The sequence below is a fragment of the Dipodomys merriami genome, unplaced genomic scaffold (genome assembly GCF_024711535.1).
Source record: "Dipodomys merriami isolate MVZ:Mamm:240054 unplaced genomic scaffold, mDipMer1.0.p SCAF_4, whole genome shotgun sequence".
Taxonomy (NCBI): domain Eukaryota; kingdom Metazoa; phylum Chordata; class Mammalia; order Rodentia; family Heteromyidae; genus Dipodomys; species Dipodomys merriami.
The window spans coordinates 82924369-83068547 of NW_027205603.1; positions in this window are offsets into that span (position 1 = coordinate 82924369).

A 144179-nucleotide genomic window follows, 5' to 3' on the forward strand; every position below is an offset into this window, starting at 1 on the left:
CCACGACCAACCCCCCCCCCAAAAAAAAAAGAGGCAATCAGTTTTTATTATCAAAAATTTACCCCAAGCTTAAGTAAATACTACTCTTGAAGCCTTGGAATTCATAAGATACACTTATTTTCCATTTATGTAGATTAAGCAAAAAAAAGGTTAAAGAAGCAATGTACCATCTGTAATGTTTATACTCCTAAACACAGAAGTCCACAGACATGATTGATTCTCTGAAGAGGATTGGAGGTACTGGAAATTATGGATTTTGCTTGGGTCTGGTTGTTTCCAGTCGAAGTCATTTCACAGTTCTCAATTCAGACAGTGAAATCTGAGAATTTAAGACTTGTGGCTCTTGAATCTTAGGGCTTTTAAATAATAGTTTTGGGTGTTTGTTAAAAAATACAAATTCTCAGCCTTCACTCCAAAAGATTCTGATTCAACTCTGCATTTTCAACAAGCCTACCTCCCCCTGGTGACTATGATGTGATAATCTCCAAAATATTGTTTAAGGATTACAGATTTTGAAATATAATTGTCCAATAAAAATGAGAGAAGACATTTGCTGTGTGAATTATTCAATGCTTTCATGGAACACTAAAAGCCAATGATGATCACAGTTCTAGGAATGCATAGCATTTGGAACCAAAGCAACCTGTCATCTTCTCTTTAGTGTTCAATCTTGTTATTGGTTTAGAAGAAGTTACCCCTATGAGAAAAGGCAAGCACATAAAGGTTCAGTGTTTCAGGGGGGAGGTTTGGAGCCCAAAGTGTCTTTCCTTCTAAGTTTCCATTAGGATGAAAGAGGCAGGCTGGAGCTCAGACAGCTACTCCTTTGTCTTCATCTAGAAGTGACAATGGAGAGACACTCAACGTCGATGTCAGCAAAGAAGAGTTGGAAAATATTCTGGAGCATCAATAATTCATCAGTCTGCTTTCTTACATCCCTGTCAGACTAAAAGGAAGAAATTTTCTTCCTAAGATAGATACACACAACATTAGGTAAAAGAAAAGATAGAGAAGGAATGAACATACATGCATATATTTGTGACTCCTCTGTGACACTCAGGGAAAGGCTTTGATAGATTAAGTGGCTTCTCAGGGTCATATAGCTATTATTCCTAATTATCCTCCATTTTTAATAAACTGCTCTAAGATGCAAGGTCTTTAGACAACACTTTATTACTGTGTTTCAGAGTGTTCTGGGGTGGGGGCAGGCTTAGCCCAGTGGTTGGGGGTCTTTTTCACATGTCTGTAGTCAGGTAGCAATGGAGCTTGGAGAGATGCAAAGTCTCAGTGCAGTCAGATGCTCAGGATGCCCTTTTCATTCACATGCTTGCGATCTTGGGGTTTGGCCTTTTCTCTTCCCGTTTCACAGCTCATACTTTGAGGTCTTGCTGGAGACTTTGTACAGTATAGTAGACTTACATGAGAGTATCAGGTAATTGTATGGTACCTACATTTACATGATAGATGACTTCTCAAATAGCAGAGGAAGCAACTCCTAGGCTATGAGTGCTGTTCTTAGGACTGGTACATTATTCATACCATATTCTATTGATCAAAGCCGTTTATAAAGTTCTCCCAGATCTAAAGAGCTAGAAAATATATTCTTTATAAAATATACTCTATGGCAAGGTCATATTTCAGAAAAAATGGAATGGAAAATATCTTTGTATTCACTTTGGTATGAGTTTCTTTTACATGTGGGAAGGATGCACTAGTAAGAACAGCTAGTAATTTATTTAGACAAGAAATGTATTCATTATCTTACTTATGTAACTGTAGCCCCTCAGTATATCACCTTGTCAATAAAATTACATTTAAAAAGTTAAATATCAGACCTTGTGCTAAGTTTAGCATATACAGTTCATATGCATATTCATTCCTGGTTTATAAACATATATCAGTCCTTACAATGGCCATACTTGACTGAAAGTAAGACTATGATCCCATTTTATAGATGTAGACACACAGGTTTAGAGCCTAAAGTAACTTGATCTGGGAGTCTACAATCTACTATGTGGTAGAACTGGAGTTCACGACAGAAAGGCTGACACCAAGAGCTCACTCTTTTTTTTTTTTTTTTTTTTTTTTTTGTCGGTCGTGGGGCTTGAACTCTGGGCCTGGGAGCTGTCCCTCAGCTCTTCAGCTCAAGGCGAGCGCTCTACCACTTGAGCTACAGTGCCACTTCCAAGAGCTCACTCTTGTCTGAGGCCAAAGCCCACGTTCTCCATTTCACACTTCCGCATCCTTTTCTATTCAGGCTCAAATGACCCCATTAAGACTTTAGTTAATAGAACCAAATCATATCTCAGTGCAATCAAGGAGGAAAAAAGTAGGAAAATTGGTTGGAATACAGGATTGGAGTTGCATGAGAGCTGGGGTTTCAAGTATGATTCCTTCTGTGTTCTAAAATTTCCAGATTGCTTCCTGGGACTGATCTAAGAACAGGTGTCATGCAAAAGTAGGTGGAGGCCAGAAATAGCTAATTTGAGGTGGCGTGTGCAAATGCAATTTCAGTCGAGATGATTTTGGCAAGACCATGGGGTGGCCAGACAGGAGAAGATGAGAGAGCACAAGGTGCTTCTGCCCTTCAGTCACCCGAAGGCCCCAAAACTGCAGTAAGGAATTTTTGCAAGACCTCGATGACTATCTGAGCTGCCTGAACTGGTTCATGCTGTGAGGTAATGTTGAAGCTCCATGTTTTGTGTCAATTCTGTTTACTTAAGGAGAGGAGAGATATGGCCAGGCTTACCTACCAGTGAATAATGAGATTACCTGTCATTGCCAGCAGGCCATGCAGCCCTCCCAACTCCAACAGTGGAGTGTGGTTACATCACTTGTCTCTTTTGCTTTTGCTGCCTTTGCCAGCATAAGCAAGTACCTAAGGGAATGTCTAGATACTGATGCTCAATAAATATTTGCTAGGTGAATGAACTCCTGAATCCTTTACTCTTCAGTATTTAGTATATTCATGAGGTAATATGAGAATTTCCCTCTAGTTCCTGAGGCTGATAATTGCTCGGTGGTCCTCAAGTCCTTTGTTAACATCAAGAATTCTAAATGGGACAATTTTACCCACCCAGTTGATATTCAAGTATTTTGAATATCAACTCTGTCTCTCTGCATAAGACCTTGTTGCTCTTCATACATAGCTAATCTCAGTAGCATAACATTATGTAAAACTTCTTTAAAAGTTTAGCTTAGAGGGGCGATATAGTAATCCAATGGATATACTAGCTGTCCACAACTAAGCATGTTTAGTATGTAAGGATTTTGTCATTCACGTACCACCAAGCAGGGAGCCTTTCTGCTCTTTTTGGAGAACAATATTCTATTTTTAAAAACTGTTCCTAATAGGAACACTATTCAGACTATAGATTAGAACTAAAAGCAGTGAGTGTTTTGCTTAAGATAAGCAGAAATGTGAGAGACCCAGGAAGGACTCATCCCACATCTTCTCAAACCCTCTTCTGATTCCTGCTCACCTCTTCTAGTCTCTTTCTGTGTATGGAGTGGTTTCTGTCTCTCTGTCTAGTACTGGGGATTGAACTCAAGGTCTCACCCTTGCTTTAAGCCATTTTTTTAAACCTGTTATCTTTTGGTTCTTTTTTTTTTTTTTTTTTTTGATAGAGTCCTATACTTTTGCCAAGGCTGTCCTTCAACTTCCAGAGTAGCTGGGATTACATTGCCTTTCCCAATTGGTCTGTCTCTAGTGACCCAATTTCCTTGATCTAGTTTTCACAGTTACCTTCATTCACCTGGTGGTGGACATTGGAATTTCTTGAGATTTGGTCCTATGTTCTCCTTCTTCTTCCAAAATATTTTACTCTGGCATTCTTTTCAAATATCCCAACTTTGTTACTGCATACCAAGGATGTTACTCAGGTCGTATCTCCAGATTAGATTCTTCACTGAACTCCAGGCTCATGAGAGTTCTGCTTGGATACTATAACTTGAACATCCCAGTATTGAAGATGAGCTTATGGTTTTTCCTTTACTCGCCACTGTCACATTCTTCTTCTTCCTCTCTTAGCACCTATTAATGAAAAGGAGCTGCAAAATCTAGAAACTTAGAAATCATGCTTGACACCTCCGCTCTTTCATTCCTATACCTAATCTACTTGCAATTACCACTTAATTTAAACTCCTCAATATTGCTCCAACTATTCCATTTCTCTCCAGTTATACTTCCATATCATTCGAATACACTATTGTTTTTAAACTCTAATTCACCTTTTTAGTTGACTATTTACAACCATACAGTTCTTGTTTTTAGCAAAATACATTTTCACAAACAACACAACAACCAAGCAACCAAGCAACCACCCATCCATCCACTCCAGTCCCACTTATCACCTCTAACCCTGGCTCATGATGTCTCTATCACATGTATCACTGTCTGAAATAGTGAATGTTTCTTGTGTGTTTATCTATTAGTTTTTTCTTTATAAGGCAAGAAATACAATGGTGCATCATTTTATGTGTGAACTTGAGTAGTCTACTGGAGGCCTTGATAGTTGGTTGAATAGTATGTCTGATATGTTTATGAGGGCAATTCTAGAAGAGATTATCATTTGAATTTGTTCCTGGAGTAAAGTCAACAGCCCTGCCTCCTGCCCACCCTCCCTAACCTCCCCAACCCCACCCTTGCCTCAAGTGAATAGATTTTTCCAATCCATTGAGGGACTGGTTAGAATAGAAAGATGGAGTATGGTTGCATCAACCTTTGCTTAGACTGAGACATTTATCATCTTCTACCTTCTGTGTTCACATTTTTAGGCCTTCTGATGTAGACTTGACTCTACAGTATTACGTTACAGGCTTTCAGGCATTTGAATTGCATTATCAGTCTTTTTAGATCTCAGACTTAGTCAGTAAGCAATTACCTATAATTGCCTAAGTCAGTATCTTATGATACATTTCTTTATATATTTACATCTAATATATTTATATCTATATTCATATCACCTAAATGAATCTGTTTGCATTGAGAAACAGAAACAAAAAAACCTCATCCTTTTTCTATCTGTCTGTCTTAAAAAGGATATACTGACTTTGTTTCTAATACAAATTCCATGAGGAAAGAAAGCATGTTTTGTTCACTGTGAAATTCCTCATTCCCAGTAGAGTACAAGATTTATAATACATTCCTCATAAATAAATAACAAATGGCTGAATTATGGCAATGGACTGCCAAGTCATTTCCTTAAATCCACTGTAAAGCCATCCAATCCATCCTTTACTCTTGAGAGTTAAAATTTCCAAGTAGGGATTAGTTTATCTCAGGTCTCTTCTTATTTAAAACACTTCAAACCTTCTCTTTGGTTTTTCAACCAGATAAAAACAAATGTATTTAACAAGTATACAAAAGACTCTTGTCTTTCGTAAAGATGCATGGCAGGTAACAAGGGATTGGATTTTCATTTTGACATTTCTTCTCAGAATAATCTTGAGCAATTAGCTAATTTCTTTTCTTTTCTTTTTGTGCTAGTACTTGGACTTGAATTGAGTCTCATTTGACATTTTTGCACAAGTCTAATGCTCTGCGACTTGATCACACCTCCACTTTTGGCTATTTACTGCATAATTGGGATTGCTCATCTTTGGAATTTGTCTGCCAGGACTGGCTTCAAACTGGAATCTGCAGATCTCAGCTTCTTGAGTAACTAGAATTACAAGTGTGAGCTGCCAATGCTTAGCAAATCTCTTAAGGATTGCTTCCAAATTTGTGGAATGGTGGCACTTAATGTAACTGTGCTGCCTCATAAAGGTGCTGTGATAATTGTATAAGGGCTCAGAGTAGAAGTGACACATAGAGATGTGTCAGCTGGTCTGTGGTACCTCTCCAGTCACATCTTTCCATTTACTCTCTGACTCAAAATCTTGCTTTAGTTCTCCTTTTCTTTTGCTGATTTCATTGTCTCCTAGTCCCCTCTCCCTGTACCTGCTGAACTCTCATTCACACTTCAGATCCCAGATCAAGAAGTCTTTCCTTGGAGAAATCTTTCTGTATTTCTCCAGGTTAAGCCAGTTCCTAGAATTAGTAGGAAGAAGAAGCGGAAACTCACTATCATTGCTTTAGATACAGGTAACAGTGGTCAAATTGTATATATAAGGGATACATACACATTAGGTATCCAATTTCAATTACATACTCATGTATGAATATTGTTTTGTGAGCTTATAAAACTGTACTGACAAATTTTAAAAAATTCCATGTGCTAAAAGAGGCATAACTAACACTTGGGAGAGCTGGAAGAAATAATAAAGGAAATGAATCATTTGAATATAGAAAAGTATCTGGAAGCGACATGGCACCCTGTATGCTAGCACATCTAAGGGGCCTATAAAATCCCTAGACTTATTTCATAAATGAGGTGATGAGCGCAAATGAATGCAAATAAAGTCATGAAACGAGACCAAATGTGGAAATCTGTGAGGAGCATAAGAGAAATAGGATATCTTGTTTGACGCACCCAGCTAAAAAAACATGGCAACTGATCCACATGCTTGAAAGGGCTCCCACTTCCCAGTACCTGTGAGAAGGAAACTGTGACTACGAGAATCAACAGAAGTGGTTACCGTTTGTACAGTGGCAGGTCCCTGATCTCTGAGACGATTGGGATAGACATGTTCTCTTATGGTGGTCAAATCTGCAACCATACAACTCCCCTGCAGCATCGGAATGCCAGGGGAAATCATAATTTCAGAGAAATAAAAATCAATGAAGAGCATTCTTCTTTTTTCTCTTGCTGAGATTAAATTGTGTTGACACAAAGTGCAATCCATGGCTTTACGGTCACTCTGTGAATTTGCACTTCATAGATCAGTGGTTTATATACTTTATGTTTTTTAAACCAGGTAATAGCTAACAATAAATTTCCCAGTAAAAACACACAGAAAATTCACATGCAGAAAAGAAATACAAAAGATGCTGCTCTGGTTAAGTCAGGGGAGGAGGCCCTGCCCTGCCCTCCCAGCTCTTGCTCTAGAGTGGTTTGCTTGACAGTGACTCCAAGAATTCCAAGGGCTCTGTGAAACTCTGCTTGAAATTCACCACCCAAGAGCTACTGAGTTCCCACTCTCTACAGTACTTGATAAGGAGGTGCTCAGAATTGTCTTTGGATACTTTGCCATTAATTTGGACCTTAGTCTTGATAGTGTTGGCTTCTTAATTCAAGGGGGCAAGTTGGCTATGGACTTTGCAACCTATAGGTCACCCACATTTTCCCACTCTTTAGTTAGGTTGCTGAGTGAACAAACCATACATACATATATGTGTATGTGTACACACATACACACGTCTACCTGTAGCTTTCTCCATGGTGTTCTCTTTGCCTCCAGTGCTGATCTTTGTTCCAAAACTGTTCAAAAATCATCACAATAGTTTCTTTCTAGGCAGCCTTTCCTCTTCTCTACTGGAGAAATGCTTATTCTACTTTTCTTTCAACATTGAAGGCTTTGCATAGGCTAGTATGTATTGTGCTCTGAAAATCTGAAATGTAAAATGTCTAAAATAAGAATTTTTTAATACACATTCTTATACAGTTTTAGATTTTGAAATACTTCAGATTCACATTAAAGAAGAGTTTAAGCAAATATAAAAACCCAAACCAGAAATTCTTCTACTCCCAAGCATTCAGATGGATACTCACCCTGTATTTTACACTGCATGGAAATGATTGCTTATTTGTTCTGCCTGTTCATTAATCGAGCGCCTATAATATGTCAGACATCGCTGTAGAAGTTGGAGACCTGGCGATAAACAAAACATGTAAAACTTATGAGACCAAAGCTTCCTCAAGAGAGCTCTTCTCATTTTCACTTCAGCTACTCCATAGCCCATGTGTGGCTCAATGCGCTCAGATGAAATGTCACAAGATCTGTTATTCCAGTACCGATCACAGTTCATGTACCTAGACAATAGCATTGAGCCAGGAAGATAATTATCTATTTCCCATATAGTTTGGAAATCCTTATCATGAAGGCCCACGTTCTTCTGGCTTCATTTATGTCACACAGGTAGCCTTTGTTGAAGACCAGCTCCCACCATGGTCTACTTGGTGTTGCCATAATGAATTTCATGAAGCATCGTGAAGAACGCAAAGAGGTTTATTGGCTCGTAATTTTGGCACTATAAAGTCCAATCTGCACATTTGCAGTGTCCTAAGAGGGAGGGCATCTTTAACTATGCCACAACCTGACAAGTGCAAAGGAAACTGGCAGCATGCAGAAAGGGTTTGTGTGCAAACAAGGCAAAAGGAGACCTGAGAGGAGCTAGGCTAGCTCTTTTTGCAATAGCCTGTTCACTCAGGAGCTCATCGACATGTGCCTAACCCGGCCCACTCCAGAGAGGTAGCATGACTCCGTGTATGAAGGCTGAATCCCCCTGACATGTCCCATCACATCAAGTCTTCCACCCTGGTTCCAGGATCCCCAGCACATGGAGAAAATCCTCACCCACACATCTGCAGCACCCTACCTGCCAAAACTGTGTCTTTAGGAAGTCTGAGGAAGAAAGTGTTCTTGTTTCCATTACCTTGTGGGTTTCTATGGAAGAGAAAGGCATGCATAGTGCTTCAAGATAGAGGGTGGGCTATTCATCTCCATTGTTCTGTGTAGTAATGCTCCCTTCATCTTTATTGTGGTATAGTTGCTCATTGTGTGAACACACTGTAACCCATTCATTCATTCTGCTGTGCTAGGCATTTGAGCTGTTCTCTAGGTAGGATAGTTGTGAATAATGCTGATATGTAAATTTTTATTTGTTTTTTATACACTTCTATGTTTTTATACGTATACACATTTGTTGTATAATGTACCTGAGGGAGCAGAACTCATTCATCACATGCAAGTATTTTATTTGTGAATTACTCCCAGAAAGTTTTTTTTTTTTTTTTAAAGTGATTACCCTGATTGATACACCCTGTGAGCCTATGGGAAGTCTAAAGGTTCAATACCCTACCAACAGTGGTATTGTCTTTCTTCTTCATTTTAGTCACTCCAGTGGGTTTATGAAAGGTTATTATTGTACAGTTAGCTTGCATTCCATAGATGGTCAACAAGATAAAGTGTTTTTCTATGTGCTTGGGGCTATTCAGGAGGGTGAGCCATACATCATTGTCTGTCTAGGTCAGTCCTGGCTTGCTTCTGTTGCCTGGTATGATTATTAGATGGGCCCCTTTTACTCTCAGAAGTCATGTTTGCTTCAACAACACATTGCGGAGCGACACTACATAACATATGCTTTTAAAATGAGTACTTGTTCAAGAATTTTGATCATGTTTCTATTGTGTGGTCTGTTTTATTTCCTCACTTATATTAAGAACTATTTATGTAATCTTCTTAAAAGTTGTAACTTATTTGTTGGTTATATAGACTACATCCTGTGTCACGACAGGATGAATTCTGAATTCATTCATTCATTTTAGTGTTGTTTATCATATCCCTAATTCATTTGGTTTAAACAATAATTAGATTGACTTTTTATTCTTTGTCAGTCATGGGGCTTGAACTAAAGGCGTTGGCAATTTCCTGAGCATTTTGGCTCAAGGCTGGTGCTCTACCTTTTTGAGCCACAGCCCCCTCCCAGTTTTTTGAGTAGTTCAATTGGAGATAAGAGTCTCATGGGGACTTTTCTGCCTGGGCTGGTTTCAAACTGTGATCCTCAGATCTTAGCCTCCTGAGTAGCTAGGTTTACCGCTGTGAGTCACCAGCATCGGGCTGACTTTCTTCTTCTTCTTCTTTTTTTTTTTTGTTATGGGTCAGATGCTGAAATCTTGTTTTAGCCCTGGTGGCCTGTGGATGATGATGAGTCATGATTTGGTGGTGTGTATTGTGTCTATCTGTCCTCTAAGAAAATTCTAAGCAAACTTGAAGGATAGACAGGGATTTTCAGTCTGTCTCTTCCTCTCCTACAGGACTTTTTTTCTCCTTTATGGCTCTGCTGGAACTGATCTCTGAATTATGCCATTTATTTAATTTTTAAATTAAAAGGAGTAAGTTAATTTACAAAGGAAAAGAAGAAAGAAGAGTTAGAGTGAATTCTGAAGAGAAAGGGAAACCCAAGTTGGGTATCCCATTATGTCGTTTTATTTTATAATTAATCTCTTAACCTACAAGATTTTTTAGATAATGATTAAGTAGCATGTATTATATAAAGACGTATGACACCAAACCTGCAGAATAGATGCTTGACGTGCACATTTTCATTTTTCTTTCCTTTATCCTCTTCTTTTTTCTTGTCTTCTTTATTACTACTGCTATTAATATTGCTATTTACTATTATTAGTCCTCTTTCCTTTCTGTTTTGAGAGTCATGAATAGAATTCTTTGAGCTGAAAAACATATTTAGTACACATGAAACAATAATAAAGGAGTATACAATCAAGTACAAAAGTATGTGCATGTGTATGTACATGTGTATGTGTGTGTGTTTGAGGGAGAGAAAGAAAGAGAGAGAAAGAGAGAGTAGGAGTGTCACAAGTTAAGAATCTGATAAAAATTCAGAGATAGGAAAAATTGCCCATAAACCATGAAAAAAGCACAAAAGAATGATTTCTTCCAAGCTCATGTGAAAAGATAATATTCATCAACTCTTCGATATAACTGCATGATGAAAGATTGCTCGTTATCCTTGAAATCTTTGAAGTGAGTGTTTTCAAATTTCAGTTGTTCATCCACTAGAAGCAGACATCTGCAATTTGAGGAGTGAAAACAAGCGTCACATCATGTTCTTCAAGTCTTTTCTTCTTTTTGTTATGCACTCATAAAACCAGGCCAGTCAATGACACATCACCCTAATTGATTTTAATTAGTTCCCTTCCCCCAGTCCAGATAAAATAACACTGAGAGAACATGTACCCAGGTGGTATCTGTAAGCACTGCTGAATTGGAAGTACCTAGGTTATCTATAGCAAATAAAGATGGATTACAACAGCTTTGATGAAAATGATATCTTTCCCATTATCACAGTCACTTGCAGTAAAGTATAGCAAAGAATAAGAGCTTGAAGTAGGATCATATTTTTTACCTGACAAGTATAAGAAGAGAGTCTACATGTATGATTATTTTTTTGCTGTTATTTGTTACTTTGTGGTGCTGACGATTGAACCCAGGGATTGCCCAGGTTGGTCAAGAGCTCTACCAAGTGTGGAATTGCTCCTTCCCTCTTGATCAGTTATTGATAACCTCCAAATGGGACATTTGCTTCTGTTCCTCTCTCCTTGCATACACATTGATGCTCCTTAATGTGTAAATGGAATTCAGAGAAATCCCACTTGTCTATACACAGGAATTTAGGAATTTAGTTCTAAATGATGGATTCCAGGTCTATTCATCAGTCAGATTTAATTGGTATGAGATGGGATCTGGAAATTCTAATTCTTTTTAAAATTAAAAAAAAAATTCTTTTTTGGGTCCGGGCATGGGGCCTGAACTCTGGGCCTGGGCGCTGTCCCTCAGCTCTTCAGCTCAAGGCTAGTGCTCTACCACTTGAGCCATAGCGCCACTTCTGGCTTTTTTCTTTTTGCTTATGTGCTGCTGGGGAATAGAACCCAGGGCCTCATGCATGCAAGGCAAGCACTCTACCACTGAGCCACCTTCCCAGCCCCTGGAAATTCTAATTTTTATAACATTCCTCTCAATCAGGATTTGGAGCCACTGTTCTACTAAATAAGGACAACATTTCTTAGCATGGCACTGAGGCCCTCTGGAATATTCCCACCACCTTGATTTCTCCTTCCCAGCTTGTGCCTTGCTATTTCTCTTATGTTCAAACCAGGTACCAAGAGCCCTCCAAACATGACAGGTCTAGGGTAAGACTTTTTTGTACCAGCTGCCTGTTTTGTGAACTTGACAACTTTAGAGGGCTAGTTCAATCTACACCTCTGTTTGAGGGCTAGTTCAATCTACTCCTCTGTTTCTGGGTTCCCCAGTAACCGCCCATCTGCCTTCAGGATTAACTGACATCCCTCTTTGTGTTCCCATAATAACACCGAACATTTATTTCATCTCTGTTATAGTTACAGTGACAAATTTTCCACTCACAGAATTGGCACAAACAGCCAAATAGTGGGATAAAGTATTTTAAAATAGAACGGAGCATTTAAATTTATTTTTCTGCTTAATTTTTTAAAGTTTACAGCCAAGATTAAAAATAATACTTGTTATATCAAGAAATATCAAAGTGAGCTTAACAGTCCCCCCCTCCCCCCGCCCCCCGCATAACTTTCCCTAGAGCCATAAAAATACCTCCGGTCTTTCCTTCCTAATCTAGCCCCATTTTTCTGAGGTAGTAGTTTAGAAAAAAAAAATGAAAAGTTTTGACCAGATGACACAAAATTTGGTAGAATGAGAGGAAGTTCCTGTTTTTGTTGCCAGTTACCTATTATCCCCACCATAGGTAAAAGCTGTTGCCTGTTTTCTATATTCTAGCAGAGATATTGTGTGTGTGTGTGTATGTGTATGTGTTGTATTTTCAGATGTATATTCAAATTCGCACAAACATAGACTCCATAAATTATGGGTACATATCGTACCTTGCTTTTATTACTTAACAATTTATCTTGAAGATTTATTCCATATCAGTACACAAAGTGATTTCTCATTATTTTTGGTGGCATATTATTTCTTGCCATTGGCTATTCTATAATTTACTTAACAAATTCGGTATGCTGCTTAACTTTTGCTGCTATAAATAATTCGGACACACACATATATGGGACTTTTTAATTTTATGGTACCAGCACACTTGTGGATAAATTATCAGAACTGAAATTTTTGCTGTGTAAATTTTTATATTTGGTGGTAGTACTGGGGTTTGAATTCAGGGCCTAATGTTTGCTAGGTAGATACCCTGCCATTTGAGGCCAGAGTTGCAGCCCTTTCTGTTTTAGTTATTTTTCAGATAGAAACTTTGTTTTTAACTTCAGACCACAATTCTCTTACCCCCATTTCCTACATTGCTTAGAATTACACGTATAAAATACTACAACTGGCTTCTTATTTGATATAGACTTGTTATTGACTTTTGACCAGGCTGGCAAAGAACTGTAATCCTCTTATTTCTACCTCCCAAGTAGCTGGGCTTATAAGCATGAGACACCTGGCTTGTAGCTCAGATTTTTCAGGTTGTTCTTTATAGAAAATACAGGAAGCTTTGTTCCCTCCACAAATACAGTTGGTAAATGCTAGTGTTACTAAGATTTTTTTCCTTTTTGCCAATGTGGTATTTAAGGGATGGCATCTACTCATAGCTTAATTAGTATATGACATTTTAATGAAGGTGCACATCTGTTCATAAGATGAAGAGGTAGCTATGTTTTCTGTAGGAGATTTCACTGTGATTTTCCACACATGCATAGCATGAACCCCCTTAATTGTTCTCTTATCTCCTTCCAAACCTTCCCTGCCTTTCTCACATTTAAAGGCTGTGGAGGTAGGAGGGAAGAGGGGGCAGAGGAAAAACAAAGGAGGAGGTAACAGTGATTGATAGGAAATGTACTCATCACCTTGGTCATGTAACTGTAACCCTTCTGTACAGTATTTTTACAATAAAAACCTTATTAAAAAAAGGTTTTCATTTTTCCACTTTCATAGTTGCATATAACATACTTTGAACACATTTAACCCTGTCAAGCTTTTCTTTTTATTCTCTCCCTCCCACTGGTTTCGATTCCCAAATAACTCCCAACTTTATGTTCATGTCATAATTTTTCATAGGTCTACATTCTGCAACTCCTTTAATTTCTTTTTGTAGCTTCACTTGTTTTTTGTTTTAAACTTTTTGATATGACCCTTCTTTTATGATTGTTTTCTTCCAGAATCAACTCTTGACTTCTATAGGCCAATGATGTGTACTTCTCTTTGTTGTATGGCTATAATGGGGTTGAACAAAGTTCAATTGGATAACAATTGGATAACAATTGGATAACAATTGGATGCATTTTTATGCTGGTAAGTTTTCAAGACTATGTTTTCCTAGTAGATGCTCTTTTCTATTTGGATTTTCATTGCTGCTTCTTTAAGTAGTAAATGTTGTATATGTGGGAGCTATTTTTGATAATTATGAAAACGTTGAACGTGGTGAATTCTTTGGAAAAGTAGCCTTTGATGTCTGATTCATGTGGAAGTGAAGCTCGAGCATTTTCTTAGGAGAGCAAGGATTCCCCTGTTTCAATATTAAATTTTTCTTGACAGCTGGTTGTGTGCATGAGTTCTTTTAGCATAGACTATTCCCAGATCAACAGATAGCAGCCAGTGTTGCAACTTTGGACTCAGATTTCCTTCTAAGCAATCTCATAGTTGTCCTTTGTGATAAAAGGAAAGGCTCAGAGATGATTCCCTCACCAGATTTTAGATTCCTATTCGAATTGTTGCAAAAAGGAGCTAGCTGTTGTGACCCTCAGGATAAACTATTTGCTTTTCAAACTGCTCTACTGTCTCTGAGATTCAGAACCATAGACATTCTTTGTAGATATTTCTCTAGGCTCGAATTTAAATATACAAGGCAGCTCTTTCTCACACATATGAAGTCAAATTATTATTCCCATTTTACAATAACAAAAATAAGAGCTCAATGAAACTAAGCCAGACCATACAAGGTCACTTAATTAATTAGTGCTAGAATTGAATTTTAAAGCTGAGACCATAGCTGTAGGTGTAGAGGAGTGTGTGTGTGTGTGTGTGTGTGTATGTGTGTGTGTATGTGTGTGTGTGTGTGTGTGTATGTGTGTGTGTGTGTGTATGTGTGTGTGTGTGTATGTGTGTGTGTGTGTGTATGTGTGTGTGTGTGTGTGTGTGTGTGTGTGTGTTGAGTATAGGGATTTTAATTTCTAACTAACTTTTTAGTTTACAACTTTACTCATGTGTCATGGTTTGTTCTCTAGTTGATGTAGGTTGAATCTTCTATGCTCATGAGATGATAAATCCTTGAATTTAAAGAATATGTTTTCTATTTCTAGATTATTAGGAGCATCATATGCTTGGTAGATAATTGCTTTACTTCTGCTACTGGATGAAAAGAAAGAAGGGTAAAAACCAGATAAAACTAGAAATAGGAAAACATCGGAAAGAATGAATTTTACCAGCTTTATTCCTGTGAAAGCTATCCCCACTTCTATTTGAAAAAGGTCTAAGTGACATGTCATGAGTTCCACATTACAGTCTTCATCCATTCCCATCATTTTATAGTTGTGGAGTCTATCTTTACTTGGAGATCCTACATTGGCAGACTTAATTGCTTTCTCCATAAAATCCTACTTGTGCTATTTTAGAACCAGTCAGGCACCACATGTAAGGGGGGGGGGCTTACTTGGTGAGGTGGATTCTTGGGAGAGAATTGGTATTCTGGCAAGGATAGTTTTCTCCTTGGTATGTGGACAAAAAAGGCTGGTGGCAGGATATAGATTTTCTCCTGAAGGTGCTTTCTGTTTGATTTTGTTTCCTTATTTTCTTATTTCCTTGCTTCATGAAGATGTAGAGATAACAGGGAGAAAAGTGCTAGAAGAGTATATTCTTTATAGGCATATTAAAATGACATACGAGCTTTTGATTTATGTTTACATTTTTCCCATCCTTAGTCTTGAACACTAAGAAAAGACTTGATTCTAAACAGGAGTGATTTTTTTGTAAGCCACTTAGGGCTATGTCTAAATTTATTAGGAAATTTTATTGATGAAAGGGATATTTTGGTATACTTGGGTTAGAACCATCTTCATGGAAACAAAACCCTCAAAATCTGCAGTCAAAAATCAAAATTAATAGTTTGAAAAGTTACAGAAAGTATTAAGAATTTCCATTCACTTCTTGAATACATTAATTTTCTTTCTTTATATTCCTTTCTAGGTCCTGTTCTAATATAGACCAACTTTAAGAAGGTGGCTTCAAGCAAGGCATACATCTTATTGTCATCTTTACTTACTATGTAATGTATCACAAACATCTTCATAACTTTAAGCTTTAGTGACTTTGTATAAAAATAAATCTACTCAGTTTACAGCACTGTAATTTTATCACCTTTCAATGACCAGATTTTAAGGAATTTTTTGCTTGTAATTAATACCACAATAAAGAGCTTCACAGATCTATGTTTTCCTTTGTTAAAGTATTTATGAAAGATAGATTGCTTACAGTAGAATTTGTAGACTCAGGAGGGTTGACATTTTCCAATGCACATTGTCAAATGGTTTCTAGAAGCCTTCTCTCATATCCATACTTCCCCAGAATAGACTGGAGCCATTTGTTCCCTTCACCAAAGGCAGGAGTGTTCAAGCAGAGGCTAATGGTCAATTACAGTGCCACCAGTTTGGCCTAATCTCTTGCTAGTCTGATCAATACTAGTAGCTTCTTACATGACTTCTTACTTTTGTCACCCTTGACCTTCTGACACCTTTTCTTTACACATTTGTTAAAGCACAGGTCTCACAATATTTATTCAGGCTCTTTCTTGTTGCAGTTAGAATGCATGTACAATCTTTCCCAAAGCCTAGAAGCCACTCATGGTTTGGCTCAGCTTATATTCTCCGAACCCTGCAACTACTGCTGACTTCTTGCTTCCCAGTCTTACTGTCCTTCTCCTTGTAAAAGTGTTCCAGGATCATTCATGTCTCAAGGCCTTTGCTCTTGGCCTTTGCTCTACCTCTTCATCTTCCTCCAGACACTCACGCACACTTCTTTCTTCTTTTATAGATTTCAGCCTGAGTGATACTTCCTTGGCAATGCCCTTTGATCATGCCTGCGGGAGGAACAACCTGTCTCCCACGTGTTTGCCATACTTTATCCCCTTGCGCTTTAGTTCAGCACCACAGAATTCAGGCTAGACTTTCTCTTTCCTTATTTATAATTTCTCTCCCACAGTAAGAAATGTGGCTCTCATTATTGATGGTAGATTACTTGCTCAATCCCAGAATACATATAAGCAGTTTCAAAATGATCAACCATACCTTTGTAAAAAATACATTTTCTAATGAAAGTACAACATTTGTGTACAGTTCAGTTTATGTCCAGCCTGAGAGTTCATAGTTAACACTTTTGAAAGCTATCTTTAAGAAGTCGTACAATGGGTTTTAATTTAACATGCCCATTTATGAGTACGAGGCACTCATTTTCGATGATATGAAAGTCAACTCACATTTCCACAAAACTCATGCCAGGGTATAATATTTTTAGACAAGTTATTTTTTCCATTTAACCTTAGAATACATAGGTAATACTTATTTTCTTAAAATCACTGTAAATCTATGGTCAAGCTTCTGTCTGCCTTGGTCAGCATAAATGCAGCCACAGCTATTACTAAGGATTCCTTTCCTCAGTCCTTGGGTGGTGCAGAAAAGCTTTAGCCACCTTCAGATAAGAGACATGCTCTGGGGGCATCTGGCCAGTGTAGGGTATATACTACAGGAGGACTTGCTAGTTTCTGTGTTTGGGAATGCTGGTATTCATACTTACTTGCTCAGATGTGCCACTGTGTCGCCTTCTGCCTCTAGCCGGGGCCCTATCTGGATGACATCTGGAAATGTGTGCTACCTCCCCTCTGTGAATCTCTCTGCCACACTTGGTTGGTTTGCTTGGGAAATAAACTAATTAATTAAGACTGCTTATTCTTCTGACTACAGAGTGTTAGGCATGTGGTTGTTCCACAGTGAATATTTTCCTAATTGTCCTCTCCTCAGGCTTAATCCACACTTTCCCTTTGCTTGTAGCATTGAACCAGTCTAGAGCTGCAATCCTGAGGGGGGGATTCAGCCTCAGGATCCAGGGCAGCCTTCTCTGGGCACAGCTTTGCCGAGGGCTCCCTCATGACCTTTCATCCACTACCACTCCTTATGCCTTTGGGTATCAAGAACGCTTTAACAGAAACCAAAAAACAAAAAAACAAAAAGCAAAAAAACCATTTCTCACCCTTTCAGGACTCATTTTTATTTTCTTGCCCTTAGAGGATTCTATTCCTATTTTCTTCGCTAGTATTGTTTTGTTTGGTTCCCTGTTTCCTCGACTATTATTATTTTGCTATTATTATTATTAGTTTATTGAGGGCTGTCAAAGTTAGTGGGTTCAGTGCAGGATCCCGAGTCAGGATTGCAGAATATATATTCAGACAGCAATTCAGAATGCTTTACAGCCTTTCATTTTGAATTGTCTTTTGCGTTGTTTCTGAGCCAAATAAAGAACACTTTATGTTATGGTAGGACATTTTCAGACCAGAAGGTTGCTATACTGTCTAGTTACTAACCATATTTGGTAGCAAATCATTCAAGTTTCTTACAATAAAGCCTACCATCGAAGTAGATAATGATAAATTCATTTTTCTTCTAAAGGTAATTTCACTCAAAATTTCTGTGTTTGCTGTAAAAAGTACCTGGCTTTACAGGGTGCATATATCCATAGGTCATGATACTTGTATGACTGTATATTTTCTGGTATATTTGCTACAAATATTTATAATCGTCCTGTAATCTTCTTATAGATACTCCTCCCTACCAACGAAGTTATTTTTGTTTTCGGTACAAAATCTCAGACTTGTTGCCTTTGACTTATTCTTTTCAAGCAGTAAGACCTCCATGGGAAGAGAGAATTTACCTTACTGTCTTCCAGGAAGCTGGGAATTGGCACTGTTTTATTCTACATTCGTTCTAGATTAAAACTTGGAAGAGTATGGAAACATAATTATTTAGTGGTGTTATTTCTAGGTCTAGATCACACTCACTCATACACACACACACACACACACACACACACACACACACACACACACACACACACACACACACACACACACACACACACACACACACACACACACACACACACACCACTCCCGCTGACTTTTCAATCAGTCTTCCCTTTCTGGTTTTCCTTTCATCTTCACTTCTAAAAGAACTTTCTGAAGCATCCAAGGAAGAAAAGGGGTGACTCCTTAGTTTATCCTACCTCTGGTAAAGAACTCATCTTTTTCAGGACAGCCATGAATGTAATCCCTCATAGTGCTCTTTTCTAGCTTTAATTTTATTGCGGTTATCCTGTGTTTTTCTTTGTGTCTATGTTTTGTTTTGTCATTTTTCTAAGTAGATTTCTGAGAGACAGGCAGAAGAAAATGTATATTTCTAGGAAATCTTTAAAAGCATCTACAAGAAGTCTGTAAGAACATATAACTGAAAGGCGAACTGCAGGAAAAGTAGTGCTATCCACTGAGTCAATTGATCAATTCAAAGGGAAATGTAGATTATTAAAAAGACTTTGAAATTCTATACACAAAAACCAAGCAGTTTATTAAGAAATATCAGTCTTTATCTAGTTCTATTTGTGTTTCTCAGTAAGATACTACTTCCTGAATGGGGTGTTGGTGCTCATATCTATAATCTTAGCTCCTGAGAAGATTGAGATCTGAGGATAGGGTCTGAAACCAGACTGGGAAGACAAATCAGTGGGACTTTTATTTCTAATTAATGAACTCAAAGATATTTGTATTATACCACTTGCATACAAATAATAGAGTACTAATAGCATAATACAGATACTATTTCTATTTCATTTTTATACTTTTTTTTGTAAAATTACTGTACAGAAGGGTGACAGTTACATGAGCAAGGGTAATGAGTGCATTTCCTATCCTCCTCTTTTGTTTTTCCTCTACCCTCCCTTCCCTCCCACCTCCACAGCTACACTCCCTCCAACCCCCTCTATTTCATTTCTGTAATACAAATAATATGCTAAAGTGAATGATAATTTGTGTAGATTGTATAGATATTATGTGTTGTACAATTATACATAACATGTAACTATTAACCAATTACTTTAACAATAATACATAGCTAGAGATTAGAGGAAGACAAAAACATGCATGTGTTGTGTACATTTAGGAAGTTGTGTCAAGCCACATTGCATGATTGTCATGAGTGGACATATTTCAGGTCATACAAGTTTGGCAGCCTATTTGAGAACAAGAGCTAAATTGTCATAGCTGTCATAGGACAATGAATTAAGCTCTGAATCCCATTCCAACGACATGTTGCAAATCCATATTTTCTGACCAGTCCAACTCAATTGAAGTAAAGTGAAGAGTGAGAACAATTATTTGCCAAGTTTGGACAAGTATAAAACTAAGTCAAAGAGAAGCTGAGCCTTTACTTAAATAATCCTCAAAACTACTGTGGAAAAATTCCTTTCTTGGGCTGGGAAGGTGGCTCAGTGGTAAAATGCTTGCTTTGCATGCATGAGGCCCTGGGTTTGATTCCTCAGCACCACATATGCAGAAAAAGCCGGAAATGGCGCTGTGACTCAAGTGGTAGAGTTCTTGCCTGGAACTGAAGAGCTGAGGGACAGCGCCCAGGCCCAGAGTTCAGGCCCCATGACCAGCAAAAAAAAAAAAAAAAAAAAAAAAAAAAAAAAGAAAAAGAAAAGAAAAGAAAAAATTCCTTTCTTTAGTGGTAAATTCTTGGAATTGCTGAGATTAAGTTGTGACTAACTGACTAAGTTGTGAGATTTAATTTCTTATTGATGAATGAGTCATTATTGCTTCATATCACACAACCACCCACATGCTTACAAATTGGACAATTTGAAACTACGTGTGTGTGAGTGTGTGTGAGTGTGTGTGTGTGTGTGTGTGTGTGTGTGTGTGTGTGTGTGTGTAGAATCCCGGGGTTTGAACTCAGGACCTCAGGCTTGTTAGAACTTGTAGCTTCATCTCCACATCCAGACATTTTGATTAAGCCCCAGCCCACCTAGACTTTGATCTTTCTATTTACATTTCCCATATAATTACCTCTCTGTTTCTTCATTTCTCTTTTCTTTCCTCCCTTCCTCCCTCCCTCCTTCTCTCTCTCTGTCTCTCTCTCTCTCTGTCTCTTCATCTCTTCCTACCTTCCTCCCTCCATGCACAGAAAAGACATTGGATATGACAAATTATATAGGGCTGGAGACATGTGGACACTGAGACCAAAGGAGAATATGCATAGGCGTGCTTGGCAAAGGCTCGATAGCTATGTGCACATGATCATATAAAATAAAATAATATTTTACAGAATGGACTCTGAGAAACGGAAAGAACAGATATTTTTAGTTGGTGTTGTTATTATTTTTGCTTTCTTTTCCTTTTGTTTTGTTTGTTTGTATTTGGGATGGTAAGGGGGCACAGAAAAGGTGGAACAGAGTAAACAAATACAACAGTGATACTTCCTGGACACTTTGTGAAAATGAAGTGTATGTCTTGCGGGTAAGGGACAAGAGAGAAAAACTGGGAGAGAGTGGGGGAAGGGCAGACATGGTTCAAAAAGAATTGTACTCATTACCTGATACCCTCTGTGTATCACCTCTACAATAACAGTAAAAATAATAAAAAAGAAATCTTACTAAGTCGGAGTGGAATGACTATCTCTAAGCTATGGAAAGTACCTCACCAGAAAAGAACTCTAAACACATCTTGACTTCTTTTTTGGAGACTTCCAGCCTCCAGAACTGTGAAGAAATAGGTTTTTGGGGTTTAAACAACTTAGTCTGCAGCATGCTATTATGGCAACCAAGCAAACTGATACAGGTGGGAATAGTCACAACTGAAAATATTCCAAATGCCATTTGTTCAGAAGTCTAGGAGATATTGCTTTCATAAAATAAGGATATGCTTCTGGGAAATTGGAAACTTTCTAAGACCCAAAAAATTCTTAGTAAGTTAAACTCTAATTTTCAAAATAAAATATTCAATAGGAAGCCTGGGATATTGAGAAAATCTCTCAGGGCAAAGAGTAAAATGAAAGAGAGAGGAAAAAATATTAAGGAGAAGGCTAGAGATGTACAGGGTCAAGTAGATATCCAATCTAGGATTAACAGGCTTTCCACATAAATCAAGAAAAATGGAGAAGACAAAATTACTTTGAAAAATAGAAAATAAATCTTAAAGCTAAAAGAATATACAACGTCAAGTAGAAAGAATAAAAAGAGGCACACACCTAGAAAAGCACTTATAAAACTCCATTGATATTTGAAGAAAGATAACATACTATTACTAACTGCCTATTACTAAACTTATAGGGATATTAGAGTAGCAATATTGATGCTCTAAGACAACAAAAAATCTTCCAAAAATTTTCAGGCAAACAGTATGTATATTAACTCCAAGGCTCAACATTGATTGAATGTCAGATTCTAGAAATTGTTCTATGTGATTTATATAACTTTTATTTTCCTCAGAATAATGTTTTAAAATAGATATTTTTGTTATAAACATACTTTTCCAGATAAGGGAATTGAAGTAGAGAGTTTAATGGCGTTCTCTAAGCAGAATTATAGAGTGTTCTCGGACCGACTACATTATTCAGGTCTGAGTGAAGAAATAATTCTGATATTCATGATTTTAAACACATGAAATGTGAACTAAGTGCTTGTGGCTCGACACCTATAATCTTAGCTACTTTAGAAGCTGAAATCTGGAGTATGGTAGTTTAGACTGGGTAGAAAAAGTAACCAAGAGTTTGTCTCAAAACAATCAGCACAAAGCCAGATTCGAGGGAAGCCTTCACTGGTAGAAGAAGAGAGTTCAAGCTCCAATTAAAATAAAAAATCTTCGAAAATTACATTAAAAGCTCTTCTTAAAACAAATGAAACAACAAGCACACAGACATCAAAGCAAAAGAAAGCACAGAAGTAAGATGAGATGTTTTTAAAAGCTGATCCACTTAGCTAATGAGAAGAAATCCCAGAATTTCAGCTGTAAAGTTTTAAGAAATAGCTTAGTTTAGTAGTCCATGTTGCATGTCCTTAGTGATATCATAAAAAAGCATGCTTTTCTTTTGTCAGTAAGAAAAAGAAAGCCTGGCTGGGTGGTAGTGGCTCACGCTTGTCATCCTAGCTACTCAGGAGGCTGAGATCTGAGGATCATAGTTCAAATCCAGCCAGGGCAGGAAAGTCTGTGAAACTATTATCTCCAATTAACCACCAGAAAACTGGAAGTGGCGCTGTGGCTCAAGCAGTAGAGTGCTATTCTTGAACTGAAAAGCTGAGGGACAGAGCCCAGGCACAGAGTTCAAGCCCCACGACTGATTAAAAAATAAAATAAAATAAAATAAAGCCTGTTAGAAACCTCAAGCAAAACAAAGCTCTCTACAAGCAAGTCACTCCCTAAATGTATCAACCTGCTCTGTGGTATGACAATGGCAATGGCGATGCATGAGAAGTATAAGTAATGAGAGAGTCCATTAAACTCTAACTTTAGCTGTTTGGTTCTTTGAGTGACATAGATAGTGGTGTTATGGATTAAATAGTGTACTTAGAGATAAATCATATCACTATATTTAAAATATGTGCCCTCATACATAGTATTGCAGATGACATTTTTATTACTTTTCAGTGTTTACAACATGTGCATTATATTTACATATACGTATTTGCATGTTTACAACATGTACATAATATATATATATATATATATATATATATATAATGTAAAATGCAAATGTGTGTTTGGAAGCGAATGTGCATAAGGACTGTTAAGATGGAAATACTGATGCAGTAATAAAAATCGGAAGGAATTGAGAGAAATACAGGAGGAAGAAAGGTAGAAGGTAATATAAGAAGCCAATTTCATCACCTCACATCATGTACAAGCAGATACTGTGTTGTCTGCTGGCTTCTCAGGGAGGCAGACATGGAGATGGAGTTAGGAGGATAAGAGGTTTATTGGGAGCAGAGCCTATGGAAGACAAAAGGAGGGGGTGGAGACAGGAAAGTCCTCAGGTTGCCATGTGGGTAAGCCATCTGAGGAAGAAAAGTGGAATGGAAGTTCGGTCATGCATGGAAAACTTCATTGCCTGATTCATCGGGTGGATTAAATCAGCCATGTTTTCTGTTCATTGGAGGAGTCCTGAGAGAATGAGCAAACCCTAACATTACTGTTGTGCGCTGTCATTGGCTAGGAAAAACCAGGACATGGCCTCAAAACTAATTAAAGATATTGTAGCTGGAGACTGGACTGTTATATTCAAGGCCAAATTGAGGAGCACGGAACTTGTTCAATGATACCCAGCCTCACACTAAGAAGGGCTCTTTGCTTGCCATAACACTCTGCTCTTGTCAATTACCACCTGGTCTTGGGTGTGCCACCATGGATACAAAACAAACAGTATTATCCTGAAACTGGTTAGAAATAGAAACTGAAGATTATGTCTCACAGTCATAAAGTGAAGTGAGTGTTATTAGTGAAAGTGTTTTGTTCTGATTGGGATGTCAGAGATATTTCACACATTCAGTGTGGTGAGGATGAAAGAGTTTGGGCCCACCACTAGTGTAGCATAAACTGACCCTTTCATTCTTGTGGAAAGCATGGCACATGTCCCCTTCTGCCCCACACTCACACCAGCAGATACAGCAGATATCCTTCATGCAAGGCCATCTCGTCCACCTGGGAAGGCAACAAAAGCTGTCCTCTCCCTTTGTCCAGGCACTACCAGATCTCTAGTTTGATCTGGCTCACAAGCCAGAATTCCAATCAAATCCTTGCCTGTTTTCCCACATATTGTGCTGGTCTCATTTCTACCATCTTCATGCTAGAGACCTGGTCTTGGTGATCAGAGAGTTTCACTAACTGTGAATGTGATATGTTAATAAATATTAAGTAAGTTTCAAGAATGAAAATCGAGGCAGAAGTGGGTGGGTTAGAATTCTGGTATAAATGGCCAGGAACACTTAGGTAGTTACTTTTGGAAAATAGAATTGAGTGAAGAACAAGCTTCCATGGTACAAAACTTCTAATCCTTGATTTAATACATTTGGCACAATGTACTTCTCTTCTCCCCTTAATGCACATGTAGCTTACAATTCAGAAATAAAAATCTGTGTTCAAATGATACATTGACCATAGGTTTAACTTTCCCTCTCTAAACCCTCATTAAAATATGAAAAACAATCAAAAGAGTTATTAAGATTTCAAAACTGAAGAGAAAGAGAGTCATTAGCTCATTTCCAGAAAATAGTTGGTAACCCTAGCTCCTCAGGAGACTGAGACCTTGAGTATCCTGGTTCAAAGCCAGCCTAGACAGAAAAGTCTGCAAAACTCCATTTCCAATTAATCAGCAACATGTTGGACTAGAAGCATGGGTCAATTGGTGAGCAAGAAAGCCCAGAGTATGAGGCCCTGGGTTCAAGTCCTAGTATACACACACACACACACACACACACACACACACACACACACACACACACACACACACACACAAGCACAGAGGAAAAAGAAAGAAAGAAAGAAGAGAAAGAGAGGAAAAAATGAAAGAAAAAGTGATAATTTATGCTGAGGGAATGTAATCTTTGCAAGAAGATGAGCTTCAGGCAGGAGAGGAGCCAATCAGATGACCTCTGGAATTGGTAGCAGAAGGGAAAGGGTCACAGTCTAAGGCTGAGAATGAGAGATTCTGTGAATGACTGTGTGTAGAGTAGTGGCCCTGCCTACACTTCTCTTTCAGTATGTGCAGGGTTCATTGGTTGAATATTTGTCGCAAGCAAGCACCAAACAAGCAAGCAGGCAAACCATCAAATGTAGCCTCCTAAGACTTTATCAACAAGGCTAAATTTTAGCAAGATTTCCATATTCTGGTACTTAGGAATCCGTTACTATGATTACTAGCAACTTAGGATCTCTCATGAAGAGAGGGCTGCTGGTCTATAATGCTTATGAAGTTACCAGACAGCTGTTATACTGTACCGTTTAACTGTGAACCTAGAGCCAACAAGTACAATGTATAGTTGAAAAAAATCATGAGAAATAGTAGGAAAAATTACTCCCCCCAAACAGATATATTTAAGGAAAAGGAAGATAACCTTAAAAAATTAAGCAAGTACAAAATCTTCATTTTTATCTTGAAATATTAATAAGAAACTATATTCATAAAGTGAAATAAATGGAAGTAGGGAACAATATAAAGTACTTGGAAGTTCAATAGTAATTTTGGTACCCTGCATCTTGTATATACATTTGTTTAATCTGGGGAGGGTAAGGGAAATAATAAAATGCTAAAGTAAGGACACAGGATGACCCATTGGAACAAGGATATCCACAGGACAGAATATTGAAACGAACTTTACTAAACTTTGGGTGAGGGAGGGGGGATGGGGAGGAAGAGTGTGGGAGGTGGGGGAGGGAAGAGATAGTGGGATAACAACAAAGGAAGGGGTAACATGATTGACAAGTAATGTACTCATTGCTTTACTCATGTAACTGTAATCCCTCTACAGCACTTTTACAATAAAATAAAAATACAAAAAATATCCTCTAAAGATTTATAAACTCTAAAAAGAGAAGTACAGAAATGAGTGTGTGTGTGTGTGTGTGTGTGTGTGTGTGTGTGTGTGAAAGAGAGAGAGGAAAGAGAAAAGAGGAAAGAGAAGGGAAAATCAGAGAGAAAAGGTATTGGTAGAAAAGGCTCATTGAAGAGGCTTAACATCAGGCTAATATGAATTCTAGAAAATGAAATAAACTATGTACAATGTTTACATTAAAAATTATCTAATACTTTCATGGCTAGGGAGGTTGAGCGTTTCTTCATGTGTCTATTGGCCATCTTTCTTTCCTCTTCAGAGAAATTTCTCTTTAAGTCTTTAGCCCACTTATTTATTGGGCAGTTGTTTCTTTGAGGATTTGTTGTTGGGGGATTTAATTTTTTGAGTTGCAGGTATATTTTAGATATGAGACCCTTGTCTGTTGTGTGGCTAGTGAAGATCTTCTCCCAATCCATGGGCTTTCTATTGATCTTGCTAGCTATGTCCTTTGCCATGCAGAAGCTCTGCAATTTCATGCAATCCCATTTGTCCAAACTTTCTTTGATTTGTTGTGTTTCTGGGTCTCTATTAAGAAAATTTGGGCCTGTGCCAAGGAGACTTAGGGTTTCTCCTATTCCATCCTGTAATATTTTCAGGGTGTCTGCTTTGACTCCGAGGTTTTTGATCCATTTGGAGTTGATTCTGGTGTAGGGTGATATATAAGGATTTAACTTTAGTTTTCTACAGGTAATTAACCAGTTTTGCCAGCACCATTTACTGACGAGGCTGACTTTCTTCCATTCTATTTTTTTAGCTGCCTTATCAAAGATTAGATGGCTATATGTCTGTAGGTTCATTTCTGGGTTTTCAATTCTATTCCATTGGTCCTGAGGTGTGTTCTTGTGCCAGTTTTGATTACTGTGGCTGTTTTGATTACTGTGGCTTTGTACACTGAGATATCACCTCACCCCAGTAAGAATGGCTATAATCAAGAATTCTAATAACAACAGGGAGTGTAAATTTGTTCAACCACTTTGGAAACTAGTATGGAAGTTCCTCAAAAGACGCCACATAGAGCTCCCCCTGACCCAGCAATCCCACTTTTGGGCATTTACCCAAATGATCACAAACAAGACCACACTAAAGCTACCAGTATAACTATGTTTATTGCAGCATTATTTACCATAGCTAAGATATGGAACCAACCCAGATGCCCCTCAGTAGATGAATGGATCAAGAAAATGTGGTATATATACACAATGGAATTCTATGCCTCCATCAGAAAGAATGACATTGCCCCATTTGTTAGGAAATGGAAAGACTTGGAAAAAATTCTATGAAGTGAAGTAAGCCAGGCCCAAAGAAATATAGGTCCCATGGTTTCCCTTATTTGCAATAAGTAGTATATGTCTGAGACAAGCAGAAAAGGTCAGATAAGTTGATGTTAGGTAAAATGAACCTCAAGATAAGGACTCAAATGGTTTTTCTTTCTTGCTATTGTTTCTAACATATTTATAAGATGATTTCTTTGTTGCTTTATATGTCCCTCCCCTGCGGTATAACTCCTGTTTCCACTGTATTTGATGCTGGTATAATTTGTGGAGGGGAAGGGAAAAACCAATTGTTTAAATAGGGATACAGGTGGACCCATTGCAACAATGAGATGTACAAGACATTATCTGGAAGAATGAACTTTACATTTTGGTGGGGGTGGGTGGGAGATGGGAAGGCAGGGATGGTAAGGGGAAACAGAGGAGGCAAAAATGCTTGATAAGAAATGTACTCATTACCTTGCTCATGTAACCCCTCTATACTGTATTTTCACAATAGAAAAACCTTATTAATAAAAAAGTAAAGTAACTTACCTAATACTAAAACTTAAACTTAGGAGGAATATGCTAAAAAAGGGAAGTATTTCTGTGAAATGTTTTTACCAAAGATTATAATGTGGGCACCACAACTATATCTAACTTATGTAACACATAAAAACAACTTATTGATATTTCACAGCAACAATAAGAAAGAAGAAAGGAGTGAAACACTGCTTTAGGCAATGGATCTTATGAATAGCAAACACGCTGAGGACTAGTCTATTAGCCATGAAACCAACCAGGCTATTCCATGAAGGAGTGAACACTGGAGGTGTTTATGAATATTTAGATGGTTGGCTGCTACAGAAATTAATGAATGTCACGGTACAAAATACTTGAAGATTTGGGTTGAAAAAGCTTCCATTGATCACCAAACAGCTCAGAATCCAATGTATAAGTTTGCTAAGATCATATCTGTGGAAAACCTTAATCTTGAACAAATTTGCAAAGGCTGATGAAACATCACTTCTTCTGTCACGTTGCTTCAACTCTTCAGCAATGGTTGACCTCAGACGCCACACAGGTTTTAAGGACACAGAACTGTGAGATGCGTCAGTTCTCCAGGAGAATACGTTGATAGTGATGAGAAGAACTGATGTGTGTATGTGTAAATACATAAATAAATAAATTCAAATGATACATCTATTTGTCTGTCATTGCTGGAAACCCAAGAGTGAGTGAGCAGAAAAGCACCATTAACAGATTCAGTATCCATGATACATCCCATGGCCTGAGGTCATTGCAGGCAATCTGGACTAGAAGAAGCTGTGGGGTTCTATTGTTCTTGGTCCTGACTCCAAACGCTCTCCTCCTGAACTTTTTGAGGATAATGTTGAGTACTTAACTTTCTGCTCAGTGTTGAGTTGGTAGTACAGCCTTCCACGAAGAGCTTCTCCTATTTTGTTTTTCTTTAATTGCATGTTGTTGAAATTAATAATCCCAAATGTGTTTAAAGATTTGAGTCCCAAGGATGTTATTTCGGCAGTAACTAATCTTGGAACAATGCTGATAGAGAATGTAAATGGGGGTTTCACGATGTAAAGCCAAACTAAAGAACTTGGAAAATGGAGGAGAGGCAAGGAGAGGAAACGAAGGAAAGGGCAGGGTTTTAATGTATGTATCTATGAATATTTTTCTCCTTTTTATCATGTGTGTTAATTGTACAAAGGGCTTTGATTGTCATATTTCTTTTTTAATGTAAAATACCATATAGAGGTGTTACAATTGTATGGGCAAGATAATGAGTACATTCCTTATCAAGCATTGTTGCCTCCTCTTCATTGTCATATTTCTCTATAGGATTCATGTATGCTTAAGACATTCTGTTACTATTTGATAAACAATTGTTTAAATTTAAATCTGCTAAAAACATTGAAAATATGATATATCTTTTGGGGAAGAAAGAAGCTGGAGTGGTAGGAAGTGTATATTTGGAATCAGAAGTACATTATATTAACAAAATCAAGGTGCCAGATGGCAATAATAAAATACTATGGTCTCTCTCCTATTCCTGTTCATTCCTAGTTGCTCCCAGTAGAGGACCTAATGTGCCCCTTTAACAACTATATGAGTATATAGTGTTTTGATTGTGATCTTCAAAATCACACACAAATTTCTAAAGGAAGGCAAAAGTAGAATTTTGGGAAGGGCAGGTTTTTAAGAGAGAAAGAAGATCCTGATAACACAATTTTACGTAAGAATCATGTCATTTTAAGAGCATACTTCTGCAGTATCTATGTTATTTCATCCTCATAGAAATTTTGGAGTCTGGTAACCTTTATATTTTCAAATTATTTTAAGGATTGAAAAACCAAGCAGAGCAAATGAGTGATTTTCCCAAAGTTCCACACATAAGAAAGTATAGATCTTGTCTTCTACTCTCTTACTCCTTTTCTTACTTCTGAATGTTGGTGGGTCCTGAATACTGGTCTTTGGAATTCACAGAGACAGCAAGACATTTTTATTCATTCCAGAGAGTCCTCTTCTTCTTCTTCTTTTGTTGGTTGTGCGACTTGAACTCTGGTCCTGGGCACTGTCCCTCAGCTCTTCAGCTCAAGGCTATCACTCTACCACTTGAGCCACAGCACCACTTCTGGTTTTTGGAGTGATTTATTGGAGATAAGAGTCTCACAGACTTTCCTGCCTGGCTGGCTTTGAACCCTGGTCCTCAAATCTCAGCCTTCTGAGGAGCTAGGATTACAGGCATGAGCCACCAGCGCTGGGCTTTGGTCCAGAGATTCTTTTAGGTAAATTCTGGAGTACTACTTTTTGACTTATACCACTCTCAGCTTTGTAGCACTAAGGACAGATAGATAGACAATAACTCTAATCTCCTTCTTGAAGCTTTTGTGTCCTCCTCAACTTTTCACCTATCCAGCCTTGAAAATATCCAGGATGGAGAGTTGAAGTTTGACCTTCACCTTTTCAAGTATAGTTCTGTCATTTTAGGGGCCAGTTTTTCAGAGATGACTTTTGTGAAGTGTGAATGTCCCGGTGACATTCAGATTTACATTTCTAGTCTCTTAGATGTTCTGGGATTTGTGCTGTGATGATTGTTCTCAAAAGGACATGTCAGTTTCTGAAGATTTGTTGAGATGGCATTTCAGCTTTCTTTCACGGTTTTGGAATTGGACTCTGATTGACAATTTGTTCTTTGAAGTTAAGCACAGATTCAGAATGCACTGTTTCCTGTCCAGCTAAATCCCACATTAAATCCTTGCTATAATTCCTATTGTCCATTTCAATCAAATCACTTTGGTTTTGTCCAATGATGAAAGTCCTAACTTTGGGTTTTTGCTTAGAATGTCAGCTTATCTTCTTCCTCTAGAATTCTCCTCTGTCATTGGCAGTGTGCTATTTGTATATTAACATAATAAAAAATTCCCAAATGTGTGATGTATATGCTTTGCTTTTGGAGAAGCAATGCAGATATTGATAGTTGATACATTTTCATGCATTCATACCATTTTCAGAATACTAGTTTATATTTAATAGTATATGGTTGCTTATTATCTTTGCAATGTCAAGAAAATTAGTTACCTAATCTGGGTTTCAGTTTGCTTGGAGGTAAAATCACAATGATATTTTTACTATAGTTTGGGTTTGAAATGTCCCATTAAAACCCATGTGTTAAAGACTTGATACTCAGATTTGGTACTGCTGGAAAATGGTTTAACCTTTAAGGCACCAGGCCTAAAGGAAAAATCTCAAGTTGCTTGGGATGTGCCCTGGAAGGAGATTGTGGGTGGTGGGTCTCTTCCTGTCTCTCTTTGCTTCCTGGTTTCCATGAGATAAACAGGTAATTCCAGAATATGCTCCCTACCAGATGTACCACCTAGGGGTAGGAGTCATCCTACTCACTATTGAATAGGTCTTTTTCTTATTTATATTCTAATAATTATTTGATTTACAAGTATGTTTAGGTAATTTAGGTAATTTGCATATATGAATTGACAAACTGATGCCCATCTCCTGCCCAGAATGGCCCTGCCTCTAGTCACTGCCTTCTTGGAATTCCTCTGCAGTCAGCTCTATCCAGTTTTGTTTCAGGCTGCCAACATTCCAGCAAGCCTTGCTGTGAAGACCTTTGGCGTATGAATGCATAGTTTTGAATTTTGTAGACGGCTATAAACTGAATGCCATTTAAAATTCCAAAAGAACTAAAGCTTTCATGGATCTATATGGGGATTTAAACGATGTCAGCAGAATGTGGCCATAATTGTTGTGGATAACCAATTCTTTTTGTAATTGCTATTTCTCAATACTATGCTCTGAACATGTCCAAGACCCAGTCTCAAGGCATCAAGAGTGTGGGCTTCTGGGCCTAGCACTATGAGCTGATGATTGTTGCTTTATACTTAGTCTCTGTCTTACTGAGAGTTTTCTTTCTAATTTCTCAGTAAAATACATGTGGCAGTGGCAGAGATGGGTTTCCTCTCCAATGTGACTGGGTAACAAACAGAACAGTTTTTGCTTTTAATCCTGTGATTACTGGTTTAATTAATTACTCTCTGTGAGATGGCTTTATTTGCACAGTACATAGAGAACTAACTGGGTGGATATTTGGTGGAGATCTCTGAGTTCAGAGGGCTTAACCCAAATTTGTTTAAACTTATCTAAAAATGAAGCAGTTATCGATCTGCTCAGTATCCCAACACCTTATTCATTGGCAGAATCAGCACACCATTGTACATCTGCTGGCTTATTCGACTCTCATTTGGATATTAATGTGAGTCTGAATCAGCCTCCCTTTCCTTTGTCCCTTGAGTATAGCATCCTGGCCTACTCTCAAAACTCTTGAATAGTCAAGATTTCTGAGGGTTTGTGGACACACTGGTACCTATCTTTTCAGACCCATTTTGCAACACACACTGCCTGAGTCACTTCTGATATCTGTTCAATGCATGATGGGAGCTAAAGGAGCTGTTGTCAGATTCCATGTGGTGTGTCCAAATCTGGAGAGTTCACACACTTGGAGAAAGTAGTCTGAGTTCTGGATGTCCAGTTCTCTGTCTCAAATGGGGATATAAACAGAGATGCCAACAGTGCAGTTGGGAGGTCTTGAAGAAGAGAAAGATATCAAATTGCCAGGTAGTGCTTCACTCTTCATATAACTGGATAACTTATCCCCTGTAGAGCCTGGGAATTTCTCAGAATCACGGGAGGGAGAGGATCCCCATCTGGGAACCCAAAACATTTTAGCTGGGTGTCAGTGACTTAAGTCTATGATATTAGCTACTCAGGAGGGTGAGGTTTGAGAACATGGTCGAAGGCAGCCTGGGCAGACAAGACCTCATGATTCTTATCAGCAACTCCCTGTCCTCCCCTATAACCTAGAAGTGAAGGTATGGCAAAGAAAAGCTGAACGAGAGCAAGAGGGCCTCAGTTCCAGTCCCACTAGCAGCACAGTCCCACTAGCAGAACACACAGACACAGTACTGGCATTTTCAAGTCAAACATCACTGGCTGTTCTGGAGGTGGTCTTATTTTTTTCCCCCTAAGATTATAGCTATGAGCTTTTGCTGACTGTCCCACCTTGTCAGATTTTACCCTTCATTTCTACATCTATGTGTTCCTGGAATCTGACTCTCCTGTTTACCTATTCTCCAGTTATATCTTTTCTGGATGTTTTCATGACACAGTCAATTGAGCTTCTCAATTCCTTTAGCCTGGCTTATTGCAGAAGCCTCTGAATTAGCTTCTGGCATGGTTGTTCTCTCCTCTCATCCACCTTAAATATCATAGATATGGCCCAGCCAGTTTCCCAAAGACATTGCTTCTTAAAGCTGCTGAGGAACCTGATGAGGAATGGGTTTGACTACTTTGATGCCTAGATCTTTCCCCTCTTACTTGGTGCTCTGGGCCAAGTCATTTGATAGTTTATAGACTCAGTTTTCTCATTTGTAAAATAAGGATAACATTATCTACCTCAATAGGTTTTTCTGAGGATTAAACAGGAATGTCAATGAAGCCCTCAGCTACAGGAAGCACTCAAGTGTCAAATCTTCTTTTTATTCTCATTCATGTCTGAACTCTTAAAATCAGACCCTGAGACAAAGATCAACATGCAAGTAGTTCATTTGGGAAATCATTCTAGAAAAAGATGGTAAAGATGCAGGGTGAGACAAGGAAGGGAATATAAACAGTAAGGCAAAACCTACTTTTATCCAGGTTGTCTTTACAGGCAACTGGGGTAAATCTCCCCTCCCCAGAATTCTCCATGGACAATAAATCTTCCCATGTCCACTAACTTGAACCTCTCCACTAACTTGAACCTCTCCCTTTAGTTCCTGAAACTCAATGGCCCCTATTTTACTGGGCCTATTTCTTCTCCTTCTGAGGAGCAACCTCAGAAGAAAGTGTCTGCAACCTTCCATCAAGACAGATATAAGAATTATTTCAGGACACTGACAGAATGTGCTTTCTGGTGATGGGCACCAGTCACTGTTGACTCTACTGAGTAATAGTTCAGCTCTTATTGAGCAGGGCTGATGGTGCAGAGACAGGGCATCAATACTAGGTTAGTTTGAGGCTCTTCAGTAAAGAACAACTCTCATCCCTCATGTCCTTAACTTCTGGAGCCACTGTTGACATGGCTTGGTCACTGGGAATCATGTAAGGTATGTGGGACAAGGTCTTCTCCCAGATTGTGCATAGACTTGGCCTCCCTAAGGTGTGTACTGATTGGAGACAATTCCCTCCCTCTTTGCTAATCAGTTCTCTTCTCATTCACAGCCTGAACATATCTGATAGCACCAAAGCCAGCGCAGACTCCAAGTCAATTCATGTTTATTAGGCAATGCTGCCCTGTCTCTGTATCACTTCTAGTCTTTACAAACAGAGGCCTTCCTGGTCCCATGTTTAGTGAGCAATTGTGCCTCATAGGACCCTTCTTACGGTTAGGATACTTTGTTTTTCTGGTGTCATCCTTCAATTTCCAATGTAAGCTTTGTGTAATCTCAGCTAGAGATTTTCTATTTGTTCTCACTGTGTCTGTTCTAGGAAGATGATTCCTCCTTATATGTGATTAATCCCCCTTGATCCCTTATTTTTCAACTTCTTTGTCTTCTGTGCCAAGGTGAAAGTCTTTGTTTATTTGTCCTAAACATGTCTAGATGATTAGCAGCAAGAGCTTCATTTCCAATTCCCCCTCCCCCCGCCCCACTGCCAACTGTAATATGCAGCCATATGAGTCACTTTATTGCATCAAGTAGGCATTGACAGTGTTCTATGTTTACCAACCATAGCTATGGGGACCTCGGGGAAGCATGAAACCTGAGGCTGATAGAACCCTCAGCCACTAAACAGTTAAGTAACTGGACACCAATTCAAATTACCCTGTGTGATACAAGCCATGTTGTGATTTTATGGTGGCTTGGATGCAGAGAACAACTTGCACTGGAGTGAGAATCAGGGCCTTTTTTTGTGAGGAGAAGCTGTTCATCTTTATTGATACTGCCAAAAGCATGCCTCAGATCTGACTATTTTCCAAAGGATGAAAGGAACTCATAAAAACACACACTGTAGTTTCAGTGCCTTTTAGTGGGTAAAGATTGAAGTCATCAGGGGAAAGGGTGCTAAGATGGAGTATAGGTGAAACCAGGTGCAGCATTGCAGTTATCTTCTCTCTGTGGTTCATGGACAGCTCTTGATTCTCCTAGGAAAGAAGAGTGAAAATAGACATATAGCAATGTCAAATGAGGAAGTGTGGTCAAGCTGTGTACTGAAAATGGAGAAGTGGATTTAGTCATATATTCACCAGCTCAAGGACCTCTGTTGCTCAAACTCTAGTCCCTTTAGAGATCAAATGGATACAGTAAGGCTCAATGCTCTAGACATCTAAAATAAGGCATCCAACGCAAGTCAGATTGTTGGCATAAATCAGAGTTATCTAAGGCCTTAGGTATTCTAAGATGCTATTATCAGGTGGAGTACTCAAAGGTCTTAAGGTTTATTTCTTGTAAGTATAGGTTCAGGGCCATTCTTAAAGAATTTGCTGATTTTGAGCAGTCTTGGTCAGATGAGTTATCCCTTAATTGGATATCACTACTCTTACCATATATCCTATTATAAATCAGTGCAATAATAGAAGGAAAGATCTCACTCCCCTGGCAAATTTAGTCTAAATCTTAAATTTGCAAAAGGGAGGATCACAAAGGAAAAGTCATCTCTGTTAGAAATATTCTCTCTGACATCAAATAAAGTGAAAGCGGGGGTTACACTGTGGGGGAGGGACATACAAAGCAACAAAGAAATAATCTTATAAATGCGTTAGAAACACATGCATGAAAGAAACGAAAATATAAAATACATATTTAAGGGTTCGTTTTCCTAACATCACATTATCTGATCTTTTCCGCTTGACTCATACCTATACTAGATATTGCAAATAAGGGAAACCATGGGACCTATGTTTCTTTGGGCCTGGCTTACGAGATGGGGACAAACAAGTCGTTTAAGGATTCAGGTGGACCTGTTGTAACAAGGAGAATTACAAAATGTCATGTCAAAGCAAGCTTTACAATGTCGGTGTGTGTGGGGGGAGGGGGGTATGATTGGGTGGGGGGGAGGGGGGAGGCTGGGAAGGGAGGTGAAGGGTAAACAAAGGAGGAGGCTGCAATGCTTGGTAAGAAATGTATGCATTATCCTGCCAATGTAATTGTAACCCCTCTGTACAGTATGTTCTCAAATAAAATAAAATAAAATTAAAAAAAAAAAAGAAATATTCTCTCTGTTGTTCTCCAGCTAGAAATGTGGTTTTTCTTCAAGGAACCCAATAGAACTGGAAATACCACTGTTGAGAGCTTTCTATGATAGGACATTTGCATGTATAATTCTGCTGCTCCCTGATGTGAGAAGTCTTTTTATCTTCTGAAACCTTCTTTAATTTTTTCTTTAATGTCTTTCACAGCCTGTTAATTATTTGTATGTAGAAGAGATACTGATTAATTATAATAATATAACATTATTGTTAATTTTACATTATGCCACTTTGCCTAAATTATTTATCAGATTTAAGAATGTTGTTGGCAGAATCTTTACTGCCCTTTAAGTATAGTATCATATAATCTTCAAATAGGATATTTGCCTATTTGTAGCCCTTTTTTCTCTTGTCTTATTGCTTTGTCTAACAATTCTATCACTATCTTAAATAAGAGTGGAGAGAATGACAATTCTTTGTCTCATTCGTGACTTTAGAGGAAATGGTTTTGGTACTTTTTGCCCATTTAGTGTGATATAGGTTTATTGTACACACCTTATGTTGCATATTCCTTCTTTTATCATAAAGGGATGATGAACTGTGTGAAAGGGTATTTCTGTATCTATTGAAACAATCTTGTGTGATTTTAGTCCTTTATTCTGCTTATGAAATGTATTATGTTAATAGATTTGCACGTGTCAAGCCATCCTTATATTCTTGGAATAAAATCAACTTGATTATGATGTCTGATGTCTAAAATATACTGTTGAGGTCACTTTATGTGTGTTTTATTTTCTATGTTTATCAGAAAGCATTTCTTGTAATTTTCTTTTATCATTGTGGGGTTATTTGGTTTTTGTATCAGGTCATCATAGTGGGGCAACTTCAGGCTTGTGGATTAGACTTGGAGATGTTTGTTTAGAAGGGTCTTTGAGCTCAGTTGGTGGGACAAGGATAACATTCCTAAGTGCTCCCACTTCTTGACAACCACGAAACAGCCTTGGCTTGTCTTCAGTGAGCTTTTCATTTCCTATCTAGGCCTCTAGTTCAATGTTTCATTTTTAGGGCAAAAACCAATGTCAGTTGTGTATATACATTAAGTACTTGCTTAGCCAGTGGATTTGGAGCTGTCATCAACTGGCTTTCTCATTCTTACATTCATCCTTTGACTTGAGCTGGAGCTGCAGTCACTCAATGGCTTCCTTCCACTATCCAGTGCATGGCTTTCTGGCCTATGCTTGGCTCTCCATGCAATCATTTTGTTTGCACAATGGTACTCATTGGTAGCTCTTACCCCACACAACAAAACAGAGCAAATAAACAAACAAAAATGGGACTGGGATTGTCAAGGGATTAAAAAATTCAGTTCGGTACTCTATCTGGAAATCAGTTTCAGGGTCTGCTCTAGCAAATTTTCTCTTTGTTTCTTTGTCAGTTGTGGGGCTTGAGTTCAGGGTCTGGGAGTGGTCTCTGAGCTTTTTCCTGTCAGGGTTAGTGCTAAACCACTTTGAGCTACTTCTGGTTTGCTAGTGGTTAATTGCAGATGAGTCTCATGAACTTTCCTGCTCAGGATGGCTTTGAGCAGCTATGCTCAGATCCCAGCCTCCTGAGGAGCTAAGATCAAGGGAGTGAGCCAGGGTACCTGGCTCTCTTTGTTTTCCTTGCAGAATAAGTGTTCAGTGTTTAACATTTTTTTCTGTCACTATCTTATATTCCCTCTCCCTCCTTAGTTTACAAAATTGATTGCCTTTCCTTGTAGCCAAGGTCTTATTTCTGGTTTATGGATAAATGGGAATTGGGTGCCTGCTTGCAATTCACTATTTTTGTTCTCTTCTTTTACTCTTTTGTAGTTGTTCGGTCCACCAGTTGATCTTGTTCATCAGTCAATAAACACATGCATTTTGAAACTCAAGCATATGTGAAAATATTTACTTGTTTTTCAATATAATTAGTTTCCTATAATCCTATGAACTTGATATAATGTATTTAAAAATAGTACTTAAATAATCCTCATTTTACTAAACTTTTTTCCAAAAGTATCAATAGCCCCAAATTGGTTAGAAAGCACCCATTTCTTAGTCGTAGTTCTTTGTGATTCTCCCAACACCTGTGCATTTTTCTAACAAGGAAATTTCTTTTTATTTAAATTATTTTTTATTGTGAAAATACTGTACAGAGGGGTTACAATTACATGGGCAAGATAATGAGTACATTTCTTATCAAGCATTGTAGCCTCCTCCTTTGTTTCCCCTTCCCATCCCTTCCCAGCCTCCCCCAGCGCCCCCACCCAATCCTCTCCCCCCCCACACCAAAGTTGTAAAGTTCGTTTTCGACATGACAACGTGTACTTCTTATTGTTGCAACGGGTCCACCTGTATCCTTATTTAAATGACTTGTTTTTCCCCTTCCCCTCCACAAATTATACAGTGAAAGCAGGGGTTATACTGTGGGAGAGGGACATACAAAGCAACAAAGAAATAATCTTATAAATGCGTTAGAAACAAATGCATGAAAGAAAAAAAATTAAATACATATCTTAGGGTTCATTTTCCTAACATCACCTTATCTGACCTTTTCTGCTTGACTCGTACATATACTAGATATTGCAAATAAGGGAAACCATGGGACCTATGTTTCTTTGGGCCTGGCTTACTTCACTTAATGTAATTTTTTTCCACGTCTTTCCATTTCCTAACAAATGGGGCAATGTCATTCTTTCTGATGAAGGCATGGAATTCCATTGTGTATATATACCACATTTTCTTGATCCGTTCATCTACTGAGGGGCATCTGGGTTGGTTCCATATCTTAGCTATAGTAAATAATGCTGCAATAAACATAGTTGTGCTGGTAGCTTTCTAACAAGGAAATTTCTAGGGTGATGGAATAATTCTTCGAATGTCTGTCTCAATAACCAAGTCAATGTACATTCCAAAAAGATCTGAGTTCTGTTTGTTTGACTACTTCGAGGATCAGCAGGTGACCAGTCATATCTGTGGAATGAATTGCTAAGTGTTGAATAAATGATGCAGAGGACTTTTCAATAAGTATGCTGGCATCAAGGTTGTGGTTGTATTTTTTCACTCGTTCAAAGTACTTGCTTTTGGGGAAGCCATGTATTCACTCCTCTTGGTCTTCCTTGCAAGTGTTTCCAGATTGCAAGTGTTTCCAGAGTCCTCGGTTAGTTACCTTCTTGGCCTGGTTCTGAGAGCACTACTAAGTAATTCAGTCCATAAAAATCAATTAGATTAGAGTTGTGACCCTCTTTGATTGTCTAGCTTTTTGTTTATGATCAGCTCTGGGTGACTTTCAGCAAAGAGACATCAAAAGACAAAACTACTTTTAGAGCATTAAAAGTTATGCCAAAGAATCTACTTAGAAGTATGTGTTTCACACTTAAAAAAGGATTCTAGATAAAGGACGGTAATAGCAACTTTGTTGGAATAAGTATAGTTTTCTAAATGCATCACATTAAATTGACAAGAACCTATGTAAAGGTGATTTTTCTGTTTATAAAATAACATCAGTTTTTGATTTGCTACTGTTTTTCTTTGTGAATTATGCTGCCCTTCAACTCTCAGTCCTCTTGTCTCTGCCTTCTGTAGTGCTGGGCTTGAATTACAGGTATGCACTATCTCTTCCAGGTGACCCTCTACTTCTATTTGCAGCAGTCTTACAGAAGTTTCAGTAGCCCCTCCATCTGAATCAACAAATTCTATGGTATATTTCAGTCTGGCAGCCACAGTCAACAGTCCCCCAAACACAATGCAGTTACTTTTCTTGCAATTTCTCCTTCTTGAGATATAAGTGTTAAAGGTCTAATGCTTGAGTCAGTCTATCAGGTATTTTACTGTTGTACAGCACATATTCAACCCCATTGACATTTGATCAGAGATTTACATATTCATGAACTCCCTGAAGGGTGAGCATTACACTGTCCCATATTAAAGATTCCCTTCACTAATCAGTGTTCTTTTATCACATACTAGATAGGATTAGATGCATCTATGGAGAATTACAAGAATTTGGATAGATGCTTTTCCATTAATATCCCTTTTTATTCATTCTTTTGGTGTTCAAGGAATGAAAGCCACAAACAAATCTTTCTTGTAATGCTGCTTTTAATTTCAGAGGAAACAAATAAACAACACAAACACTAAGAATTAACAAAGGCCCAATGAAGGTTAACCATAGAACAGTTTCCCTCACTATTCTCTGACCTTTGGCAGATCAATTGTAAAGATCTATCCATTGAAGATTATTAAAGATGTATTTTGTTAAAACTGCTTCTTGAGAGCTCTCTAGGCTTAAAGAAAACAATATTGATTTATTTGGTTTCCAATCCAATAAGCTATGTGTTAATCATCATCCACTGCAGATAGTTCAAAGGAGAAAAAAAAACACTGGAAAGAGGAAAGTCTCTATGACAACTTGAGATGTCTCAAAAATCTCCTTTTATATTTAAATTCCCAGGCTGTGGATGTATCAATTTGGAGATTCATATTTGTATAATTTGTTGACATGCTCCTGGGGGCTAGCAGATTTGAATCTGTTAATTATGTAATATAATTATGGCAAGAAACATCTGTGCCTTTTCTCCTACCCTACATTAGTAGAGAGATGCATTTACATAGTAGTGGGGAGCATGATTTTTACTTTTACAAGTGTATAAAAGTGTATTTAGCTGGGAGTCAGTGGCTCACACTTATAGTCCTAGCTACTCTGGAAGCTGAGATCTGAGGATCATAGTTTGTAGCCAGCCCAGGCAGGAAAATTTGTCCGATAAAAGAGCAAAAAGTCCAAAGTGGAGCTGTAGTTCAAGTAGTAGAGTGCTAGCCTTGAGCAAAAACAGTTCATTGACAATGCCCAAGCTCTGAGTTCAAGTCCCAGGACTATGACATACACATAAAAAAGTATATGCTCTTTTGCTATCTTACTTAACTTTAGCAAAAATATAATTTTTGTTATATGACCTCTCCACTACTTCAAAAGACACACTAAGAGAAAGTACATTTGCAACTTGATAGCCATAATTACTTGTAATACAATCACGGAAGTGATATTCCATCATTTTTTGTCATGTTTTTGTAAACACTAGGTATGGCTCATAAATTGGATAAGAATTCAGAAGATATGAATTTCAGAAGTTGGGAATCACATATACATGAATCCTACCACGATATCGTTCACTCATAGAAAGTCAATCCTCCTTAATTTCTGCCAGATATTTGCAACTAGTGGGTCTTGTCATGACTTGCCCAGCTACTTTGCCTTTTTGCATTTTTGATGTTGATTCCCACCTCTGAAATGCTCCTCTCTTCATTTCCTGGAAATTGCTTCAGCTTCTTTTTATCCCCATAGTTTGGCATTTGATGCATGGAGTTCTACGTAACTCCAACAGGGGTTCTTAGTCTTTGTCTCCTCTGTGATACCTGTACCTTTGCACATACAATTTTTCAGGCAATTTGTTGTATTTCATTGAACTTCAGTATCTCCATGTGAGGATTTTTTTCTTCTATGTTGCTTCTTCTTTGGTTATACAGATTAAGTTTTAATTATTCTTTTATTCATGGGCTTTGCTCAGTAATTATCTCAAAGTAAACACTGTACATGGTGCTTTTTTGTGGCCAGATAATAGATGGCAGTTGATAATTGCACTATATTTTCATTTCTCTAATCAGTCTTTGGAACTTATGACCTGAGTACCTGCTATGTGTTATTCAAATGAAGAGATTCACGAACTCTAGAAAATAAAATACCAAACAAACCTCACAAGGTAGATATCGTCTCTACTGTCTTTAAAGGTTTGGAAATTGAGGTTTAAAAGAGGTTAATTAACTTTCCTGAGCCTCTTCTCCTCAGCTCTCTTGTAGCTAATGGAGTCATTAAACACACTTTTGGTCAATGACAGGCAATTAGATGTCTGCTGGTGTGGATTCTAGAAAAACTTTTGTTTTCCTGATTAAAAATGGGACACCTCAGCTGGAACATCTTACTTTTGTCTTTTTCTTTCTTTCTGTTTTTCTTTAGGACCTGTAGTAATCTTTGGAAGTCCAGTGGACATCTTATAACCACGAGGCTTCAGGCATGAGGACATTCAGGAGAGAAGAGAAATTAAAAAGAGAGAGCCTGGAATCTTGACATCTGTGATCAGCTGCACTGGCCTTCCTAGACTTGTAGTTAAGTGACAAAATGTATTCCTTTATTGTCTTCCTTCCTTCCTTCCTTCCTTCCTTCCTTCCTTCCTTCCTTCCTTCCTTCCTTCCTTCCTTCCTTCCTTCCTTCCTTCCTTCCTTCCTTCCCTCCTATCAAATCTTAACTAATATTGTTAGTGAGTGTAGAGCTTGTACTCAAATGAAAGTCTTTACCCAACATTGAATATTAACTTCACTTTGTCATAATCTATTTTCATATCACATAATTAATCTAACTAATATAAACAGAAAGAGACAGATCAAATGACACAAACGTTCAAGGATCCATTGACCAGTTGTACTCTCTGTTCACATTTTTTCATAGGTAGGTGAGATGATCAGATACTACATTCCTAGTCTAAAGGGCAGAATTTGGATGATCTGAGAGGAAGAGACCAGGGGCAGTGTCATCTTGAGCAGGAAGAATGATTTTAATATCATCAGTGAAGGAGAAATATGAACGTTTGCATTCTTGCCTGCTTCCTTTTACTTTCACATCTTCAGTGGGAAAAGCCGTTGTATGCTTTTCCCGAATCTTTAGCAAAGAGTTTGACGAGTCATAACATCATTATAAGTAATGATCAGGAAGTAAAGATCGATGCAAGAGGAATGTCGAGGGTTCTCTGGCAAGAAAAAGCACTACCAAGCTAAGCCAGGCAATGGAGCTGAGTTGAGTTGGGCAGTCAGGATGAGCTGCTGTCTGTGTGCTCACTGGTGGCTCAAATGCACTTAGTGAAGGCTTTGTTCCAATCCTTACACTAAGATACAGTGCTGCTGTCAGGAAATCCCAGGGATGTCCTCATAATCAGACAGAGTTCTGACAAGCATTTTAAGAACCAGCCTCCTGAGCTATTCAGGACCTTTATAAAATACTTTCCTTAGATTTCGTGTCCAACAAAGTCTTTACTGGCTAGTCTACATTCCTTCAAATAGACAATTTCTTCTGAGGGGGCAATTAGGCCTGGCAATAGTTTTCAGCTTTTTCATTGCTTAACTATTCTTTTGTTTTTTGTTTTTGCTTACACAGATTACAAACAGTATCACTATCCTTTGACAGCTTTGCCCAGAAGACCTAACAAAAGCAAGCGCATTTAGGATATTTCCTTAACATCTTTCAAACTTTGCCTGTGCAGTCACTTATGTACTAGTTATTCACATATTGTAGACTCAGGTAGCAATGCCCGTCCTGAATAGCTATTGGAACTCATTTTCCTGTAGTAAATTTTGTCACAAAGAATTGTTATTTAGGTTCTTCCTAAATTTCTTTTATCAAGATGGTTTTTATTCACAAACTGCTTTGTTGAATGTCATCTCCTTTGTACAACCACTTAAAGATAATAAAAATATACTTAAAAACCTCTGCAAAAAATTAATTTTATTTTTAACATTTACCAGCATATATTAGTTATACAGGGTTCATTATGATATTTCATGCATCTATACAATATTTTCTGTTAAAATTCATCCCCTCTAATCATTATCCCTTGTATTCATCCCTTTCAATATGAACAAGTTTCATTGTTCTATTTCACACATGTATATAAAGTGTCTCTACCATGTTGCCTTCCATTATCTTTTCTGTTTGTCCTTTTCTTCCCATTGCTCCCACTTCCCCAACAAAACCTGTTTACATTCCTGCCATTCATTTTTATTGTATATCAATTGTACAAATTGGTTCACTATGATATTTCACACACATTTTTAACATTATGATCAGGCAAATCCTTCCATTGCTCTCTCTTCCTCTCATCTTCCCACCTCCCTTATTCACTCACTTTTAGTGAATTTTGTTATGTCATCTTCATATATAGATGCAATGCTATTCTACATTATTTATCACTCATCATTCCTTTACCCTCTCCCCCTCTTTCTCATATTCCTTCCCAGTCTCACATTTACAATCATGTTCTCTATGTGTCTGTCTCTTGTCTCTCTATGTTTGTATGAATGTATGTATGCATGTATGCATGTATGTATGTGTCTGTCTGTCTGTCTCTATGTATGTATGTATCTGTCTGTTTACTATTTATCTCTTTCAGGCTAAATTTCTTTGATTGGATAATTCTATGTGCTCCTTTGTGGTGGTTTAGTTACAAAATATCCCCCAAAGGCTGCTGTGTTGAAAGTTTGTTTTCCAGCAGGTAGAGAATGAGATTTTTAACCCTAGATCTATAAGGTTTTGCCTCTATCAAGGAGCTGATTTCCTGATGGATTCATAATATGATGACGTTATTGGAAGGTGATGGAGCTCAGTCTCAAACACAGGTGTTCTATCAAGATTACTTCTTGTTATAGGATCCTCTCTCTACTCTCCACACACACACACACACACACACACACACACACACACACACACACACACACACACACACACACACACACACACACACAGGGAGCCACAGGATGTCTTTTATCACTTTCAATAACCTCAGTGCTAGGGCAGCCACACAAATGCCTGCGCTGAGTCTAGGTCTTGTGGGGATGTGTGCATATGTGGCTGACAGATTGGCAGTTTGCCAGCAGGGCCGTTGTGGTGCCTGGGTAGTATGGTAGCTTCCCCTTCTTCTCTTTGGGGCCTAGGGATGGGACTTGGGCCCCTCTGCTTCTTTATGTGGGTGATGCTCCTTTCACTGTGATTTTCTGTGTTTGAACATCTGTTCTGTGGTTCCCAATGCTCTTCCCTTCTTTTATCTCTTCAAATACAGTCTTTCCTGAGTTATCTGACTCCTTTCACTCACGGAATCACAACAGGGAACACTTCTAATCTGCCGCCTTGGCTCCTTCCTCCAGCTTTCTTCTTGCCCAGAATTCTTTGGCTATTTAATATCTTTTATCTTGGTATATAAATTTTAGGACTGTTGTCTCTTTGTAACTATTATCCTCGGAATTTGGATCAGGAATGCAAGGAATCTGTAGATCACTTTAAGTCACATGAATTGTTAACAATATTGATTACGGCAGTCATGAACATAGACTATCTCTTTATTTGTGTAATGTAATTTCTTTCAGTGTTTTATAGTATCAGTGTATAAGCCTTTCATCTCAATTTATTAATTCGTTCTAAGACTTTATTATTATTATTATTTTAGGCATGGGCTTTGAACTCAGCGTCTCTTGCTTGCGTGGTTTGATTGCTCATGGCTATTGCTCTACTAGTTGAGCATACTGCCAACCTGATTTTTTTAAAAAATTATTTTAAAGATAGGGTCTCAAAGACTTTCATGCCTTGATTGACTTCAAACCATTCAGGTGTTACCCTTCTACGTAGCTAAGATTGCAACCATGAGCCACCGGTATTAAACTAAGTTCTAAGACTTCGTGTGTGTAAAATGGCTTTAGAGTTTTTCACATGTAGAATCATGCCATTTAGAGACATAGGTAATTTTGTGTATTCCTTTTCTAACTTGGATATTTGATTCTCTTTTTTTGACAAATTGGTCTGGTTAAAATTGAAGTCAATCTTAGAGGAAAAGATTTTAACTTTTTACCCTTGAGTATGATTTTTCACTATATAGTCTTGTGTGTCCTGAATATTTTAAATCATGAAATTATATTACATTTTGGCAATTTTTATGTATCTGTACCTAAAGTCTTTATCCGTAATGTTTTTTGAAATGATGATGTACCTTTTGTTCTTTGTTCTGTATGCAGTACATCATGAGTGTGTTTTGTGTATTGAATTATCCTTTCAGTCAAGGATAAGTTCAGTTTATTCATATTATACAATTCTTCTTATGTGCTGTTGAATTCACGTTAGTGACATTTTGTGAAAGGGGTTTGAATATATGTTCATCAGGGATCTTGGCCAGTATTTTTATTTTCTTTTTTTCTTTTGCTCACTTTGGTATTATTGTTGTGCTGACTTCCTAAAAGGAGTTAGGAAATCCTACCATTTTTTGGAAAGAGTTTAAAAGGATTGATATTACTTCTTCTTTAAGTATTTGTTAAAGTTTGCCTGTGAAATCACCTAATCCTGATCTTTTCTTTCTTGGGAAGTTTCTGATCACTAATTCAATCTCCTTATTTACTACTGGTCTGTTTAAGCTTCTGTTAATTCCTTTTTAAAAAAATAATTATTCTCCTATTCATTTACTTATTTGTCAGTCCTGGGGCTTGAACTCAGGGTCTGGGCACTGTCCCTGAGCTTCATTTGGTCAAGGCTAGCACTTTACCACTTGAGTCACAGTGCCACTTTTGGCTCCCCCCCCCCGCCCCGCCCTCCCGTGTATGTAGTATTGAGGAATTGAACCCAGGGCTTCATGCCTGCTACACAAGCACACTATCACGAGGCTGCATTCCCAGCCCTCTGTTAATTTTTAATTCAGTTTTCATATGTGGCAATTATTTTCAATTTCTTCATTTCTTTTCTCAGTTTCTTCTGTGTTGTTAAGTTTACTGGATTGAATTCTCAGTGAGAATGTAGTTACTCTTACATAGAGATGAAAAGGAAGAGTTCTTATGCTACCATCTTCTGAATTGTTCACAGTAAACTCTCCTGACTGTGGTCAGTACCTGTCTTGTGTTACATTCCTTAAGAATGAAAAAATGAGCATGACTGCATTTTGAAAAAGCAAAGAGGTGTGCTTACTCAAAGCACATGCACTAAAATTGGAGCAATGCAGAGGTTATCATGGTCCCAGCACAAGGAAAAGCAAAGGGGGCTAAGAACGAAGGCAGAAGATGCTGAAGACAAATTTAAGCCAGTGTGAAATTTCTTGGGGGATCATATTCAGTAAGAAATTTTAGATGAGGTTAGGTATGACCATCAAGATAGCATTCCACCCTGAAGACAGTTTGTAATACTTTTTTATTTATTATTCATGTATTCGTTATAATAATTCATTCATCAAGCATTTACTGGGGCCCTAGGCTCTATGCCAGAAAAATGAGGATGACTAGAAAACAATTTCTGCCATTGAGTTGCTAGGAAATTTGAAAGGGAAGGAAATCTGAAGCCGAAATCTTATAGTATATAAATTGGTTATTATGAATTATTATAAATACATTAACAGAGAACTTTGGGAGCTCAGGGGCAAATAGATAACACTTAAAAATGGTATAAATGGGATCTGGAGCTCCAGATTATCTCATTAGTAACTAATTAATTAAGCAAGTCCTCACCCTGGTACCAGACTCTCTGCTGGTGACATGCTGGTGTGAAAATGAGATAGATACATTTTTCTTTTAGTTTTTGAGCATTTTGGGAAGAAGGCATAAGAAATAGAGGTATGTGCAGTGTTTTGGGAAAGTAGAAAATAATTAACTTAGGCTGCCTGGAAAATAGAATGTGGAAGGCTAAACAGGATTTTTCTTTTGGTTTAGTTAAGTCACATTGAATTCAATTGTTGATAAAAGGTCCCTAACACCAAAGGTTCACTAGCTATACATCATTTTTATTTCACTGTACACTTGAAATTCTGTACTGAAATGATCATATAGAGACTACAGACAACAAACTCTCTGATGGTATAAATACAAAAGATATGTTCTCTACATTAGCAATGCCACACATGAGCGAGAAAGATCATAACAATATTGGCAATAAAGAGATCCTTACTAGAAAAAAATGGGAGTGTTTATAATCTACAAAGTGAATAAGCTTAGTGCTAGGGAATAAGTTGTTATTGTTTTTTTTTTGCTATTGCATATATACTATTTTCTCTTATTCCTTTGTTTCCTACAACTTTCTGGTAAGCTACACATTGATTTTTTAAAATCTAAATGACTTTTATGATTAGTATATGCTAATAAAACAGACCAGTGAGCCTGAACTCTTTAGAGATGCTATAGGGTGAGAAAAATTGTATAATCATTTAATCACTATTTATTCTCATTTATATATTTAAGTATCCTATATAATGCAGTAGTTACAATTTCTTTCATTCATTTATTCATGGGTTTATTCGTTTAGTCACTCGGTGCCTTATAAGAATCTATTCAGATTTGTTTTTGCCCTTCCCCTCCACAAATTATAACATCAAATACAGTGAAAGCATGGGTTATACTGTGGGGGAGGGAGATGCAAAGCAACATAGAAATCATCTTATAAATATGTTAGAAACAATTGCATGAAAGGAAAAAAAAATTTGGATACTTATCTTGGACTAGGGATACAGGTTGACCCATTGCAACAGTGAGATGTACAAGTCTTTATGTCAAAAAATGAACTTTACAACTTTGGTGGGGGGTGCGGGGGGAGAATGGGGTGGGGGGAGGGGGGAGTATGGGAAGGGATGGGAAGGGGAAACAAAGAGGAGGCAACAATGCTTGATAAGAAATGTACTCGTAAAAAAAAATGTACTCGTTATCTTGCCCATGTAATTATAACTCCTCTGTATGGTATTCTCACAATAAAAAATAAAGTTTAAAAAAAAAAGAAAAGAAAAAAAGAATCTATTCAGAATATTGTGTATGGAGGAGCCAATGGTAGAGAGGTAAAGATTAGCTACAAAAAATGTATCCAAGTATCTTTTTTTTATTATTGTATTTTATTTTATTGGAGAACATACTGTACAGAGGGGCTACAATTACATGGGCAGGATAATGCATACATTTCTTACCAAGCATTGCAGCCTCCTCCTTTGTTTACCCTTCACTTCCCTTCCCCGCCTCCCCCCTCCCCCCACCCAATTTTACCCCCCTCCCCCCACCCAATTATACCCCCCTCCCCCCCCCCACACCGACATTGTAAAGCTGGTTTTGACATGACATTTTGTACTTCTCATTGTTGCAACAGGTCCACCTGAATCCTTAAACGACTTGTTTGTCCCCATCTCCTCCACATGTTATACTGACATCAAATATAGTGAAAGCGGGGGTTACACTGTGGGGGAGGGACATACAAAGCAACAAAGAAATAATCTTATAAATGCGTTAGAAACACATGCATGAAAGAAACGAAAACATTAAAATACATATTTAGGGGTTCATTTTCCTAACATCACATTATCTGACCTTTTCCGCTTGACTCATACCTATACTAGATATTGCAAATAAGGGAAACCATGGGACCTATGCTTCTTTGGGCCTGGCTTACTTCACTTAATATAATTTTTTCCAAACTTTTCCATTTCCTAACAAATGGGGAAATGTCATTCTTTCTGATGGAGGCATAGAATTCCATTGTGTATATATACCACATTTTCTTGATCCATTCATCTACTGAGGGGCATCTGGGTTGGTTCCATGTCTTAGCTATGGTAAATAATGCTGCAATAAACATAGTTGTGCTGGTAGCTTTAGTGTGGTCTTGTTTGTAAACATTTGGGTAAATGCCCAAAAGTGGGATTGCTGGATCATAGGGGAGATCTATGTGAAGTCTTTTGAGGAACCTCCATACTGTTTTCCAAAGTGGTTGAACAAGTTTACATTCCCACCAACAATGAAGTAAGGTTCCTTTCTGTCCACATCCCCTCCAGCATCTGTTGTTGTTAGAGTTCTTGATTTTTGCTGTTCTAACTGGAGTGAGGTGATATCTCAATGTTGTTTTGATTTGCATTTCTTTTATGACTAGGGATGTTGAACATTTCTTCATGTGTCTATTGGCCATCCTTCTTTCTTCTTCAGAGAAGCTTCTCTTTAAGTCTTTCGCCCACTTATTTATTGGGCAGTTGTTTCTTTGAGGATTTGTTGTTGGGTGGTTTAATTTTTTGAGTTCCAAGTATATTTTAGATATGAGACCCTTGTCCGTTGTATGGCTAGTAAAGATCTTCTCCCAATCGGTGGGCTTTCTATTGATCTTGCCAGCTATGTCATTTGCCCTGCAGAAGCTCTGCAATCTTATGCAATCCCATTTGTCCAACCTTTCTTTGATTTGTTGTGCTTCTGGGTCTCTATTCAGAAAATTTCAGCCTGAGCCAAGGAGACCTAGGGTTTCTCCTATTCCATCCTGTAATGTTTTCAGAGTGTCTGCTTTGAGTTCAAGGTCTTTGATCCATTTGGAGTTGATTCTGGTGCAGGGTGATATATAAGGATCTAGCTTTAGTTTTCTACATGTAGTTAACCAATTTTGCCAGCACCATTTACTGAAGAGGCTGTCTTTCTTCCATTCTATTGTTTTAGCTTCCTTATCGAAGATTAGATGGCTATAGGTCTGTAGGTTCATTTCTGGGTTTTCAATTCTATTCCATTGGTCCTGAGGTCTGTTCTTATGCCAATACCAAGCTGTTTTGATTACTATGGCTTTATAGTAGAGTTTGAAATTTGGTATTGATATTCCTCCAGCAGTGTTCTTTCCATTGAGGAGCGTTTTTGCTATTCGGGGTCTTTTATTGTTCCATATGAATTTTTGGATTGCCTCCTCTATTTCCTTGAAGAATGAGGGTGGAATTTTGATAGGTATCGCGTTGAATTTGTAGATAGCCTTGGGAAGTATTGCCATTTTCACGATGTTAATCTTGCCAATCCAGGAGCATGGGAGGTTTTGCCATTTTTTAAGTTCTGTGTTGATTTCCTTTTTCAAGATTTTAAAGTTTTCATCATAGAGGTCCTTCACTTCTTTGGTTAAGTTAATTCCTAGGTATTTTATTTTTTGTGGGGCTGTTACAAATGGAGTTGCTTTCCTAATTTCAGGCACACTTTTCTCATTGTTGGCATATAGAAAAGCCATTGCTTTTTGGGGGTTAATTTTATAACCTGCTACTTTGCCAAAGTTTTGAATCAGCTTGAGTAATTTGGGAGTGGAGTCTATGGGATTCTTTAAATACAAGATCATGTCATCTGCAAAGAGGGAGAGTTTTATTTCTTCTTTCCCTATTTGGATCCCCTTTATGTCTGCATCTTGTCTTATTGCTGTAGCTAGGCATTCTAATACTAGATTGAAGAGAAGTGGAGAGAGTGGGCATCCTTGTCTTGTTCCTGAGTTAAGAGGAAATGGCTTTAGTTTTTCACCATTGAGTATAATGCTGGCTGTAGGTTTGTCATATACAGCCTTTATTGTATTGAGGAATGTTCCATGGATTCCTAATTTTTCCAGAACCTTCATCATAAAGGGGTGTTGGATCTTGTCAAATGCTTTTTCTGCATCTATTGAGATAACCATGTGGTTCTTATTCTTGCTCCTGTTGATGTGATGAATAATATTAATTGATTTGCGTATATTGAACCAGCTTTGCATCCCTGAAATGAATCTTGTTTGATCATGGTGTATGATTTTTTTTAATTGTATTTTATTTTATTTGAGAACATACTGTACAGAGGGGCTACAATTACATGGGCAGGATAATGCATACATTTCTTACCAAGCATTGCAGCCTCCTCCTTTGTTTACCCTTCACTTCCCTTCCCTGCCTCCCCCCTCCCCCCACCCAATTTTACCCCCCACCCCCCACCCAATTATACCCCCCTCCCCCCCCACACCGACATTGTAAAGCTGGTTTTGACATGACATTTTGTACTTCTCATTGTTGCAACAGGTCCACCTGAATCCTTAAACGACTTGTTTGTCCCCATCTCCTCCACATGTTATACTGACTCAAATATAGTGAAAGCGGGGGTTACACTGTGGGGGAGGGACATACAAAGCAACAAAGAAATAATCTTATAAATGCGTTAGAAACACATGCATGAAAGAAACGAAAACATTAAAATACATATTTAAGGGTTCATTTTCCTAACATCACATTATCTGACCTTTTCCGCTTGACTCATACCTATACCAGATATTGCAAATAAGGGAAACCATGGGATCTATGCTTCTTTGGGCCTGGCTTACTTCACTTAATATAATTTTTTCCAAACCTTTCCATTTCCTAACAAATGGGGAAATGTCATTCTTTCTGATGGAGGCATAGAATTCCATTGTGTATATATACCACATTTTCTTGATCCATTCATCTACTGAGGGGCATCTGGGTTGGTTCCATATCTTAGCTATGGTAAATAATGCTGCAATAAACATAGTTATACTGGTAGCTTTAGTGTGGTCTTGTTTGTAAACATTTGGGTAAATGCCCAAAAGTGGGATTGCTGGATCACAGGGGAGATCTATGTGAAGTCTTTTGAGGAACCTCCATACTGCTTTCTAAAGTGGTTGAACAAGTTTACATTCCCACCAACAATGAAGTAAGGTTCCTTTCTGTCCACATCCCCTCCAGCATCTGTTGTTGTTAGAGTTCTTGATTTTTGCTGTTCTAACTGGAGTGAGGTGATATCTCAATGTTGTTTTGATTTGCATTTCTTTTATGACTAGGGATGTTGAACATTTCTTCATGTGTCTATTGGCCATCCTTCTTTCTTCTTCAGAGAAGCTTCTCTTTAAGTCTTTCGCCCACTTATTTATTGGGCAGTTGTTTCTTTGAGGATTTGTTGTTGGGTGGTTTAATTTTTTGAGTTCCAAGTATATTTTAGATATGAGACCCTTGTCCGTTGTATGGCTAGTAAAGATCTTCTCCCAATCGGTGGGCTTTCTATTGATCTTGCCAGCTATGTCATTTGCCCTGCAGAAGCTCTGCAATCTTATGCAATCCCATTTGTCCAACCTTTCTTTGATTTGTTGTGCTTCTGGGTCTCTATTCAGAAAATTTCGGCCTGAGCCAAGGAGACCTAGGGTTTCTCCTATTCCATCCTGTAATGTTTTCAGAGTGTCTGCTTTGAGTTCAAGGTCTTTGATCCATTTGGAGTTGATTCTGGTGCAGGGTGATATATAAGGATCTAGCTTTAGTTTTCTACATGTAGTTAACCAATTTTGCCAGCACCATTTACTGAAGAGGCTGTCTTTCTTCCATTCTATTGTTTTAGCTTCCTTATCGAAGATTAGATGGCTATATGGTGTATGATTTTTTGGATGAATTGTTGAAGTCGATTGGCCAAAATTTTGTTGAGAAGTTTTGCATCAATGTTCATCAAAGAAATGGGTCTATAGTTCTCTTTCTTTGATGAGTCCCTGCCTGGTTTTGGGATGAGGGTTATGATGGCTTCATAGAATGTGTTCGGTAGTGAGCTTTCTCTTTCAATTTCATTGAAGAGTTGAAGGAGTATTGGTGTGAGCTCTGCTTTGAAGGCCTTGTAAAATTCCGCTGTAAAACCATCTGGTCCTGGACTTTTCTTAGCTGGGAGGTCTCTTATTGCTGTTTCTATTTCAATGCTTGATATGGGCCTGTTAAGCTGGTTTAACTCATCTTGGTTTAATTTTGGCATGTCAATATTTGCTAGGAAAAGGTCCATTTCTGTCAAGTTCTCAAACTTATTAGCATAAAGTTTTGAGAAGTATTCCCTTATAATGTTCTGAATCTTGGTTGTTTCCGTGGTGATGTTTCCATTCTCATCTCTGAGTTTATTAATTTGGGTGTGTTCTCTCCTTTTTCTGATAAGGTTTGCTAAGGGTCTGTCAATTTTGTCCAAGTATCTTTTGTATGAGGTTTTAAAATCTAGAGAAGAAAAACAAAATTATATTATTTATGTAAAATGTAATGAAAAACTATGCTATAGTGATTCCAGTTGCATTTCAAAGACATTGGTAGAATTAAAGGAAGCCATCTGGTTAGAGCCTTCACAGTGACATCAGTGGCTCATTAAGAGACAGATGTGGTCTAGCATAATTGCTCTATATGGACACTTTGACCTAACCACAACCATTTTGTGTCACAACTGCCATTTTTACTTCTCACTCACCCTGGTTAGTTTTCCACAACAGAGTTTTCCAGTAGACTTTTCATACACAAAACTAACAGAGTTACATGAAACTTTAGACCTTGCTTCTGTCAGTACCAGGAACATGCTGAATGCCCTTAATAAGCTTGTGATAAAGTAGCTATATTCTAACTTTGAATTGATTGCTTCTAGACCCCTTATAAACTTCCTACTTCTGACCTAATTACAGAGATCCACCTAGCTTTGCAGCTACTGGATTCACATGTCTACCAGTATTTCCTCCAATATATTGTATTCTGTACAATTCTGGACCTCTGACTCATGCAATGCAGCAAGAAGAACCCAGCACGTGCCCCATGGATGACTGCCCTACACTCCTAGACGTTTCAGTCTCCAAAACTGTCAGCTAAATACACTCTATTCCGTACATGTTTCTGAGTTTCAAGCATTTAAAATATTTTTATTATAATTAAGTAGTTGTACCAAGGAGTTGCCATGTACCAAACAGTTGATGAATACAGCAATCTTGATCAATATTATTTATCCTTTTCACCATTTGCATCCACCCCTCCTAACCCACCCCTTCTCTCACTTACCTTAATTTTAAGTCATGTATTTATTTTTTGCAATCTAACAAAACAGTTCATGTGTGTGCAATGCATCTTGTTCTGTGACACCAGTGCAACTTCTTCATCTCTTTTCCACCCATCCCTTCCCTTATATTTTTCAATTCTGTGGTATATACAAAGAATTCTTGCCTGCATTCTTTCCATTTCCCCTCTTGCAAGTGCCTATTTTCTGGTACTCATTTTGTAGGGCTTTGACTTAAGGATAAAAAAATTAACCTTCCCCCCATATAAACTCATAAATAAATAACAACCCAATTAATCAATAGGCTAATGACTGAAAGAGACCCTTCTCAGAAGAAGAAGTAGAAATGCCCAAAAGACACATGAAGAAATGTTCAATATCTCTGGCCATATATGAATGCAAACATCACTGAGATTCCCCCTCACTTCAGTTCAGATGGCCACTATCAAGAAAACTAACAATAACCTGGGTACCGGTGGCTCATGACTATAATCCTAGCTACTCAAGAGGCTGAAATCTGAGGATCTCAGTTAGAAGCTAGTCTGGGCAGCAAAGTCCATGAGATGCTTATCTCCAATTAAGTACCAAAAAACTGAAAGTGACTGTGTGACTCTAAGTGGTAGTGCACAATCCTCGAGCTTTTTTTTGCCTTTTAAAAAATTTTTAGCAAACAAAGCTCAAGGATAACGCCCAGGCCTTGGGTTCAAGACTTGTAACTGACCAGAAAAAAAATAAAAGAAGAGAAAACCAACAACCACAAATGCTAGCATGGAGGCATGGATGTGGCCAAAAGGGAATTCTATCACACTGCGGCTGGGAATGTAAGCATGGAAATTCCTCAAGAAACTAAACATAGAGTTACCCTATGACCCAGCAACTCCACTCCTGGACATTTATCCAGTCGAGGCATAAACAAGGCCACATTAAAGTATGATCATATTCACTGCAGCATTATTTACCAGAGCTAAGATATAGGAATCAGCCCAGATGCTCCTCATGGGACAAATGAATCAAGAGAATGTGGTAGATATACACAATGGAATTCTTCCCATCCATCAGAAAGAATGATATTGTACCATTTGTAAAGAAATGGAAAGACGGAAAAAATTATATTAAGGGACATAATCCAGACCCAGAGAAATGTAGGTTGCATGGTTTCTCTCATTTGTGGTAGTTAGAATGTGCCTATAAATCTAAAAGTAAACACACTGCTTGGTAAGCAAGGGGTTACAAAGGAATTAACTGAAGCGTAATAGATGCTATGGAGAACACAAATAGTAATAATTCTTTAAAAAATACTGAATTTCAAGCATTTTTGTCATAGCAATAGGAAGTGGAGTCATACAGACTGGGCAGAAGGCAAGGGTGTGAAACCAACTAATTTTGTCCATAAGTCTTTCAGAAAACTGTACATTTCACCATTGAAAGATAGGCAGGTTGCTGATAACAAAAGATCATGCATCTTGTGGAGTGTGACCTTTCTGAAGAGTTTAAACCAGAGGAAGAACATGGATTTTTTTGAAAGTTATTTCCGGCAAGTAAGAAGAGGTAAAATGAGGTCTTTTTGATAGTTGAAGGTAGAATCTACTGGGTCTATTTTCTACATCTTCCCTCTCATCTTCCTTCTTGTGCTGCCCCCGCTCAAATGCCTACACATTATGAATATACTCTAGTAAGAAATCACTGCCATCCTATCTTTTGGCCAAGAAACCAGAAAATCATTCCAGTCTTAAATCTTCATTGCTGTTTTGATGGCTGTTATACGGAAAGCTGACATCTCTACTGACTTCTCTGCTTTTCTCACTCACTACTGCTTTTTTAAAAAGGCATTTTAATTGTCTCAAAGATTCCATTAGAATACATGAACAGAATCGTAAGTTCTTCCAAACCAGAATTTTACAGTGGTTTACATTATTTTTGATCTTATAGGCCTATATCTCTGATGAACATTGTCTCTTCATTTCTTGGTTAATGTCTTGGTTTACTATTTATCCTTGTGGCCATTCATCTTCCTGATCAATCTGAGTGATTGGTAATCTGCAAATAAATCCCCTTGGCTCCCTGTGCCATTTTACTGATCATTAACCAATAGATTGAATTCCTTTTCAAGGTTAGTTGAGAGTACATTCATTTCCACCTTTTAACCTTGTTTGAATCCAACACAGGAGATGTTCCAATCTAGTTTTGAGGATGACCAGCAAAATATTATTTTTTTGTTATGACATTTTAAGGTATGATTTTCCAATTGCATTTTACTATGCTCTAAAGACTTGCTTATTAGAACAGGACAGTCACGTCCCTGCTCTTCCATACCACCATTGAGAAGCTAGGAGGGAGAATGCACATCCAACTGTACTGTAAAGATTAACTCTTGTGGCCTAGTCACATATTTGATTCTTCACATATTTTCTTTGATCATCACACAAAAATTCTAGGTATTGTTTTGATTTTTGCAGGTAAATAGATACATAGAGACAATTTGTTCACAATAGCTCTTCATGGGTAGGAGAAAAGATTTCAACTCAAGTGTAGCTGACACTAAGGGTGTTATATCCCACTTGTTGACATTTATCTTATTTCTTTAAATATTTGTTTTCTCTTTTCTAGCTCTATCTCCCCATTTCCCTCCTTTTCTCTCTCTCCTCCATGCTTCTCTGCTCTTCCTTCTTTGCCTTTCTGTCACTGTCTCTCCTTTTCTCCCATTCTTTTTTGGTCTCCTCTTGTCCTCTTTTTTGCTGAGGAAATGGAGGAAAGATTGAGAACTTCCACAGAAGCTTTTTGCCCTTTGTGTCACTTTCCTTCATTTTTGTTTTCAGGCACTCTTCAGATGAACATGTATTTCAATGGCAATTTGTATAAATGTCAGCTGGTGCCATCTCTGCCATAACTTTCCCAAGGAAAATTAGATTAGAGAAGTTTCCTCTGCCACTATTTCAGATTGAGTCGAATTGATGACCTTTCAAGTGATTTTTTGCTCAGTGTTTAAAATGGCTTTGTCTCAGGCACAGGACTGGGAGCTCAACTTCAGACACACAGTAAAGAATCAGTAACTGCTAGAACTTTAGGGAACTAGAAACCATTTTTTAGAAAAGGAGTCAGTTCAAGTCAGTTCCTAGTTCACATCTAAAATGAGATTATTAACAGTGACTTAACAACTGGTTATGAGTATTAAACAAATTAGTATTTGTAAATTACTTAACAGCTGTTCCAAGCACATGAAAATATCATAGAAAAAAACTTAAAAAAGAATCCAATGTATATTCTACAAGATTAAAAAGAGTAAAGGAGGAGTAGGGAAGAGAGTGCTACGAGAGAATGTTGAAAGGGGCGGCATTGATCAAGATGTATTGTATTCCTAAACTGCTTTGTTAAATGGCAGCTCCTTTGTGCAAATACTTAAATATAATTAAAAAATACAGGAATAAAAAAATCATGCAATGTTTGAAATGTAATCATGTGTCCAAGGTCACAGATTTGGAAAGGCACGGTGTTTTTCTGAATAGACATACAGAAGTTTCTAGTCCCAGTTCAATTGTATAATTTGGAGAAACTCATTTAACTTTTAGAAGTACTGTATATTTTGCTGACTACTCAAAATGAGAGAGGATTCTAACGCTGTAGAATTATTGTGAGGTTAAATGAGGTAAGGCTGGCCCAGCCTGTGGGGCCCCGTGTCTGAGCAGCGAGCTGAGCCCCTGGCAAATTCAGTGTGCTTTATAAATCTTGGGAACATTTTATATGATTGCAAAGGATGGATATTTCATATCTATACTGTGTTTCTTGTAGAGGTTGGGGGTGGAATGTTTAATATATCTCATGTCAGCTGAAGGCAACATGTATAAATGGAAGGAGGAACATGTTCCAGAGACATGTTCCGTTCTTCCTGTTGGCACCAACAGCAGTTAGCACATTGTCATACGCTGAGTTTTGTTAGCGTTCTCCAAAACTGGCAAGATTGGTTAAGCCCAGTTCTGCACTTGAGTCTGGAGGAAGATATTCTAAGCAGAGTATTTCATTATCTTGGGTTATTATTCTCTTCTTTATCTTACTAGGCTAAGCATCACTTAGATCTCAATACTAACTCAGCTGTCACTAGCTGGATAACCTTGGGAAAATCAAATCATCTCCAATGTTCTTTTTTTCCCCCGTTGGTTGTGGGGTTTGAACCCAGTCCCTGAGTTCTTTTACTCGAGGCTAGCACTCTACCACTTTGAGCCACAGCAGAGCTTTTGGTTTTCTGGTAGTTCATTGGAAATGAGTCTCATGGACTTTCCTGTCCAGGCTAGCTTTGAACCATGATTCTCAGACCTCAGCCTCTTGAATAGCTAGGATTACAAGTGTGAGACACCAGTGTCTGGAACCTCCAATGTTCTTTAACAGTGAACAGCCTCTACTCCCCTAGCTAACCTTTTCTTAAAACTCTTCCTATTATTTATTTAGTACTTTTCTATTGTATAGCAAGTAGAGATTTAAAGAAAAATAATGGAAGTATCTTGCGTCTTCTTTACTAGTTTCCCCAATTACCAGTACTCTTACATCAACATGGTGCATTTATTTCAGTTCTGATACATTTGCATCAAGTTCATTTTTCTTTGGATTTCACTAGTTTTTACCCCCTTTTCTCTTCTATAATCCCATTCTAGATTCTACATTATCTGTAGTTTCATATCTTAGGCTCTTCTTGGCTGTCAGAAGTGTTTAGACTTTTCTTGTTTTCCATGACGTTGATATTTTATGAGGTACTGGTTGGTGCTTTGCTTCTTGCCCTTCCAAGTGGGGTTTGCCGGATGCTTTTCTCATGATTCAGTGGTGGCTTAGTGTCTGTCTATAGGAGACCTCAGAGGCAATGTGTGCTGTTCTCACCAAATCATATTAAGAATGTTTTTTTAACTATAGACAGAATTTACCACCTTTAATGCTGACTTGATTGCTCCTGTCACATTTCCTTTTTGTAAAGACACTCTTCTTTCTCAGGTACATTTTGGAGGTCAGTATGCTCCACCTCCTTAAACATAAAATGATTACATACATCATTTGGAATTGTTTGGTATCGTAGGTTTGCACTTTTTATTTGTTTATTCATTTGTTCAACAACAATACAAAGTACTCATGAGTTTCTACTTTAGATCTGAGTTACAATTCAATACTAATGTGGCTTGCTACTAAAATTATTCTAATTTTGGTCATTAGAAAATCATTGCTTTGTTTTTTGTGTTGCTTTGACCTTATTGCTATGAATGTATTTGGCTCTGGGGTGTTGCTTCTTCCTCATCAGCTTACAGAGGTGTAGAAATATTTGTGTTGATTACACACTTAACTTTAATGCTTTCATATAAAATATGTGTATCAAAATGAATTTTGAGGTCAGAGAGGTGTCTCCAACTCAACCTATTACCATCTGAATTTTTCTAAACATTTCCCTTTGCTTATCTTTAATCTTTCATTCCAGTCATGAAAAAACACGTTCCTACAAACTGCCATCTGTTTCCTCAGTTTCTCAACTCTAGAGCACACATCAGTGGGCTCAGACTGCTACCATGTATATGCATGGGAAAACATTATCAACTAGAATATGGTGCTTGTGGACACTGGCTTCTGTCTCAGTCTTAGATTCATATTTAAATATTCCTCTGTGTGTGGCATTGTCAATTAGACTTCAAAAATTGTGTTTTAAATTGTGTAATTGTATAATTTACTTATTGCTGATTGATAACTGACTTTTGTTTCTTAAAAGATAATACTGTGACCCGGATACATAAGTTTAGTAATTTGAGGTGAGGGGTTTTTTATGTGGTGCAGAAGTTTGAACTCAGGGTTATACAGCTTGCTACACTGGCACTCTACCACTTGAACCATGTTTTCAACTTCTGATTATTTTTGAGATAGAGTCTGGTTTTCCTTTGCCTGGGCAGGCTAGAATCAATATCTCCTTTATGCTGCCCTCTCTAGCTGGAGTGAAAGGCACATACAACCATGCTCAGCTTTTTCTGTTGAGAAGGAGGCTTATGAACATTCCACTAGGACTGGCCTCAAACTCTGCCTCTCAAGTAGTTAGAATTGCAGGTGTGAGACACTGGCATTGGGTGAGGAGGGATTTTTTTTTCCAAATTATACATAGTCATGCCATCTATGAGTGGTTTTTATTTTCTTATGTGCATATAATTTATTTTCTTTTATCTTTCTGTTTTAAAAATCTAGGATAACATTTACTTCAAGTGATGAGAAAAGACTACCTTTGCTTATTGTGAGATTCTAGTTTATCTCCATTTATTGTGAGGTTAGTTCTAATTTGATTTGGTTTGATAGATATTCTTTATCAACTTGAAGTTATTGTCTTCCATTCCTAATTTGATAATTTTTTTGAAAATCATAAATTGCCATTGAATTTTGTCAATAGCTTATTAATCATCAATTAATCCAATCACTTGGTTTTTATTCTTTAATATGTTAATGTAATAGATTACACTGATGTTTGAATGTTCAATCAACATTGTCTATCTGGAGCAAATCACAATTTGCTGTGTTTATTCTTCTTACACATTTAGGGGCTTCTTTTAGATATCTGGGGTTTGTAATTTTGTCGTGCGCGCGCGTGCGTGCTTGCATGCACACACCTATTGGTACTGGAGCTTGAACTGAGAGCTTGATCTCTCTTCCTTAATATTTTTTCCTCAACATTGGCACTCTGCCACTTGAGCCATAACTCCACTTCTGGTTTTTTGGCTGGGTATTGGAGAACAGAGTCTCACAGATTCTGCCTTGGCTGGCTTAGAACTATAATTCTCATATTTGTACCACTTGAGTAGCTAGGATTATTGGGATGAGTCACTGGCACACAGGTGAAATTTTGTCTTTTACTGCAGACCAGAATGGACTACGATCCTACAATGAACCCTGTCTTCCATCATATATCCCAGTTTCTTCAAATTCTACTTTCCTTTAAGATTGGCTTCCATTTGTCTTAACTCTTCTATTCAATCCTTCCAAATTCACTTCTGCTCTTATTTTTCTTTGTTGGATTCCTCTAATGGTTTGTGTCACTATGTTGTACTTGAATTTTCTCTGCTTTATCGATTTTTTCAAAGAATGCCATTCTGTTTGACATCTCTATTTATTACAGATAAAATTTAAAACATTTTAATACATTGAATTCGATGAGATAAAACAAATTAAAGATAAGTCTAAGTGGATAAAGATAGTGTGACAGAAGCAATTAGCATAGGAAAGATATCATGAAGTCAGAGGAGGGGTTACTGCATGACGCAAGTCTTGTTTTTCAAGTTGCATTTGAGTTTCTAGCACAACATTATACATTTTCCAAACTACCTTGTAACACTCTTATTTTTTATTTTAAAAATTAACTATATTTACTTTTGCATGTATATATGTATGTATGTATATACACATATACATATATTTTTGTCAAGTTAAAAAGCCTAGGTTCCAGAGATGTATGAGGTAATGAATAACAGAACAACAAACAAAAAGAATCCCAATATGCAAAAAATTCCCAATCCTTTTACATATATCTCAATTCACTACAGGATTATGGTATTTGTGGGGAAGGCTCTGTGCTTTGCATTCCCAAATTTTCCTCAATTGGAACATTAGCACATTGATTAGAATGCTCTCACTGTTGCATTAAAGTTTGAAAACAACATGACAGGGTTTGCTAATAAGTTCAACAAGAAATATACTCATTACCTTACTCATGTAACTGTATCCCCCTGTACAGCATCTTTAAAATAAAATAAAGTAAAAAAGAAAACAGCTAAAAAAAAGAAGTTCATGTATGATTTTTTCCAAGTCTTTCCATTTCCTTATGTATGGTACAATATCATTGTTTCTGATGGATGAGTAGAATCAATTGTGGATGTATAGCATATTTTCTTGATCCATTTGTTCACTGAGTGACATCTAGATTTGATTCCATATCTTGGCTATGGTGAACAATACTGCAATGAACATAGTTGTGCTGGTAGCTTAGTGTGGTCTGGTTTGTGGTCCATTGGATAAATGCCCAGGAATGGGATTTCTGTGTCATAGGGAAGCTCTATGTTTAGTCTTTTAAGATACCTCCATAGTCTTCCATAGTGGTTGAATGAGTTTACATTCCTACCCACACTGTAATAGAGTTCCCTTTTGGCCACATCTCCACCTATATTGGTTATTGTAGTTTTCCTGATAATGCCATTCTAACTGGAATGAGGTGGAAAATAACTGGATATGTTGTGGGTGGTGATGGGAAGGAAAAACAAGGAGAGAGTGACAGGAGGGGAGACATGGTTCAAACAATGAGATGTACAAGACACTATGTTGAGGGCTGGGAAGGTGGCTCAGTGGTAGAGCACTTGCCTTGCGTGCATGAGGCCCTGGGTTCGATTCCTCAGCACCACATAAGCAAAAAGAAAAAAGCCAGAAGTGGCACTGTGGCTCAAGTGGTAGAGCGTTAGCTTTGAGCTGAAGAGCTGAGGGACAACGCCCAGGCCCAGAGTTCAGGCCTCATGACTGCCCCCCCTCACCAAAAAAAAGACACTATGTTGGAAACAAACTTTGCAACTTTGGGGGTGGGGGGGAAGGGAGGAGTTGGGGAGGTGGGGAGGGCAGGGATGGTAGGGAAAAAACAAAGGAGGAAGTAACTACGCTTGATAGGAAATATACTCATTACCTTACTCATGTAACTATAAGCCCTCTGTACAGTAGTTTACGATAAAAATTATATAAAAAAAGAAATGTACTTACTACTTATTACCTGATTCATGTAACTGTAACCCCTCTGTAAAAAATGTTAAAAAGTATTACCTCATTAAGAAAAAAAGCACTGGTGGCAAAATTGGTTAATCACTTGTAGAAAACTAAAGCTAGATCCTTATATGTCACTCTGCAACAGAATCAACTCCAAATGGATCAAAGACCTTGGAGTCAAAGCAGACACTCTAAAAACATTACAGGATGGAATAGGAGAAAATCTAGGTCTTCTTGTCACAGGCCCAAATTTTCTTAATAGAGACCCAGAAACACAACAAATCAAAGAAAGGTTGGACAAATGGGATTATATGAAATTGCAGAGCTTCTGCATGGCAAAGGACATAGCTAGCAAGACCAATAGAAAGACCATGGATTGGGAGAAGATCTTCACTAGCCATACAATGGACAAGGGTCTCATATCTAAAATATACCTGCAACTCAAAAAATTAAATCCCCCAACAACAAATCCTCAAAGAAACAACTGCCCAATAAATAAGTGAGATAAAGACTTAAAGAGAAACTTCTCTGAAGAGGAAAGAAGGATGGCCAATAGACACATGAAGAAATGTTCAACCTCCCTAGCCATAAAAGAAATGCAAGTCAAAACAACATTGAAATATTACCTCACCCCAGTTAGAATGGCTATAATCAAGAACTCTAATAACAACAGATGCTGGAGGGGATGTGAACAGAAGGGAACCTTACTGCATTGTTGGTGAGAGTGTAAACTTGTTCAGCCACTTTGGAAAGCAGTATGGAGGTTCCTCAAAAGACTCCACAGAGAGCTCCCCTTTGACCTAGCAATCCTACTTTTGGGCATTTACCCAAATGTTTACAAACAAGACCACACTAAACCTACCAGCACGACTATGTTTATTGCAGCATTATTTACTATAGCTAAGATATGGAAACAACCCAGATGCCCCTCAGTAGATGAATGAATCAAGAAAATGTGATATATATATATATATACACAATGGAATTCTATGCCTCCATCAGAAAGAATGACATTGCCCCATTTGTTAGGAAATGGAAAGACTTGGAAAAAATTCTATGAAGTGAAGTAAGTCAGGCTCAAAGAAACATAGGTCCCATGGTTTCCCTTATTTGCAATAACTAGTATATGTCTGAGACAAGCAGAAATGGTCAGATAAGTTGATGTTAGGTGAAATGAACCACAAGGTAAGTATTCAAATGTTTTTTCTTTCTTGTGATTATTTCTAACACATTTATAAGATAATTTCTTTGTTGCTTTGTATGTCCCTCCCCCACTGTATAATCCTTGCTTTCATTGTATTTGATATTGGTATAATTTGTGGAGGGGAAAGGAAAAAACAAATCGTTTAAATAGGGATACAGGTGGACCCATTGCAACCATGAGATGTACAAGTCATTATGTCGAAAACCGAACTTCACAACTTTGGTGGGGGTGGGGGAGGGGTGGGGAGGTGGGAAGGGATGGGAAGGGGAAACAAAAGAGGAGGCAACAGTGCTTGATAAGAAACGTACTCATTACCTTCCCCATGTAATCGTAACCACTCTGTACGGTATTTTCACACACACACACATGAAAAGCACTGGGCGCTGGTGGCTCATGCCTGTAATCTTAGCTATTCAGGAGGCTGAGGATTGCCATTCATAGTCAGCCTGGCCATGAAAGACGGTGAGACTCTTATCTCCAATTAACCACTGGAAAACCAGAAGTGGCTCTGTGGCTCAAGTGGTACAGTGTTTGTCTTGAGCTGAAGAGTTGAGGGACAGTGCCCAGGCCCAGAGTTCAAGCCCCACAGCCAACAAAAAACAAAACAAAAATGAAAGAAAAGGAAAGAAAAGGAAAAGAAAAGAGAAAAAGAACTTGATATAACAAAATATGAGGACTCATTCTTCTCTCCTATCTCTCCCAACTCAACCCATCTGTTTACTTCGTACACACACACACACACACACACACACACACACACACACACACAAACACACACACACACATGTACTTATATATGCATTGAATACCATTCCTTATTTTTATAAAAGGCAGAAGTGCTATTTGATACTTATTGGACCTAAAATATTGTATGTAGCTTGAATAACTAGTGTAATTTCTAAAGTTCCTTGTAAAAGGAAATGTGGAAGTAATACAAGCAAACAACTGTCTTAGGTTGAAAAGAAGAGCCACTTTGTTTGGTGGCTTCGATGGAGATAAAGGGAGATTCTCTGATATTGGGATGACTGGTGGACTTTCAATTTCCTTGAGTTTCTGAGAACTATCCACCAATAGTTTGCAGGGAGAGTCAGAATTTTAAAAGGACAGGAATTCAAGATTTTTTTCTTGACTCAGAGCCATAGATATCTTTAGCAAGGGCCAGTGACTGTAGCTTGTACAAATAGGGAAAATTAATGTGTGTGGCAGATTGCATAATGCTAATAACTGTAAACTAGCCTTAAGAAAAGATCATTGCTAATTTGACTAATCTTTTTTTTTTGGGGGGGGATCCGGTTGTGGTGCCTGAACTCTGGGCCTGGGTGCTGTCCCTCAGCTCTTCAGCTCAAGGCTAGCCCTCTACCACTTGAGCCACAACGCCACTTCTGGCTTTTTTCTTTTTGCTCATGTGGTGCTGAGGATTCGAACCCAGGGCCTCAGGCATGCAAGGCAAGCGCTCTACCACTGAGCCACCTTCCCAGCCCTAATTTGACTAATCTTAAGTTTATAGCATATTTCAAGATTGTATAAAGTGACCAGTTAGCCAGATTAATACAAGTTTGAATGGAATGCAATTCATTTTCAAATTTTAAGAAACAGGATTACTCTCTTACCTTGGGTATCAAAAAGCAATCTATATCCATTACAACAACCAAGTGTCAAGAATTACTGTTATAAGAAACAACTCACAGTGCCAAAAAATAGACATCAAGGAGTGGGATTAAGGTGAGGGGAGTAGAGGAGAGAGGAAGTAAGGAGAATGCATTCATAGAATTCAATGCATATCCTAAAAAAGGAAGAAAATTGAGGGAAAGAGTGAGGCTGAGAATGATGGGGGAGAACGATGAAAATGGTGACATTAATCAAGATGCATCATACTAAAAAACTGCTTTGTAAATGGCAACAACTTTGAATAACCTCTTAAAGACAATCATAATAGTAATAATAGTAAAAGAAACAATTTGTCTACTGAGTAGTCAAGAAGTCGCAATCTTTATACCTGTCTGTCCCATGTCATAAACCAGAGCATGTTATAAAACTGAATATGAACTCTACTGCAACTGTGCTAATTAAAATACAGATGTTAGAACAGAGCATGAACATCTGCCTTTTTCTTCTTACCTGTCAGCCCTGTACTAAGTCTGACAGTTGAGAACTGTCAGCTGGTAAAACATGAGCTTTAGGTTCAGGCAAGCCAGAATTTAAATGGAAACAGTCACTAATGATTGACAAGTTGCCTCAGTTGTATGAACTATAGATTCTTTATTTGTATACTGAAAATAAAAATACTAACTTTGGCTGGGTGCTAGTGGCTCCTGCCTGTTATCCTAGTTACTCAGGAAGTTGAAATATAGGGGGTTATGGTTTGAAGCCAGCTGGGGCAGAAAAGTCCATGAATCTCCATCTCCAACTAACCAGCAAAAATCTGGACTGGAGGTATGGCTGAAGTGGTAGAGTGCCAGCTGTGGTCAACCAAAGTGAGTTCAAGTCCTGGTATAGGCAATGAAACCAAATCAGATTAAACGAAACTGAAAAAAAAACAACCCTAATTCTAATATGATTCCAAACCTCACTCTAATGATTCCATGAGGTGTGACATCTGGAATTCTCACTTCAGCATTCTTAATTTTTCTACTTGGTTCCAGGGCATCAGTTAGGCTGACAAATGTTTGTGGAGTTTCTAAGTCAGTCCATTTCTTTTGTGTCTAGTCTAAAAGTTCTCCTGCTTCACAAGCCTGCCTATGGTTCCATGTGAAATCATTTTGGACTGTGACTGGCAGAGCAGAACACTGAGAATGACACTTTTGAAATGACAATGTGTCCTTAATCTTCATTCCACTTGAAGCCATCTTGAAGACGGTGGCACAAATGAAAATGATTAAAAGATTGCTTTTTCCAAGGCTGAACTTTCTTTGACAACCTAAAATGAAAAAGTCTTTGTTATGTTTACCAGGGATCATACAGTATCTAGATTAAGCCATTAATCAAGTTAAGTTGGTAAAGTAATGTGTAGTCTGCTTGTGCTAACATTTAGTTCCATGGTTGCAGAGACATACTTTCTTTTATGTGCAAGGATATATAGAAAAAAAATTGGCCGTTGATTTAGAAGATCTTGCCTCCCTGTCTGCCTCCTTCTCTCCTTCTTTCCTTCCCTTTTTTCTTGCATCTCTCTGATTCTACCTTTATCACTTCTTTTATTATATAGAGTTAAATAAGAAAAATTACTTCTCTTGTTCTTAATTTTTTAAATAAAATGTAAATAATGACTCCTTGTCTGATCTATTTTTCAAAGACATTCATGAAGATCAAATGAAATAGGTAATGTCTCCTTTGATAAACTATAAACTCCTATTTTTTATGTGTATGACTTGGATGAATCTAGAATGAGGATGTATATGAATAAAATCCATTGATTTGTTTATGGTTGATTGCTTGTTAGTGCAATCACTTATATTAGCAAATACATATTGAGAAGTTACAATTAAAATACAGATTCTTCTAAATCCTATCACTTGTATTGTTTCATTCAGTCTTTGCCTTGATCCTAAAAGCTAGTTATTATTTTCTTTATTGAAAAATTTGAGCATGAGGTTGGGATCAGACCTCAAGAAGCAGAGTCTTGCAAGTGCAATGCCTTAAATTCAAATACCAGTATTGCCAAAAGATCAAAAGTAAATGGGAAGGAAAGAAAGGAAGGAAAATAATCTAGAAAAATGTCACAAATGTAGGCTCAAGGTTGAGGTCGCTCCTTAGCTCAGTCTGACTGTGAGTAAGATGAGGCAGTAAATGAATATATGAAAAGAAGTTGATTTTTGAAAAGATGTGAAAGCTTTCTGATGTGTTTGATACCTCAGCAAGATCTCTTTTCTGAGTAATAAGGATTTTGTGTCTCTCATTACCTCTGTAATTTTCCATCTAATAACATAGTGGGACTCCTAACCCTTTTCTTAGATTGGCAAAATCATGCAGACCAAATATGACATGATGACAATTCAGCTTTCTGCCAGCCACAGCTCATCCACCAGTTATGGTTAGAATGAAATTCAGGCAGCTCTGGGGGATGGGATAGCAAAACACTTAAAACAGAGACAACTTCTAATGACTCAGTTAGTTTCCATGTATTTTACTTTTTGTAGTTATTTTTCTTTGGGTTTCCCCCTTTTATCACTGTTTTATTGTTTTTTATTTCTGCACCCTTTGTCTTGTATGTAAGTTTATCTGATTTAGGGATGGGAAGGGGAAAGCACAGAAATGGTGAGACAAAGGGTGAACTAATTCAGCAGACACGAATTCACTAGACACTATGTTGGAAATGAACTATATAACTTGAGGGGAGTGGATGTTGGGAGGGAAAAAACTGGGAGAAAATGAGGGAGGGGGTGACACTGTTCAAAAAGAAATGTACTTAATACCTGACTTAAGTAACTGTAAGCTCTCTGTACATCACCTTTACAATAAAAATTTAAAAAATAAAGTAATTTTTTTTAAAAAAAGGACAGAGGCTGAAACAACTTCTTCTTCTTCTTGTTCTTCTTGTTCTTGTTCTTGTTCTTGTTCTTGTTCTTGTTCTTGTTCTTGTTCTTCTTCTTCTTCTTCTTCTTCTTCTTCTTCTTCTTCTTCTTCTTCTTCTTCTTCTTCTTCTTCTTCTTCTTCTTCTTCTTCTTCTTCTTCTTCTCCTTCTCCTTCTCCTTCTCCTTCTCCTCCTCCTCCTCCTCCTCCTCCTCCTCCTCCTCCTCCTCCTCCTCCTCCTCCTTCTCCTCCTCCTCCTCCTCCTTCTCCTCCTCCTCCTCCTTCTTCTCCTCCTCCTCCTCCTCCCCTCCCCCTCCTCCTCCTCCTCCTCCTCCTCCTCCTCCTTATTCTTTTTGTTTCTTCTTTCTTTTTTTAGGTCAGTCATGGGGCTTGAACTTTGGTCCTGGGTGCTGTCCCTCAGCTCTTCAGCTCAAAGTGAGCCTCTACCACTTGAGCCACAACACTTCGAGTTTTCTGGTGATTAATTGGAGATAAGAGTCTCATGGACTTTCTTGCCTGGGCTGGCTTTGAAGCATGATCCTTAGATCTTAGCCTCCTGGGTAGCTAGGATTACAGGCATGAGCAGCAACTTTATTTTTACAGGTAAACTCTTCAGAATAACTGCAACACTATAAGTGTCACCTAAGATCCTCAGAGTGGTGAGGTCACTCTGCAATTTCAAAATTATAACTTAGGCTGCATGCCGGTAGCACACACCTGGAACCCTAGCTACTCAGGAGGCTGAGATCTAAGGATTACAGTTCAAAGCCAGCTTGGGCAGAAAAGTCCCCATGAGACTCTTGTCTCCAATTAACCACTCAAAAGTGAAGCTGTGGCTCAAAGTGGTAGAGCACTAGACTTGAGCAAAAGAGCTCAGGGACTATACTGTGGCTCTGAGTTCAAGCCCATGAACATCCAAGAAAAAAAATAAATTGTAACTTAGGTTCTTGAATAACTTCAGAGTCCAGGATCCCATTTCCTATTGTTTTCCTCTGATCCTTCTCATTGTCTCACTGTCTCACGGTGGAGAGGCTGCAGAAACATTCTCTCTGGAACTCATGTCAATTTGGTCTCAACTCACATGCTGAGTGCCGTCAGCCCTGAGTCTCCATTCTCTCTATGCCTTGTGGATTATCATTCCCATCATTGCTGCCTCCTTGCTTCCAAGTTCTTGACTTGATTTCCCTGTATTCTTCTGGCAGAACCACTAGTACAGCTTCTCCCTGGTGGGGCCACATGGTTACTGCCACCAAGGCTCTTTTCTTAAGATCACTTGAAGGATTTGTACGGGAAGCCACGCCTCTGTCCTCGTGGGGCTTGGTGGCTAAGAGCCAAGCTGGGGTTCTTGGAATTACTGTGCGATAGTAGAAAGGCAATAGATCTCATCACTTCATTTTATCCAATAGACTGGACCAAGGAACAAATGTCTAATGGTATTTTTTGCTGATTGAACTCCAAAATTTCATTATTCTTTGATTTATATGTAACCCTTTTACCAGTCCATGGGGGATTTCGTGACTAGTTCAAGAAACATTTTCCTCATAGCTCTGTAAGGATTATTTCCTATTCCAACTCTTGGGGTCTAAATGGAATTTTGCTGTTTTTTTCCTTTTGACATTTCATATGGTGACTATACATAAGCATGCTCGATGTTGAAAATAGACTAATTCATGCTTTTTTCCCCCCTTTGGTGCTAGTCCTGGGCTGAAACTCAGGGCTTGGGTTCTGTCCCTAAGCTTTTTTGTGCTCAAGGCTAACATTCTACCACTTGAGCCACAGGTCTACTTCTGGCCTTCTGGTGGTTAATTAGAGATAAGAGTCCCATAGCCTTTCTTGTCCAGGCTGGGCATTGAATGGAGATCCTCAGTCCCAGCCTCCTGAGTAGCTAAGATTACAGTCATGGATCACTGGTGCCTGGGCCAAATCGTCCCAGTTTTCATAAGAGATTACCCATGAAGGACCTGGGGCAGGACAGAGTGCGTGTTTTTTGGAACTGCCAACTATTGAAGTATGAAATAAGGTAGATTTGGAGACTAGAATGTAAGCTTTGTGAAGACTGGGGTTATTTTCTGCTCATTTTCTATTCCCAGTGTTTAGAAGAGGGCTAATCTAATAAAAAGTTCTCAATAATGATCTGTCAAGGGAATAATAAATAAATAATGCATGATCAATTATTGACTTAGGGATCAGAGAAGGAAATATGAGAAGCTGGAGATTGGGCTGTTCAGAAAGGAAGCAGCAGCAGTCTGTGGTAGTTCAGAAGGGGAGGAAGCAGAAGAAATATCCCTGACCTGGTGGAGAGCGGCAGGTATGAGCATGTCTCATTCTAGCTGTGTGTAGTGACAAAGCAAGCAATAATAGATCTCGCAGTGCAGTGACATCCCAGGTTTTTACAGAATACTCTTTATTTTACCTGAAACACCCATCTTAGAGAACTAGGTCCAGGCACAATATGTGTCTGATTCTAGAAGCTCTTCTAATCTTGCCAACCTATCCTACTGATGAGACTTACACACATCTTCGAGTGTCCTTGTGAGTCTAGATGTGGATGGGGAGTTAGGCTATGACATAGGACTCAGAGTCTTCCATCTCTTGTGACCATGGTAGGCATGTTGAGAATAAATTGCTGTCTCCCTAGAACAGTATACCTTCTACCCAAACCAATGACAGTAGTTGTGTCTCAACCACTGCGGCAGAGAGGTTCTGTTGAACTGTGTGGGACACTATAGACTCATGACTATAATGGTGGCTAAGGTGAAGAAGGAATCCTGGCACAGTGGGCACATTTTAAGTATTCTCTCATCAACATGATGATAACTTCTTGGAACAGAAGAAAGAAAGCCAGGCTGGTGCTTATATAGTGACCGTGAGAAAGAGGGAAAGAAAGATATGCTTTGGTCATAGATGTGTTCTATGGTCTCAGGGTTACTCATTGTTCATATTAAGAAGAATGTGCTCCTGAGCAGAAGGAGCAGGACCTGGTGAGGATTCAGAAAAAATTATCCCACGAGTTCCTGCAGTCTTCAGTTGACTTTCCTGTAGAGCAGCCGTTTGTTATTCTTTGTCAGAGTCCCATTATTGCACCTTTTTTCTGTTTGCCCTGGAGACCTGTCAGCACCTGTTTAAATCAATGGAGACTCTGTCAGGGATTGGCAGTTGAGATCAGAGTCTTATGACTATAGTTCACTTCATGGCCAGTATTCCTATGACATTATTCGGTTCTGTATGCACTTCTGTGTTCTATCTATATGATGATTGAATGTGTAGATTAAGTAAGAATGGACATACACATATTATTTTGGTGGAGGAGACCAAGACTTAGAAGGTCTGGATGTGGGCAAAGCTTCCTAAGGCAGGAACTGCTTAGAAACTGGATTGGCAGAATGGGCAGTGGTTGGTCTTCTAACACATCCAGTGCTGCCTCTGTGACCAAGGGTGGTTTCTACACCAGAATCAACACAGAATTTGGAATCAAGTTGAAGCTAAGCAGGGCAGATTTTGTGGGCTTAACACCTGGGTATTTGTGTGTCATGCCACCTTCAAAGGTCTATGTGCTTTGTCTACTGCCCTTGTGTTTCTGTCTTAGAATTCTTTTGTTGTTGTTGTTGTTGTTATTGGTCATGGGGCCTGAACTCTGGGCCTGGGCGCTGTCCCTCAGCTCTTCAGCTCAAGGCTAGCGCTCTTACCACTTGAGCCACAGTGCCACTTCAGGCTTTTTCTGCTTATGTGGTGCTGAGGAATTGAACCCAAGGCCTCATGCATGCAAGGTAAGCGCTCTACCACTGAGCCACCTTCCCAGCCCCTGTGTTAGAAATTCTTAATACTTTATTGAAAGAGAGGCCCTGATTTTTGTTTTGCCCTCAGTCCTGAAAATTAGGTAGCAGGTGTGTAGTTCAAGCTTATGACTGGTTGGATACTTTCCTTAACTTCCTGTAAATCTCAAGTTTTCTCATCTAACAGTCAAAAACAATAAAACAACATGCATGTCAACACACATGTCAACACAATAGTAAGCAGGCCAACAAGCTTTTGGTGCATGTGTTATCCTGGAGAAATTTTAACTTCATTGCTATTAATATCAGAAAAATACTCTCTTCATTAACATCTCATTAAGTCAGCATTAGAATATGGGTCACAAGTGCACAAGCTTAGTTTTGTGCTGAAGAAGATAGTTATTTGGATTTTGCTTTTGTGAGAAAGGATAAAAGATAACAGCTACTATGGAACAAGAGCAAACTGGGAAGCAGGTTGATAAGAGAGATGCCTGAATCAGAAGCATAGGTTATGACGTGAGTCTTTCCCATGGTTAGCCAGCAATGCCAGGAGGACCGGTGCTTCTGAGAGCAGCACAGAGCTGGGTCAGCTGTAGATGCTGGGTAAGATGGATGATGCTGGGTGATAAGAAAAAATAAGTAAAGAGTGCAGGAATGAGTGCTCCTGACATTTAAGAAATTTGATGGGTAGCAATGATAGAGCTGCTTGAATTATATCACCTTAGTTAAGCTTTTAACAACTGTACATGGTATGCAAGGTTAGCAACATTTTGTGAATGTGGAGACTAAGTTCACCGGATGCTTACTGTACTGGAGGATCCTTTAGAATAGATAGTATTTATAACACATCCTGATCAAGAAGGAAAGAGCTAGGTGACATCATTGGAATTGTCTAGAAAGCCATGACAAATAGGTTTTGTTTCATGCTGTAGCCATTATGTTTCTGGTAGGGTTGTGTTTCGAAGGATTTTGTGACTGTCTAGATTGGGTGGCAATGCCTTCCCTGGGTTCTGGAAGAATGGTAGTGGCATGCAAATTAGATTTTACTATCTCAATATAGTCTTCACCTATTTCAAATTGCGTATGTATTAATAGAGTTACAATTCATAGAGTCAGCTATTGCCAGGGCCTGTTTTAATGTTAGTTACTGATCTTTAGGATAAGGCATGTTTCATTACTAAAAAAAACAAACACAAAAAACTTAACCAAATAACAAAAACAGAATAAAACAGGAAGACATTGATTTCAATATAACAGGAAAAGAATTAGGCCTAGAGGAGTCTTCTCAAGATCCATACAATCATATCTTAGGGTGTTTTCAACTTGAGCATGCATCAAGGCTTTTGAAACACAGGTTGCCAAGCCCCAGACATAGCATTTTTATTTGATAGGTGAGGGAGAGGAGCTGGGACTTGAGAAAAGGCTGAGGCTCTCTCTGGTCTACAACCACCCTTTGGAAGCTGCTATCCTTTGAGATCTGCCCAGTAGTAACTTTCCTTGATTACTGATCTGATTGCTCTTAAAGCAAAATTAATTATTTAAATTACAATTTTTAAAAAAGGTTATCTGAGAGACTGTTTGCCATTCCCATTGGATTTATTAGTAAGAAATTGTGAACATTGTATCAAGATTTATTTAATTAATGTTTGTTTTGGCAGCACATTTACAAAAATAAGAAGTACATGCTCCCTTGGGCATGGGTGTTCCCTGAGTTCTTGAAATATTCCATACTTTCTAGAACCCTTGTGTGCTGTGAGTGGGAATGGAAACTGGTTTTCTACTGTGGAAAACAGTATGGATTTCCCCCCAAAATTGAAAAAGTAAACATAACAAATGATCAGTAATCTTTTTTTTTTGAGAATATGTGCAAAGGAACTTAATGAAGAATCTTGAAAAGATATTTGCATACTCATGTTGATTGCAAAATATCACAATATCCAGGAGGTAGAAGTAACTTAAATGTCCACTGACACATGAATGTGTAAAGATACATTTTACACACACACACACACACACACACACACACACACACACACACACACACATTCAATAGATTTTTGTTCAGTTCTTAAAAGAAACAAAATCATATGGTGGGCAGCAACATCAGTGATTCTTGAAGGCATCTTGCCATATTTATGCTAAGCAAAATATGCCAGTCACAAAAAGACAAATACTGTATCATACTATTTATGTGAGGTACCAAAAGTAACTCACAGAAACAGGAAGCAGAATGCTGGCTTCCAGGAGCTGATAGGAAAAGAACATGATAATTGAACTCAATGGATAGAGAGTTTCGGTTTTGTACAATGGAAGAGTTCCAGAGATCTGTTGCAAAAACAAAATGAATATATGACTTACTTAACTCCAAACTGCATAACTTAAGATGATGAAGATGGCAAAATTTGTCATGTGTGTTTTACCACCATTTAAAGAAACTTGTTTATGTAAGCATAACTTTCTCTGGGATCCCAGCAATACTTAGAGCTACAGATGGCTATATAGAGATGGAGGCCACCCTCTTTGAGCTCACTCTGGCTAGGTACTTGTTCTGGCTTCCAGCTTAGCCAATCCTATCTTTTCTGTAGGCCCAACTTCTTTTAAGTGATTCTTTCAAGTACTAGTGCTGGAGCTATTACAAGAGAAGCTGGCTTCTCCTGTGGTGTGAGTTGGTGAGCAAGGGTATTTGAAGGTTCCCCAGATGGTAGCCCAAACTACAAAATCATTGGTGAATCAGTGATTTGCAACTTGAGGACCATTACACAGGGACTCTTTGAACATGTTGTCAAACTATATAGGCTTAAGATGCTTCCATTTCTGCCATTACTGCCCTTGATAATGTTCATTATCAAATTAATGCTGCCCCATCTTCTCCTACAAATTTGAGAAATACAGCACTAGTTGATCTTTACTGCTTTCTTTGGATAAAATAGGTTATGAACCTCAATGCCAGGAAGTTAAGTTCCTCATCAGCTGCTATGTATGTGACCAAATTCTATACTGAGACTGATAAGACCTGCTTAGCTTTGATGGCCAGTGTTGATGTGGTTCACCTAGTCTTTTCAACCTTCAGTTAAAGCAGACCATCGAAGCTGACATGAAAATACTAAATTATAACATGTAAGTTCCATCATTTTGTTTGTATATTGAATCTGACAGACTATTAATAACTTGTATGATTGAACGATAAAGGGATAACAGAAGTTAAGATGTGTGTGGTGGGATTAGACCTTGCCAAGAATGATTTCTTTCCATTTTTCTAAAAATCCATGGTATCAGAGGGTAAGTGGACTCTCCCGAAGCATTAGAGCTACTGTTAAGATGTGTTCTATATCAAAGAACACCAAGGGGAACAACTCCCCCACAGTCATTTATTGGAAACCAATTTAGATACTTATGAGATCAGAAATTTGGCAGTGCACAATACAGGGGAGTTGCCAACATAATGCTGTTTAATATTAATTAAACTTAATATAGTTCAGTATCTGCTCTTCAGATAATCCCGGAAGGATATCAGAGAGGAGAAAAAAATAAATCTATGATTGCATTACGTATATTTAGATTACATAATCATAAACTTATTCACAATTATACATTCAGATGATGTAATGCATGATCATCATATCAACCAACTTTCTGAATGATTCTAGAATAATCGAGGAGAATGAGCAGATTTGCCAAATGAATTATTCTTGTGAAATAAGCTCCCTGGAGAAACTCACATAAGCACCTACTGATGTAGGTCTTATGTGTAATTGTCCACATTTTCAGTATCATGAGCAGGCTAAAATGGTGATACATGCTCGGCACAGTGGGCGTTCAAGACAGGGTGTAATGGAAGTTGCCTCAAAATTTGTAAGGAGACATTATGGAGGAAGTGAATACTCAGGTTTTAATTCATGTCTAAGAATTAACCAATACCATTAAAATACATGGTCACGGGAAGGGATGGTGGGAGAACAACAAAGGAGGGGTAACAATGTTCAACAAGAAATGTACTCATTGCCTCACGCATGTAACTGTAACCCCTCTGTACAGTATCTTTACATAAAATTTAAAAAAACACACATGTTCACAGAGGTGGGGTTACCTTGGACAGGCATCCAATTACATTTAAAAGATAAAAATGGAAAGCCAAATTTTGGTGGCTCATGCTTGCAATCTTAGTTACTCAGGAGGTTGAGATTTGAGGATTATGGGTCAAAGCCAGCCCAGGCTGCAAAGTCCCAAGAATCTTGTCTCTAATTAACTACCCAAAACTCAAAAATAAAGCTGTGGCTCAAAGTGGGGTTGTGAGCCTTGAATACACAAGCACATCGTCCAGGGCCTGAGTTCCAGCCTCAGGACTGGCACCAAAGGAAAAAAAAGGACAAAAATAGATAATATTTTCAGCATTAAAGCTTCAGTAGCTTTCCCTTTTGGGAAGATGATCACATTTTGCACCTGAGTAGAAGCTGATTGTCCCTTTCTCATGTGCTACAAGCATGTGGTATTTACAGCAGGGCAAGAATCAGTCCATTTTTATGAAACAATCCAGTTTTATTTCAATAGTCTTTCAAATATTTATGCTATAATTAAGATTCTGACATGAGATATACATGTGGATGACAGAAGAAGTCAAGGCTAGAGGGTTAGACAACCTGGGTCCAGAGTCCTAGTCATGCTGTAAAATATTCCACAGACCTCAGGTTCCATTAGATGTAAAATGGGAGGCTGCTTTGTACTTTGCAAGCCAAGATCACCAATGAATAAATTGGGGAGGTTTGAAAGTATACAGATTCCTAAGATTGGCCCATAATTTATATAGAAAGCAAAAACCATGTACAAAACCATACTTTATATAGAATGCAAGAACCATGTACAAAAACCATACTTTATATAGAATGCAAGAACCATGTACAAAAACCATACTTCCAACCAAGGTGGAACAATCAGAGTTGCATTAATGCGCCCAAAGAAACAATGAGAAAACAAGACAAAATACACAACAGAATATCTTTTGAAGGCATTGTATGTCAGAAAGCAAAAGACAACGTATCTCTGAGAGATAAGAAAGAAATATGTGATTTTTTTTTTGTTTCTTTTGTACGTTTTTTTCCCCTATGGTATAACCCCTGTTTTCACTGTATTTGATTCTGGTGCCCTGCATCTTGTATATATATTTTTCTTATTTCAGGAAGGGAAGGGAAATAACAAAATGCTGAAATAAGGATACAGGTTGACCCATTGTAACAATGAGATGTACAAGAGACAATGTTGAAAATGAGCTTTACCACTTGGCGGAGGGGGAGGGGGAGGGAGAGAAGCTGGGGATATGGGGAGGGAAGGAATGGTAAGGGAAAAACAAATGACGAGGTAACAATGCTTGATAGGAAATGTACTCATTACCTTACTCATGCAACTGTAACCCCTCTGCACAGTATTTCTATAATAAAAAGAAAGAAAGAAGGAAGTGTGATGAACCCTGTGGCCATCCCAGGTCATTTCTTGAGGGAGTGTCTGTGTCATGTTGCTGGCAGGTGGTGCTCACACTGAGCCTGAGGTTCTTCCTGTAGTGAGGAAATGCCCATAGAAATCTGAGGAAGCTAGAGAGGCTCAAGTTTAGGAGGTTAAGTATTGGAGAAGACAGAGCAATGGCAAGAGAGAAAACCCTACAAACTGCAGAAGATCTCCCCTCTTGTCAGCCACAAAGTACTTTAGAACTTTAGACTCAACTTGACAATTAGATGCATTGTGAGAAATACACAGAAGTGGGGTGGGGGAATGGGGGGAGGAAGTGCAGCATCACTTTTTGTTAAAAATTCTCAGCAAACTAGGGAAAGGGAAACTCAGTTTGATAAAAGGCATGTTTGAAAACTATCAGGCCTAAAGGCGAATGATGGGATGATTTCCTTGAGGGATCTGGACCAAGGCAGAGATACTTGCTCTCCCCATTTCTCTTCAGCATTGTACTGGATGTCCTAACTAAGGTGATTCATCAAGAAAAGGAACAAAACTTGCAGACTGCTAAGAATGAAGTAAGTTCATATTTACATGGCTTAATTTTCCAATTAGAAAATCCAGTGGAATTTACAGAACTGTTAGAATAGTTCAATGGAGCAAAGTTGTAGGATATGGAATTAATATACAGAACTTAATTGTACTTAAATATGTCAGCAATAAATACTTGGAATTTAAACAAATGCCATTTGTAAGAACATAAATATGAAATATTTAGGGATAGATTTAGTAAATGAACATGGAATCTCTGTGCATTGAAAATGGCAAAATAATGCTGAGAAAAATCACACAAGACTTAAATGGAGAGAGCTTGTCTGTATATTGGAAGATTATTAAAATGTCTATCTCCAAATTGATCTAAAGCATATTATCATAATCCCAATCAAAATACTAGCAAGTTTTTTTGTGGATAGAAGATGTCAAGTTGATTTTAAAGTTCTGAAGACACGAGACAGGGTATAAAACAGGCAAATCAACTTTGGAAATAAAGAATAAACTTAAAACTAACATAGTGGATGAGTAAACAGACTAGACTAGATCTGCTTAAAGTTATATATAAGGCAGTACCTTAGGGAAACTAGACATGATATTGTCATTGTTCCCTATGTGACAAATGATTAATATGATGAATTAAACAATACCCTAGACATATGTTAGTTATAGTTCAGTTGGAATATTATATACTAGAAGAAAAGAAACACAGGTATGGGTATTGGGGGTTGAAACCCCTCAAATTGCATTGTAACAGAATCTACAAATATTGCATAGAAATGGACAAGAGATATTTACCTACCTGCCCTTATTCTTGTAAGAATTAACAAATACAAATAAGCTTTTCAAGCACAAAATATTATACAGCTCTTAAATTGTTAGGATGAAATTTTTAGTCCTTCCAAAATGGGAAAATTATCCAGATATTATCAATTCTGAAAGGAAAATGTGCCCAAAGAAAGATTTGTTAATTACTACTTGTAAGGTGTGAAAACGTTGTCTTCAGCCCCAGAATTTAAGCTTTGGATATTAATCTAGGGGACAACAGTGGAAAAGAAGGAAATCTAATTTAGATAAATAGCAATGGACAGATATTGGGTGCTAATGATAAGTCTTGAAGACTAAAAGAGAGAAAAATATGAAGACTAGGAAGTAGAAAATATGGTACTTAGTATAGAATTTTATAATGTTAGTGAAAACTCATGTGGTTTTCAGGCAACACCCATTTCCCATACAACAACAACAGTAGCATTTTCTGTTAGAAAATAGGGTAGTAAAAGCATTCAATTCTGTAGGAAATAATTTAGGCCGTGCAATTTTTCTATTTCTGCTATTGCCATGGTTACTTGGAAGCTCAGAACCAATTACGAAACACAGTCCTTACAAGTGTAAAATCTCTATCAGTTTTTAGCTTTGATTTATCTTCCCTTGGATGTTCTTTTATTTCCAATTATATTTCTCATAAACAAACTATTTTTTTTGAAAAGAGGAAGAAAAATCCAATGAATGAATAAATATTTTGTATGTATGCGTCAAGGTGCATAAGTACTTCTATATGATTGATGCATATGGCAAAACTCTTGCTATATATTTATTTACATTCATGCATGAACTACTGAGTCAGATTTTATGTAAGGCTCACCTGAAAACTCAAGTCCTTGTTCTGTAATTACCCAGCATTGTGAGTGCACTTGAATCAATCTGTGTCTGTGTCTCTCCTCATTCCATCGAATCATACTCTTTAGAAAGTCTGAGTTGAAAGAAAATCTATTCTTTTTTGGCCAAGGAGGATGAAGCATTAGCTAATTAAATCCTTATAGGCATCTATTCCTGATGCAGTAATACTAAATCCAAGGATAAGTTGTCCTGGCAACGGCTTTGGTGGCTGCTCCTAGCCTGCTTTTCCAGCTTGTGAATAAAGATATTTGAGAATGTAAATCACTAGCTGAGGTGAACTTTTTCCCCCTCTTCCTCTTCCAAAGAAGCTGGACACTAATTAATAACACACTGTCCTGCACTTTCGTTTATGTGAGTGTAATAAAGCAGCATTCGTGGCTCAGCCGTTGGACGATTACATATATTATTCATGCTTTCAAAATGTAATAAAGATACATACTTAATATCAGTTTTCCAATTAAAGTTTATGACCAAGCTCAGTGATGGTTATAGTTTTTGGCAGAGGTTTTTAATTTTCCTCAAATGCTTTCTTGAGATTCACAAAACAGCTTCCAGAATAAACATGGTTAGCTGGGGTGTCGGGGGAGGGGGGAGTGGGGGAGGAGACAGAAACAAGCATATGCATGCAAAGATGCCACCAGCACACAAAGATAATTCAATTTGGCAAAAGAATCGACACAGTGCTTTCTAAAAAAAAAGTAATTTCCTTTTAATAAAATTTCAACCCCTTTAGTGTTCAAGGCACTGGAAAAATTGGCAAGTGAGTCCATCTGTTAACTATCTATTTTGTGGCTACTTAATGTGCACTGGCGTTCTTAGCACTGAAAGAATATGTGCTGATAAAAACCATCTGACTCGGTGATTCAGCAGCCCTCTCTTAGGCATCACACAGAATTCCACGTAGAAACCTACCAGAGTAAAACAGGTATGCAGGTAGAAGGGGGCCTAGAAATTCTTCACTTCATAGTGAGAAGTGCCCTGGTTTACAGAGAAATCGTGGAGGTCCTACGTCTGTTGGAAAGTGAGCTGAGGACATGTGTCCTCCTATGGGACCACAGTGACATGGGGTCTTGCCGAGGTGGCCTTGCCTGAGCATTCATTATGGCTGAAACAGCTCTCTGAGGAGACATTGCTAATAAGCAACAGAATAGCTGCTTCATGGTTACTTTTATGTCAGCAACAAGAAAAGACAACAACATTTCCCTTCTCTTCTCTTTTCCCCTCCCCCATCCTCTCTCTTTTCAATCCTGATTATTTTATTTAAAGTAGTTTTCCCCATACAAGACAAAAGGAAATCCAGTACCTTCTGTACAGACCAGTAGGGAATCCCAACGATTCATAAAATCATTTCTCAATAGTCTACTAATCATGGAACAATGAAGCTAGGCAGGCATGTAGCCTATCATAATATTAGAAAGATATTTCCATTTATGTACAAAATGGAAAGGAGGTGTACCATTAGACTCCGTTCTGTAAACCAGGGGTGACTTCAGCTTTAAGGTTTTGCTCATCTGTTTCTAGACGTCCCATGCTGTGTGAATCAAGATCATAACCCATGGTATCACAGTTTCTCTAAGTGTGTGATCTTCCTTGTGTAAGCCCTCCTTCATTCTCCTGGTGCTGTAGGAAAACAAACAAGATGCGCACAGGCGTTTGTACTCAAAGATGGAAGGTGAGATAAACTTTTTCTGAGATAGTCCTTAGGAAGGTTTCTTATTTTCCATCAAACTTCTCTTAGGTGTGTGGTGGTTGAAGACTTTGTTGTGGGGAGTCTGCATCTCAGTTTCTGAAGTCACATGTTCCTACAGTGATTTTGGAAGGCAAGACCTATAGCAACTGAAGCCTGGCTCGCTTGCTTTATGATTTGACTTTGTAGACACCACTGGGCTCTTTACCCATTTGGTGGGAATGAGAGGGCGGAGCCTTCCTGGTAGCTGACTACAAGGCTGCTTTTAAAAGCTAGTATTTCAGTACGATACTTCCCAAAATTGTCCTCTAATTCCCAACTAAATTCATTAACATAAAATTGTAATGGTCATTTGATAAGTTTTCCAATTCCTTTCAACTGCTTGAAATCTTTTTGTATTTTTGTTGTTGTTTTTCTAGTGGTATGACCACTTTGTTTCTCAGACCCTCATAAAATCATTGACTTCTAGAGCGGTGCAGTATCAATATAATTTGTGTTCCATTTGATTTAAGAAACAGCTGGTGCTGGTGGCTCACATCTATAATCCTAACTACTCAAAAGGCTGAGATCTACAGACTGAGTTTCAAAATCAGCCTGCGCTGTAAAGTCTGTGTGACTCCAGCTCCAAAATAACCAGCAAGAAGCAGGGATGGTTCAAGAGGTAGAGTGCCAGTTTAGCAAGCATGGGGTCCTAAGTCCAAACCCTGGTACTGGTGAAAGAAAAAGAAAAATGAAGAAAGATAAAGGAAAAAAGAACCGAGAAAAAAGTGTAAATAAGGAAAATATTTGTATTTATTCAATTAATATTTTAGTGCTTTTTGTTTAAGACCTTTTGTCTGTTCTTTCATTTCATAGCAATAACAATCCTAAGAAAGCCTAGCATCAGTGACTCATACCTGTAATCTTAGCTACTTGGGAGACTGAGATCTAAGGATTGTGGTTCAAAGCCAGCCTGGGGAAGGAAAGTTCTTGAGACCCTCATCTCCAATTAACCACCCAAAATGCCAGAACTGAAGCTGTGGCTCAAGTGAGTTCATACACTAACTGGAGGCTGTCTGGCCCCAGTAAATTCTATCAAATTTTCACACATTTACCACCCTTGAAAAAGCAGGCTGGTGTGTTGTATGAAACTCATATTTCATATCTAGATTCCAGGTTCCTTTGCTTGAGAGTTTTATCTACTCATTATAGTAAATGTGACAAAACTTAAAAATTAGATATTTATTTGAATCAGTTTGTGTCTTGGAGGAAACTGTGTGTCTTTGGAGTAAATGTTTTTTCATCCAATTAATTATTTCTTATTACATACTTTAAAAACACATGTGCTGAGCAGTATTATTCAGTCATGAAAAAAGAATGAAATTATGTCATTTGTATAGAGATGGATGGAACTGGAGATCATAACATGAAGCAAAATAAATCAGATTCAGAAAGACAAATATTTCATGTTTTCTCTCATATGCAGAATCTAGAAGTTTAAAAAAGATATAAAAGCAGGAGGAAACTTTTTGGATAGATGAAGAGACTGGCAAAGGTGTGGGGGAGAATGGTAAATATTCAACAGGGGTTAATATAATCAAAGCAAATTATATACAATATGAAATGTCATAATGAAGCGTATTTTTGTACAATTATCACACACTAATAAAATAAGAAAGAAAAAAGTATCTTCATACCCACATGTATATATTTTGTTCCCTCAATTAAGTCCAGTCATAAAATTTGTCATTTGTTGTTGAATTTTCCTTTTAGGATGGAGAGGAATCTCATTTTCTGAAGATACTGTCTGAGAAAGCTGATTGTCAATCTGACTTTATCTAGAGTCATTCCATACAGCTTTGACCAAAAGAAGTAACTCATTTCCCTCCTCTTGGTCAATGAGAATGAGGGCTGTTTCACAGCTCTTACTCTTTTTTGAACATTCGAAGATAGTTTTATAATTATGATTCCATTATCTAGAAGTAGTTGTACAAAGGGGTTTTACCTCAACAAATCAGTTTATGGGTACAATACATCTTGATCAAGGATAGGTTTAGTAGATGACAAACAGAATTTCCTAGCAATTGAAGTGGCCTGAGAATGGGAGGAGCTTCTTCATAACAAGGCCAATAACTGCAAAGAAGAACTGAAGAGACAGTCCTTCATAGTTCAAGACAGTGAAGATTTAGAAATGGATTTGACTTGACCAAGGTTTTTGTTGCTGAGTACCTTGTCCTTTCTTGACCTCTGTCACTTGCTATTCAACAGGGAATACGTGTGCACCTGTAGTCTGCATATCATGCCTAGTGTCTGTATCATTATCTTACTGGGAAGCATCCAGAGACGTCCTTTCCTTACAGAATATTCCCTTTCCAGAAAGTAGGCTTGCTCACTCAGTCTGTTTTAAGGAAGCTGCTGTAATAGTCACTGTAGGGTGACCACAAGGTGGCAGCCACTTAATGGTAAGCCTTGTAGAGTCCTGAGAGCCCTCTTGGTGTAGAGTTCTTGCTTGGGAGCTTAGTTATATTAGTTTAATAGGGTCAAGGGTCAGTCCAGATGATCATGGTGAGGTCCATCAGCTTCCACTCTGAGAAACACCTTTTTGACTTTTCCTCATGCTCATTGTACATTCATATTTTTATAGCAAAAGAATATGAAGTAAAATTAGCAAAGGCATAAGTGACAAAAGGCAAAGTCTATAGGAAACCAGGGACAAGTGGTCCTCTAGATTCACAGGGGGACATTTAATTCTTCCAGCATTGACTTCCAGGCATTGACAGTCTTGTCTGAAAAACACCAATACCATACCATCACTCTTCATTTTAGAGCACTCCAGCTTTCAGAAAGATTTGTTCCCTCTCAAGAATGTAAACTCTAACTTGTTTATGAGAAAAATAAATAGGAGAGAGAGACTCTTCCTTCTGTTTTCCTATTATTCAGAGTCATTGGTTCTCACCTTGGATATACATTAGAATATCCAGAGGAACTTTTAAATAACTCTCTGGGGCAACATCCTGGAGATTAATTTTTAAAGGACTGCAGGTGATTCTCAGATGTATTCTGGTTGAGAGCCATCTCTTCAGGTCCTCTCAATTTATTCATTCATTCCCTCACCATTTACTGCACACTTCCTCATGTCAGCTTTGAGTAAGGCGATGGTGATGATGTAAAATGAGATTCTACAATTGCCCTCGATGACCTTGCAAGTCAGTAATTCAATTCGATGGAAGTCAATTCAGCAAACATTTATCAAGCTCCCAGTACAGGACAGGTATGATGGCAGATACTTAGGCAGAAACGAAGGCAATTCCTGTTGTCCATCATTTATATTTTAGTGAGTTGTGTGTGCAATGAATTATCATACAGGAAGAATGTGGTATTATTCATATCTTACCTTTCTAAAGCATTTCACAGGAACACATTTTCACCAACATATATAGTGTGAGGTTCCCTGAGTATTTCTTGACACTGGTGAGTAGCCTGTTCTCAGTATCTGAAGTTTAGAACAGAGACTAGCACGGCTTCCCAATCAGAAGTAGTTAGCTCTCACACCCACATCTGTGGATTCTCTGAAGTGCTTCGTACCTCCTTTCAAGCTATTTGTGGAACACTGGAAATTTGACTGCAGATATAAAAGTGTCTATTTGGGCACTTTCCCATGGGAATTCTATTTCCTGGAGAAGAGAAGAGGGCTGTTTCTGTCCACACATCTCCAAAGATACTTTCTCTGTCCAATACAAAGCCATCTTCTGCGCTTGTCTTTTTGTAATGTTCCTTTAAAAATTATAATCGCTTCCTTTCACTGAATGCTGATCTCTGAAATGGCCCTGACTGTCTATTATCTTGAAGAGAAAACTGAAAATATTTGCTTCCATCATGAGATCTGCTTATCATCAGCTTCTGCCAGTTACAGAGAGGTTTAATTAGGGAGCTAAGTATTAGTCCAAATGTACATTAGAGGAGCCAGATACATTTCATTTTCAGAGATCTCCATTATGACAGCTAATAGAGTGTGGCGCTAAATGCCATATGGATGAGACTGGCACAGAAGATGGTTGAGGATGAACATGTATTCAGGATTAACCTTATGGTCGATTTGGAGAGTTGATTCTTAAGGGAGCAGAGGATGAGTAAATATGTTCCTTAGATGAAGAACTAAAGTCTGAACAGCCCTTAGGAGTAATAAGAACAGGACAATATTCCTGGACAAATGACTCTGTGTTTCCATAATAGTACATGGATTTCCAGATGACCCATAGACTTCCTATCACATAGAGTTGTTGCTCAGACCTGTCTTGGGGCTGTGTAACTATCAATCCATTCTCTAAAGGCTAAGCACTATCAGAATTGTACATGTTGTGTCACCATAGCCTTAAAAAATGGATACATGGACGTATGTCCAGCAAAATGCCATCCTATAGCAAAGAATTTGAAAGGTCAGTTGAAGAAATGTAAACTTTTAGGCTAAGGAAGCAAGGACACAAATGCAAGTGAAAGCACGAGGAAATCCTCAGTTATGCAAATATCTATTTATGGAAAGAGGATTGATGTCACTCCTTTCAACATTCCCACCCATTCCTACCCACCGCACCCCTTCCCTCACTCTTCTTGATTTTGTAGGCTTTGCATTGGATACTGACTGCATTCTCACCTTCTTCTCCTCTTCCTTCGTCTACCCTCTTCCCTTAACCCACCCCAACCCTTTGGAGTACCACCTTCATGGTGTTTGATTTAGCTGAATTTTGATTTGGCTTTCTAAGAAACTACACTATTTGTGATCTCCCTTGAATCTGCCATATTTCAGTTCACATATGTATACGCTTACAAGTTTATAAGCTAAATCTAGAGTTCACATACACAATAGAGGTCTGCTTATCCATTTGAAAGAAAATAATTGTAGCATTTGTGAAGAAATAGAATCACCTTGGTATTTTTAAATTTTATTTTATTGTAAAGATGCTGTACAGAGGGGTTACAGTTACGCGAGTAAGGGAATGGGTACATTTCTTGTCGAACATTGTGGGGGAGGGAAGGGATAGTAGGAAAAAAACAAAGGAGCGGGTAACAATGTTCCACTTTTGTATCTTAAGGTGCCCAGTGGACCACCAGAGTTCTTCTTCCTTCCTTCACACAGGTATTTCTTCCATCTGCCACTAGGGGCATCAGCTCATCTCTGGTCCATCTCTACTTTCAGCCATAGCCTCTGCTCTCCATCCATCCACCAATACCTTCCAGGTCTTTCTTTCTGGTCCATGCAATGAGTTTGCTTTTTAAGAACTTTTCTTCAGGAAGCTTTTGACACTGACCTTCCAACCTAGCCAGGGACTCAGGATGTAGCAGAGGCAGGCTCTGAGTGGTAAGGCACAGGTGGCAGGCAGGAACAGTTCTGCATCCCCTGTAAGTTTGGAAAGATGCTAAATGCTAATCAGAGTTCTTATTTTAAAAAGATTATTTTAAATGACTGTACTCGCCTCATATGGTTTTTGGGAGGATTACATGCTGTACCCTTAGAGACAAGAGCTTATTAACTTTTTCTAAGTAATTTCGTAAGAGTTCCAAAAGCGATTCTGAATCTAAAGATGAAAGTGGGGCTGATTTGATTTTCATTAGAGGAAGTGCCGAACAACTTCACGGGGAATGGGTTTTGAATAGACTGGCATAGCAGTAGCTAAGTAGATCATTCCCCAGGGGGAAGAAATGACATTTACCAACGTCAGAGGTTGGGAACTGGGATAAAGTTGCAATGGCATGAGGTGCTGGAGAGGGGAAAGCAGTAGCAAATATGGTGGAGGAGATAAGCAGAGGTCAATCTGGAATAAAGCTTGAAGCATGAACTCGAGGATTTGGACTGAATTGTGGTTTTGCTCTCTGCGGAGGATAGGAGAGGCACTGGGAAGTGTAGAAGGTGTTCTAAGAAAATTGCATTTGAATCAGACTTGGAACTGGATTGTATCAAATATTTTATTAGGATAGTAACATCTTAAATTCTGTTATTATGCTTATCTGCTGATGAGTTAGCGAGTGGTTTAAAATATAGGCTAGAGGTGAAGAAAAAACTAGTCTTCAATTGTGTGTGTGGGGGGGCAGGGAAGTGGAAAACTAGTAGTCTGAGGTCAGATCCATTTTACCAGGACTCTGGAGATCACCTAGACTTCCTAGTCACTTCATTATCTATAAAATAGTGTTGGTAAATACCTTCCTTTTGTGTTGTTGTACAGATGGAAGAGGGTAACAGATATAAAAACTTGACTTTCTAACTGAAACATGCTGCTCTGGGCTCTTTTTTCACACTCCTGCTCCTCATGTCTTTTTTCTTTCTTTCTTGTCTTCTTCTTCCTACTCCTTTCTACTCTCCCCTTCTCTTACTCTCTCTGTTCTCATTACTATCCACAACTTTCTTCTTGTCAAGAATTGGCTTTATTGTAGAATAATAAAGTTGAAAACCAAACACCTAGTGCAGACCTCACTCTGACATAGATTATCTCTGTCTTATGTAATCCAGTCTGTCCCAGTAGGATATCAAACTATTAAGGGCCACAAAGTGTGACCCTTGACTTAGATGGATAAAATCAAACCAGCAAGATAGGTGGACTCAGGTACTTTTGGCTATGGAATTGGTGTAATATCTGGATCCTCTTTTGATAAAAGAATACAAATTTAGGTACAAATGGGATTTTGTCACAGATTTTTACATTGGATTAAATCAGGTTGTATAACATGTAATTTGTTAGTTTTTTTCTCATTTTCATTTAATCAGAATCAGTCCCACTCTTGAATTCATTCTTCATCTTGTAGTTGAGTCGAAGCCAGAATTTGTAGGCTGTCTTCTAATGTAATAAGCATGGAATTATGGAAATAGATATGGCTGTTTCTACCTTAGCTTTGTTTTTGTATGTTTGTGATTAAAAACCTTCTTGATCAGAAGAAGGGAAAGTGCTGATAAGTAGAGAGTGTTCATGCCTGTAACAATAATTAAATGTTGGCTATTTTCTGGGACAGTTAGGATGTAAGATGTGGCCAACGTGGGCAGAAACCAGCAATTCATGATACTAATCTTACACATCACTACCTGAGCATTAAGAAAACAAGCTGTCCTCCTAACTGGAATAATCTTCCTGAGTAGGCTGACAATGTCAATTTCTTAGATATGCTAAACAGAAAGAAGATTTTCAATTGCATCTTTTGGCTTCCCTTTCTCCTGTGTCAGTGGGAACTTGTGCTGACTCCTGCCAGAGTATTGTGGGAAAGATTAATTAGCTAATATTGGTAAAGGGCCTTTGATAATGACTGCTAAGTGTTTGCACCATGTAATTGCCACTTTTTCCAAGAAAATGTCCATAGAGTTACTAATTAGACATTGTTGAAGCCACCTCATGCCCCATTATTTTACAGTTGTCTTGCAATTAACTAGCATCACTACCATTTCAAATGACATTTATTGCCCATTTCCCTGGTTTAATTTTTGGAAATTTTATGGGAAGCCTGGGCTTTGTTTCTTATTCAATGCAACTTGAATAATTAACAACGTAAATATGGCTTTGGGTGGTGATATTGTCAACAACAACAGTTCTTTAGAGATTTTAATTAAGAACAGTGCTGCTGTACTTCGTGGGAAAGTTTATGATAATGCCTAAGTACTGTAAGTGCTACTCCCTGTGGACTGTGACTCATGCCTGTGTGTGCATGTGTTTGTGCATGTGTGTGTGTGTGTTTGTACACATGTATCACTGGAGTGTACATGTGGAAACCTATGTTTTCATGTCCATCAGTATAAGATGTGAAGACAAATGTAAACTCATTTGTCTTAGCTTTCTAGCAGGCAACTAACTTGATTCACCTTTTTCCTGCTACAACTTAGAGATTTGACTTGGCTCAAGTTAAACATCATTTATGTGTTCCAGCTACTGAACAAGATGTGTTTCTTGCTTTCTTCAATCTTTATGTCACATCAATGAACTCTTTCATAAATGACAAAACAAAGGCTCTGTGAGGTCAAGATGCCCAGGGTCATATAGCTAGTTGTAGATGAAGACAGGACTTCAATTCAAGTCTTTGGGGTTCCAGTCTTTTCTCTTTCTACTCCACTGTTCAAATATGATTACTGAGCTTTCTACCTAGAAATTTAAATTATACGCTTACCCCAAGGGGCAATTGGCACTTTTCCCTAACAGTCTTGCAGGGCTATTTATCTAAATTCATCTTCTTTTCTATACTTTATTATTACTATCTATCACTTTTGACAGTTTAATTCTAATTTTTCTATGTACTGGGGAAGAAAACCGTGAATTTTGGAGTCAATTGTATTGTATTTCTCACTCTTCTCCTTTTCATCTGTGTTAGTTATTTTTTCATGGCTGTGACAGAATGCTCAACACAAACTAAGGAAATAATTATTCATTTGACTCACAGTTTCATTGGATCTATTCATAACACCTTGACCCTACAGGCTTAGGAACTTGTGTTGGGAGAGAGCTATTCACTGAGTGGAGGACAGGAAGTGGGGAGAGGGAGACAGGAAAGAGGCCAGGGACAAGATACCAAGGATCTGGTCCCAGTAACCAACTTCCTCCAGTTAGTTAGGCTTTACTTCCTAATGTTTTTAGAATCTCCCCAGTTCATCTCAACAGCATAGGAGCCAGTGGAGGACATTTTATATTCACAGTGCCACCTAAATCATTGTGAACAGAGTTTGGAACAGAGTTTGTCATAAGGCAAAAGGATGTGTAGAACTCCTTAGAATGCTTTATGGTACATAAAAAATGAACACAATACATATAGGTTGGTTTGAGAGGCCGAGGTTGCTATGGCAAAGGTTCAAGGCCAGCTCAGACAGATAAGCCAGAAAGACTCTATCTCCTGCAGGGAAATCTGGACTTGGTCAGGAGTGTGTTCCTGTCATGTGAAGCTTAAAGCAGGCAGATTGTAGCTTAGCTCAGGTGTATACCTGGGTGGGAAGTGAGACCTATCACAAAATAAACAGCAAAACACAAGGCTGGAGGCTTGCTGTAATGGTAGTGTCATGCTAGCATGCATAGGCTCTCAGTTCAAATTCCAGAATTTCCACAAAATGGAATTAACTACATAAATGAATGTCTCTGACATTTTCTGTCACTCAAAGTCCAGTGTATGTTCATGTCTTCAATATTGCTTATCATTTCAGTTTATAGTCAGTATTGTTTCAACAAATAATTTAGAAATGAAACTGAGTTTTAAGGAAATTTGAGAAAGCCAAGTATATAAGACTGAGGTCCAGGCAAATCTCTGTGGCGGGAAAACTAGATTATCTTTATTATCATACATATAAATGCTTGAAAACAGTTGCCACTAAGACAAGACTACATGAATTGACTATTTAATGCAATTAATTAATTAACAAATTAATAACTGCTTAATTAATGTTCTGAAATACAAAGACCCATATCTGCTAGGAAAGGTGGAGTTTCACTCTAATCACTTACTTTTTCTTCAGTTTTTGCTCTTTTCAGCCGTGGGTCCTCAGGTTCTATATAACTTCAACAAGCACAAGAAGTTCTCCCAGTTCTCTCTGTCCCAATGAAATGTGAGAATTGAGTCTCATGGACACAGGATTTATAAGCAAGGCTAAATGGGCTTGAGCTCTGATTCCATCACTTGGCAACTAGCTGACTACTCATCTTCTCAGGGATTTGGCTTTATTTTCATCTGAAAAATGAAATGAGAATGGGGGATGTTGTAACCATGCCACAATTGTGTGCAAATGTCTGTTTCTTAAAAGAGGGGGGACATGAACTGAGGCTTTTGAGCTGGAGGGCTCTGCAGACACTTCCACTTGAAAGAGAATGATTTGCTTTTATTTGTATAATCAGAGCTGATGAGATTCCTTCTTCAGTTAGACTAGCAATGTCCACACCCCTCCTCTATCTCCCCTGGCTCCACTTCATCCTATTTCCATGTCCAAATTCAATCTAGATCATAGCAAACTATTTCCTCCTACTAGTGCATAGCTCAACCATCACATTAGGATAACTGAGAAAGACATAATTAGTTATTTCATCATTCTCCCATGTTACCCCATGCCATGAAGCATAGTCCTTGCAAAATTCCATGAGTGTAGTTCATGCAAACAATGGCTATTTCCTCTGCCTTACATTCTCAACAGACTTAATTCAAGGGCTGAGATGATCTTAGTTGAATGTATGTCAAGCCAGTAATTTAGAACATTTTGTAGCTGAAAATGTCCACTATCTATCACTGAATGCCTAGTTTTGACCTAGAGATTGATAATGAAAATCCTTGTCAGGTAGTTGAGAAAATGTGGCTTTTCACTATTTTACATAAGCAATTTCTTCTGTTACTAATACCCTTCCTTCTTAGTTGGTGAAATCAGGTCCCAAGGTTCAAATCTAGCTCAGATGACATCTCTAAGGGAAGTTTTTTTGACCTTTGCACAAATAGTAGAGTCTCAGCTCACCCCCTGACCATTTAAATTTTTTGTAGCATCTCAGCTCTGATTCTGCTGTTAGATAGTTAAAAGTCTCTCTCTTCTGCAGATGCTAAAGTCCTTGAAGGGAGATACTAAATTTTATTTATATTTTTGATTCAGTACATAGAATGAGTCCACAATTGTAAATCGAATAGATGATTAGATGCATATAAATATAGAAAGAAATAATTCCCAAGTGTTTTTCTTTCCAACTGGAATATTTATAATTCATTGTCTTTTGGGAGACATACATTTTTTGAGCTCAGGCAAAATTAGGCTATTTTTTTCAAGGAATAAAACAATTAAAAAATCATGACAGAAACACAACGTTCTTTTTTCTTCAGTTCCTCCTTTCTCTACTTTGGAGAAGGTCATGACTTTTTAAATTTCTGCCTTTTAAATAGGCTGCTCCTACATGCATGATTATCTAGTGAACTACTGGGCTGATTTAGTGATGACCTCTGTCTGATATATAGGGTCAGTACCTTAGAACTATTGCTCTGCTGAGTTGGGTGAAAGATGTAGCCCAAAGTGAATTAAATTGTCACTTACTGGACATTTACAAAAAAAACCACAGATGAAATGCTGGAAAAATTACATTCATTATCTTAATAACAAATCAACCCTACCATTCCTTTTGGGTAGTTAAAAAAAAAGGAAGATCATCGAGTAGGTTAATTTGCTGGACTTCTTTAGCCTGAGCTGATAGTTTCCTACAGACTGGAGACTCAGTGGGATTCAGGCAGGACAAAGGAAGGCTTTCACTGGGATGGGTTGTGTGTGGAAGATGTCCAGGTTCTGCCAACACTGCTATTTTATTCTGAGGGTGGTTTGGCAGAGAACACTACAGGCAGAGCTGTGCATACTGGCGAGAAGTTGATGAGGTTGGAGGTGAAGGAGATGGATGAAGGATCTGAATTTCATTATTTGTATGGTGTCTAACTGAGAGCACTAGGTGCTCTGTCATTTGGGTCCCTGCTCAGGTGCTTTCCAGGCTCTGTGAAAGATCTCTCTTCTGTGTAAGCGTATCTGTTTTGGGAGGGTAAGGGGGAGAACAGAAAAGGTGGGACCAAAGGTGAACAAAATGCAGCAGGGATACTCATTGGACACTATGCTGAAAATGAACTATACAACTTGTGAGGGAGGGGGGCTGGGAGGGAAAAACTGGAAGAAAACAAGAGAAGAGGTAGCACTGTTCAAAAAGAAATGTACTCATTACCTGACTTAAGTTACTATAAGTCCTCTGTACATCACCTTTACAATAAATAAATAAATAATAAATAAATGTATAACTGTTTTTTTTTAAAGGATCTCTCTTCACCCAGAGATTGGACCCTGTAGGGGCTGCAGAGCTAGCCTCTCATAGTTTTCATTCTCTCCCTAACATTCCCTGCCCTGGGGTTGACCACACAGGGTGGCTTCTGCACCTGCTCTCTTGTTATGACAAGTGCTGTTTCATCTGCCTAAATGCTTCGCCTCATTTCTCAAGTGACTCTTACCAGCTGAAGACTCTTATCTTCCTACTCCCAGCCAAGCATCTCCTTCAGGTAGATGTGGCTGCTGCCCCAGAGCCAGCTCAGCTTGCTTTGTGAGTCACTAACACAGACCTCTCTTCCTTCCTTTAAGAATACCACACACACTTTGCGGCTGCTCACTCGCTGATGGACTGGATGATTGAAAGCTGTCTTTCCTTTTAGACGGTAAGTTCTGTAAGAAGAGGGACATCCTTCCATGACTGGCATATTTCCTACGTGTCAGCCGATCCCATGCACCCTCTGTGGATAAATTCAGATGTCCTACCGAATCCCAGATGGCCCCCAGTATGTGAAGCTAGTGTACAGTAGGCGTTAAATCAGTATTTGTGACTCACTATTAAAAGATTTCCATTCATTTAGAATATGTAGTAAATTAATTCATAGCTTTACATTCCTTAGGGGCCAAATGACTAATAATGAATGAGTGGAGAAAGGAAGGGATGATGTAAGTGGTGCTTAGCGAGAAGGCTTCAGTTTCAGACTGCTGTAATTTTACAGGCTTCTGATCTCTGCTGGAGATCTTGGGAGTGAGCCTTGCCTTACCTGATCAGGAGCCTACGTCCACAGTAAAAATATTTATAGCATTGTGAGGAGTTGAGACAGTGATACCATTGACTTTGGAGGAAGATCACATGCAGCTAAAACCCAAATCCATTACTAATTGACTCTGTGAATTTAAGTAAGTTTTTAAACCTGCCTCAGTTTTGCCATGTGTAAAATAGGCCAATGATAATATTTGTGTTGTAGGCTTGCTGTGAAGTTAAGCAATTTATATGCATTTTATAGCATTCAGAAAAGCTCCAAACATACAATGAATAACATAAAAACACCTTCAATTACTTTTATTTTCTTATGAGACAGAACATGCCGTGCCTTCTCAGATGACAATGCTGTGTAACTTCTTACTAGTTTTCTTGCCATTTCTTTTTTTCCTGGTAATTGTAGTGTTTGCCTCCTTTCTGACCTAATCTAAGATCCGAGCATGTCTTGCCCTGAATCCTACCTATGTTTTATCATCATGATTGTTTTCCTTTGTGTTTCCATGGAAAAATGCCAGTTCTTTACTGGTAGGAAATAATCTTACCATTTCACGGTGTGTAGTTGAGATGATCCCAAGAAAATTTGGTGTAGCAGGTTCAAGAAGAATCAGCTGGTCAGATATAAGGGAGTTGTAGAAAGATGGATTGTGTCATAAGCTTAGTTCACTAACTGAGTTCTGGATCCAATGTGAGTTTCTATGCCAGCCAGCTTGACCTTTTCTCACCCTGTGGGCCTCTTGGGTAGTAAGCTGGCATTAAACAAACAGAAATGCTAACGAAAGTCCTCATCTGGATGGCTCCCAGTGCCATTTACTGAAAAGAGTATTCAAATCCTCTATGTCATAAAAATGTTGAACCTTGGAAGTCTGAGCTTGCCAAGACAGAGGATATTTTCTGGTGTGGAGGACAAAACTCAAGTCCAGAGGTTTGAGTTGAGTCCAGACTCCACCACTTAGGACTTCAATGACCTTGGGGCAAGTCCCTGCTGCTCTCCAGGGCTCCCTATCTGTAAAGGAAAATGTCCATTCATTCATTTATCCAACATCTATGGAATTCCTACTATGTTCTTGATGTGGCTAGACAGATGAACTTTTGGATGCCTTGCGGTAATTCCTTCTGGGAAGTGTATCTATGTATGAAACCTTCACTAGGGTGAATACAAGGACAGGAAAACACCAGGATGCACTGTTTTAATCTGCTTGATTAACATATACTATAGAGTCTGCAAATAGTGTTCTTTTTATAAAAACAATCCTTTTGCATTTATCCTTTGCTGAGAGTTTTACATATGATTTTTACTAACTTATATTTTATACTTATTATCTCTTTACTTTGCTCTTATTTTACTTTCCCTGAAAAATAGAAACTCAAACTTTTTGGGGGATGGGGTCTGGTCTAAATATAACTATATAAAGTTGTAAATTTTTCCCCTGGTGTTTCATTGGCTGAGCCCTGAAAATTTTGAAATGTACAATTCCATGATTAAAATTTACTTTTTCATAATGATGATTTTATTATTTTATTATTTGAACTATTGTAATCTCCCATTTGATTTCTTTGGCTCATGTGGCATTGAGACACATATCATTTAGTTTCTAAATATTTGCGAACCTCTGCATCACAGTTATTGCATTCCTATGTGTTTCCTTCCTTCATACTCTGAAATCTAGGCTACACCTCCTGCCAGCTCTAGAGGAGGTGATGTTTATTATATTACAGCTGGGTCTGGGACAAGGATTCATGGAGACATCCCTAGGGGGCAGTTGGGGAACTCCTGTATTCATTGTTTCCTCTTTGTAACTCTGCCTTGCAAACTCCAGGTGCATTAGTAATCTTTGACATACATCTCTGTTTCCCTGGGTTCTTTTCCTTCCTTGGGTTTTATCTGCTTGTGATGTATAGGAATCTTCATCTATGAGGTATCTATTCATTTGTCAGCTAAACTTTCACAAGGGGAGCCCTTTGGGACAAAGGATCCTGCTGCATACTATATGGACTATAAAATAACAAAAGCCTCCTGCCCTCAACCTGCTCAAGACATGAGTGGGAAGCTCAGGCATGGTGATATGCAAATGACTACTTAAATGTTAAAAATGAAAAAAAAGAGTAAAATTGTATGAGGAACAAATGGCTGGAAGGTAATAGATTTTTCAGAGAAGAATCTGTGAACTGGAGTTAACTGGAAAATGTTTTTACAGACAGATTGTATTATGAAGGGAAGATTGTAAAACATAGATATTCTTATGCCCTGAAAACTCTTGCTGTTTAAAGCCAGTGATTATGGTTTGATACAAAGATTCAGGAACCTTCTTGTTCTCTAAAGCACAATAAGATGTTGTCTAATTTGGCATCCTTTGTCACTGCTGCTTCCTTTGGGATACAAGTCATCTTGGTTCTGATCTTTTATTCTTAATAGAATTAATGATTTGCTCAGTTAGTTTCTTGACCTTCCATCCTTCATTCCGATCATTGCCTCTTCGCTTGGAAGTTAGTCCAAGGTGCCTTTGCTTCCAGTAATGGGATTGCCTCATATTCTGAGACTAAACATGGTTAGAGACCCCTGTGGACTTCTACAAGTGAATGAGGTACAACAGACTTGAAAGAACATCTTTGAAAATACCCAATACTCTATAATTGTTTTATATAGAGACCCTCGGAGCTGAAGCATTGCAAATATGGTACTGTAAAAATATTGCTTTGAGGCCAGATCTGAACATTTTCCCTTCCCTGGCCACGTGCAGCTATACTAAAGAAAACCTCTCTTTCCGGAACATGACATGGGAATGGTGATCGTATTGCCTTCAGTCAAGGTGAACTTAGCTATATGGCTTTCAGGAAGGATAGACAAGCAAGCACAAATTCCAACATATAGTTCAGCTACCCTCCACAGTGGGGATGAAAGCATTTTCCCATCCCTGTTTGAAACGGACTGAGAAGTGATACAAGCTTCTACAAAAGAACAAATAATCAAATTGACCAACAAGCAAGGCAAATGAATTCCAAATGAAATACAAATGACAAATACATGAAAAAAATTCAACATTCCCAGACACCAAGAAGATGCAAATCGAAATGACATTGAGTTTCTACCTCATCCCAGTCAGTACAGCTAATATCAAGAAAGTGTAAGAACAAATGCTGACAAGGATGTAGGGAAAAGGAACCTCTACCTACTGCTGGGAGGAATGTAAATCAGTGCTGCCAATAGGGAAATCAGTGTCGAGTTTCCTCAAAAATTAGAAATACTGCTTCCATACGGACCTAGTCATAACACCTCTGGGACTACACTCTCCCAAATCAAAGTCAGCTTACCAGAGCAATATCTGCAACCCCCCCCCCCCCCCGTGTTTCTCATCGCACTATTCAACGACAGCTGAATGGTGAAATTAGCTGACATGTCCACCAGTGACTGAATAGATAAAAGAAAATGTGCTAGGCTATACATATACAAGGGAATTTTGCTCAGCCATACAGAATAAAGAGGTGGTATCGTTTGCTGGGAAATAAATTGAACTGGAGCTCAGCATGTCCTGATGTATTCCCAATAAAGAGACTGTCAAAGGGAAGAGACAGTAACCATACCCAGTGACATGGGAGGGACACAATCAAGACTTGGGTGTTGTGAAGTCTAATGAAGAAAGTAAAACAAACAAACAAAAGAACTAGTTATGATAGTACTGATCTGAAATCCCAACATCTGGGAGACTGATTGCCAGTTTGTAAAGATTGTAAGTTTGGAGCCAGTTTGAGTTAGACAGTGAGACTCTGTCACACAGAGAAATCTACTGACAGTTTAAGTCAGAATATAACAGAATTGACCTGTATCATATGCAGTGTGGTTACAGCTGACTCACCTGAGTCTTCGTTCTCATTTTTTTCCTTCTATGCTACACAGTATTAGGTACTTCTTAGTGACAGTAAATGTAATTAAATGGTCCTCCAAGGAATTTATGACTATTCAATCAATTAAACAAGATTTACTGCACAATTACTACATGTAAGGCGTTCCATGAGGAATAGAAATGTGACAAGGGACACATGTCTGATTTAATTGGAAACACAAGACACAAACACACAGACTGTTCAACTGGAGCACAAGAAAATCCTACTAGATATGTCACAATCCAATGAAGGCTGTAAGAAATGGCAGTATATAAGGGCATGTACTTTATGGCAAAGTGATATGCAACCCAAATTAGAGAAATCTGGAAAAGCTTCATGAAAAGGCACATAAAAGTAGAAAAATGGGAAACATTGGAGGTAAAAAACATTGTTTCCAAAAACAATTTTGGAAAAAGGATCTGGATATAAAAAGTAAACATGGCAACATAGATGAAGGTGAGGGAGATTTTACTGTGTGAAACAAACTAACCACAGGGCATGGCGGGGGACAGATACTTCCTAATATTAGTCGATTATTATACGTTTTCTGAAAGACTTTGCAGATTAAGGTAAAAAGTACTACATTGGGTTAAATGCTGCCTTTCCTCAGAGAATAGCAAGAATAAATGTGAGTGGTGCCAGTAAAAGGGTTAGGTGTATGTAAGTGATAGGTAAGTGTGAGGCTTTCAGTGTGTTTTTGTCTTCTGTCCACACACATCCCTTTGGAAGTCAGCTGTGCCCTTCATGTTCTTAGAACAAGCTGATGTAAGTGACAGATTCTCCTTAATTCGCCAAAGCCTGACATGGACCCCCATGGTTCCTCTACTCTATATTCTCCAAGTCAGCTGTAGCCTAGAAGTTAAAGGGAAAGGTCGTCATGTACAAATAAAGTCCATAACGAATTAGGAACTGTTGTGGAGGTTCAAGAAAATGAATCTCAGAACGACTGGTACAAATGGCAAGCCACCAGCCTAGAGTTATTCTTTTACACAACATATAGAAATGAATTAGAAGAAAAAATTTAAACAAAGAAGAAAATGCAATTATCAACTATTTCTTCATTAGATTCAATAGATATGGCATTTTCCCCCTGTCAAACTGTTAAGAAAGTTTCTATAACTGTACTCTCAATTTCATGGTTCATCTTATTATAGATGGATCTATGTATCTATGTATCTATGTATCTATGTATTTATCTATCTATCTATGATTATAGTCACCTTAAAAAGTGGATCTGTTCATATTGTAAGTTTTTTAAATCCTTTAATTGTTGATATAAATCTTTAGGGTAATGTTTTGGTTGCCAAAAATACTTTTGAGTTTTTTTTGTATCTCAAGGGATTTTGCAATAAAATATCCAACAGGTCAATCTTTTTTTTTTCAAATTTTTTATTGTGATGAAGTGGTTACAAAATTCCCCAAATTTCACAGTATTGTGGGATAGTGATGCTTAGTTAAAGTCACAAACACATTCTGACTTTCATAGGACAAATTGTCTATCATGGTCTATCACATTTATGAGTTCTATGAGCTTTGCAATACAGTTATTTCTTCCACATCGGGTGATCTGTACATTTCTTTAGTTTTGCATAGCGTCAGCTGTTCCCTCTTTCCCCCTTGTTCCCTCCCTCCCATCGCTGCCATTGACCAAGAGGCCAATCTTTTACTTCAGATATGTTTCTGCTTCCTTATAAAAACATGCTATTTATTTTTAGAAATTATATTCCATTTAGTCTTACTCTTGAGCATCTTCTTACTTTTATGTTTTTAAGGCAAGGGAGTTAGGCAATAGTAGTTTTCAACTCCTGTTTAAAATCTAGTTCTATGTCCTATAGACTCAAATCTACATATCTGGGACCTAATGAGCGTTATGCTTATTTTACTTATCCTAGCTTTATTTGATTGTATCAAAAGTCTTGTCTTCTTTTTTTTTTTGCATGTGGTATATTCTTTATTCTATGTAAAAAATAAAGTTCTCATTTTATAAAGAAATTTGCTAAATCCTTTCTTTTTTAAAATTTTGTATCTTTTTACTCATTAGAATTTCCTTCAAAAGATTTTTTTTTTGGGGGTCCGGTCGTGGGGCCTGAACTCTGGGCCTGGGCGCTGTCCCTCAGCTCTTCAGCTCAAGGCTAGCGCTCTACCACTTGAGCCACAGAGCCACATCTGGCTTTTTTCTTTTTGCTTATGTGGTGCTGAGGAATCAAACCCAGGGCCTCAGGCATGCAAGGCAAGCGCTCTACCACTGAGCCATCTTCCCAGCCCTCAAAAGATTTAATATTCTTTGAAAGAGAAGTATGATATTTCATTGCATGGATATACTCTTTTAATATAAAATATGTGTTTGGTTTCCAGTCCCATTTCCTGACTTATGGCTTCTAAAATCTTTTCTGTATATTTTTTTTATTGTAAAAATGCTGTACAGGGGAGTTACAGTTATATGAGCAAGGTAATGAGTACATTTCCTATTGATCATTGTTGCCTCCTAAGTCTTGTCTTCTGTAAGTCTAAAAGGCAAAATCTGGAGTCATTCAGTATTGGGTTTTAAATATTACTTTATCTCCTCCTGGAACCATGCACTTGTAGGTATACTTGCACTTGCAGGTGAAGAAAAATAAAAGTGTTTTCTCATCTTCATTTATTAGATCTCAGATGGAACTCTGTAGCAAAAGACACTGTAACAGAGTAAAATAAATAGAAGGCTTTTAAAAACTTCTCGTCTATACATCTCATCTATACAGGGAGAAACCCAAGAGATGAATGACTACAAGGTTTCTTTAGGATTAGAGTTATTTAGTGTTCTTATCAAGGGTACTACAAATTTTTAGAGAAGTATGGGACAAGGCACTTTTATGTTTTGCCTTAAAGCAAATAGGAAGATGATAGAGAGCTCTTGGTTTATAACTTCACCATCATCTTTAGTGCAGAATAATCATGACACCACTTCACCCTACTTTGAAAGAGCAACTTCTGCCATACCAAATATTCAAAGTTACAAAACTCTAACCCTAGAAAAATAGTCAAGGTAAACTGGTATTAATGTATATATTAGATTTAATACCTTGGTGTTTAAAAGTAGCTTGCAATGAAAGTCATTTGTTCAATTGTACAAAAATAGATTATCACTGAATGAAAACAAGAGTTGAAGGGAAAAAAGAGATAAGGAATATCTCTCTATAAATCTACCACTATTTACCTATCATCCATCTATCAATCTATCATATGCCTATTATAAAACAGACCATATTTAAGAAGAAATTAACTGCCTTTGTGCATAGCCTAGTTGTTAAGTGCATACACCCTTGAGTTAGACTACTTAGGCTCAAGTCTATCTGACATGATTGATGGAATTGTGATTGGAGTAAAAAAAAAACCCAAAACCTCCCCTAAGTATGACATAAGGACAGGTAAGAAAAAAAGGACATCTTCCTCACAATGTGGTGAAGATTAAATGAGACCAGTCATTTAAACATTTATATAGTGGCCTTGGAACTGTGGGGATCAAGAGTCATGGGGAATACTTCAATACTTTGACAGCAACCAGTAATCCTCACAAGCTAAGTATGAAACAGGGAAAGCTGAATGCTATAAGAAGAATGACTGAATGGATGACTGGACGGGGGCAGTAAGTAGTGTGACCATTCACTAACCAAGAAGGTAAGACTCAAGATACTTGGTGGTTATTCTTACTTCCCTGATATCCAGAACCAGGTCTGAGACAATTTAGCCAATCAAGTCCAAAAACTAGAGAACCAGGCTCGATGGAATCTTCTCACAGCTTCTCTGCTTATTAGCTACATGGTCTTTGGCGAAGTGAGTCAGATTAGTGGAGCCTTTAATATCTGTATTTGTTAAGCTGAGGTAATACCACCTATCTTGGAAAATTGCTATGGGTTTTAGATGAGATGATGCATTAAAGAGCTGTACGGGGTGCCTGGCTCACAGCAAGTATCCAATATATCTTAACCTTTATTAATAGTAATATAAATACTCTCCTTCATCCCAGGGCTGCTGTAAATTACTTAGTTCTATTTTTGTATCCAATTTTTACTTCTAAATAGCTCATACAAGACAGGAACAATCAGAAATAATAGATACATTGAGATAAATGCTACAATTATGAGCTAAAGTCTTCCCAGAAGAAGGAATTAATTGTGAAATGAGGTGGTTGGAGTTTTCTTCCTTCCTCTCTAATCTCCCACAAGAGGTTCAAAACACTCCAGCTCTTGAGAAAAGGAGGACAGAAATCTCTGGACAATGCAGTCTGAATTAAGCATCTTGGGCAATTCCTGGCACCAAAAAGATGTTCATTACACATTGCATTGCGGCTTTTTATGATGACTAGAAACGTTTGGTATGACCGCTCCACAGACACCTCACATCCTTAAACAAAGTAGACCTGGCAGTTTCAAGCTCTGAGTAATGCCAGAAGAGGAAAATCTCTCTGTGTGGGAAAAAAAGTTATGGCTTTCATTTGCAAGTCATTTGTAATGAAGTCTCTAAAAATACGTGCTTTTAAGGATTTGGGTTTCTTTTAAAATGTGAAGTGGTTAAACCTCTCAAAGCTGTCTCTTTTTGTTTGAAAGATGATTGTGGACTGAATGATAATGAATGTCATTGAAAACCAAATAAGCTAGGGAACTCAAGGAAGCCCGAGTTGTGATGAGAAAATCACTATCCGATCCCAGGGTGCAGATAGGCCGTTCTGTATGCTATTCAGTCACGCCTGAGTTCACCAAGCTCTGGCATGCACAGAAATACATACTAGGCCCTAGAGGAGGCCTGTGAAGTGTAAGTCAAACCTGTGTTCCATTGCCATTGGGAAGACAAGACATATAGGATAATGAAGTGGTGTCCAGGAGTTAATAAAAATTCTGTCATAAGGATTCAAATGCAAAATGTGGTTCAGTCCAGATGCGAGACATAAGCAGGGAGGAAAAGAAAGGAAAAAAGAAAAAAAAAAACCTCTGAAGGCTGAAAAGATCAGGGAAGACTTCATGGAGGAGGTGCAATCTTGGTTTGAAACTCAAGTGGATGGTGAACCCCAGGAGCTAGGTAAAAGAACAGACAGAGCACAGTATTATTTACCATAGCTAAGATATGGAACCAACCCAGATGCCCCTCAGTGGATGAATGGATCAAGAAAACATGGTGTGTATACACAATGGAATTACATGCCTTTATCAGAAAGAATGACATTGCCCCATTTGTTAGGAAATGGAAAGACTTGGACAAAATTCTATGAAGTGAAGTAAGCCAGGCCCAAAGAAACATAGGTCCCATGGTTTCCCTTATTTGCAATAACTAGTGTAAGTCAAGGACAAGCAGAAAATGTCAAAAGCTATGTACATATGACCATATAAGATGATGTTAAGTGAAATGAACCCCAAGATAGGGACACAACTTGTTTTTTCTTTCTTGCTATTGTTTTTAATGTATCTAAAATGTACTGTGTGATTTTTTTTGTTTCTCTTGTATGTTCTTCCCCCAAGGTATAACTCCTCTTTTCACTGTATTTGACGTCAGTGCCCTACACCTTGTATATACATGGGAGGGGAAGGGAAAAAAACAACATGCTGAAACAAGAATACAGGTTGAGGGGGGAGGGGTGGGAGGCTGGGAAGGGATGGGCAGGGTAAACAAAGGAGGAGGCTACAATGCTTGATAAGAAATGTACTCATTATCTTGCCATGTAATTGTAACCCCTCTGTACAGTATTTTCACAATAAAAAAAAAAGAATACAGGTTGACCCATTGTAACAATGAGATGTACAAGACACTATGTAGAAAACAAACTGTACAACTTGGGAAAAGAGAAGTTGGGGAAGTGGGGAGGAAAGGGATAGTAGGAAAAAACAAAGGAGGCGGTAACAATGTACTCATTACTCATGTAACTGTAACCCCTCTGTTCACTATTTTTACAATAAAAAAAACATAAAAAAGAACAGAGCTACTCTAGGGCCATGAGCAGGAGTTGATGTGCTTCTGTGAGAGCAGGCAGGAATAGTCTCTCTCTCTCTCTCTCTCTCTCTCTCTCTCTCTCTCTCTCTCTCTCTCTCTTCCTCTCCTCTTTCTCTCTCTCTCTAACACACACTCACACATGTTATGTCCTCATGTAATGGCAGGCATTGGTTCAGATTCTTTAGGAATGGAGATTCTGAGAGAAAATATAAAAGAATGATAGAGGGGTGAGGAGGATCACTTAGGCCTCAAGCCCAGTGCAAAAGCAGGAGATTCATTTATGCACCAAGTTTCTTCCTATAAATTTCCACTAAGAATTTGTGACCATCTTAAAATGGGAGACTCTTTGATAGATAGAGGAAACTTCATGCCTGCTTTAAAGTTGTGCAGGAGGCCTGCTCTCAATATCTGACTGAATGCAATAGATTAGCTCCTGTCTTATGACAAAACTACCATCAAGGTACAATTTATACCCCACAGCTCCATGCAGGACAGGCTAGAGTCTGAGGCCTCCTGAGAAATCACACTCTTGCTTGGGTTGTTCCTTTCCTGCTTCTTCCTCTCCTTTCCTGATTTATTGTAGGTACTTTTCCTTAATTATCACTTGCTCTAGAATTCTGCTTCTGCATTCATAGAAAAAGGTACTTAAGAATATGAATGAAGGCTTAAAGGAGAAAATAAAACACATGAAGTTTGTTTGAGGTGACCAGTCTCACTTAGTTAGAAAAAGTTTGAATTAAAAATTCTAGAAAATTGGGCTGGGAATGTGACCTAGCGGTAGAGTGCTTGCCTAGCATGCATGAAGCCCTAGGTTCAATTCCTTAGTACCACATAAACAGAAAAAGCCAGAAGTGATGCTGTGGCTCAAGTGGCAGAGTGCTAGCCTTGAATAACTGAAGCTCAGGGACAGTGCCCAGGCTCTGAGTTCAAGCCCCAGAACTGGCAATGAAATTCTAGAAAAGTGTTCAGATGACATTTTTCAAAATTTAATGAAGTGAAACAAATTCATAATTTTTCTTTGCCTGCCTATCAATGGAGGCGACTTATTACTGATGGGATTTACTAGATTCAACCAGAACGTGGTAGAATCTATGTCCCAACAATCCACCTTAAGATTTAGAACTGAGTTAAAGAGCAGCTTCCACATACTTGTCCAGGCTCCTCACTCATCTCTTCCTGTGTCAGTGGTCCAGAAAGTTGATTCTTGCCACAAGAACCCATATATTCTCATACCTGAAGATACCCTCTGGCATAGCTTGATATCTGATACAAGGTGGGCTGAAAATGCAGAGGAGTTAATATTCTCAGAGCATCTTTCACTGAGTAAGTAACAAATATACTAGATCTCTTATTGCTCAGGTCAGCCATCTCTGAAGCATGTTTCACAGAATCTCATGGAAACTGAGAGCCACTTGTGCGCCATAGAGTTCTCCTGCAGTTCCCTTTCTGATCTGTCTCTATTCTCCATCCCATTAGTGGTGCTTTTTGAGACCCCATTCCAAATCTACTTCCTATAATCCTTGTGACAAGGTATTTTTTTGGGGGTGGGGGAAGAGATCAAGGCCTGCATTTTTATAAGGACCTTGTTAGTTTCCATGCATGTTCTCTCCTGAGACACTGGGTCTTTAAGAGACAATTTACCTGCAGAACTGCTCAGTAAATTTGAGGCATGCTCTTTTGGAATAAAAAAGTATGTTCTATAACACATTTATGAATATTATTAGCAAATATACCATTTTTAAAAGGAAATTGTGACTATGGCTTAAATAATCATGAATAATATTGCAAGCAGAATACTTCTAGAGAAAATGAAATCATGACTCATATACAGGCCTTATCCTGGAAGGGCTGGAGAGCTATGTTTCATGTCACTGATTCACCCAGTGTTTACCAAACCTTGGTTGTGCACAGTGAACCACACAGGAGGCACGTTAACTATGCATAGAGATTTGACTTTGTGGAGAGGAACATGTCTCTTCATTCTGAAAACAGGAGGGGGTTCAAGTTGGCTAACCAGGGAGGGAAAGTGATTTCAGTAGCACTCAGAAGCTGTTGCAGGAGTCATATTCTACCATGAGGATTTCCTTCTTGGTTCTGAGTAAAGAAATGGAACTTGGAATAAATGCATGTCTAGTCTTTTATGACTAGCTGGTTAGCAGCTTCCAACAGTCATTAGTTTATGAGACAAAAATTTTAAAAACTGAAATTAATCTTAAACTAAATTATTCCATCCTCTACCACATACAGTCTTCACAGAGAATCTAATTTCTTTATGTTAGTCTGTCTTGTTTCCACAATAAGAGTGTGGGATGTGTTGGATCAGCCCTATATGTTATGCAACTGTAAAGACATGATACGTTCACCTATTATTAATTTCATGAGAGTTTATAGAGTGCTTAAAGTGTGCCAGGCCCACTGCCTTTTGGGAACAGATGCCTGTTATCTACTGAAACCTTTCATTTCTGGCTGTGCAGAGGCAATAAAGAGCACAGAGCACATGGTCCTGGGAGTTCTTGGCTTAGTGGCAGAGAAAAACCAAGAAAGAGAAACTTGCTGACTGCAGTGGTGAGTGCCATGATAGAGAAGGGTGTGGAATGGGAGAGTTTCAGCCAACTCAGCCTCAAGAAGGTGGAAAAAATGGGAGCAAAATTGGGGCTGGATGAAGACAAAATGTGTTGAAAAGTCCTACTGGTAGGTATTGAGGATAAAAACTGAGTTCCACTATGAACCCCATCTCCAAACATAGAATAGCTTTGATATTATGACTGTGTAAGTCCTAAGAGAGAAATGTCTTACAGTTTCCTTTCCCCACTGTAGTAGTTCAAACAAGATCTCCCTTGCTGAGGCTTTTTTTATTTAGTCTTAATTTTTTAAAATCATTCCCCAGTAATTTTTAAAATTGTTATTGTAAAGGTGATGTATGGATGAGTTATAGTTACACAAGTCAGGTAATTAGTTCATTGTTTTGAACAGTGTCACCTCTACCTTCATTTTATCCTAGTTTTTTTCCCTCCTGAACCTTCCCCCATAAGTTGTATAGTTCATTTTCAGCATAGTGTCTAGAGAGTATCACTGCTGTATTTGTTCACCATTTGTCCCACCATTTCTGTGCTCCCCCTTACACTCCCAAACAGATAAACTTACATACAAGACAAAAAGTATAGAAGTCAAAAACAGCAAAAAAGGAGAAAAACAAAACAAGAAGTACAATAACATAAAAACTCTTATTTTCACTTCTCAAAATTCATTTAGATAAACATCATTTTATATGATCATATGCCCATAGCTATTGAACATTTACTCTGGAAAGCAGTATGGAGGTTTCTCAAAAAAAGGCTAAACATAGAGTTTTCTGATAACCCAGCAATTCCACTCCTGGGCATTTATCCAAAAGATCACAAATAAGGACACACTAAAGCTACCAGCACAACCATGTTCATTGCAGCATTGTTTATCATAGCCAGAATATGGAAACAATCCAGATGCCCCTTAGTAGATGCATCAATTAAGAAAATGTGGTAAATGCATACAATGGAAATCTACTCTTCCATCAGAAAGAATGATATTGTACCACTTATAAGGAAATGGAAAAAATTATATTAAGCAAAGTAAGCCAGACCCAAAGAAACATAGGTTGCATGGTTTCTAGTGGTAACTAGAATATTCTTATAAATTACAAATAAATACATTGGATGGTAAAAAAGAAAAAAGCACACTTGGGCGTGAAAAATTACACAGGATTCTAGATAGGATGTACATTGAATTCTTGATTGCATTCTCTCCTGTCCTTTATTTTTTCAGTTTTGGTGATCAGACTTCTTCTAGATTTGTAACAACTTCTTCAGGCTTTATCTTGCAGTAATTCTTCAGAGTAGGAGGTCAGCCAGAAGGGAAACAGTTGTCTCAGTAAGGATCTAGGAAGATAGATTTTTTATTTTCAGAATAAAGAGGAGGAGAGAAAAATAACAGTATAGTTTAGAGAGTTGCACACAAATGTTAGTTAAAAGAAAGATTTCTAAATTTGATGAAGGAGGGCAATTACTAAATAGGTCAACAGGACTCAAAATGACTTGACTAGAGTGGAAAAGGAAGTCAAGTAAACTCTCTCAGACAGGGCAGAATAGCCTATCTGTCAGTTACATGCAATCGACAGAGATACAAAATAACTCAAATAAAAAAGAATAGAATCTGATAATCCCATGAAAATGAAAAATTTCCTCTCCCTTTTGATCAAAAAAATCTCAGTGAAAGATGATTCTTTGTCCTTAAGTAAGGTTGGTCTCAGAAATTTGTCCTTACTATTTACCCAGGTGCCAAGAATGGCAATTCACGTATTGGTCTTTTTCCATTTGCTTTGCTGGAAGTTTTCATTTTAAAAAAGATCTCAAACTGCACTTCTGAAAGCGTCTTGAGTGTAAGAAGCCAAGACAAACCTTCACCTTTACACTTCATCTGCAGAACCTATTGATTTGGCAGGAAATTGTTTTGCTTCTTGAGGTAACCAAACCAAATTTCCTGAGCCTGCTGAGAAGTCACTTTCTTGTGTACCCACCATGCTGAGAATTCTGTGAAGCCAGGAATCAGGCCAGGTTCTCCAAGAGGAACTTTGTAAGCATTGGCTCCATAAAATCAACCTTATTTCTTAAAAGTGTCTTCCCAAATCTGATTAAATAAGAGTCACTCTCAGATATAGCCTTCCAGGCAGAACTTGATTGGATTGCCAATGTTTCCAATTATGTCCTGTTAACAAGGAGAACCAACTCCTTGAATCTCTCTCTGCAAATGACTGTATTGCCACGAAGATGCGAACACTCATTAAGAATATCTGAATTTTGAAAGGGTGAGTCAGGGAAGAAGAAAGAAAAGTTTTGTTTCTGTTTGCAAGAAATGAGCACAATGTATGAAATTATTTTTCGATAGTTAAGGAGAAAAGTGAAAGGAATTCCTGACATCCAAAAAATAGACTGTTAATATTTCAGAGAAAAGTCACAATTGTCCCTCATTTGCCTATTTAGTTCTCTCTACATTATACCCCTTACACATTATTTCACCTCCAATTTGGTTTTAGTTACTTGCAGCCAAGACCAGTACAATGGAAGATTCCAGTAATAAGTAATTTTGTATTATTTGTTTTTGCTTGAACTCAGGTCCTGGACACTGTCCCTGAGCTTCTTTTGCTCAAGGCTATCAATCTGTCCCTTGAGCCATAGGGCCACTGTACAGCATTTAAAAAATTCTCTTTAAATAAATAAATAAACCAATATTTACTTACTAAAACTTTAAATAAACATTTAAGTGAATATTAAATAAAATGTAAAATAAACAAATATTTATTAAATATTTAAATAAGTAAATAATTATCTTTAATAATTTAATGTTGCTCCATCTGTCTTCATTCTACTAGTATGTGGAGCATCCCTCTGTTCAAAGTATCCACATTGTGGGCACAACCCACTTGAGCACAATCTGTGGTATTATTTTGAGTTTTAAGTAGTTTGAGAGAAAGGGATTCCTTATATCTCAAATGTAGAATATTCTATCAATACTACCACTGCAAAGAAAACCCATAACCATCCACCATTAGTTTATTCCATCCTATGTAATTAATCCCTGCTCCTCATGACCTTGCATTAGCAGACTTGTGAACCCATGCCTTTAGTTTAAATCCTGGCTCAGTGCACTGGTACAGTTCCTTAATCAATGTTCCCAGAGGCTTTTACCTAATAGAATCTGGTATAGTTTTTTCCATGGGTCTCCGATGAAATATTTAAATTTTTTAAAAATGTTTTTTCAAGACAAAGCCCTCCAGCTGGTAGCTGATTTTTTTAGTACCCCCAGGGAAGAATCAAAGTACAACACAAAGTCATTTCTAGAAGACAAGACTTAAAATGGATGTGGTTGACATATTTTGCTAATTTTCAAAAGTAAAAGATCTGTTGAAAGTTAACTACAAAATAATGCAACTGACAGGGAAATTTGATGATGTGGCACTTAGAAGTCAGTCAAAAAGTTTTAGATAAAGTATATATATATATACACATATATATATATATGTAAAGATTAAGTTCTATTTTAAAAGAAGAGTAGGTATTGCATCTAACTTAGGAAGGTGGATCAGCATAATTTTAACAGAGGAAGAAAATTTCAGATGTTATTAGCATGAGAAAAGGTACCATGAATATATCAAGCATGCAGTTAGAAAAAACCAAGAATGGATTTAGCTTATCAGGCAAAAAGAAGCAAAAATGCATTTACTTAGAATGCCCTCTTGCAAACATCACAACAAGATCTTATTCCTTTCATCATGGCCTCACTTTATAATTTTTGTGAGGATTTTTTTTGTTAATGAGTAACGTTAAAGTGGCAAGCGCAATATGAGGGCTGAAGCTCTAGTGATATGTATGTTGGAGTCTTTACACTGTCCTGTGCCCAGGTGCAGAATATTTTCTATGAATACTGTGGACTCAATTTTAGGGAAGGGATGGAGAGAAGACAAAGCAGCAATCTGGTGTCCCTCAGATCTACCTGCAAGGATAAAATATCTAGCCAGCCAGGCGCTGGTGGCTCACACCTGTAATCCTAGCTACTCAGGAGGCTGAGATCTGAGGATCGCGGTTCAAAGCCAGCCGGGGCAGGAGAGACCATGAGACTCCTATCTCCATTAAACCACCAGAAAAACGGAAGTGGAGCTGTAGCTCAAGTGGTAGAGCGCTCGCCTTGAGCTGAAGAGCTGAAGGACAGCGCCCAGGCCCAGAGTTCAAGCCCCACGACCGACAAAAAAAAAAAATATCTAGCCAGTTTCCAATTAGTCTTTGCTTCAGGCCATTCTTGTTGTCCATGAGCTCTTCTAGAGCTACCAACAAGGTCAGAAGGACTCACAGCTTAAATAAGCATAAGGAATTGAGTGTGGAAAAGTCAGCTAGAGGTGGTCAGGGAGATGGCTGTTGAAGTGGGAGAGATTCAAGTGTTATATGAGAAATTGATAGGGAGTTACAGAGAAGTTACATTTTGAGAGGTCACATTGGGAGTCATTATTAGAAAGTCAGCCCCCAAAAACTTACAGCCTCGAATACACATAATACTGTAGGAAACTGATTCATGAGGGTAGTAAAGAAAGAGTAGAAAATCAGTCATAACGAAACAGATCAACCCTAATAGAGAGTTGAAGAAGGACACCATGGTGACCTGGGGAGTGTCAGGAGACATGAGGCTGGCACAAAATGGCGGCAGAAGTGCTGGGGCCTAAATAGAGTCATGGTTCAGGGGCAGGATCACAGAGAGCTTGATGGGTCAGAGTTTATGGTACAGGTCTGGCAGGTCTGGCACACCTTTCACCGGGGGGCAGAGGGTGGGATTTCAACTCTAAGAGTTTTTGGAAATTCCCTATCATCCACCATGTTGGTGGATAACATCAGTTAGACCCAGTATCTATATTTCAAAAGGACTTAAGGTAGTTAAAGAGGACTTTGGAAGGGAGGAGATGTCAGAGTAGGTGATGAGGGAAAACAGGTTGCAGAAGGTAACAGTGCTTGACAAGAAATGTACTCATTGCCTAACTCATGTAACTGCAATCCCTCTGTACAGCATCTTTACAATAAAATAATTTTTTTTTTTAAAAGAGAAGGCATTGATATGGAATGGTGGCCTTTGAGGGCAGCAATGGAATTTGAAAAGCTGTTTTGGAAGAGGCATTGTTCCTAACAAGAAATAACAAGCAAAAAAAAAAAAAAAAAAGAAAGAAAGAAAAACAAAAGAAGAGAAAAAAGAAAAAGAGGCAATGTATGGCTGTAAGTGAAATCTTGAAGGTATGGGATGCACAAACCTTCACAGAGTGAAACAATTTGTAAAGATTCTCAGTTTCCCCAAGAAGATTGTGGAAGTTTTAAGTTGTGTAATTTTGTCACTTAAAAAAAATTAGACAGTTGGGGGGGGGGAGGCTAGGAGGGGTGTGAAGGGTAAACAAAGGAGGAGGCTGCAATGCTTGATAAGAAATGTACGCATTATCCTGCCCATGTAATTGTAACCCCTCTGTACAGTATGTTCACAATAAAATAAAATGAAAAAAATAGACAGTATTTTCACAATAAAAAAATTAGAAACTAGATTGAGTTAGCATTTCAGTGGCAGAGCATGTAGTGTACAATTGAAGGGTGTGGAGAAGAGGGAGTTATTGACAGTTTGCTCCAATAATGGAAGGAATACTTTGCCATACGAAAGACCTTGGGACTTTTAGAGAGAGGCATGATTTTCTGGAAGAGAAAAAAGGCAGAAGCACAAGACAAAGATGAGAGATGAATAAATTCAGTCCTTACTGTGCTACAACAGGAAAATAAATGGCTGGAACAATGGATTGGAAGTCACGACTGATTTCCCCAGCCAAGTACAGGGTGAAGATGGCATCTGCTGAGAAGCATCGAGCCTTCCCTCCAAGTCACAACATCATTACTGTCAAAGAAAAAGTTGTTTCACTTCACTTAATATAACTTTTTCCAAGGGTTTCCATTTCTTTACAAATGGCACAGTATCATTTTTTTTCTAATAGAGGAGTAAAATTCCACTGGTGGCTTTACTGTCACCATGATTGTGATCTATTGGATAACTGCCCAGGAGTGGGATTGGTGGGTCGTAGGGGAGTTCTATGTTTAGTTTTTTGAGGAAGCTTCAATCTGCTTTTCAGCGTGGTTGAACGATTTTACATTCCCATTAAAAGTGTATTAGAGTTCCTTTTTTGCCTCTTACTCACCAGCATTTGTTGTTTGTTTTCTTGATAATGGGATTTAGGAGACTCCCAGTGCTGTTTTGATTTGCACTTCCTTTATGGCCAGAGATGATGAGTATTTCTTCATGTATCTATTGATTATTTATACTTTTTCTGGAAAGTAATTATAGTAAGCCAGACTCAGAGAAACAAAGATCTCATCGTTTCCTTCATTTGAGGTAGATAAAATGTACCTGTAAATCTATAAGTAGACATATTTGGCATTGTGCAAGTGGTTACAAATAAATTAACTGACGTATAATAGACTCTATGGAGAGCTCAAATGCTATAATCTTTTAGAAAGTCTAGGTCAAAACCCATGAAAATCAACACCAGGAAATGTGTACATCTAAGAGGTGGGATGGAGCAAAGGGTAGGGAGGTAGCTGAATGATGGGGGCAAAGGGGAGAATGTAACTAAGATTTCATTGTATGTACCACAAAATTAAGAAAAGTACGGGAAGGGGTGGGTTAAAGGGGGAAGTGAGAATGTTGAAGAGAGTGACACTGATCAAGGTGCATTGTACACATAAATTCCTTTGTTATAGGGAACCTCCTTTGGACAACCACTTAAAGTTAATAATAAATTAAAAAAATAAAAACTTATAACCTGTACTTTGATATGGTCAACCACCATTAAAGGGGATCTGCAATAGAGGAAGAAAAATGTTATATCAGAAGGATGCTGACTGCTGAAGTTAGAAATCTATCAGAGAAAGAATGAGAGAGAAAACTCATAAAAAATACAGATATTGTGGGAAAAAAAGGAATCTGTGAACTGGTGATCAAGGGAGCAAGGAGGGTCTTGCAACCTAGCAAACACCATCAAATGTTGCTAAGAGCATTGAAGTCAAGGACGTGGTAAAGAAAAAAGAATGATGAGTTGGAAAGTTATTTCAAGCCTCCCATGCTGGAAGAGCCTTGGACTTGCCTACAACAAATATCTGTAGTGGACACATGCCAATAATACAGCAATACTCAAACATTTGCAGGCAAAAAAGAAAGAAATTTTGGCTAATAGTTTGGAAAGTCAACTGGAAGCTTTTTGTGTCAGGACTAGCTTTGATAGAAGTTTTACTTGCGTGATTAAATTGAGCCTAAAATGATTTGGAGTCATTACTAATAGGACCTTTCCTTCTTGGTGTTTATCATTGTATCCATTATTTTTGTTGTTAGAGAAGAAGGTGGGTTAATTTACAGAATTTTCCTCTCTGGAAGTGCACATTATGTTTAGAAGGCGGACAGTTTCCATATAGTTAACAGCTCTGTTAACTGATAAGAAATTGTCTTTTAATGTTTTTCTAATATTTTGAAATCAAACATTTTTTTTATTTCTAGCTACAAGAGAAGTGATTTGAATTACCTAAACTTTTATGAATGATAAGATGTGTTAGGAGCATTGTTAACTCTAAAGAGATGCCAAGAATTCCTTCACTTACATATGGATGGAAAAGCTTATTAATATATAGATGAATGCTAATCTGTATGGGAAAGATATTCAGAATTGTGTCGGAGTCTTGATGTGGCTTTGCCTAATACTAGACAAAAGTATAATGTCATTAGTCCTAATTTCTGTTATTAAAAATAACATTAACACGGTTTTCAGTTCAGTTCTTTAATTTAAACCCAGTATATTTTAGGCCAGTCGTTTTCTCTTGGGAATTCACATTAATTGTTTAGGCATTTTATTGTACAGATGCTTACAGCGTAAAACAGATTTATTGTGTTTACTCATTTATTAATGTTTGAGTCTTATTTATTAAAGATTTTTCATTCTTGCTGAAATATTTATGATTTTGGTAAATTCTAAGATGTATCAGCTAAAGTCTCAGGATTTTTGTATCTGAAATAATTTTTCTGCAAGCTTGCATGTATCCATTTTCATAAATTACATGTACTATTCACTCTTCACTGAAAATGCTGTTGAAATATTATGTTTGAAGATGATTTGTTAATGCTTTTTGTTGATTGACTTTAAACAACCAGATGTGCCTGTCAATTGCATTATTCTTGTAATGAACTATATTTAGATTGCTTTGAAAAAAATACCGTTAAGTGGCATAGGCATCTTTAGTCTACAGGTGGGATTTCTTTTTTTTTTTGCTGTGTAATTACTGAATAAAAACACATTTCAAGAACAACAATGTGACTGAAAATACATTGGAAATTACATACATATTATATACACATATCTAATATATAGAGTATATGTATATATACTAGGTTTCTAATATTTATATATAGTGATATTACATATTACTACATATATATTATAAATGCATTCAATCACATACATAATAATTTCTGAAGAAAAAGTTATGGAGTATATAGGGACATACAGATAGAATTTTTTGCTTGCTTTGTTTCTCTGTGGTGCTCTCATGAAGTCTTTGCACTCAATTGTATATCAGTTTCCTATCTTCAATGAAGAGGAAGTCATAGAACCCAGTGGAAAAAGACTATAGCAGACACTCTGGGATACAGATCCTGATTACTTTATTTAAACAACAATGAGATTGACTCTTCTATTGAGTCAGAGGGTCTAGATAGCTAAAGGACAATTAAATATGTTTGTGACACAACCAATCCAAGGCTGAGTGGAATAAAAATGAATTAATATAGTTCTGCACTCATTGGGTATGTTTCCAGAACCACAGTTGATGTCAGAAACTAAAGATACAACCAAAGCCTACAAGTTAAATACTGCTACATGCACTATTGCTATGACTTGTATAGCTTGAGATACAACAGCAAAAATAGCATGGATTTGCTTTTCCTCCTTTACAATTTCACAAATAAATGTGTGCCTAATTGTTGGTCTTAATTTCAGTCTTTTCTTCCTTCTTATTAAGTAGAGATCTTTTACCTTTCTGTTAATAGAAATACTTGGCAACTTCTTTGTATCATATGTTGAATTGCTAATACAGGTTCTTCAGCTTTGGAGTCATTAAGAAGTAAGAGAATTGAGTGTTGGTATCATATAACATGACTGTTGATCTGGTAGCAGATGGGTGAGTAGCAGGTGGGTTGTGTACATAGTGTGGTTACATTGGACAAAGGGATGATTCATATCCTGGGTGTAATAGCTCCAGATGGCCCAGTATCTCAACATGCTACTCAGAACTCCATGCAACTAAAGATTTCTGAATGGTTCAATACTGGAGCTTCTACTTCACTGCGGTTGACTGCAGGTGACTACAGAAAGTAAAACTACATGTGAACAGAGACAATGTACAGTGAACTAAATGAGCAAATCAGGGCCAATTTTGACTATTCTCTGAAATATCATTATGTTAATGGCCTAATTTCTGGATGTTAAGCATTCCTTTCACTTTTCTCCTTAGCTATCATCCAAAATAATTCCATACATTGTGTGCATTTCTTGTAAACAGAAGCAAAACTTTTCCTCCCTGACTCATACTTTCAAAGTTCAGAAATTCTTAGTATTCTCATCTTCAGTGTATATAATCATTTGCAGAGATTCAAGGAGTCGGCTCTCCTTGTTAACAGGACATAATTGGAAACATTGGCAATCCAATCAAGTTCTGCCTGGAAGGCCATATCTGAGAATGACTCTTATTTAATCAGATTTGGGAAGACACTTTTAAGAAATAAGGTTGATTTTATGGAGCCAATGCTTACAAAGTTCTTCTTGGAGAACCTGGCCTGATTCCTGGCTTCACAGAATTCTCAGTGTGGTAGGTGAGCAAGGAAGTGACGTCCCAACAGGCTTAGGAAATTTTGGCTGCTTGATTACCTCAAGAAGAAGAAGAGAGCAAGTCCTGCTAAATCAGTACGTTCTGGAGGTGAGATATGAGGGCAAGCTTTTTGTCTTGGATTCTTAAACTCAAGGGACATTGAAAAGTATAATCTGACATTTTAAATAAAAACTTCCTGCAGGAGCAAGTGTAAGAAGATCAACATGCAAATTGTCATTCTTGCTGCAGCTGTATAAATAGCCAGACTTATTTGGTGATCAAGAATAATCTTTTAGAGGTTTCCTTTGATCAAAATAGGTGACAGAAAACCACAGAAGGTAAGTTTCCATTTCAGTGGGAAATTAAAACAAATGCATCCTTCTAGATGATCAGATCCTAACAATATGTCTTACTGTGTTAGCTATTTTTTAAATCTTTTTGTAAATTGCATTTAACCAATGAATGTGCAAGCTCTCTTGTTCGATAGCTGAGCTCTCTCACTGTGGAAAACTAAGCAAAGCTTGAGTACCTACTGCAAATTCGATTATATACTTACCTTGAATATAGTGCTAACTCTTACTAGCTTTTCTACTCTTTTTGTTTCCCGAACTATCTGTCTAAAAATGAACAGCCTTCAAACTAATCTTTCAAATTTTTTAAAATGACTCTTGACTTTAATTTAGTGAGAGCTAACCACACATGTCTCAGATTTTATTGTGACTTGGCTGTTTTATGGCTCATTTTTCCCCTTTAGGATTGGAAGACTCACTTCAAGCACAAGCCTTAGACTTATAAACCTAGAAGAACTTACCTTCCCATCTGACTGTATGTGGTCAGCAGTCACCCTAGGTAAGTCACTACTGAGACTTCTGGAAATTCTCAGGTCATGGATTCCCTTACTGCCCTTTTCAACATTGTGGACTACAGACCAATATAATTGATATCCATCATCAGAAACTCAGTGAGTGTTGAGACACCAGATACATGAATTGATAGGATTTGGATATGGTTTGATTTTAACCTCCAAAGCTTCCTGTGGTGGAAGCTTGGGCCTCCGTACATCAGGATGGAGGTGGTATAACCCTTTAAGAAGTTGGGTCTACATTTGGGTAAATGCCCAAAAGTGGGATTGCTGGGTCATAAGGGAGCTCTTGTGGAGTCTTTTGAGGAACCTCCATACTACTTTCCAAATGTTCACAAACAAGACCACACTAAAGCTACCAGATGCCCCTCAGTAGATGAATGGATCAAGAAAATGTGGTATATATACACAATGGAATTCTATGCCTCCATCAGAAAGAATGACATTGACTCATTTGTTAGGAAATGGAAAGACTTGGGCAAAATTCTATGAAGTGAAGTAAGCCAAGCCCAAAGAAACATAGGTCCCATGGTTTCCCTTATTTGCAATAACTAGTATATGTCTGAGTCAAGCAGAAAAGGTCAGATAAGTTGATGTTAGGGAAATGAACCCTAAGATATGTATTCAAATGTTTTTTTTTCATGCGATTGTTTCTAACACATTTATAAGATTATTTCTTTGTGGACCCATTGCAACAATGAGATGTACAAGTCATATGTCGAAAACAAACTTTACAACTTTGTTGGTGGGGAGAAGGGTTGGATGGGGGAAATGGGGGGGGGGATGGGATGGGAAGGGGAAACAAAGGAGGAGGCTACAATGCTTGATAAGAAATGTACTCATTATCTTGTCCATGTAATTGTAACCCCTCTGTACAGTATTTTCACAATAAAAAAAAATAAAAAATAAAATAAAAAAAGAGGTTGTGTCTAAATGGAAAGTGGTTAGATCATGGGACACCTACCTCAGAAGGAATTTTGCTGGTATTGAGGATTATATTAGTTCTTGAGAGAATGAGTTCTTATAAAGCAAGTTCAGTTGACTGGGATCCTATTATTTCCTATCATACCATGTGATCTCACCCTGTGGCTTGTACTTCCCCCATGATGTCTCCATCACAAGACCCTCATGAAAACCAAGTAGATACTAGCACCATATTCTGGCACCATCTATGAGTCAAATAAACACTTTTTAATTAAAAAAATCACTATTAGGTATTTTGTTATAGCAATAGAAAATGGACTGAGAGACAGATGATAGCTCTTCCATAAATATAAGTTTAACTCCAGTCATAGCCTCTGTATTACTTCTAGTCTAAGAACCTACCTAGAACCTTCTGAGCATTGATTTTTATATCAGTCAGGACCTAGTCAATAATTTGCCAGATCCTTTAACTTTTGCCCACTTTGAATTCAAAACTCACTATAGAAAATCCGGCTATGTAAGGCTAACCAATCACCTTGGTTAATCTGTTTTTAGTTAGCCTGCATCTAACTTTTCTATATCTATCATCTTGAGTTAGGCAGCGGTGACACCTTCCCTATTTTCTGATTACTGAGTGTCCTTGTTGCTCTACCTACATTTGAGTCACTCAGAAACAGAAGGGACAGATGATGGCTGAGTCTATTAATAAAGAAGCTATTGGAAGTGGCGCTGTAGCTCAAGTGGTAGAGCGCTCGCCTTGAGCTGAAGAGCTGAGGAACAGCACCCAGGCCCAGAGTTCAAGCCCCACGACCGACAAAAAAAAAAAAAAAAAAAGAAGCTATTGAACAAATACCATTTGTTCTCCATTCAATGATCTTCACTTATTTCCAGTTTTTTTGGAGGTTTTCCTAAGAGATAGCCTGCACTGCCATCACCATAGAGTGCAGCTCCCAACCTGTTGTGGAATCCTCAGCTTTCCTGCTTATCAGGTAGACTGATGAAATCCATATGTTAATTTCCTACTATATGAAGTTCTTAGTCTGGATCCCTGCTTTTGTTATCAGTTTCCACTTGTTTTGCATTTTTTGGTAAAAATTCATCCATGTTTTTAATCCTTTGTGTTACTCTTTGGTGTCAAAGTGTGGTTCATTGTAGGGAGAATCCCAAGGTTCAACAGAGGCATAGACATTATCAGCCAGACCCCCAGAACAGTGAGCTTGCATTCTTTCCTCCAACATGGTCTTCTTCTCAGTTCTGTGTATTGCCTTGCTTCCATGTGGTGACCTGTGCACTGGTTTTTTTCATGTGCTCTAAACCAATAGACACTTCTTTGCCCTTGCCTGGCTAGGACAGTAATGGATTTTGGCAGGCATGCCTTAGGCGTTGATTGGAACCCTTCCTATTTCTCCAAGGTTCTTCACTAAGAAAGATCAGAATTACAAATGTCCCTTTGGGTTCATTGTTAATATGTAGATATTTCCTACTTTGTCTGGTGAACAAGGAAGCGCACAAAATCAAATTCCATTTACTTGCTCTCAGCCCTAGCTAAAAAAGGTATCATATTTCAAAAGATAAATTATAAAATTTCCAGGACACAGTTCATTATTTGAGACATGGCCTACTTAAGCAGGGGAAGGAAAGCACACTCTGCTGATAGATTGAACTAAAAAACCTTGCCCCGGACTCTTTTCAAAATGACATCTGAAGAGATTTAGACTATGTGCTGCAGGCAGAGGTGCAAGTTTCCTGTGATTTTAACATCTCCTTTATGATAACTAAGTCCTCGCTCAGAGACTTTGATCTGGGAACACAAACAAGAAGTGGCCTTCCACAAATAATGTTTGCTCCCCAAATAAAGTCACTAATCCATAAAAAACTAATTTTTTTTTAGCAATTCATGCACAAGAAATCTGGGCCTTCCCTTAGTGTTTCAATTCAGTTTCATAGAAACCATCAAAAACCACTTGCTTTCTATTGCTCAGCAATAGAAATGTTCTAAATGTGTGTCCCTTTGAACTTAGGGCAATAGGTACAGCTGCAAACTTGATGATTCAGCAGAATGAATTCTAGGTTCTCTGTGCAATCTCACTTATCCTTGTGAAACATACATGATATGAGTGCACCCAGCAGCTTATTATCTTGTGACCTCACCATTTACCCATGTGACACATCAGATCCCACTCCTCTCCTAAAATAAGAGCAATATCAAAATCATCCTCAATTAGAAAACTTTCTGTGCCTTTCATATGTGATTTAGGGACCTCACTGAGAAACCTGACCTAACATCCTATTGATGGATTGTTTCCCACAGCTGACATCAGAGGCTATTAAGTAGGATATGTTATCAGTCATTGAAAATCAATTTGTACTTGGTACTGGCACAACATCAGGATTGACAATCAATAGAGTGAAGTAGAAGGCCCAGAAATAAAGCCATATACTTAGAGTTATCTGATATTTGACAAGGGAAACAAAGATATACAGTAGAAAAAAGATAGCCTCTTAAATAACTGGTATTGGGTAAACTGAATATCCATATGTTGAAAACTAAAATTGAATCCCTGTTTGTTACCATGTACTGATATCAACTAAGTGGATCAAACCTCAACATTAGACTTGAAACTTTGAAATTACTGCGCAGTCGAGTAGGAGAAACACTAGAACTAATAGGCATAGGCAGAAATTTTTGAATAAAATCCCAGCAAATAGGAGAGTGACTTAAAAGTGGGATTACATAAAAATAAAAAATTTCTGCATAGCAAAGGACATAGTTACTAAACCAGAAAGACAGCCAATAGACAGGGAGAATATCTTTACCAGCAATACATCAGACAAAGGCCTAATATCCAAAATATACAAGGAGCTCAAAATCCTAACAGTCCCTCAAAACTAATAAACCAATCAACAAATGGGCAAAGGAGCTAAAGAAAGACTTCTCAGAAGAAGTAAAAACAGCAAATAAACACATGAGGAAATGCTCAATATCACTGTCATAAAGGAAATGTGAATCAAAACAACGTTGGGATTCCATCTCACTCCAGACAGATTGGTCAATATTAAGAAACTAAACAACAACAAATGCTAGTGGGGATGAGGGGAAAAGGAATCCTGATGCACTGCTGGTTGGAATGTAAACTAGTACAAACACTGTGGAAGGAGGTTTTGAGGTTCCAAAAATCTGAAGACAGGACTTCTTAATGATGAGCCATATCACTCTTGGAGGCCTACCCAGAACAGTACAAGTCAAGGTATGGTAGATACCTGCATATCCATGTTCATTGCTACACTATTTAGCTAAATTATGGAAACACACACACACACACACACACACACACACACACACACACACACACACACACGCACACACACACTCACACAATGGAATTTTACTCATCCATTAGAAAGAATGAGATTTTAGAGAAATGAATGAACCTAGAACAAATGTTAAGTGAGGTAAGCCAGGGTCAGAGAAATTACACCTTTTGTCTAGATCTAAAATATAACTGGATATGGTTACCTATACAGGGCTCTAGGTATTCACATATAGCCAGACTAAATGAGGATATCCTGCGGGGAGGAACCCACAGGTGCAACTCCTCTGAACATTTAAAACAGCATTTATCAAAATGAATTACAAAGATGGAAACCTGCTTGTGTTATTTGTAGTGGTGGTTATGGCTGTGATGGTGTTAGTTTTTGCTGTTGGATGTTTTTTCTTTCTTCTAGAGGGCTTAGTGAGAGAATCTCAGCAAGAAGAGGAGACGGTGAACAAATGCAGGCATGCTGTCAGTATACAATATGTGGAAGATGAACTATAGGAAGTGGCTCTGGCTCAAGTGGTAGGACGCTAGCCTTGAGCTGAAGAGTTGAGGGACAGCACCCAGGCCCAGAGTTCAGGCCCCATGACCGACAAAAAAAAATATGAACTATATAACTTGTGGGCAGGGACGGGCAGCTGCTGCAAAGCAAAGGAAGGAGTGATATTGTCCAAAAAAAGGGGCAATGTACACATTACCCGAATTATGAAATGGCTTCCTCTCTGTATAACACCTTAATTACAACAAAATTATATTAAAGAAAATAGATCCATAAAATATAATTTTCTGCCTGAATGAAAATTAGCCTGATGAGAAAATCTTCTACACTGACTAGAGTTTGTCAACTTGCCAACTATATTGCAAAGTAACCATCCATGTAGATGGTAGAGGCTTTTGAAGTAGTATGTGACCTTGGTATGATAAAGGGTTTGTCAACTCACAAAAGTCAAGAGGTGACCTTTCCAAAAAAATGGTTAACAGGTTAAGGAACTTTGAGATGCAATCCTGCTACTTCAGGAGATGGCTGTTAGAAAGAGTATGCTGTTTTAAGTTATCGTTATGCTAAACAAGGGGTCCTAACCAAGGTTGTACTATCTATACCCTCAAAGGAACTCTCTAGTGATATTTTGAAAAGAAAGAACGGGGGAAAATCATCTCTGACATACTTGCAAAGGCCTTCTTGCTGTCCTGCGATCATTTCAAGGAGAAGTTAACTGAATTTCTCCATGAAACTACTCATTGTGGACTGGACACCTTGATGGATGTCTTAAAGTCATCCAGAGAATGGAGACTAACGAAGAAACAGAAGTTATTTCCCGTCATGTCATGTCAATAACATAATCATGGAAGAACTAAAAGTAGGACATGGCCAGGACTCAGAACGTAAATGACACATTGAACACCTTCAGATAGATTTTCTCCAGTTCTCAACCTGTATAGGATTGGAATATGTATGAGTTATTATCTTTATTTCAGGATGGGGTACAGTACTTTTCATCTGATAAATATAGCCCTTACAGTGACAGCTTAATATGATGTTTCCAACTTGGGACATTTTAAGTTTTATCCCAAATGATGGGCATTCACCAAACAGAAATAACTATACAAGAACTCTGATGACCCTTTACTTGGAAAGCAATCTGATCCTTACCACCTATGCTTTTCTGGAAAGACCAACAGCTTCCCTAAGCTAAACTGAAAAACTCTCAGAAACCTCTGAATTCAGCCAAATGTGTTCCCACTAGCTCTTCAGTTACACTATCCACCCACTCAAGAATGTATCTGTTATCTCCCCATGAAGGAGTCCTGGGGGCCCATGCAATTATAAACTTTTACCCCTGCTACTGATTGTGAGTGTCAAAGGGTTAAGTCACTGTACCCAGTCCTAATAGGTTAAAACTAGCTTCCTAAATTACCTCTTCACAAGGTTCAACCATTGCATCTGTTGCAGTGATTTAAAAGAAAAACTTATTCTTTATTTTATGGGAGACGGTTTTCTAGGACTTGGTAGCAACAAATGTAATAGTAAAACTCTATAATAGAGTCAATGCTTGAGGCAATCTGGAATTCCATACAGTGGGAGAATATTCCATCAACTAGGGGAGTTTCAGAAAGCCAATAGACATAGCTGATACTGGAAAAGAAATGGTGATTCTCAATCTTTGTAAAAAGAAAATAGCTTAACATAGTGGGCAGAACTGGCCAAAAATGTTGAGTGATTGTTCCTGCTTTTAAGTTTATGAAAACATGCTTTACAAAAAGCAAACAATCTCCCCCAAACAAGATAAGAGTGAATGTGATTAATTGAAGTGATAAAGTGAAAAGTTTAGAGTTGTTGAAAGGCATTGTGTCTTTAGCAGAACTTGAGCAACATTATTGTAAAATTAAATTAAGAATCTCCAGCGCAGTACTAAACTCTGTATCCTTATAAATTTTTCCCTGAAGGATAATACAAGATTCCAATGGCCTACTGAAGTTATTCTTCCTTTCATTTTCTACAGATCTTTGGTTGTCATTCATTTATAATAAACAATTTTCTCCTTTCTTCCCTCCTTAGCATAATCATTCTCTACAAAAATACTCATTTACATTTTAGTTTTAGTTTACCCTAAACATATAATGGTATTATATAGTGAACAATGAACCTCAGGTTGCTAGGCTTGTACTCTACCATTTGAGCCACACCTCCAGACCTCTTTTTATTTTACTGGTTATATTTGAGATAAGGTATTGCTTTGCATCAGGGCATTTGCCTGAGTCTGAATCTGCCTATTTTAAGCTTTCTGTCATTGCTAAGATCACAGGCATGAAGCACTGCCATGGAGAAGGAATCTGTTAAAACTTTTTCTTTTTTGGCCAGGACTAGCATAGAGCTAAGATATTCCCAACCTCAGACTCTCACATAGCTTCAGATGAAGGGTGCATTCCCCTGCACACGTCTGTAAGTTTCTCATAGACTTTTCTTCTCCAGCAGTCCTTGAACTACAATACTTCCAATCTCAACATCCCAAGTAGTAGGATTACATTTGTGAGTCACTGGCCCATGCCTTCTCTGTGGCCTTACTGATGGATATTCCATCCATCCCCTGATCTTATTATAAAAACCCCTGGGCAATTCCTATCTTACAGTGTAAGACCATAAGGAGTTGTGGCAGATAGTGTTTTTACTGCAATCCACGTGAAGAGATGATCTTAAGTAAATCAACCTATAACTGTACTCATGTCTCTCTCTGTACTACAAGAGTCATTTTTACAATTTATTGACACTATATAATTCTAAATTGAACTCAACAGACTTCTTAGAGAGATAGATGAAATATTTGTAATCTGGAAAAGATTATTCGAAGTCTAGATATCAACCCAATCTTACAATCTAGCAGTTCTAAAGTGATGTTGCTTATATCAAAAGAATTTCACTCATCAACCTCTTGGAATCTCCTAGAATCGTAATCCCTAGGGTTTGACTTCTGATTGCCTTAGTTGAATTTTTTTACCAAGTTATTTCTCTCCAACATGTTTGCTTAAGGCATCTACATTTCAGGAATCTAAAACGATTGGCCTTTCATTTATTTATTTATTTATATTTTTTATTTGTTGGTCATGGGGCTTGAACTCTGGGCTTTGGCCCTATCCCTGCACTCTTCAGCTCAGGGCGAGTGCCACAGCGCTTGAGCCACAGCGCTGTCCCGGTTTTCTGGTGTTTTGTTTTGTTTTTTAATTGGAGATAAGAGTCTCATGGACTTTTCTGCCTGGGCTGGCTTTGAACCAGGATCCTCAGATCTCAGGCTCCTGAGTAGCTAAGATTAGAGGCATGAGCCACCAACGCTCAGGTGGGCTTTTATTATTATTTTTTTATCATATCTCATAAGATAGTTCAATTTATGTTACAGGAACAGTACTCATGACAGCCTCATAATATTTATTAAAACCTGCTTTTCCCCACACAGGATTTTTATGATTGTTTCTGAGTTGTTCAATAATTGTATTCATTCCTGTTGAACAAAACACGAACTTTGTTGAACTTTGTCTCAGCTATGTATTCCTGGGAAGCAGTGATGGTTAAGATATCTACCCATGATTTTTGATCTAATAATGGTCTTCAATCAACCATTCTTCTCTATAAGATTTAGATAAGACTCTCTGTTCATTTTTCCTCATGACTTCAGTAAGACGAATAGACAGAGATGTCTGTGGTCCACTGACGTTTAGGAAGGATGTTATGAGTGCTCACGGGGAAAGCATAATCTTTTCAATAAATAATGGTTCTGGGACAACTGGGTAGTCAGAGGCTAAAAAAATGAAGTTTAAGTTTTATTTCATAAGACATAAAATAAATAAATCAAAATAAAAGGAATCAAATAAGTAGACAAGAACATAGATTTCTGAGAAGGAAATAGGTACTTCTTTTAAAAATAATATTAGACATTTTTAGATGGGACACCAAAAGTACAAGTAGCAGTAGAAAGTAAAACCCCCAAACTGAGTTTCATCAAAAGCAAAAACAGTGTGCTTCAGAGTATACACAAGCAAATGATAGCTGGTAGTTGTAACTCAGTGACAGAATACTTTCTTAGCATCTGTAAAGCCCTGAGTTCAAATCCTAGTACTTCTAAAGGAGAGAGAAGGAGGGAGAGTGAGGAGAGAGAGAGGAGAGAGAGAGAGAGAGAGAGAGAGAGAGAGAGAGAGAGAGAGAGAGAGAGAGACAGACAGACAGACAGACAGACAGACAGACAGACAGACAGACAGACAGACAGACAGAGACAGAGACACACACAGAGTTAGAAATGTTTACACATTATGTATCAGATAAGGAGTTACCTAAAAAGTAGTGCAGGAACAAAAAAAAGCAATCTAACAGTTATTTCAAATAACTAAATGTGGATTTATCATTTGGTCCAGAAGTTCCAACTGTAAATATATAGTCAAGAGAAATGAAAATATATATCTACATAAAACTTGAGCACAAGTGCTTACTGTAACTTTATTTGTGACAACTGCATGGTAGAATCATTCTAACTGTCCTTCATCTGGCAAATGGATGAACACGATCTGGAATACCCATATGGTTGAATAATTTTTGACCACATGAAAAATGAAGTGCCCATATATGCTACAGTATGGGTGAAGCTTAGGCTGCCCTACCCCTTCATGTCTATAGAGGGCAGAAGTAACCATGTTAATATGAAAATATAAATACAATTATACTGCCGGTCTAATAGTTGGCTTTGTGTATATTGGAAAGTACTTAGGACTCTCTTTTTGAAAACTATGTTTGCCCACACATTTCCCCTCCAAGCCTTTCATGAGGATTTTTATATTCATAATGTAATGAATACATTATGCTAAGTGAACAACGCCAGTCACAAAAGAGCACATATTACACGATTCATTTGTATGTAATGTCCAGAATAAGAAAGCCTACAGAGACAAAAGTAGGTTAAAGGTTGCTTACAGAAGGGAAGGGTGAGGAGGATGCAGTGTGTGCCCAAGGATAATTAATTTTGAGATGGTGATGATTCTCCAGAGTGATAATTAGGTTTAAAAATACATGACTATATCACTATAAGATGTCCTTTAAATGAGTGAGTTACATATTATGTAAATTATATCTTACTGAAACAGTTGCAAATGAAAGAAATCATCACCTATGTTGACAAATATTTAGTTCTTTTGTATTAGATGGACAGCTCTTTAAATTATTTTTCTACATGGTTCTGTTTTTATTTCAGATCCCTGTGTGTGTCTGTTGGGTGAGCTTCAGAGCAACATCGTGTAAGTGGTCTGCATAATTAGTTTCTTCTGGTGATCTAATAGACTGGAAGGTATGGGAGGGCCTTTCTCACTTGTTTGGACATGATGTTGCCTTGGACTAGTAAACTTTGGTAGTTGAATTTTGAGTCTTCTTGTCTATCTCAAAGAAGTACAGTTTCTTAAGTCTAATCTAAGAAATAAAAAAATCACATTTTTATTTCTGCTACTTTCAACTGATCAAATTATAAAGCTAGCTTAGACTTCAGAAAATGGAGAATGAGATTCCACAACTGAATGGGAGTTACATGGTAATATAGTTCTCGCTTACTGGGATGGGACATTGATGGACACTAAAAAATGTCTAGCACAATCTTGTAAAACATTATAGTTTATCCTTTGATGGTCAAGACATCTCTGGAAGATATTAAGCAGGGTAATTTGTGTTTTAGAAAGATGGGTAAGGCCGTGTGGAAGATGAACTGAGATCAAGAAAAACTGAAGTGAGGTCAAATATATTTGGAGTAATAATATAGTCTATTTAAAGATGACAAGGACTTGCACAAAGACTGAATGAAGAAAGACATGCATCTGTGACACTCTGTTTAGGTTCCAGCAAGTATCAACCCCACTTACAGAAAGCTAAACCACCGTACTGTGATTACTGTATTGTGAGCAGTTCATTATGTACCATTGTAATAATACAAACATATATCAGGTGAAAGAAAGCAAAAATAATTTAATGAGAATAGAAAAGGCACAGGGGTGGGGGGACAGAGGGTGTGGTGGGGGGCGGGGAGACGGGATGGGAAACAAAGGAGGAGGCAACAATGCTTGATAAAAAATGTACTCATTACCTTCCCCATGTAATTGTAACCCCTGTGTACAGTATTTTCAATAAAAAAGAAAGAAAAGAATCTAAGGTGATTTTCTTTGGCAGGTGTATGAGTTACTATAAAATTCCAGATTTTGTATTAAGTGATGGGCTCCTATTTGCTTATGAGATTGTTTTAAAATACGAATGAGAAAAGAAGGTAGTTACAGACCACAGATGAGAGCAGAAGAGGCAAGACTTGTTTTGCATGTCTAACCCAGAAATGAAAGAAAATATGAGTCTGTACAGCGAATCTCCATGAGATAGATGACATGCAGTGTTCTCCAAACTTGCTGACCATCAGCTCGAGGATCTTGAGATGCACCTTGGGAAGTGTCTACAAACTCATCATTACCATTCACAAAAGAGGAACTCAAATTGAGATGTAAAATAAACTTGTTCTGTCTTATACCAAACCTAACTTTTTTCTTCTTTTATTTATATTGGCTTTTATCAATTTATTTAGCTAATAAGCACTTAATAACAATTATATCTTACAAAGAATATGTTTCTGCTAAGGTTTGGGGAATTCTATAAAATATATAAAAGCTATATCCTATCTTCTAGGGTTGAATTATCCTGTAGAATGACTAAGTCTATGCGCTTGAAATTCAGGTAAAATATAAGAGGTACTAAATTTTTAAATGAAATGAGTTTTAATTCGAAGTTAGAATATTTTCTATTAGATATAACTCTAGAGTTTGGTGAGATTACATTTTGCTTAAGCTATTGAAAAAATAAGCATTCAAATTGAGATGTTCAGTGTACATTGGGTTTGGAAGACTTCGGGTGAAAAAAATGTAAAATGTCTCACTAATAATCTTTATTTTGTCAGTCATAAGGCTTGAGCTCAGGACCTGGGCACTGTCCTTGAGCTCTTCTGTTCAAGGCTAGCTCTTTACTTGATTGAAGCACAGCTCCACTTCTGCATTTCTTACAGTAGTTGGAGATGCGAGTGTCACAGACTTTTCCTGCTTGGGCTGGCTTTTAGCTGTGGTCCTCAGATCTCAGCTTCCTGAGTAGTTAGGATTATAGGAATGAGCCACCAAAGCCCAGGTTGGTGTTGTTTTTTAACTGTATTTTTTTGTCTTTTCTTTTTCGGTACTGGGGATTGAACCCAGGACTTGCTCTTGCTAGACAAGCACTTTGCCACTGTGCTAAATTCCAGCCCTAATAATCTTTATATTTATTATGCATAACAGTGATCATTTTCATATACTTATTATTATCTATCATAATAATTTACTTGGAAGCTAATGAAATACATTATTGAAACCAATCTTACCTATTTTTTTATCCCTTTAAAATGCCTGCTAGAAAATTAATGAGCCACGGACAGCCCAAAGTGACAACACTATTCTAGGGTAATTGTTCTCAGGTAAAATGCAGAGCCTGGACTTTGAGCAGTGAACCTGGTCAGGTGGAAGGTTCCCTTCCATGGCTTTCTGAGTGGTAAGTTATTACTGGCTATTGATTCTTCCCAGCTTCTATCACAGCCTGTGGTCTGCAGGTCTCTTGGCAGCACTGTGAGCCAGGCAGAGCGTGGGAAGGCTGGCAGGTGCCTGTGCTCTGTGTCAGTGTAATCTGGAGAGGCAGCACTCATGACTGCTTAGTGGCCTCTACTTGACTTGTCTGTTTAACCAATTTTGAAAACCATGTATCATTTGCCTGACTAAAAATGTAGTGGAGGATATTGCTTTAAAGGACCTTTCACTGAAGCTTTTTTTTTTTTTGTCAGAGCAGAGTTGTCCTCAGGGCCATACAAACTGCCCATGTGTCTGCCAATGACTATAAAAAGATAGAAAGGATGGGAAAGTACTGAGAAAAAACACTGAAAGCTCAGAGATGCCCAAGCCTTCGTCATGGTGTTATGCAAAACTGTATTCTGGAACGGAAAGTCTGGGGCTCATTCCTTTCAGAGGGAAGCTCTGACTTCTGAAAGACATGTGAGGATGACAGAAAAAGTGGTCTAGAAAGGAGTGTGTTGATACAATATACGTAATGTACGACGCTTGCCCTTCCCAATGTAGCTCAGAGGTACAGCACTTGCCAAGCCGCCCTAAACCCCTGGACTTCCATCCCCAGTACAGCAAAACCAAAACAACAACAACAACAACAAAAGCCAAATAGTTTCCCCTTACAGATCAGCATCCAGACAGAGAACACATGCATTTCTTCATCTAGCAAACATTTATTTAATAGTTGACCCATGCTAATAGATTACGTGTAGATGAACAGAAAAGAGGAGTCACTAATACATTGTTGGTTTCTTGACTGACCAATTGGGTGGTGTCACTTATTGCCCTGTAAGAATTTTTGGGTACAGTTTGCTTTGGTTTCTTTGGGTTGACAAGGTAGAGATGAAGAGAGCTATTGTATATATGTTAAGTTTGAGAAATTTATAATCCGTTTAATGTATAGAGTTCTGATTCCACCAAGAATAAAATATTTAAAAGTATATTGAGCTGGGCACTGGTGGTTCAGGTCTTTTATCCTAGCTATTCAAGAAGCTGAAATACAAGGATCATGGTTCAAAGTCTGCCAGGAAAGAAGTATGTGAGACTTTTCTTTCCAATTAAACACCATAAAGCTTGAGCTGTGAGCAGTAGCTCTGAGCCAACAAACAAAAAACTCAAGGACAGTTCCCAGGCCCTCAGTTCAAGCCCCTACACCAGCACACACACACACATCACACACACACACACACACACACACACACACACACACACAAATATTGAGTGATATAAGGGCCTTCATGTGTAGTGGCTTTGGTAGTAAATAAAATCTCCTCATGACTCTAGGGTGCACACAAAGTCAGCTTCAACTAGAATAGATTGTTATGTTGATAAGAGTTCTGGTATGTGACAGGGAAAAGAGGTTTTATAAAGAAAGAAGATCTATTCCATTTTGGATAAGTGAGAAAGAAGAAACAATGCTTTCCCATTTTAGATTTATTTTCATCTCTTTTTTTGTATATATTTTTATTGTAAAAATACTGTATAGAGAGTTACAGTTGCATGAGTAAGGTAATGAGTACATTTCCTATCAAGCATTTTTACCTCCTTCTTTGTTTTTCCCCTACCATCCCTTCCCTCCCCGTCTCCCCAACTTCCCTCCCCTCTCCCCCGAAGTTGTAAAGTTCATTTTCAACATAGCATCTTGTTTATGGAAGACATATAAAATTAGTCAGTTGCTATGTAAGTACTAGGAACCTCAATGGCTATGGGCTCTGAACAATACATGGTATAACAAAGGAGTTAAAAATGCCTAGTTAGATCCAGCACTGCTGTTACCTAACACTGAGCTTAGACAGGTCATTAACCTCTCTTATGATTAATTCCCATAGCTGGAAAATATGAATCACATACCTACCGCTCTAAGTCATTAAAATCATTAAACAATTGAGCATCCATGAAGTAAGGTCCTTGTCAACTTGGCATTACTATAAATGAATACTTGAGACAGAGAACTTATAAATTATTTTTAAATATTTTTTAGCTCACAATTTGGTAAATTTAAAGTCCAAGAAGGGACAAGAGGTTTGCCATCTAGTGAGCATGGTGGATGGTAGTGTGTCATGGTGGAGGCATGTGTAGAAGCAAATGGTTACATCTTGAACTGAGATGATGGAAAGGGGAGAGAGAAAAAAAATGAGAAGGAGAAAGAGGAGGAGGAGGAGGAAGGAAGAGAAGGAGGAAGAGGAGGAAGAGGAAGGAGAAGAAGGAGAAGGAGGAGGAGGAAGAGGAGGGGAAGAGAAGAAGAAGAGGGGAAGAAGGAGGAGAAGGAGGGGAAGAAGAAGAAGAAGAAGAAGAAGAAGAAGAAGAAGAAGAAGAAGAAGAAGAAGAAGAAGAAGAAGAAGAAGAAGAAGAAGAAGAAGAAGAAGAAGAAGAAGAAGAAGAAGAAGAAGAAGGAAGAAGAGGAAGAAGAAGAAGAGGAAGAAGAGGAAGAGGAAGAAGAGGAAGAAGAAGAAGAAGCCGCCAGCAGCAGACTAGGAAGATGAGGAGGAGGAAGCAGGGGTACTGGAGTCTCTCAGACCCCTTCAGGAGTACATTTCCCACCAGGCTTTACCTCCCAAAGATTCAACTTTCTCCCAAGAGTGTCAGCCTGAGGCCAAGCTTTAAAATTTCACAGGTCTTTGGGGCTGTTTAACATGCAGACTGTAACTAGTAGTCAACTCAATGGCTTACCTATGAGCTTCTCTGTAAATGTAACCATTATTATACTTTCCTTTTATGTGTTTGGAATTTCTTATTTTAATGCAGAGTTCTGGGGCTATCAGGAGAAAGGCACATAAAAGCATAATTTAGTTGCTTTCAGTTGTTTCCCTAATTTCTTGATAGGCTCATGCAGATATATTTCCCCTTCATGCTTATAAATACCTTCACATGTCAGAGCAAAATATTACTCATTTTCCACCTGCAGAATCTGTAAGATTGGGTGTGAATAGTGGAATTATCCCTGGGAGCTTTTCCCAGCACTTGTAGTAATAAAAGTGTAGAATTAGCCTCCTGTACAAATACTTCATTTGGAGACTACAACAGTCATAATTGTTTTATTTGCTTCTTATTTTTACTGTCCCCAAACTTCCTCACGAATCCATCTTTCTATCTGGCTGCTGCAGGAGAGTTGGTTTACATACTTTGAGAAGAACTGAACCGAAAGAAGCCGACAACTAGTATATTAGGCTTCATGGGCTTTTTAAATTAAACTTCTTTTTAAACGCCTACCCAGCATTTTAAACACATAGAATATAGTTTGAATTTTTTAATACCTAGTGGAGGTCCATATGTATTGGGATATGTAATTCTTAAAGCTCAGTGTTGGGTACACAAAGATGTATTCTGTCACCTCTCGTGTGTCCAAAATATTTCTTGAAGTCTTGCTTTGGCAGCAGTATAGCCTCATGACCTCAAAGCCTTGGAAGGAATGATTTTGTGCCCTCACATTACTTGCAGCCTCTCTTGTGCCTGGAGTTTTTCCACATATATGGGATATAAGCACTTTGTTGCTTGTCTTCTATAAATTTTTTTTGCCACTGCTTTTTTTATACCCAAAGAGAGCAATTCCCCAGTTCCACAAAGAGCAGAAGGAAGAATGGTCTTGTTAAAACTTCTTTTTTTTTTTTGCTAAATTAATACTAATACCAAAATATATAACTAAAGTTCTCATTAATAAATATTCTGCATACTTATTTATGCATACTTATTTATTTCCTTCTCTGAGAGAGAAGGAAGGCCAAGAAGGAAAAGCTTTCTTTCTCCTTCCAAGAGTATTTTGAACTTTGTCTTCTTTGTTAACTCTTGAAAATGGATGCTCGTTTGCTTTTTCATTTTTGGTGCCCTGATTTAATTCCTTCTACCTGTCACTGCACGTTAGAATAATTTCAAATGGGATATTCTGATTTTCAATGTCTGAACAGGATTGTAAATATCCACAAGAGCCCCTAAAACAATAGGAACTAGGATCCTGTCTTGCAGAGTTAGGATCTGCCAGTCCAACCTCCAGTCTTGGGCATGGGACTGCCAGCACTAGAACAGTTAGTGTGCCCTGGAGGGGGTGTCTAAAGACACGCTACCGTGAGGGCTCAGACCTAATCAACGATTTAGTCAAAGATGTAGTCAAAATCTCAATTGACAACTTGGTGATGTTGGAACTATGAGTATCCATCTAGTTGGAAGAAGTGGGTTCCGAGGAAAGTGCCCTTGTGTGTGTAAGTTTGTGTGTGTGAAGTGGGGCTATGTCTTGTTGCTGGATTCTTCCTGTCTCCCTCACTGCTTTCTGGCAATAACCAAAATAAACCCTTCTTCCTTTATAATTGTTTCTCAAGTATTTGTCACAGAGATGACAATCTGTCTAACAACAGCCAAAGAATCCAGTTAAAGAAGATGATGGGTTGGATTTAGTAAAAAAAAAAAAAAAAAAAAAAAAAAAAAAAAAAAAAAGAGAGAGAGAGAGAGAGAGAAAATGGATTTGGAAATTACAGACTATATTGCGTGTGAAAATCTTGAATTTTGCTCAAGGAGAGACAGATAATGGTACAGAAAGGAGAGACAAGGGAGAAGATGAAGGCAGGCCAATGACTGTGTTCTCTATTATTCTCTTATTACTGTTATTCTAATGTTGTGTATCACAAAAAGCAAGATCTACAAAGCTCCAGGGTTAGTGGCTGAACAGGTGGTGTTCCCTGTCTGAGGAGAAGACTCTGAGATAACAGTATGGATCTTCTAACGTCTTCCAGGTGCTCTAGTAAGTCTAAGTTGAGGTCTAGGCACCATTAGAGCATGTAGTGAGAGCTTTTAATAAGCTCTAGGAGAAGAAGGTGGTTTAAAAACACATTATCTGCAGTTAGGCCGCACCAGGAGGCTAATGTTAAAATTTATGAGAAAGGGGCTTGAGGAAGACATGAGCCATAATAAAAGCTAGATGTAATTTCTATTTTGGAAAAAGAATTAGATTATTCTTTCATAAGAAGTGTCTACCCTAGTGTTTATTAAGTTTTCATAGTACTCAGCCTTTTTCCCCCACCCTTTCCTCCCAGTGGTGCTTGAAGTTCAGGCTGAGAACAGCCCAATGGAATATATGATGATCTGGTGAATGTCTTTGTGAGCTCTTTACCTATGGAAGGATGCCACTGGATGAAGTGTAAATGTAAGGTGGTTTGCTCCAATCATCTAACTAAGGTCAGTTGACTATCATATTTCTATCAAACTCATTCATTTATGTCTTCACTCAGACATGTTGTTATTCAACACATTTTCAACATTTACCTAGATTAACCATGTATGTTGCCCACAGATGGGAAACTTACATGGTACAAAGGGGGGTATCATTATTACTGCTTTGATTATCAAAGGCTGGGTATAAACTACCTTCAACCTCACTGACCTAACACATCACTATTATTCTCGTCTCTGTTGACTGGGCTTGGCTGAATGGTCTCATTTGTGGTTATTCATGTGGCTACTGGGTGTGGGTGGTATCATTTAAGTGTCAACAAGGTTAGAGGGTAGATGGTCTAGATAAACCCTCCTATGGCTGTCACCATGAAATACAATTGAGTTGTTAACCTGAACATCTATGTGTGACCTCTTGGTGTGGCTTGTGTTTGACACTCCATGACCCTGGGGACAGAAAGAAGGTATCAACAGGAACAGGTGGAAAATCAAAATCCTCTAAAAGATGATGTTACAGTGCCATGCATAGGGAGGAGTCTACTGACCATTCTGTGGACCAAAAAGAGTCCTAGCACCACTTGGGGCCAAGGTATGGAGTGAACACACCCTTCCTTTTGACGGCAATGGGATTCACAGATAAGAAGAAGGGGTGGTCATCTCAGAGAAGCTATCTCGATATGACCTTAAGGACAAGACATAGAACCCAGAACTATTCCAGGGACTTCCATGAAACTCAATCCCACTCTACTTCTTACCTTATGAAATAGGTTTGATAATAACAAAAATGTCTAATGGCTAATTTAATAAAGACTAGGTGAAATAATTCCTATGAAACTTGAAACCTTGTGTTGGACACATGATGATTTCTCTCCGCTTTTTTAGTTTCAGGTGGATCATGCTCTTCTCTACCTTTATTTTCTTTTAACATAACTTAGATCCTAATTATCATTCACCTAATAGGTACAAATATAGCTTCACTGTTGTTAGTGTCCAAAGCCAAACCACACATGATCTATGTAGGATACTCACTTTCAACCTTGTTTGCCATGTACTACAATGCTGTCATTGTCTTTGGGATTCAATTCCCAGTACTGTCAAAGGAAAAATAAAATGCCTACAAGCAGCAAAGACTACATAAGGACACAACAACATTTGGATTAGACTTTGTAGAAAAGAAATGAGTAGATGAAAAAGGAACACATTTGTACTTTTGGGGATTCTTTAATTTGTTCTCCTGCTTTTCTGTCAGTGGTACAATACCAAATGGAAGCCAAATTCAAGGTACATCCCCATCATATGAGCCTTGGAAGTCCACCACATTGGTGCACACTCGCATGGGAGAATGCACTCTGCACTGACAGTGGTTTGAAACCTGGCTGGACAAATGTGTCATTTGTGATGAGCATGAACTCTCTCTATGCCTCAGTTTTCCCATCTACAAAGCGGGAGGCAGTTGTCCCCGCATTGTAGCTTCCCCATTTGTAATTTACTCTGAGAGACAATAGTTTTTAAAATCCTTAAAACAATAGTCAATGCATATTTACTTTTTGTTTGGTCAGTCGTGGGGCTTGAACTCTGGGCCTGGGCACTATCCCTCAGCTTTTCAGCTCAAGGGGAGTGCTCTACCACTTGAGCCACAGCGCCACTTTCTGGTGGTTAATCGGAGATAAGAGTCTCAAGGACTTTCCTGCCTGCGTTGACTTTGAACCATGATCTCAGCTTCCTGAGTAGCTAGGTATGAGCCACCTGCGCCCAGTTGCATATTTACTTTTTAAAGAATCAAGGAGATCAGTTTGTTTTTAAAGCTAGGCAAGTATGTCTAAAGGTAAAATGCATTTGTGCTTAGTATTTCAAGAGGTCCTAACTCAGCTTTGAAAATAATCAAAGCCATCAGTTCCCACTCTTCCAACATCTGAAAGTCACTTTTTTTCTGCTGCTGATCAACACCAAAAAATGTGTTATTAGTCTATTTCAATAAATGGAAATCTAACGTATATCCTGAATATGTATTAAAATTTCCTCTAATAGAGCCAAAACTCTGATTTCCACAGGTGAGTCATTGTTCACCTCCAAGTTTTGCCCACCTCAATGGCATTCTTCCTACAGCCCTGGTAGAATGACTTTAATACAATTCTGAACAATACTGACATTAATCAATGAGTAGCCTTGACACATGTATATTACCCAGTCAACACATATTCATTTTATTGTGAATTTTGTCCATAAAATATACGAATTTATTTACAATAAAATACATGACCAATTTGCTTTTTAGACAATGACAGTGTAGTCTTTTAGCATATCTTTTTCCTTTGAATATACAGAGTAACTTGATTTAGCCTTCGTTGAAGATGCCATCACTGTCATGAATATCCTGATTTTCTACTTTTAAGTTTGCCATTCAGTCCCTGCAGACCCATGAACTGCAGGCCATGACCAGCAGCAGCTTTCCCAACTTCATCTCTGCTGCACAAACCACAATCAGTTCTCTGGGGAATCGGGAATCACTTTCGTATGAATCCTATCTCTATGCACACCCCTTTCATCTTTGTAGATTTAGGTAAGCTGTCTGCTCTGCTTCAAAACTCTACTTTCTTCTTTTTATTCTCCTGACTGCTTCCCTTTGTGATCATCATTCATAACCCATCTCAGCATCCCCTCTGTTGTCTCTCTCATGACACAGGGTTAGCCCTGGCTCCCCGGTGCGCCTGTGAAAGCCGGGGCATGTCTCGGTAACGACACTTGTCACAAATATCATATTCTTCCTTATCTTTCTATGCAGATCACCATTGGATTCTGACCTTGATGAACTATTTTACATTAATCTTTGATTTCCACTGTCTCTCAGAAAAAAACTACTACTTAATATCATTTTAAACTTAAATAAGAATCATAAGTCCATGCACATTGAGGTTTCTCTTCTGTGGAGCAAAAATAAGAGGGAGCTGGGCTTAATGAATTAACCATAATAAGGTCTTTGAGGACCATTCTTTGAATTGGTTTACTATTTCGTGGATGTTTATTGAACACATAACTGTGTGCAAAGTATCGAGTTTATTTTGGTGAGTGAAGGGTAAAAACAATGTATACTTCCATGAGATGGCAAGGGTTGGACACTGAGAAAGTAGGGGTATATATTTCAGATTTTCTGGGCTTCTAACTGTATCACTGAAAGAATAATGAAAGTTATTACTCCAGAAGAGAAAAGATACATATATGTATATATATATATATATATATATATATATATATATAACATAGATATTTTAATGTCTTCTAACATTTAGGATTTAATAAATCTTTATAAAATTAAGGTGAATGAGAAAGGTAGTTATATAAGTTTCTTAAGGCAGTTTAACAATAAACTGGCTAGCTTTTAAATGATCTTTTATATTATTTAGTGTTAACGTGTATTTATAATAAAATGTTTCACTGTGATATTTCCATACATATGCTTTGTACATTAGGAACAATTTCACACCCCTCTATCATATTCACAGTCATCTGCTACCTTCTCCCACCTTTTCAAACAATATTTGGTGGGGTTCCTGATCTTGTATTCATGTATGTGTTATTTAATGGATGAGTAATAGTCCATCCCTCGATATTATATTTTCTTTAAAAAAAAAAGCGCACTGGTTGTTGGGCACTTTATCTGACTACCCACTTTGGCTATTATCAATAGAGCTGTGATAAATGTAGATAAGAGGAGGGGAGCTCAGGAGGGAAAAACTGGGAGAAAGCAAGGGAAGGGGTGACATGGTTCAAAAAGACATGTACTCATTACTTGACTTATCTAACTTTAGCCCTGCTATATATCACCACCTTTTCAATAACAACACAAATAATATAAATAAAAATTTAAAAATAGCCGGGCGCTGGTGGCTCACGCCTGTAATCCTAGCTACTCAGGAGGCTGAGATCTGAGGATCGCGGTTCAAAGCCAGCCCGGGCAGGAGAGACCGTGAGACTCCTATCTCCAATAAACCACCAGAAAACTGGAAGTGGCGCTGTAGCTCAAGTGGTAGAGTGCTCGCCTTGAGCTGAAGAGCTGAAGGACAGCGCCCAGGCCCAGAGTTCAAGCCCCACTACCGACAAAAAAAAAAAAAAATTAAAAATAGCTGGAAGTAAAAAAAAGAATATTTTCATATGCTCATTAAAGTGATTGGTCTACAAGTTCTTTTCCTGTGTTCTTGTCTGCCTTGTGACCTTTTGGAATGATTATAATAGCTGCTGTGTAGAATGAGTTTGGTAGTGCTACTTTTCTTTCTAGTTCATGGAAAAGTTTTGGTATCACTTCTAATACATGGTCGAATTTGGCAGTAAATCCATTGTGTCTTGGACTTTTCTTTGTTGGGAAACAATTTACTACTGTTTTAACCTCATTGCTTATTATAGATCAGTTTAAGTAGTTCATACCTTGTTGCTTCAAGTTTGGTAGGTCAAATGTTTTGCCCCATTGTATTTAGTGAGCCCCAAATGGGTCAAAATTGATTTCATGTCTGAGAGAATTTAAGATAAAAAATGTATGCAAAGAAATATCCTTTTCTTTCCTCAAAGGAGAGAAAATTTGTAAAACCAGTTACCAACCTCAAAATGTCATGTATAAATAATGCTTCCAAACTTTCCAAGGCGAAAAACTGTCGGACATAAAAAAATTATAAAGATGCAGGAAATGTATGACTCAATGGTGTCATTCAGTGTTTTCTGGCTAAGGCAATATTCCTTTATTTGGGTATAAAAAGTAGGGCAAATCAGCTCCATGTGTTTTATTAATTTTCAATTAATTGAACATATTTCATAAAAATAAAAGTATTTGTTAAAACTGATTAGAAAGAGTACAGATTAAAAAATTCTATATCTTAAGGCCAAAGAGAAACAAAGCAAAAACTTGTCATTTAAAAATTTTATAATTAAAATCTAACGTAACTCTTCTGTGTTTTTTAGAAAGTTTACTTAGTAATCCAGAGCCATTTTGCTCTCATTAATATGATAAAAACAATATGGACCAAGTTTGATTTAAAAGATACATATTTAAGGGCTGTTCAGTACTTGCCTGGTTTGATTCTTCAACACCACATAAGCAGAAAAAGCCAGAAGTGGCGCTATGGCTTAAGTAGAGCACTAGCCGTGAGCTGAAGAGCTGAGGGACAGCGCCCAGGCCCAGAGTTCAGGCCCCACAACTGATTTTTTTTAAAAAAAAGATACACATTTAAGACAATAAAGGAGACATCATGAAATTTTAAACTGCAAAATTGTAGCAGCGTAGTATTTATATCAAAATCATTACCTAACCCTAATATGTGCCTTGCTCATAGTAGATAGCCTATGGTTGCTTGTCAAATGAATTAAAAAGCAAATAGTTTTAAATATCTGAGTAGGAGTAACTAAGAGAATGTGCTTGAATTCCATGCTGAATAGCTTATATCTTGAGATGAGAATTTTTTAAAAATCAAATTTGATATGGTAGTGGGGAATGCAAAGCTAAGAGTTGAAACTGGTGTGGGATATCTTGTTGGAAATGTGATAGGCAGAAATTAAGAGTGAGAAGGATATCATCATCCTTGCAGAAACTGAGCAAGGAGTAGAATTACTATTTGTCGAAATCCTCAGGTTTGTGTTCATGCCAGGTGATTTCAAATGGCCTGAGTATTTTCTCATCACCACATTAGCTGAATGTGAGAAACCATGACCCATTATCCTTTTTTTTAAATTTAATTTTATTTTATTTGTGAACATACTGTACAGAGGAGTTACAATTGCATGGGCAGGATAATGCGTACATTTCTTACCAAGCATTGCAGCCTCCTCCTGAAGGAAGTGACATCAAGATAGTAAAACATCTTCACATACCACTCCAACTAGTGAGTATCAGAGTGATATTTACAGCAAGGCTTATATGTTACCAAACCTCCTCTCCTATTAAACCACCCTTCCTTTTCATACAGAATAAAAAGAAATAAAACTTCTCAGAATTGCACTCAATATTGTCCAACACTCTGTAAAGCATGGATGACAGAGAAGAACCAGCTATTACTCTTAAAAAACTGGGCCAAATCTATCCCTGCTCTTCATCCCTTCCTCTTACTTAGGAATATGGTTATATGCTTCCCTTCATTTTTCTCAATTCTATAAGTACCTTTATGATGCTCCAAAGAACACCCCATTTCTCTGCAGAATTACATTCATTGATCCTGCCACTGTAGTCTAGCCCAGTCTCTTTTTACCCTCCATGGCTATGTCTAAATCAGAGAGCCTGACATTTTCGTGATTGCTAACTAGTTGTGGGACCTCTGCCAACATCAAAGCAGAAATGAAGCATTCGTTTGTTCTTGGGAGAAGAATCTTATTCTTTCATAACCTCAGGCCCAACATGCAGTCATGGAATCCATCTTTCTTTCTTACTCTCCACTGACCTCCATAGAGAATACAGATGCTAACAGGATCTATCCACATTCAAATTACCCGGAGGTTCTTATTAGTGAATAGGTGCTTGGGAGTGAGAAGCTCACAAGGAATACTGGGTTATGATTAAAAAAAAAAACAAAGATGGAAGACCTGAAGTGAAAAGCGCACCTGACAGGTAGACATATGGAATAACAATCTAAATGAGGTTGACAGCACTTTTTTTTCTTGCCTCAAAGTACAAGAGAGCAAACTATTGAAGAAGTCTTTGCAAGAGGTGGTCCCGAGGTGTCATTTCTGAGGGTTGTTTTGACCTCCCTGGTTTCATGGCTCTCAAATTACTATGCTTCCAGGAACTCTCACTCTCTGACACCTCACTGAAAAAAAGAGAGGTGTCTCTAATGTCATTACCAAAGTGAAGAATGCCGACCTTTCTGAGAGAAAGAAGGCTAGACATTTATTAACTAAAAGGAACAAGGGTTTGCGAAGGTGGGACTTCAGGGTGTCAGCTTACGTTTGAGCTAACGATCAAACACTGAATTTCAGTGCTGTGACAGGCAGTCCCTTTACACACATGCAAGTTCAATGTATGTTTAATAAAAGAAGAACTTTCCCTTATTAGATCATGGCTCAGATTTTCAAGCCCCACTGCTAGAAATCTTCATTAAAATTCATCTTATGACTTGGTTGTGCTGTCATTCTTATTGCCAACTACATTAAAAATAATGATAAGGCATTGCATTATTATGGTTTTTAAGTAAAATAGAAAAGATGCATGCCAACTTTCTATATTGTATACTAAACTTTTAAAATAGTCTATACACTACATATGGAATAATGTATTTTCTTAGGAACAGGGCTAAAGTTGTATATTGTGTGGTATGGGGTCTCCTATTGAAGAATACTCTGATCTGAGAATAAGGAGGGATTTGAATCCACCATTAGAGCTAGCTTTGTGACTTGAGGTAAACCATATTTACTGGCCTGTTCTTGATTTGTAACATTAGGGCTTTCTTCTGTGAAAGCCGGTAATGGGAAGAAAAAAAAAGGGCATTCTAAATCCCGGTATCTATGAATCTGAGTTTTTATAAAAAAGTGAATTGATCTGTAGACAGAATGACAATTGCTCAATGGTTGATCTTAAGTTGTAGAAACCATCTTAGATTATCCAGATCGATTTTGTAATCCTGGGGGTTCTTGTCAAAGAAGAGAGGGGCAGAAGAGAGAAGAGATTGAGGAGACAATGCTGGGTGAATGACTGCCCCAACTTGCCTGGCTTTGAGGATGGAGGAAGCAGACACCAGTGCAGTGCTGTGGACAGGCTGTGGAAACTGGAGAGGTGAGAGTATGGACGCTCTCCTAGAGCCTAGGAACACAGCTTTGCCTACACTTTGATTTTTATTTTACCCCAATCCTGACTTCTCATTTCTGGCTTCTCACTTGTGGCTTCACAAGTGTGAAATGAGAAAGTCATGTTTCTCAGAACCATTAAGATGGTGGTAATTTGCTATAGTAGCAACACTGACTTCTGTGAAATACATTTTCTGATCAGAAAATGTTTTTCCACATAGCTCTACAAACAGGATGGATGACATTAACTAAATTCTAAATACTGAACCATCTTTGCCTTCTTGGAGTAAAACATATCTGCCTGAAAGTTAAAAAAAATCCTTCAGTTCTGTTTTTGTCATATTTTATTTGAAAAATTTAGTACTAGTATTCACTGATTGCACTGGTGCCCCTCAATTGATGAATGGATCAAGAAAATGTGATACACACACACACACACACACACACACACACACAAACACATACATACAATGGAATTTTACACGTCATTTAGAAAGAATAATATTGTATCATATGCAAAGAAACTATGCAAATGTATGCAAAATATATCAACTTAAGTAAGGCAGATTCGAAGAGAGCTCAAATTGCACTTTCTTAGAAAGGCTTAATCAAAGTTCAGCAAAATAAACACCAGTAAATGTACTTTTGAAAGGGGTACGGTGAGGCCAAGGGAAGAGGTTAGATAAATGAAGAGAAGAAAGAAGTGTGGGGGAATGCTGTTAAAAATTTAATGCATATTTTATAAACTTAAGAAAATGAAGGGAAGGGTGGGTTGGGCGGGATGGGTGAGATTGATGAATGTATTTTTAAACTGTTTCATTGAATCACAACTCCTTTGTGTAACTAGTAAAGGTAATAAAATTATACTTTAAAACCATTTGTTTATTCATTTACTTATTTTCAATTTTTGAGCTAGAGTCTCATTTTGGACCCCAGGTTGGCCAAAAAACTT